General features: G+C 37.6%; 9 protein-coding genes, 1 long non-coding RNA gene and 4 pseudogenes across 16 annotated transcripts; 8 read left to right on the top strand and 6 right to left on the bottom strand.

Moving 5' to 3' along the window:
- The first annotated feature begins 2,640 nt into the window (after positions 1–2,640).
- On the top strand, positions 2,641–3,176 carry LOC147477999 (uncharacterized). Its single transcript, XM_086586138.1, has 2 exons — positions 2,641–2,711; positions 2,756–3,176. Exons 1-2 carry the CDS (start codon positions 2,641–2,643, stop codon positions 3,174–3,176), a joined length of 492 nt encoding a protein of 163 aa, XP_086442264.1.
- Positions 3,177–10,277: 7,101 nt separating this feature from the next.
- Positions 10,278–14,600, top strand: LOC147477997 (monooxygenase 2-like). Its single transcript, XM_086583341.1, has 6 exons — positions 10,278–10,549; positions 10,935–11,081; positions 11,242–11,310; positions 11,927–12,092; positions 12,291–12,519; positions 12,879–14,600. The coding sequence occupies exons 1-6, from the start codon at positions 10,476–10,478 to the stop codon at positions 13,430–13,432; spliced, it is 1,239 nt and encodes a 412-aa protein (XP_086439467.1). The 5' UTR covers positions 10,278–10,475; the 3' UTR covers positions 13,433–14,600.
- LOC147477998 (mannose-specific lectin-like) lies at positions 14,031–14,453 on the top strand. Its single transcript, XM_086586137.1, has one exon. The coding sequence runs from the start codon at positions 14,031–14,033 to the stop codon at positions 14,451–14,453; it is 423 nt and encodes a 140-aa protein (XP_086442263.1).
- Positions 14,601–14,985: 385 nt separating the features above from the next.
- On the top strand, positions 14,986–18,096 carry LOC147477996 (monooxygenase 2-like). The gene is given in 7 exon segments (XM_086583342.1): positions 14,986–15,241; positions 15,575–15,721; positions 15,869–15,937; positions 16,444–16,609; positions 16,711–16,773; positions 16,775–16,940; positions 17,152–18,096. Coding segments are annotated over 7 exon segments (1,239 nt in total). The 5' UTR covers positions 14,986–15,167; the 3' UTR covers positions 17,706–18,096.
- A 509-nt stretch (positions 18,097–18,605) lies between these two features.
- On the bottom strand, positions 18,606–20,862 carry LOC147477995 (5'-adenylylsulfate reductase 3, chloroplastic-like; annotated as a pseudogene). The gene is made up of 5 exons (XR_015208243.1): positions 20,708–20,862; positions 20,436–20,594; positions 20,211–20,340; positions 19,311–20,112; positions 18,606–19,227 (listed from the first exon to the last, which is right to left on the bottom strand). The product of XR_015208243.1 is annotated as a 5'-adenylylsulfate reductase 3, chloroplastic-like (transcript).
- Positions 20,863–27,300: 6,438 nt separating this feature from the next.
- LOC147477994 (lactoylglutathione lyase GLX1-like) lies at positions 27,301–30,877 on the top strand (annotated as a pseudogene). Its single transcript, XR_015207494.1, has 9 exons — positions 27,301–27,449; positions 27,613–27,735; positions 27,819–27,943; positions 28,340–28,404; positions 28,494–28,713; positions 29,471–29,518; positions 29,609–29,718; positions 29,811–29,963; positions 30,618–30,877. The product of XR_015207494.1 is annotated as a lactoylglutathione lyase GLX1-like (transcript).
- A 967-nt stretch (positions 30,878–31,844) lies between these two features.
- Positions 31,845–39,950, bottom strand: LOC147477993 (arogenate dehydratase/prephenate dehydratase 1, chloroplastic-like). Its single transcript, XM_086582164.1, has 11 exons — positions 39,141–39,950; positions 37,727–37,794; positions 37,495–37,587; positions 37,216–37,416; positions 36,182–36,262; positions 35,996–36,091; positions 35,180–35,260; positions 34,996–35,085; positions 34,849–34,916; positions 34,166–34,247; positions 31,845–31,943 (listed from the first exon to the last, which is right to left on the bottom strand). Exons 1-11 carry the CDS (start codon positions 39,361–39,363, stop codon positions 31,887–31,889), a joined length of 1,140 nt encoding a protein of 379 aa, XP_086438290.1. The 5' UTR covers positions 39,364–39,950; the 3' UTR covers positions 31,845–31,886.
- Positions 39,951–47,341: 7,391 nt separating this feature from the next.
- LOC147477992 (cytochrome P450 93A3-like) lies at positions 47,342–51,033 on the bottom strand. 3 transcript variants are annotated; one of them, XM_086582903.1, is made up of 4 exons: positions 50,303–51,033; positions 49,117–49,313; positions 48,626–48,753; positions 47,342–47,571 (listed from the first exon to the last, which is right to left on the bottom strand). In XM_086582903.1, the coding sequence occupies exons 1-4, from the start codon at positions 50,454–50,456 to the stop codon at positions 47,565–47,567; spliced, it is 486 nt and encodes a 161-aa protein (XP_086439029.1). In that variant the 5' UTR covers positions 50,457–51,033; the 3' UTR covers positions 47,342–47,564. The 3 variants fall into 3 exon arrangements, with proteins under 3 accessions (XP_086439029.1, XP_086439027.1, XP_086439028.1); XM_086582901.1 differs by lacking the exon at positions 47,342–47,571 and having other exon boundaries at positions 47,784–48,753; XM_086582902.1 differs by lacking the exon at positions 47,342–47,571 and having other exon boundaries at positions 47,785–48,753; positions 49,117–49,804.
- A 15,336-nt stretch (positions 51,034–66,369) lies between these two features.
- Positions 66,370–68,500, bottom strand: LOC147477991 (UDP-glycosyltransferase 76B1-like; annotated as a pseudogene). Its single transcript, XR_015207957.1, has 2 exons — positions 67,663–68,500; positions 66,370–67,405 (listed from the first exon to the last, which is right to left on the bottom strand). The product of XR_015207957.1 is annotated as a UDP-glycosyltransferase 76B1-like (transcript).
- On the top strand, positions 67,373–71,280 carry LOC147477990 (uncharacterized). Its single transcript, XR_015207960.1, has 2 exons — positions 67,373–67,511; positions 67,627–71,280. It is a non-coding gene; the product is annotated as an uncharacterized LOC147477990 (long non-coding RNA).
- On the bottom strand, positions 69,881–71,283 carry LOC147477989 (UDP-glycosyltransferase 76B1-like; annotated as a pseudogene). The gene is made up of 2 exons (XR_015207958.1): positions 70,593–71,283; positions 69,881–70,505 (listed from the first exon to the last, which is right to left on the bottom strand). The product of XR_015207958.1 is annotated as a UDP-glycosyltransferase 76B1-like (transcript).
- Positions 71,284–101,395: 30,112 nt separating this feature from the next.
- Positions 101,396–103,479, top strand: LOC147477988 (putative protein S-acyltransferase 7). The gene is made up of 4 exons (XM_086584744.1): positions 101,396–102,083; positions 102,213–102,473; positions 102,633–102,866; positions 102,972–103,479. Exons 2-4 carry the CDS (start codon positions 102,231–102,233, stop codon positions 103,278–103,280), a joined length of 786 nt encoding a protein of 261 aa, XP_086440870.1. The 5' UTR covers positions 101,396–102,083; positions 102,213–102,230; the 3' UTR covers positions 103,281–103,479.
- Positions 103,480–103,684: 205 nt separating this feature from the next.
- On the top strand, positions 103,685–106,315 carry LOC147477987 (UDP-glycosyltransferase 76B1-like). The gene is made up of 2 exons (XM_086584743.1): positions 103,685–104,171; positions 104,395–106,315. Exons 1-2 carry the CDS (start codon positions 103,685–103,687, stop codon positions 105,315–105,317), a joined length of 1,410 nt encoding a protein of 469 aa, XP_086440869.1. The 3' UTR covers positions 105,318–106,315.
- Positions 106,316–114,455: 8,140 nt separating this feature from the next.
- On the bottom strand, positions 114,456–117,406 carry LOC147477986 (uncharacterized). The gene is made up of 4 exons (XM_086586136.1): positions 117,230–117,406; positions 115,913–117,148; positions 114,948–115,220; positions 114,456–114,725 (listed from the first exon to the last, which is right to left on the bottom strand). The coding sequence occupies exons 1-4, from the start codon at positions 117,404–117,406 to the stop codon at positions 114,456–114,458; spliced, it is 1,956 nt and encodes a 651-aa protein (XP_086442262.1).
- Between the last annotated feature and the right edge of the window lie 26,773 nt (positions 117,407–144,179).

The raw sequence follows: 144,179 nt of genomic DNA, 5'->3' as shown, positions 1-144,179 counted from the left end.
CACACCATGGGCCTTGCAAACCAGCACTTAACATTTTCAGCTCCTCCCAAAGGGTAGTTCTTTCCTGTCTATTATTACTCGCATATATCATAGTTACATAGAAGAAGAACCCATGCTGCAAAAGGTTAATCTTGCAGTGGATAAACTGACTTCCTTCCACCTCCTTATGTACATCCAAAATTTTTTGATCCCAAGCAATCCATATTCTGCCATATTCATTACTTGAGTAATTGTTCTCTCTTGCCCATGACGGACATATTATATCCAAGTATACTAGTAAATTTCTCCCTTTTGACTTTAGTTTCCAGAAACCCCATGCAACTTATCTTGTTCTCTGTGATAAACTTTTTCATCTGTTTTGCCTTCGTGATGTCGTTTAGTCCCCGTATATTCCAGCAGCTTATTTTTAACATTTGGATTAATTAATGATGATTTCTCCTCTTTCCCTTTCCTTTTGGACGTCCCTTTATCTCTTTTCCCCGACTGAGTTTGCTGATTGCACGATAGATTACTTTGCTTCTTCCGAGCTCTCTAGTCCGAGCAGAGGGAGGCCCCTACATTCAACTCGGTTGCCGAGGAATTCTTTGGCTCTAGTTTGAACCGAGAGCTCCTTCCATTTATTCTCTCATTGACTGGAGTGGAGGTGTTCTCTTTATTGGAGATGTTATCTCCAAAGAGCTCTCGCTCGATCCGATAAGTCGTCATCCTCCAAATCTGCTAGTTCCTCAAATAGATTTCTTTTCATCAAACAGATTCGGACTGTGGATGTGGTGGTCTCCTGTTGAAGTGGATTTTGTGATACCACTAGAGAGAGGTTCCTAGGACTTCCGCATCTTGATGAGTTTCCACCAACATTCGATCTCTATGTCGGTTTCCGGCATGTATGCCTTCTACACCGCAAGGTGTTATCATTGTATCTCTCCTTGAGTTTGCTATCTCCGTTAAAATCGGTTGAGATTCTTCAGCTGTTGTGTCTGCTGATCTCTCTTCTCTGAATACCAGCTCTTGGTCATAAGTCGAGTTTTCCACGGCTACCACCGGTGCATCAGCTTGTATATTTGTTTCGATTCCATTTGTATTTTCTCCTTCCTGCTGGCGCTCTGAGCCTCTCCCAGTTGGATCCTCGTCGACTTGTGATTCTTCATTTTGTTGTGGTGTTCTTCTTTTCCATCCTCTTGTGGTTTTCCCTTACAATTGTTCCATAGCATGCCCAAATCATTGCACTTAGTACAAGATATTGGTTTCCAAGGATATTCAAGTGGAATCACTACTTCTCTGTTTCCAGATTTAACTTTGATAGTTTCTTTGTATTCATGATTGACCGAATTCGACACAAAAAACTCGCAAAGGATAGTCTTTTCCTTTTTTTGTAGCCTCGATCCATGAACTGCGGTTTGCCCCTACCAAGCTCATCGCAGAAGATAAGACAGCCATCAAATGTCCACATCTCCTTTGGGACATCCATCAACTTAACCCATCTCCTTTGTTTCAAAACTATCTGTTTCCACGCACCATGGTTTTATTACAAACACTCTTCCCCCGCTATGAACACTTGGTCCCTCTTCCAAAACCATTTGTCTATCTTCCGAGGAGGTAAAACTCATGTAGAACAACTCTTTGTCGTTAGTAAGCTCGAAAAGAACCTTTTTTAGCTTCCACTTCTTTTCCAAACATTCCTTCACCATAGGAAAGAGAGTCGAGTCCGAAAGTAGCCCCACTAGGTATTCATCCCATTGTTGTATCCCTTGCTCTATTAGGTCTTGTGGAAAAACTGCTACTCCATCAACCATAACAAAGTAGAATTCCTTGAATGCTACCGTATTTTGTCGATCTCCTTGTCTACTAAAAAGCGCTCCAAGAGTTGGCTCGTGCTCCAAAGATATCCATTCGAAGTTATTCAAAGAGAGGGATTACTTGTTGACTCCATAATACTAAGAAAGTTGCTCACACTAAAGAACTTCTTCGTAGACAAAAGAAAGGATTTACCTTTAGTGGATACAAGGAGGCGAATCTTTACTTTCTCTAAGAACTTCCAATCGTAGCGAAGAAGGATTTTACCTTAGAGAAGAGAAAGGAAACCAAATCGAATCTTACTATCTCTATGATATCCCCCTGTGTGTAGAGGAGGATTTACCTATTTGGCTGTTATGTGGACATAAATAAAAGGTTGTCATATAAATAGCCCATTGTGGAAGAAGAAAGACAAGAGCGCAAGTCGCGCCCTTGGACAGGCAAAGTCGAGGGCGGGGTGCGCTCAATCGCCTGGAGGTTCGTCAAGGCAAGAGCGCAGGTCGCGCCTCGAGCAAGACCAATATGAGCGCGGGGTGCGCCCTAGTCGGTTTTGACAGAGATTTGTTAGATTCATATGTTTTCTATAAAGGAAAGTCTCCAATCCTTTTAGAAATAATAGACACGAATATGCACTCATGTTGTGCTATATAAACACCTCTGTAACACAAAATCAACATCAATCAAGCAATATAAAACCTTTCTTCTCCCGTGGATATAGGTCGCCGCATTGGCATTGAACCACTATAAATCATTGTGTTTTGTCTCTTTAATTAGGTGTTAAATTCTACATAGTATCAGAGCGGAGCGTTTAATCTCTCTCTAAATCAATCTAGATAAACACAATACACTATGTCAAATCCAAATCCAAACCCAAAGTCTGCTGTTACAACAAAGACTGATTCTAATCCTAGTTGGAAGCTGTCATCAGTTCTCTTTAATGGACAAACTATATACCTTGGTCTAGGGCTGTTTCGCTATCGCTTGGTGGAAAGAGGAAATTAGGGTTCATTAATGGTGCAAAGGTATGTCCTGCCATTGATGATGCCGAATATGAGAATTGGGTTTCCAATGATCATCTTGTTCAATCTTGGTTACTCAATTCTATGGAGTCTACTATTGCTGGGATTTTTACTTTCTCTGATTCTGCGAAGGAGATGTGGGATTCAATTGAAGATTTATACAAAAATCAGAACAATTATGCCCGTGTGTTTAAACTTCAACTCACAATCGGTGCTTTGCAACAAGGTGAGAAAACATTTACAGAACACCTTGGAAATTTGAAGAAATTGTGGGATGAGTTAAACATATATCGTCCACACACCACTGATGCGAAGACTCTGTTGAAACGGGCTGAAGAGGATAAAATCTTCCGCAAGATTTCGTAGTCTTAAACCAGAATATGAAAATCTGGAAAGCAACATTCTAATGGAAAGCACTCTTTCATCACTTGCTGCTGTTTGTGCAACTATTCAGAGGGAGGAAACAAGAAAGAAAACCATGAACTCCGAGATAAAGTCCTCAATCTCTGAATCTACTGTATTACTTGTAGAAAATGATTTTAGGAAGGAGTCACAGGGATTTGACAAGGGTAAGGGAAAAAGAGAACCGTCTCACTGTGATCATTGTGGAAAGAACTGGCACACCAAGGACCGTTGTTGGGAATTATATCCACATCTTAAAAAGGAAAAAGAATTGTCCAAGAAAGAGCATGCTGCTATTGCCGAGACATCAATGTCCAACTCAGATATTAGTCATCAGTTGAGTCAAATTCTCCAACAACTCACTAAGTCCATTTCCTCAACTCAATCATGTGTCAGGTAATTTATATGCCTATTTTACTATGCCAGAAAACAGTAACTCATGGATAATTAATTCAGGGGCTACTGATCATATGGCTAAGTGCCCTGCCACTGTCTATAATTTTGTGTCCAAAACTGAAAATCATAATATTTCCATAGCAAATGGTTCCACCGTTCCCATTCTAGGCAGTGGTCAAGTGAATTTTTTTTATCAAAATATCAAGAGTGATGCTCTAGTTGTTCCTTTATTCCCTGTTCAATTTCTATCTGTTGGAAAACTTACCAATTCTTTAAATTGTGATGTCATTTTTTCTCCTAACTATGTCATCTTTCAGGATCGAAAGTCGAAGAGGACGATTGGTGAAAGAATTTATTCCAATGGACTCTATTTGTTGAAGTCGTATAAGAAGGTGTGTCAAGCTAGTGATTTACTTAAGAAAGACTTGGGCATCCATCTAGTCATGTCCTGTCAAATTTGTTTCCGCATGTTTCTTTAAACTCTGATGATGTTTGTGATGTTTGTCAATTTTCTAAACAAACTCGTTTATCATTTCCAAACTCGAATTCTGTGTCAAATAAGTTGTTTGAGTTAATTCATTCTGATTTATGGGGACCTACTCCCGTTAATTCTTATGATGGATATAAGTATTTTGTGTTGTTCATTAATGATAAATCTCGTGCTACATGGTTATATTTATTAAAATCGAAAACTGAGGTTCTGACTGTATTTAAGAATTTTCATACTATGATTACTAACCAGTTTGATACTAATATCAAGATGTTTAGATCTAACAATGGCACTGAGTTTTGTAAAGGTATGTTACCTGAGTATCTTCGTAGCTAGGGGATAATTCATCAAACTAGCTGTGTTAGCACACCTCAGTAGAATGGCGTGGCTGAAAGAAAGAACAGGCACCTTTTGGAGACCACTCGTGCTCTTATGTTGGGCATGAATGTTCCTAAGCACTACTGGTCTCATGGCGTCTTAACTGCTGCCTATTTGATTAATCGTCTTCCCAAGCGGGTCCTTGGTTTTAAATCCCCATTGGAAGTGCTCAAAGCTAGGCCGCTAGATCTCTCTCATCTGCGAGTGTTTGGGTGTGTCTGTTATGTACATCAACAAGCTATTCATCGAGATAAATTTGATGCTCGGGCTACTTGATGTGTGTTTGTTGGTTATTTTACCACACAGAAAGGCTACATATGTTACAATCCTGCGACAAGGAAACTGGTTGTCTCTCGTGATGTCCGATTTGTGGAATCTGAAGCTTTCTTTCACGATTCAGCTGTGCCTGGGAATTGGTCCTAAGGGGAGTGTTTGGCAGATTTGGCACCTCTCCCAGCTGTTATTACGACTGATTTGGCTCCTCTCCCAACAGTTGGTGAAGGAATTGTTCCTGTCCCAATGGTTGGTGAAGGTATAGTTCTTGCCATCAAGAATCTTGGAAGCCATCGTGGAGCGCGGCACGCTCGGTGATCCACGACATCCAAGATGGAGTGGGCTGGCCCGATGATGAGCAAAATGAGTGCAGGGCGCGCTCTGGTGATTCTCTAGCTCCTCCAGTTTCTAGATAATCTGAACGAGAGAGACGACCTCCAGTAACTCTCAAGGATTACTATAAATCTGATAGAGAAAGGCATCCTCCAATGACTCACAGGAATTTTTATTCTTTGCATAATGTTACATATCCTCTACAGGAGTATATAACGTATGCCAATATCACTTCATCTCATCATACTTTCTTAAGTACAATCGATGACGTGCAAGAACCCAAGAACTTTAGAGAAGCTAACTCTCGTCTAGTATGGAGAAAGGCGATGCAAGAAGAACTTCGTGCTCTAGACGAAAATAAAACTTGGGATATTGTTATGCTACCGTATGAAAAGAAAACTGTTGATTGTCAGTGGGTGTTCGGAAACAAGTTCAACAATGATGGTTCCTTAGAGAGGTCTAAAGCTCGACTTGTCAGGACTATAAGGAGACTTTTGCACCAGTTGCAAAGATGAATACGTTTAGAGTTCTTGTATCTCTAGCTGTGAATCAAGACTGGAAATTATTTCAGATGGATGTGAAAAATGCATTCTTACACGGAGATCATAAAGAAAAAGTGTATATGAGCATCCCACCTAGACATCCAAAGGAGACTAAGGTCGGATTAGTATGCAAGTTAAAAAATGCTATCTATGGACTTAAACAATCTCTACGAGCGTGGTATGTCAAGCTCAGTTCTGTTCTAGCTATGACCGGTCTTAAGCGAAGTGATGTTGAACCTTCCTTATTTGTTAAATCTAGCAGGTCAGGCTTGGTTATTGTTCTTATTTATGTTGATGACATAGTTATCACAGGTGATGACCTTATCGAGATTTCTAAGCTCAAGGAGCTACTGCACAAGAAGTTTTTCATCAAAGATCTGGGTATTATGAAGTACTTTCTTGGGATCGAAATTGCTTATTCAAAAAAAGGTATATTTCTGAATCAAAGAAAGTATGTGTTGAATATTTTGAGTGAAGCAGGAAAGCTGGGGGTAAATCCATCTGATTCTCCAACTGACAGTGGAGCCAAGTTGGATAACACTGGTGATCTTCTTACTGACATTGGTCAGTATCAGCGATTAGTTGGTAAACTAATATATTTAACTATTACCCGACCAGATATTTCTTATGTAGTGAGCTTGGTTAGTCATTTTATGCATGCTCCAAGGACTCCACATGTGAATCACGGTTTCTAGAATACCGCAAGATCCGAAAGGGGTCACCGCTGCAGGTATTTGGATCTTGGAAAAATAGGCATACATCTATTATCGCTTACCGCGATCTTTGATTGGGTAGGATGTCCAAATTGATCGGAGGTCTACTTCTGTTATTGTACCTTTGTGGGAGGTAATTTAGTCACTTGGAAGAGGAAGAAACGAAATGTAGTGGCTCGTTCTAGTGCAGAAACTGAGTACAGGGGCTATGGCTTCCACCACCAGTGAAATCATATGGTTTCGCGCTCTTCTGAAGGATTTGTGTTTTGGGTTGCATCTGCCAACTACACTTTACTGTGATAATCAAGATGCTATGCACATTGCTGCAAATCCGGTGTTTCATGAGAGAACTAAGCATATCGAAATTGACTGCCACTTTGTGCATGAAAAAGTACAGTCTAACATTGTCACTACCTCCTTTGTTCGAAGTGACCAATTGCTTGCAGACATTTTTACCAAGGTACTTTCAGCTTCCAAATTCCATGATATTCTCTCCAAGTTGGGTTCACTGGATATTTTCTCACCAACTTGAGGGGGAGTGTGGGAGAAGAAAGACAAGAGCGCAGGTCGCGCCCTTGGACAAGCAAAGTCGAGGGCGGGGCGTGCTCAATCGCCTGGAGGTTTGTCAAGGCAAGAGCACGGATCGTGCCTCGAGCAAGACCAATATGAGCGCGGGGCGCACCCTAGTCGGTTTTGACAGAGATTTGTCAAATTCGTATGTTTTCTATAAAGGAAAGTCTCCAATCCTTTTAGAAACAATATACACGAATATGCACTCATGTTGTGCTATATAAACACCTCTGTAACACATAACCAATATCAATCAAGCAATTTAATATAAAACATTTCTTCTCCCGTGGACGTAGGTCGCCGCATTGGCACCGACAGTAGCGAAGCCAAGAAGTTATTCCAGGGTGAGCCAATTAGCACTACAAATTTTCAGCACAATTCAATTAGTGTACATGTATCTTCTTTACTTTTTTTCTTTAGTTTAATATTTGTCAAATTTTCTTTTTAGTTTTTTTTTTTATGCAAAAAAACAATTATATTGTTAGTTTAATTAGTTTGTCAATTTTCAAATTCAAAATCATATTAAAGTTTACGTAATAAAAAAATTTAATTTGAAAGAACAATCGTAACTCACACCTAATATACTTTTTAAGGAGTAAACAAAATCATTAATTGCATAGGTTAGTTCATCAAATTGTTTGTTTTGTTAATTGATAAGGTGCATTTAAATATCTATACTCTTTTACTCCTTTTTTTTTTGCTCTCATTTTTTGTTGTTCTTTTGTCAAAATATAATGTCACATGGCCTATGATGGTTAGAGGAGCATGCAAACATTCATATGACAAACTTACAATAGCACTAGTGTGAAGTGTACGTGAAAGTGTGAAACCCATGTGCACTTGTGTTTCAAATGCGTCAGGTTCAAGTCAAACAACTAATAAATTCCAAAATTACTTTTAAAACCTTAGCCTATCTAACTAGAGACACTTACTATTTTACTCTTTGTAGGCATAATTGACAATTCAATATGCTGAAGCCTTAAGAAAAGTGAAAATTTATAGAATTACCAATGCTAATTGCTTTTTCTACCAAAACTCGGGGATGAGCCGTATACCACAGGGCCCCTCGCCCCTCGTTTGGAACCACTATAAATCATTGTGTTTTGTCTCTTTAATTAGGTGTTAAATTCTACACCCATGAAACTAAAGAACAGAATAATCCACCATCAGAAATAGGATAAGAAAGCGAAAAGTTGAGAGAGAAGTAGTGGTGTCAAATGGGCTGGGCTGGCCCGGCCCGGCCCTCAAACAACAAAGGCACAAAGTCCTCATGCTTTGAGGGCCGGGCCAACCCTACCCTCATTTGCCTCGAGGGTCGGGTCGGGTCGGGCCAATGCTTAAGTCTCGAAGCCTTTATCATCCTTTCAACCCTCTCAAGAGGGCTTGAAGGGTTGGGCTTAAGGGCCAAACGTGATGGTCGATACTATGTTATACATTTGATTTACAAAATAAATTTATAAACATTAGTTAAAAATAATAAAATTAAATGCACTTCACAGTTAAACCTTCAAACTACTAAAAAAACGTGGTAAAATTGTATTAGTCAATTATAAGGTTGGCAAACTTAAGAGATAAACGTTCTTTTAAGTGATTTTTAGTGTATTAATGTTAAAATAAAATATATTGTATGAAGATTTATTAAAATATACAAGTATGCAAACCGTGCTACTCATCGGTTTTCTTAAGTCTCACCCGCCCCTCTAGATCGATAGTTAGCATGGTTTCTTTGGATTCTAATTGTAAATCGTAATTGTAATTATATAGGAGAGACTCATCTATTTATTTTTTAAAATAAAATGGAAGATAATTATGTTATTTAAGTGATATTAGGGAGGTTCTTTTAAATTATCAATAATAAAATAGGATTTGTTTTAATTTCAATGTGGGTAATTATTTAATTTAAGTGACATTAGATAGGTGTTTCTAAATTATTAATACAAAAAGGACCTTATTCAAATTATATTAATAAAAGTGGGGTTTATTTTAAATTTAGTGGAGGAGGTGTTTCTAAATTAAGTAAATAAAGAGATCTTAAATTTACTAATTGATAGAAGACCCGGCCGGCTATCATTATTTAGAGAAGTAAGAATCGAATGGCTCGTCCATTGTCTGTTTCTTTCCTTTTCATCCAATGTATTTGGATATGCCTTATATTTTGACCATTATCCATTATCCTATTTACAAAATTCTGTCCATTATCCTATTTGCAAAATAGGTGCAAAAACAAAACTTCATACCAGATGCATAAGGCCAGATTTCTCATTTCTTGAAAACGTCGGAGAAGAATTATGCAAAATCTCTAAGCATAATCCCGTGCAGAACCGGACTAACATTTGAAAAAAAAAAACTGTTCTGCTGCCACGGCCATAAGTTTAAACAAAGCGAAAAAGGTCGTGAAATGTATGGAATCATACAGAAAGAAGTTTGGTTTTGAGGGAAGGGGCTTTGCAGATTATCTTAAAATTTATACTTTTGCCGTTCAGAACATTGAATTTGCAAAACGAAGCTTCCACTCCAAAGATAATAATCCAAATTATGTAAAAATGATGGATGCATTGCATAGGAAAGACGTGTTCAACTATACATTTATACATTTATACATGCATACATGCCTTAACCCCATAACTTTTTCAAAAAAAAAACTATACATTTATACATTTATGTAGACCTCAAAGCAGCACAAATGCCGGCTAGTGGTATATATATATATAGAGCAAGATTACTAAACATTTACCAAAATAGCTCTAGCCCTTGCCAAAAAATTTAATGGTGGTTATATGTAATTCTTAGTTCTGCGAAAATGAATGTAACAAAGATGAGCATATAATATATATAGTTAGTTAGTTAGTTAGTTAGTTAGCTTTGCCTTTTATTTTTCCTTAGAAAATCATCTTCTTGGAGGGTGGTGGTTTGGCCGAATCAAGAGTGAATGTTTAAAAAAAAAAAAAATCATTGGATATCAGATTTTTATATGTTGATATTCCATCGAAACAGATAACTTGACGTATTCCACTGACTAACATATTGGCAATGAGACAATGTGTTGTTGAACTGCTTGATGTGGAACTGCCGTAATGCACTTCTCAAATGCAAGGAGTCAAATGCTTGTTGTGGACTACTTTTCGTTTTCTAACTTAAACAATTGGGTGAACTAGTATTACCCCCCCACTAGATGAGCCAATTAGGATTTCCCCTATTAGATGGGAAATTAGGGTCTCCCCTAAATACACACAAAAAAATTTCGGTCAACCCACTTTTGACTTTTTTTTTGTGTGTATTTAGCGGGGAGACCCTAATTTCTCATCTAGTGGGGGGAAATCCTAATTGGCTCATCTAGTTGGGGGTAATACTAGTTAACCCTAAACAATTTAGTCAAATTTAGAATACTAGAATACTGGCGATGGAGGTTGATTGAACGATAATAAACTTATAAAATGCTGACTGCTGCTTATCTTGTTATCTTTACTTAAGCTAATACGTATCTACTGAGAAGTGGAAACAGAGGAAGTAGTTTGATTTGGTACCTTGGAAGCAAAGCAAGCTAAGCTGATTTGTAAGTTCATTGCAAATGGAGACGATTGAAGATATTGTGATTGTTGGTGCTGGGATAGCAGGACTCACCACAGCCCTGGGGCTTCATAGGTATATACTTCAATCATCTCCACCAAATAAAAACAGAATCCAAATGAATAAATATACGCAGTGATAAACATTTATTAATTTATTTTGTTCTAAAGGGTTGTAAGGATTAGTAGTATGTGTTGAGATGTTTAGTCCTACATTGGATACGTTAAGCCAACCATAAAACTGATAAAAGTATATATCTCTTGGGGCATCTCCACTTATCACATCACAAATTGGTTTTAAGACGGATGCCCAAATCTTTAATATGGTAGAAGCAAGCTATTTGTGTTTCATTGTTGTTTACTTCACATAACCCAAGTACGTTTATCCACCAATTGATTTTAAGTTGAATACCCAAATCTTTACTAGTATGACTTACTAAAATTGATCAAGTTGAGTATAGGTTGGGATTAAGAACCTTGGTTTTGGAATCATGGAGTGATTTGAGAGTGACTGGATTTGCGTTATTAAATTGGACAAATGCTTGGAAGGCTCTTGATGCACTTGGCATTGGGGATTCCCTCCGGCAAAATCATCAGCAACTTACAGGGTAAGTCAACTATGAAGGGTTAGAGTGGCTTATTTCAAGTGATTTTTTTCAGTTACAACAGCTTAATTTGTTGAATTATTAGAAAGTAGAAGACGACCACATGAAGGCATTGATATCCTAACTAAGTGATTTATTGTTGTATGTTTATTGACTTCTGCAGTGTTGTTGCTTCATCTCTTGTTTCGGGATTGCCTTCGTCCGAAATGTCATTTCTAGTCAAAGGAAAGCAGTGAGTATTCCCAGAACATATACATTTATAAAAGAATATTGTTAATTTGTTATGTTCCTACACACATAATCCTATTTAGTTGATGTAATGTTGTGGTGTTTTCTTGAGAAATTGGCAGTCTAACACGCCGATGATTTGATTTTCCTAGTCCAACTTGTATAGATCTAATATAATCAGTTAGTATTAGATAATGTTGTTCAGTCAATATCATTATAATATACCGCCCTTTCTTTCCTCCCGGCTATTCACACATGGAGATCGTCGTATGTTTAGCAAGATATTAGCATGTTTCTTTTCCCCTAATTTGGCAAAATTGGCCTCTCTCCACACACTAGAGATGACGCAAAGACTGTAGGTGCGGCTTGGACAATTTCCATCTAGGGTCTGATGTCCCATGGTAGTTGATCGGTACCAAATGCAGTGATAGCATCTACTGATGCTCAGTCGTTAGCACTGTGCGCATAGCTGACAGAGGAAGGTTTTCAAAAAGTTGAAATCTAGTACAAGCTAAGAGGATGTTATTCTATTTAAGAACTTCTTTTTGTCATTCAATTGAGATGAAGTAAATACTGATGACTATCCCTGCACGCAATTTTGAAACTTGATCATAATGCAGTGGAGATCACGAAGTTCGTTGCCTGAGAAGGATGGTGTTGCTTGAAACCCTTGCAAAAGACCTGCCTCCTGGTACAATCAGATTCTGTTCCAAGGTTGTATCAATTGAAGAAGCAGGGTACTATAAATTGGTGCACCTGGCAGATGGATCCATCCTCAAGACTAAGGTGAAATTTCAAAAATATAAAGATCAATTGTATTATTTGTATGTTCAGTACGTAGGACATGGAGATGTTGCTTATTTAATAAGAAGTTGCAAAAAATTTAAGGAAGTTTTTGATGACCTCTGTTAGTACTTAGTTTAAGAGTTCACATCAAGTTGATGTGTCAAAGCCTTGAACTAACGAAATCCGACGTAATTTCAGGTGTTAATCGGGTGTGATGGAGTAAATTCCGTGGTTGGAAAATGGTTAGGTATTCAGAGACCAACTTTTACTGGGAGGTGTGCAGCTCGGGGAATTGCAGAGTTTCCAAATGGCCACAACTTGAAACCCAAATTCATGCAATTTTTTGGAAATGGCTTCCGGTCAGGTTTCATTCCTTGCGACAAAAACAACACGTACTGGTTCTTCACATACTCTTCGTCCAACAGAAGTAAGTTTGAGTTAAAGTCCCTAATTGAAATCCTCTATAGTGTCTCACTATGTTTATTCACCAACCTTTCGACATGCCAATACTGTCCAATAACACTTGCATTGGGACTGAAAATATTTTCCCTCCCGTCCACGCTTGGTATTCGTCTGAGTGACCTTGTCAAAGAGTGATCGATCCAGCTGCTTCACAACAGATTGCTATCAGGAATATGTAATAAGACGTACTCAGGAATATGTTTTGCTTACAAGCAATTAGGACTCATGATACATAGAACAACTTAACATTCTTGCGCTTTCTACTTTTAATTATATTAATCTTCTAATGAATGCATAACATTTCACATGGAATTGTTTGTGTAGACAAAGACACTGGGGAGGATGATGACCCAGCTAAGATGAAGCAATTTGTGCTAAGGAATCTTGGTAACGTGCCCAAAGACTTGGTGGATGTCGTGGAAAAAACTGAACTGAAAAACATTGCCTCCTCTCCTTTAATGCACAGGTGGCCATGGAAGGTATTATGGCCCGGAGCAATCTACAAAGAAAATGTTTGTATTGCTGGGGACGCTCTCCATCCTATGACCCCTGATATCGGCCAAGGGGGGTGCTCGGCACTAGAAGATGGTATTGTTCTGGCTAGATGTCTTGGAGAAGTCTTTTCGAGAAAACAAAGTGGAGAAATAACCAATGAAGAAGAAGAATATACTAGTATCAGGAAAGGTTTGGAAAAGTTCGCTAAAGAGAGGAAATGGAGAAGTTTTGAACTTGTTACTACAGCTTATATGGTGGGTATGATACAACAAAGTAGTTGGAAGGTGATCAACTTGTTCAGAGATAAAGTTTTGTCGTCATACCTGGTTGGGCTGTTATTGAAGAAGGCGGATTTTGATTGTGAGAAGCTGAAATTGTCTTGAAACAGTGCTTAAGAGAGACAGACGAAGAGATGGCACATTTTTGTGTTTGTTCAATTTGCTGTCTCAATCATGATTGGTCCCCTGGTTCTAGATTACAAGGTACCTGATACACGAAAGTCGTCCTAAAATGTATTTAGAATAAGCAGATTCAAGCTGTACTTAAATGAACGTAAAGTCTACTAATTTCTTCGATCTGTGATCTCAGATCTGCATACAAGTCTAAATGTACGTATATCCAAGGTATTCTTTTGAAATTTAAGTACATTCATCACAGAGAAGAAAAAACATAAGCGAGTTGGTGGTAGTCAAAAAAGAAGGTCAGGACATTTTCATCCCTCAGAGGTGTATGGAACAATAATGTTGAATTAGCAACCACTACATGGTCAAAATTGCAAAATGTAATCCTTGAGACATTTTCAAAGTCAGAAAATTGTTCACTCCTCTTCACAGTCCTATAAGTAGAACACCATGCACGTTACAAATCACAAAGTCCTTCTTCTCCCAGTATTGTATCTACTACATACATATCTTCACAACATCCTTCTTCTCTCCCAATATTGTATCTGCTGCATTCATAATCTACGATCAACATATAAAGATGGCACGTACATTCAACATATTATCGTCTCTTTTGCTTCTTGTTATCTTGTCTATCAATAGCGCTGTTTCTGAAGATATTCTCTTCAGTGGTGACATATTGAACTCTAATGAATTCATTGAGAATGGTCCTTACAGATTCATAATGCAATCAGATTGTAACCTTGTCTTGTATGTGAACCGAAACAGGGTGCTCTGGAATTCTGCAACTAATGGAAGGGGCACGTCATGTAGGGCTACCTTACAGAACAACGGCAACCTTGTGATCTTATCTGGAACTGATGTTGTGTGGAGTAGTGAGAGTGCACGGGGTCCCAATGACTACCGCTTGATTATGCAAGGTGATGGGAATGTTGTGATCTATGGTGCAGCTCTTTGGGCTACAAACACTGTTCAGAGTAGGAGAAGATTACTTGCTGTGTAGAGCATGCAAGCGGCAAGCCTAAACCTGTGTTGTATATTTGTGGCTTTTATAATATGTACTGTTGTTTTTACGTTACTTCAGTTTTTGTTCTTCATTTTTTACGAATTCTATCAATAAATGCAATAAAGTATGTTTCTTACTGCTGAATTTTCCATTGTGCTATTACATGCTAGATTTCTTCGTTTCTTTTCCATTAAAAACATGCCAATTATTATAGGCTTAGCACATATAAACAATCTTGTTAGATCAAAGTTTTATTTTAAGCTCGGTTGGCAGTTCTCACAGAATGAGACTAAAACCAATCTTGTTAGATCAAAGTTTTATTTTAAGCCCAGTGCGGGTGTCAAGATGCGCGTTAAATGCACATGTCTAGATGTATTGAATTGCATTAGTGACAGTGATCTCACCTTGGCTTTTCTTTTTTGTTGATATATTTAGTCGAATTAATTATTCAAGTTGGTGAAAACTTTTCTAAAAAATGTATATTTTGTGCACAAAGGACGATATGTATACTAGGGACAAATAAATAATCAATTCAAAAAAGATCAATTGAGCAATAATCAAGTTACTGCAGCGATGTCATGGCTTACCTGGTCCCTGCTATTTAGCTACTGCCAAATCTATCCTTCTCTTGTCAAGGCCGGCTCCAATCTACTTAGTAGTTAATAGTAGCAGCACAAGGAAAAGTGAAGGTGATCATTGCTTTTGTTGTCAATGGGAACTGTTGAAGATATTGTAATTGTTGGTGCTGGGATAGCTGGACTCACCACTGCCTTGGGGCTTCACAGGTGCTATTCACAACTACATATTCTATTTGCACTAGCTAAATAGCAGTACTAAACCAATTTGGTTACATGTAAAATGAGAAGAAATTCACATCAGCAGCACTTAGTTACAGAACAACAAGCAAACCACTTTGCGCCTTTCAGAGTACCCACAGATCTCTGTAGCAAAGATACTTTTCCTACTTAACGCGTAGAGTTTCCTCCTTCACTTCGACGAACTTTAAACAAAAAATGAAAAAAATAAAAATAAAAAATAAAAAATCAGGAGACTAGTTTTCAGATTTAAGTTAATTGATTTGGGTATTGTGGTTGATAAATTATTGTCAAATTATATAGGATGGGAATCCGAAGCTTGGTTTTGGAATCATGGGAAGGTTTGAGGGCGACTGGATTTGCATTTACAACGTGGACAAATGCTTGGAAGGCTCTTGATGCTATTGGCATTGGAGATACTCTTAGACAAAATCATAACCAACTTGAGGGGTAAGTGAATTCGTTAGTTCTTCAACTCTCATTACATTGATTAGTCATACTCGTATTCTTTTGAATTGTTATGTACAACAATACAAGGGTGATCAAATGTAGAAAATTTATCATAAAAGTTATTTCATTTCAATTGATCTACTGCAGAATTGTTGTTTCATCTACGGTTTCGGGATGGCCTACCTCAAAAATGTCGTTTGAGGTCAAAGGAAAACAGTGAGTACATACACACACACATCAACACATAAATAGATAAGAACACAAATCAATTGATCTCAAAGTCTGTCAGACACTCATCACATCACCAACAAAGCCCATATAGTTTAGCCAACACCCACCGCAATGTGCTGGTTTGAGTTTGCAGCCACCTCAAGGAAGGTCTGAATATGCAGTCTCCTTGGTAACCCCAGGTTATAGGGAGGACACAACTGTGGGCAGTAGGCAGTTTTCTAGTAAAAATTTGGTCTTCAGCCTAAGTTTCTGCATAGGGAAATGCTGGTGCGGCCAGACAGGCTTGGGTGCCTAGCCTACATATGCGAGGTTTCCCGCACCACAATTGAGGTCCCAGCCTGGTGTTGAGAGCTAAAAGTCGTGTTGCCTATAAAAAAAAACGAGCCATACTCACAATATTACGTTGTTATGGTGTAGTGGACATGAACTGGTAATTTGATAAATTATTAAATACACATGTGCATGAAATTTGAAACTGGGATCATGTGTAGTGGAGACCATGAAATTCGTTGTGTGAGAAGGAAGGAACTTCTTGAAACCCTTGCAAAAGAACTGCCTCCTGGTACTATAAGATTCTGCTCCAAGGTTGTTTCCATTGAAGAAGCGAAGTACTTCAAATTGGTGCACTTGGCAGATGGCTCCATGTTGAAGACCAAGGTAAGAAACAACAACATAACTACTATTATATGTAACATAATTACCTACATGCATTCGATGTGCTGAACAATGGAACTTACTATTATGGAACAAAATATCAGTTATTAATTGGGTGTGATGGAGTAAATTCCGTGGTAGCAAAATGGCTAGGTCTTAAGAAACCGAAGTTATACAGGAAGGGCGGCAATCAGAGGTTTTGTAGAGTTTCCAGATGGTCATAATTTTGAACCAAAGTTCCTGCTGTTTTTCGGAAATGGCTTTCGCTCAGGATTCCTTCCCTGCGAGCAGAAGCACATGTACTGGTTCTTCACTTACACTCCATCTGCTCAACGTAAGTAAGAATTTCTATTGCGTGGTTTTCTTTTGGTAAATATCTAATTTCGACTAGGCTTTTCTACTTCGACATTTCAACATCAACAAGTATTGTACTTAAACACAACGTATGTTTTTCTTCTTGATATTTGAAACAGAAACTACATTGTTGCAGGACTCTGCTCAACAACTTTTTTTTCTGAAACTAATGGTATGACGTGTGGTTGTAGACAAAGAAGCAGGAGAGGAAGAAGACCTTAGCAAAATAAAACAAATCGTGCTACAAAATCTTGGTAAAGTTCCTAATGAAGTACTGGGCGTCGTAGAAAAAACCGGTTTGGAAAGCATTATCTCAGCTCCATTAAGATCCGCGCAACCATTGAATGTACTATGGCCAGGTGCTATCTACAAAGAAAATGTATGTGTAGCAGGGGATGCTCTGCATCCTATGACTCCTGATATTGGCCAAGGCGGTTGTGCGGCCTTAGAAGATGGCGTTGTTTTAGCAAGATGTCTTTCTGAAGTCTTTCTGAGAAAGCAAACTGAAGAAAAGGCCAATGATGAAGAAGAATATAAGAGGATCAGGAAAGGTATTAAGAAGTTTGCTGAGGAAAGAAAGTGGAGAAGTTTTGAGCTCATTGCTACATCTTATATTGTCGGTATGTTACAACAGAGCAATGGGAAGATCATGAACTTCTTTAGAGACAAGTTTTTGTCGTCGTACCTAGCTGGTTTGTTACTCAAGAAATCTGACTTTGATTGTGGGAAGCTCACCTCTCCCTGAACTGATATTATAGTGCAAGTCACAAAGGTTATTGACAGCCTGGGTCACTGGGTGTGCAGATTTATTCTTCTCCAGTCTCTTTAGTTGTTGAACCTTTCTTTCGCCATTTTCGATCAGTGGAGATAAAATGCTTGGTCGAACTAAGATAGTTAAGTTTCCTTCACAGTTAGTTGATCTGAGTCTTTAGGATCAGTGAAGGATTGAACCTAATTGATCCCAAAGATCAATAATATGTGTGCTTTTAAGATACGAATTTAATGATGTAATCATTGTTTAGTTAGTATTTTGCAACTCAAATCCTACTATATCCATGTGAAAAATGAGGCCAAGAAAACTCTGAGAAACATTTCGTATAGATATTCTAATGATACAGGAAAACACATTCAAAGCCTCTCCTGAACATTCTTATTCTCTCAAATCAAGCAAGCGCTAATCTTTTACTTAGGAGGGCCCATGTAAACAGGAAAAGAAGAGTGCACAAACTGCACATATCGTTGACGTCGGGCCATGAGGCACATCATACTAAAGTTGTTTTCGTACTTTAGCAAAAAATATATATATATCCCGGGATTAATTGAAGATATGCTATAATTGTAAGAACGTATGATACTATGAGACATGGTAGAAGCAACTGTAAGAATGCATGATCTGATGATCACCCAAAATACAGAGGAAACGTACAATGGCTATATATAAAATTATAAATCTTAGTTATAACTTATACGTGGTCTCCTAAATTATTGAATGTGCAGGTGATCTTACAATATTTTTTGTAGGAGTGGACACTGGTGACATAAGGAGCGGAAAATGAAGATTGAATATCTAGGAAAAGTTAAAGAAAGGAAGAAATTTATAGATGATTGGAATAGTGTCTAGAATGATTGGGATACAACATGAGTATTTAACAGAATCAAAGTATTTGTTACATTATCTCATTAAAAATTTTAACGGGCAAAACAAAGGAAGATTGTGAGACCACTTCGATGGTCTAACAATCTGCACTCTACAAGATAAAAAAAAGAACAATTGAAGATTTTCAGAGGAACTCTCTCTACTTCTGCACTCTACAAGAAAAAAACCAAGAACAATTGAAGATTTTCAGAGGAACTCTCTCTACTTCACTATAAACACTCTGACTCATCTACCAAAACAAAAAATGTATAAAAGAACTAAAGATACATTCTCCTCTTGCCTGGCCTATTCATAACAGCACCCCTTCATTTTCCTTAGCAATTTTTCTGTCCAAGCTGCGTAGCTAATCAGTATTATATGACAATGCCAGTAAATGCCCTCATCTAAGGGCATTCACAAAAGCCAAAAGGGAATCTACATCTCTCTTCTCTGATGGGTACTTGATGGCTTGGGAGGAATGTTTAGGGAAGAAGAGTATTGTTGGGAAGCTCCCTAGCTGCAGCTCCTGTTGAGCATAAGCTTTCTGCTCGCCGTCAGCCCTGAACTTGCCAACTTTTACACCTGACCCCTTGAGCTTATCTGCCAATTCAACAAATGAACCTTCCATTGCCTGCACAAACCAAACATAAAGTCAGAAAAACATCAAACCTACAATGAACATTTTATGATGAAATCAACAGAAAAGATGTTTACCTGGCAAAATTGGCACCAAGGAGCATAAAGTACAACAACCCATGGTTCTTTCCTACTTCCCATCTTGGCCAAATTCTCAATCCCCATCCGGTTCAAAGTCACAATGCTTTGAGTATCAAAGATATCTACCTCAACAGCATTCCCATTAGTTAAAGCAGCCCCATTTGCTTGGTCAGCATGCTCCTGTTTAATATTCCCCTTATGAAGTCCACACTCTTTAGCCTTTGCATCCTCCCACCACCACCTTCCTTCCCTCTCATGTTGCCCAGGCAATACAGGCCTTGTGCATGGTTCACATCCAATCGAAACATAACCTTGCGCGAATGCAGCGTGTTCACAGGTACATCCATAGCTCTTAAAAGTTCCATATGTCACGACCATCTACATTCAGAACTGGATTCCATTTAATCAAGCTACCAACACCCCCATCGACACCTTCAAACACTGGGTCGACTTGAACAACGGAACTTCAGATCTAGTTCCCGGAGATTGGTCTTTCCTTTGACCAGTGATCCAAGCTTTAAGACCCTTCAATGCTCTCCTCAATGGTCTAACTTTCCTCACTCTACAGCATTCTTGATGCCCGTCTTCATAAAATGAAAACAACCCCTTTGTTCTTACTAACCCTTGCACCTCAACTGCATCAGGAAACATGTACTCAATATGAATCCCATATCTCTTCTCAACTGTATCGAAAAACTCATACGTCTCCGGGTTTAATCTTCCAGTGTCCAAACTAAACACCCTAAATGGTCTACCAGTTAATTTCGCATATTCAATCAACGCAACATCCTCAGCTCCACTACATTAATTAAAAACCAACACCATATCATCAATACCAACTCAAGATTAAAATGCAAATACACATATAACTCAAATAAATCAAATTGGACATAATACCTGAAAGCAATGGCAATATCATTTCCAAATTTCTCAAGAGCTTTATCCATGATTTCAAGAGGTGAAGCATTTTCAAGTTGTTTAGCCAACTCCTCAATACTATCAACCTTGTCAACTTTTTCTTCCACTTCTATATACACAACAAACACACATGTTTAACAATTAACACACAATTTTACATACACTCATTACATAAAACAAACTAAACAATTAAACCATACATACCAGGAACAATAATAGAAGTAGCAACTGAAGGAACAATAGAATCACTACGTTTCAACTCTGCAAACACAGGTTTCACTAAAGAACGTCTTCTAGAAGAATTCAAACCTTTTGAAGGGGCTAGAATTCTTTCCAATGGTCTATAAGAACCTACCTGTATACCTGCAGCTCAAAAACAAACATTGCCCATTCAAAAAAAAAAAAAAAACCCATGAATAACTAGCTCGTTTCTGAGAATTATGAAAAAGTAAAAACTACGCATTGTAGAAACATACCTCTGTGGTCTTGGGTAGAGATTGAATGTGAATGAAATGAAGCTGAGATTGAAGAAGATGAAGAAGAAGTAGCGGAAAAAGCCATGACTGCTCTGTTTTTTGTTTTTTTTTGTTTTTTGTGTTTCTTTGAATTTTTTTGGAGAAATGAGGTGGGGTTTAAATTAGAGTTTAGTTTTTTAAGGTTCATTGAACCTGGACATTGTTGAAACTGACACGTGGCATGTAAGTAGTGGAAGCTGATGGTTTTGGTCTAAATAGACGGATTCTGAAGTACGTCAATAGTGATGTCACAGGTGTATGTCTTCCACAAGTATGATTTATGAATAAATAGATTTTTTTTTTTTTTTTTTTTTGGTTATTAACATTAAAATATGAGGTGCTGTGGACCTGTGTTTGTATGATTGAGAGGGAATCTAAAATTTTAGAAAGTATTATTCCTAATTGCTACTTCCTACTTCCTAGTTGTTTCTTGTTTTATTGTTTTATTGTTTTTATAATTTTTCCTTTTGAAAGCAAATTGGACTAGTCAATTTTGGTTCCACTATTTTACCTGTTCTAATCTAGGAACTGTCACTACTTACGTGCGTAGATGATAATAATATGAGAATATTGATTTATTAAAACTTGGCATAAGGATCAAAAGTTGCTGTTGATCGAAGTGTCTATTGAATTCTAGTATGACCTCTTGGTGGCTCGGCTCCTAAGTTTCACCAATAATTATCACTCTATGTCTGGTTTACTAACTAGCCAGGCTTGTGGTTAAATATAATACATACATATAGTACTCTCAATTTATTCACTTGCAATCTACATATTTTGAAAACTAAGGGTGTGTTTGTTATGATGGAAACACTATGGAAAGGAAAGGAAAATAAGAGTGGTCCACCTTTTCCATAGTTTTTAAGGGGTTTGTTTACCTATGGAAAGGAAAATGGGGTTTTAGTATGGAAACAAATGGAAAAAGTTTTTTGCCTTTTTAATTTAACTCCTAAAAAATTTTGGAAAGAAAAGAAAAGGAAATAGATAGATAGGACTTACTACTAATACACCCCACCCAACAATACAATTATTCCTTTCCATACTTTTTCAAAACAAACACGATTATTCCTTTCCACGCTTTTACTTTCCTTTCTCCAATTTACCAAACACATACTATTTAAAATTATTTCATTTCCATTCCATTTCATAGTAGACCACCCATTTTATTTCATTTTCTTTCCATGAGTTAAAATTTAACAAACACACCCTAAAATAACAAATCAGGGAAATGGTATGTTGGAATATAGCCAAAAAAAAAAATTTGCTTTCCAAGAGACTGCTAGGTACAAATTAAATTGTAAGAGTCACATCAGCATGAGCAAAGAATCTTTGGAAGAGTTAATACTTGTTAGATGAAACTCTAGTTCCATTGTGTACACATCCACAGGACCACATAACTATGGCAATAAGAATCGTCCCTTAATAAATGAAGGGGAAAGCCTCAATGAGATCCCCCACTTATGGACTTATGGTTACCACACGGCCCCATAACTATTTCTTTTCTCCACAATCTATTTTGTGGCTATATAGTTAAATAATGGTTGTTCCAATCATCTTTGTGGGTACTTCCATAGTTCCACCAATATCTACAATTTAAAAGGAGAATAGTGACTTAGCTTCCACAAATTTCCAGAGGCTACAATTTCTCAATGGGATGGGATATAATATGAACACTTTGTAAATAGATTGTACTAATTGTTGTTTAATTTCTTTCAGACCTGTTTGATTTGCTTAGTTGTTTTTAAAAAAAATACCTATTTTCTCATGAAATGTATTAATTATAACACTTATCGAATTTTAAGTTGGTGATCTTGGTCCCAAGAAAAAAAACAATAACTTACTAGAACTAAAAATAAAAATAAATCAACATATATAAAAATATTTTAGTCTCATTTTTGTTCTCTAAGTTATACTTTTTACTTTTTGTTAAGCATACTTTCTATTATGTATATTATATTAATATTATATTACGATACTTTAGGTAAGTCTCTTATCAAATAAGAAAAGTAAACACATTTAACCTGGCCTGAGCAATCAAATTCTCTGTCTCTCTCTCTCAAACCCAATAACAAAAGTCGTTAAGCGCAAGTTCAAATTAACAAACAATACTAAAAATATAAATAGATAGTTTACCAAGGTCATCATTTTTTTCATATTTTGTTAGATTGAAAATGAGATTATCATACATTCTTCAACTTCGTCTCCCCGAAATGACGTTCGATCTTTGCAGCAACCCGTAAACCATAAACCCTAAACATTTTCCATAACTGAAACTGATCGGATAAGAATTCAAAAGACCTTTATATTTTTTCATTGCTTTCTGATGTAGAGTCATTTTGTCAACGGCAATATAAGGCTGAGTATTGCGGATATAGTCGAGGGAAACTTGACTGTCTGAGATGATGTGCAATGAAAGCTTTTCACCCTTTGGTGTTGAAAAAGATTTCCTAATCTTTTCGTGATGCTTCCCAACCAAATCTATTACACTCATTTCGAGGGCGTTATTGTTCAGTACCAATACTAAAAATATAAATAGATAGTTTACCAAGGTCCCCATTTTTTCATGTTTTGTTAGACTGAAAATGAGATTATCATACATTCCATCATGATGATTCTGAGAAAACATTTATTTATATCCATTGGAAGTCATCACATCTTTTTTCAATTGCACATTGGAAGTTGATGATTTTCACATTTTTTTTTTTTTTATCAATTGGAAGTCATATCTTTTTTCAATTGCACATTAGAAGTCATCAATCAAGATAATGTCGTCCAAATTTTGTAGCCATACAACAAAATGGAAAAAGATATAATTGAAGGAGAAACATTTTATCGAATTACTTGATTCATATATATTATTTATAGATTTCACCATTTTTTTTTTGTGATCGCATTTTTCTTTGACTTTAATTGTTTTGGAATTCATATATCTATAGCAAATATTTTTCCTTTTTTTTTTGTTGAGAAAAACATTTTACCGAGTTACTTGATTCATACATATGATTTATAGATTTCGCCATTTTTTTTCTTTGTGGTTGCACTTTTCTTTGACTTCAATTGTTTTGGAATTCATCTATCTATAGTATTTTTATTTATATATATTTTTTGTTTCTTTTGGAGAAAAAAATGTGTCGATCTGTTCGGGTTTTACTCATTGATATCTCATGTGGATTTCAATTAATTTTTGTTAGTCAACCACTGCCATTTTGCTTGATATCATATTTGCTTCTACTTTGAACGTTATAAGATGTTGAAACTCACATTTTTAAGTGTTAACACTAAAGGTTTGGTCTTACACACATATCATTTTGTTTAGACCGAAGATTGCCATGAGACCCATTCGATCAAATTATACATATTTTTTCTAAATTGATCGTTTAGATTTGAATTATGGAACATAGAGATAAATCATGATTCACAACAAACACACGATGTCATCTCCATCACCATTCGATTATAGGTTTGCGTGAATAAAAAGAAAAGTAATTCCGTAAAAAGGAACTATAATAACAAAAAACCTGGAAACACAAAGAGCTTTAAAGAGAAAGCAAAGAAGATGAAATATGATTCATATTTACAAAAATTTAGAGAATAATACATAGATTACACATATACTTTAAGAGAGGTGAGTATTGATTACATGTAAAGGGTAAGGGTTGCAAGTCCGTAAAGTTTATTGAGATATGGTTGCTCCAATCATCTTTTTGAATATTTGCATAGTTCCCACCTGTGTTCAAATTATTAGAATATGTTAGGGCCTGGCTCAGATGTATATATAGCTAAAGATACACACTTTTGTAACCCTTTTTGTTATTCAATAAGATAACATGGTATCAGAGCATGATCCATGGGGTCTAAATGTTTCTCGTCCATGCTTTTGCTGATTCTTAATGGGTCGAGTTGATCTTATGAGCAGTGATCTGTGAGACTTTGGCAGCATAAAGGATGTTTATTTGGTGGAGTATTATGATATATTTTCCTTGGCTTTGCTTTTGAATTGAATAAATCTCGGTCCTTTTGAGTGTCTTGTGTCTTGTTTTATTTCTTTTTTTTTTGTGGGAATGTCTGATTCACTCAAAATCTTTGGAAGCAATGCACAATTTGTTCAAATGGAGTGATAGTTAAAAGAAAGCTTTCACTTTATCTTCATTGGCGATGGATCTGGTTTGATTGTGACGTCTTTATTCTCAGGTTTGATTATGTTAAGTTACTTTTTTGTTTGTAGTGGATTGATGATTTTAGCAACTGTTGGTTGGATTTGAATGGGAATTTGATTAGGGTTCTTGGTGCTTCCTTGAGTATTTCTTTACGTGTTTATGTTATGGCGGACAATGGTGATTCTTTACGTGGTATTGGTCAAATTCTGGATGGCATAAACTATCCAGTTTGGGCCAAGACGATGAAGTTTTTCTTGATAGGTAGAGAAGTGTGGGACATTATCACCGACACATTTCTTGAACCCCTTGATGACAAGCAACCTGATTATGTCAAAAATAAGGCTAAGTGGGAGAGGAACAATGCTCGGATCATTATGTGGATTAACAACTCTGTTTACAAGACCATTCAAATAGAGTTGTCTAAGTTTGACACTGCTAAGGAATGTTGGGATCATTTGCAAACGATTTTCAATACGTCAAGCTATGCTAAGGAGTTTCAACTAGAGATTGACATTAGGGCGACACGTCAAGAAGACCGAAGTATTCAGTAGTTTCATCACGAGATGACAGTAATTTTGGATCAACTCGACATGATAGACTCGCCTGAATTGTTAACTTTCAAGCCTTATGCCGATAAAAGGAAGCGGCAAAAGCTCTTCCAGTTTTTCCTTGCTCTTTGAGATGAATTCGAATCGATTAGGGGCTCTATTTTGCATAGGAATCCTGGGAGTCCTTTGCTTGATCTTGACTAGCTGAGGAGGAAAGACTTAAAACTCAAGCTAGTCGGTTGTACGTCTACTCAACTAACTCCGATAGTTTTTGCAACTCCTTATTGCCAATTTAATAATTCTCGTAGTGGAAGCCTCGTGGACCTCAACCTAGTGATGAGTGTCGATATTGTCATGAACCGGGGCATTGGGACATTAATTGTCCTAAACTTGGAAGGGGTGTCCAGATCTCTCAACAACAACATAATCCACCCATTCCACCCACTCCGATTCCATCACTTCACTTGTCTCACTCTCAACCTACTACTTCAGCATTAGATAATGAAGTCGCAGCTCTAACTTTACAGTTGTAGGCAATGCAACAAATTTTGGACAAGCATGTTGCAGGATCAGCATTTATTTTTGTGCCCACTGCTTCTTCTGCCCCTAGTTCCTCTTTTATGGAAGCGGACTGAGATTACTCTTGAATAGCTTGGTTTATTGTTTTTGGTGCCTTTTTATGGTGTTTTCATGGTCATGGTGATTCGTGGTCGTGGGTTTATATTTGTGTTCTCATGTTGATTCGTGGTCATGGGTATTTGTTCGTGTTGTCATTCCTGGCGATTCGTGTTCTAGTGCGATTCATGTTCCTGTTCTCGTGGGAATTCTAGTTACACCTTTTCCAGTATGTATGCAAACTCATGATTATACTTACTCCTATCATGAGTTTGAAGAGGGAGTATTAGGATATGTTAAGGCATGGCCAGATATATATATATAGCTAAGGATAATCATATTTTAGTGAGACCAACTTTTGTAATTTTTTTTGTACTGTGCAGTAAGATAACACAAATCCTACCTATATTAATATCGGTTTCTCCCAAGATGCTCATAGTGAGCCACATCAGCAAAGTTTTTAAAATAGTCCCTATTTGAAAAATAATTACTTGCTTTCTTACCAAACTAACCCTGAATTTGGCCTGCTATCTAATTTAATATAAATTAAAATTGTCCTTTCATGTGTTATGCTAAAACAAAAAACAAAGCTACGCATTATTTCATTATTTCAAATGTACGCATGGGATAAAAAAAAACAAATTCTAAAAAACAATGGATTAGTTAATTGATATGTATTAGTTAATAGATATGGATATGGATTACTTATTGGATATGGATATGTTAAACTTCCAAGTGCTTCCCTTAAATATAGGCCCAGACACGATGGGTTTAAGAATAAACAGGCCCGGCCACAGGTCGGGCTGCATGGCTAGTAATAATTATATAATCCTTCGTGTGTGACGTCTAGTACACCGTCGCCCTCTACATACAGATTTCAGCAACAAAGAGTCCATGTACAAAAAACAATTCGCAAGACAGATTGGCTCGTGAAGTGGTCAAATCAATTTGGGAATCATGGATGAGCTTTTAAACCAAGGAATCCATGAACAATCCATATGCAAAAGACCAATATATCATATGGCCCAACAATAGCCCACAACTTTTCTAACTCAGACATACACGTGCTTCCTCGAATATTTAATTATTTATCTCTTTATTCGATGTTAACAACACGTGCTACCTTTCTTTCAACTGAAAATCCTGACACATCAAATATTCTATACTCTCACTCTAAAAAACTGACACGTATATCTCATAACTGCGAACCGGGTTCATTGAACTTAGACATAATTCAACGAACCTTACAACCCGTACCACACTCCTTCTATACACCCGAGGTACACACTATCACTCAATACAACTTTACTTCTACTCTCACTTCTCTCGGCTCACTTGGTGTTTTTAAGGTTCGGGGTTTTTAGATCTTCTCTAAAAAAAAAGGTACTTTGTTTATATGATCTTATTAGTGATTAGTTACTTTAAGTGTTGTGCTTTTTTATCATTGGTTGTGTAGACTGTTTCATGTTTAGTTTATGCTTAGTTTTTATCTTAGATTATGATCAGATCAATATTTGTTATGTTTATGAAACGTGGATGAAAACAGGAATCAGATTTTAACTATGGCGGAAACTGTTCCAAGTGAGCATTTGGTGGAATGGGCAAAGACAGATAATCGTCGATTCCTACATGCTGTGTATCGAGTTGGCAATCTGGATAAGACTATTAAGTTGGTGTTTTTTACTTTACTATATCTGGAATTAGTGATTTGTATTTGTGTATAGATTGAGTGACTTATGTTTGTGATACTAGGTTCTATACTGAGTGTCTTGGAATGCAACTATTGAGGAAACGAGATATTCCAGAAGAAAATTACTCTAATGCTTTCCTTGGATTTGGACCAGAAGAGACCCACTTCGTTCTTGAGCTAACATACAGTATGGATTTGTACTTTCTTTTACTGTTGTTGGTGTTTTTTACAAACCATGCTTAACTCTGGAGTCCCAAAATTATTCTTGTCCAAGGCACTGATATGTTTCGGCAACATTTTGGTCGGTTTTGATTGGCTATAAGATTGGTGAAAGAGAAAGCCATATACTTTATTACATGGTATCCTTTAAGAAGTTATATATATTATTGATGCTTTTGCGCAAGATGGGTAACACTTAGCTGGATTATGTATTATGACTATATGAGAACTGAGATTTGAGAGACTTTGGTTTTCCATTTCCCCCCTCCCCCTCCCCCACCCCACTGTAACTTGTTTCTCTTTAGTCTCCCATGTCCTGTTAATGTTTAGTTTCTAATGCACTTTTGCCTATCCTAATTTGTAGACTATGGAAAGGATAGCTATGATATTGGATCAGGCTTTGGACATTTTGCTATAGCAACTGAAGATGTGAGTTTTGTTTGAGCTGGAGATTAGAATGATTATATAGTCGTTGATATATATGGAAACTTGAATTTCTTAACTTCATTCATTTACAGATTCATAAGTTGGTTGAAAATGTAATGTACGAGCCAAAGAAGGAAAGGTCATACTGCTTAACCTGGTGCAGTTTTAGGTGGGGAGACAGTCATTGCTTTTGTGAAGGATCCGGATGACTATACTTTTGAGCTAATCCAGAGGGGACCAACTCCAGAGCCACTGTGTCAAGTTATGCTTCGTGTGACTGATCTGGACCGTGCAATTAATTTTTATGAGAAGGTAGTGTCTGACTCTGATCTGATGTTAACTTTTTTGGTCACATGTATTTAAGGTATAGCATAATTTCTAGTAGGTACTTATTATAAATCATCCCAGCTGAGTTCACACCCCTCTCTTACATCTCGATATTGATTTTATGTGTTATGATTCTGAACCATGTAATGATTCCGTGAAGTACATAGTAGTAGGAAATGAGATAACGATATTGATTTTATGGTTATGATGAAAACGATGCTACTTGAGGCTGATAACCAGGGGATAGAGTACAGACACGTTGTTAAGGTAGCTATAAAAACTGTTTAGATGTTGTGTTCAACACTATGGATGGTGAAAGATACTTTGTATCTGCTTATTTTTATCATTTACAAGAATGCCAAGGATAATGACCTCACCGTGTGTGGACCCAGAAAACCTGTAATCCACATTTATTTGAAAGCTGGCTTGAATAGGATAAAATGGTAGTCGTTAGTGTTTTGAAGAACTAAATGGATTAGAAACTTGTTAAAATACTGATTTTTATTTTATAGAAACTTGTTAAATTACTGAATTTTTATTTGATTGAAAACATGAAAAACTAATTAGAAGGTACAAAAGTTTATAGTCTAGAGTAGGTTTCTAAAGTAGCAAAGAGATTAGCATAGACTTATTTTGACGTTATGTAATAATTGATATACTGGGTCCGTCCCTGATCTCAGGCCATTCGGTTTTCTGAAAGTGATGATAAGATTTTGTTTACAATTGAATTTTCTCCATGCAGGCCTTGGGTATGAAGTTACTAAGGAAAAAGGACAATAAGAAATACAAGGTAAATGTTTTACTCTTTATCATAGCAGCTGTTCTCTGTGGTACTTTTCTCTTACCACGATTACTAATTTAGTTATCTTGCATTTTAAAGTACACTATAGCGATGATGGGGTAATGCATGATGAAATGGAGTCAACTGTTTTGGAGCTGACCTATAATTATGGTGTGACAGAATATACTAAAGGAGATGCTTATGCACAAGTAAGTTATACCCTTATTCTCTTCCATTATTTACTTTACAATCATCTCATTGTGGTTATGATTTACTAATGCTTGTAATACTTCCTTACTAGATTGCTATAAGCACGGACGATGTTTATAAGAGTGCTGAGGTTGTCAATCTGGCCATTCAAGAACTGGGAGGGAAGATTACTCGCCAACCTGGGCCAATTCCAGGAATCAACACCAAAATTACCTCTTTTCTGGATCCAGATGGCTGGAAAATTGTAAGTCCTGTTTCTTTTTCTTTTTTCTTGTTTTGGTAAATCGTACCATTTCAAAATAGCTTCTCATGTATTGTGTTCCGTCTTTCACAGGCACAACATTGTAATATTCTTATTGCATCAAAGGCTGCTTATAGTAGGGTTAAATTGATTGACTTCCTCCTTAATATATTAGCGTCAAAACATTTAGTGGAGGTTTGAGAGGTGGTTGTTGACTTGTTGCCTATAGAAGTTGCTATTTGTTAGACTACTTAGCAGCAGTCACTCATGCCTATTTAGGGAACAGCTAAATTACCTGAATCAAAAGAAACTAGACATATTATCTATCGATTAGGATGCAGTCAGCCTAATAAATCAAAAGATGCAGGCATGCAGGTTATATTTAGTTGTCGAATGGTGGTGCTTTCAAAATATTTTTGGTTGCAGTTATTTTTTTGTCGTTATTTTATCACCCGACTCAGACTAATCTTGAAAACCCAGGCTTATTCCAACAATTTCTTAGCAAATTTCGTGCCCAGTCTTGTAAAAGGATAGTCGTATAAATGCCAATATTATAGTGATAGGAGATTTCTGTGACTAAATGATAGTAATAGGATCACCGTACTTTGAATTTGTGCTGAATACTTACAAATTCTGTATCTCATGGCTTATTCCTAGGTCTTGGTTGACAATCAAGATTTTCTGAAAGAGCTGCACAAGGAAGAGTGATCATCATATGAATCAGGAGTGGGTCCAGAGAGTGGGTGGCTCGGCAGATTATCATGTTATGAACCAACTAAAGCGAATAAATGTCTAGACAATCACCACTCTAGTTCATATTAATTTGCAATGAATATTAACTATGTTAAAAAGCATCTATGAAAACATATGGTGTCTGGATGAAGTATATGTAAATCTAATGATCTGTTTCTTAAGTAGCCACTTAAGTTTAGTTTGAAAGCTTCTTTATAGTAATTTAATCAAACTGTGGAAAAGCCCCTGTGGAAAAGCCTGCAAGCTGCTAGTCTAAATGTTTCATTATGACGGAATTTCATTATGAGCTGTGTGGTGTAGGGGCCTATTCCTTGCTATTTGTTGTTGTACATTGGAATGTTCTGACGGAAATTCATTGACGCTAATATAAAGCCTGAAGTTCGTCCTTATTATCCAAAGCCAGCATTTCATTCAAATGGATCTGCTAGTCTCATAATATACTACATAGATTTAGTGCCGCATACACGTAAACAACCAAATACTATTATCTGGCCAAAGAAAATGGTAAAGGTCTTGTGCTGTAAATTAAATTGAACATCCTCAACTCAAATTACAAGCAAGTTGTTGCTCAGTTACATTGGTAAAAAAAAGTAAAATAGCAACTTCAGCAATGAGAGCTCAAGCCCCCTCGGTGGAAAATGTTGCAGTAAGCAAGAGGACAATAATGGAAACATAGCAAATTGCACAGAACCTCACAACTATCTGTTTTCAGCTGCAAAGCTAAAGTATGACCGACGATATCCATGCAAAACGAAGCGAAAATCAATTAGCCATATACTCCTAAGCTCCATAGAGTTATCCTCCCAAATTCTTAAAAGAGACACTTGAGGTGGGGAACATGATCACCAATTACAAAGCATCTCCGCATCCTTAAACTAGAGAACTGCTACAACACATGGAACACATAACAAATGGTTTGCATGAATTGTGCATTCTATTCTGTTTCACGACTGAACCCTTTCATGAGCAACCGGCTTGTATTGCATATGTTCATGCAGCTAACACAGCAAACTGATACATGCATGGTCCAATCTGACATTTAAGAATGTAAATCTTTCGGATAAGATCTCATCAGAAGGAGAGGGCAATCACATTAATATGAACCGGCAATGTAAAAGCAGAATGATTGTCATCTTGCAAGCTTGGAGAAACCACTGAAATAGCAAAAGACTTCTATTGAGCTGTATCTATGGGATAGCAACCTAGGACCCGAAGAAATGGTGCTAATTCCTGCACATAATAAACAGGAATCTGAATTTCTTTAGGTCATAAGCATGAGACATAATAACAATTTAATTAATACATACACATGTATTCTATGCAGATATAATTATATAGATTGACAGACAGCATTAAGAAAGTAATGACCTAGTAATATCAACTTTCACCTTAATACCTACCATTAGGCTGATTATGATGACGATTGTCAATATTACTACTATCAGATTACGAATTAATACATATTTGAATTAGTATTTTAAGAATCATTATTTTTACCAGATTCAACCTCTACAGATTCTCATACATATGAAAAGAAAGACAATAAAACAAGCCTGTGATTGACGAACGACCCATTGGTCAACAATCATGTTTAAGGTTTTTCCCAGTGCCTTAAGTGCCACAGTCCGATCAGTTTAACATACAGTTGTACATTAAATAAGACCTGATGAAACTTCATATCAGAACCTTGTGGTGCAGAAGCAAAAATGTCTGTAAAGTCACTAACTTGAAATTACGTAGAAGGGTAGCAAGGACCTGAATGCTGCTTATTGACTGTTACAATTCACAATTCTCTATATTGCATGTCTCATTGCTATTCCTATATTCCTACGTTCATGAGCATGCCATATTTTAAAAAGAATTTGTGTCAGATACGTATCGACGTGTCCATGTCGGACACATATTGTATGTCATATATCCCAATTTTTTATATTTCTCCGTGCCAGACACTTTGTATCTGTGTCGAATATGGACACACGTATCCGTGTCAATGCAACCTAGCTATATTCAAGCGTAAATGAGCAGGAATGATAGGTATACGCAAAGCAAAGCCAAAGGTGTGAGGACAACGCATAAATGGTAAAGTGATCATTCTGCTAAAGAGGTAACTCTTATTAGGGGTTCGGTAAATGCTACTCATACCTCATTTAACTCTCGCTTTGATTGAAGCATTCAATAGGAACAAGGGAAGTTAGTGGATAATGAGTAATCAGAATCAGAAGCCACGGATACACAAATGACACCACGAAGGGGCGAAGTTAACAATAGATGAACCCAGCTGTACGTGCTTTACTTGCAAAAGAATTCCAGAACTTTCAGGAAAGAGTTCTGATTTCAAACGTTGGGGGGATTAACTTTCATGATCACAAATTCACAACATGCTTTCGATACGGTCATAAGATAGATAATTGTAAATTGTGATTACAGCTAATGAAGAGAAAAGTTTGAGGAGAAAAGAGCATATGGCTTAATTAGTTTTGGCCTTCTCTCACACTGTTTATATAGGAAAAATAGTCGGTTACAGTAAGTACGCCTATTTAATGTCTCAGCTTAGACACTAACATATAATTAAGGTAGATATATAGCCAAATATAACATTTGCTACTTACTAAATATCATTGACGATTGTGGTATGGATCACCAGTTAGCATTTACTCAACACTAATATCTGATATTATCATGTAAACGTAGTTTGGTTTCTTTAGTCAGTAATAAGTTAATGACCTAATAAATAAGATTTATACATTATATGATTGTAGTCTGTAGTAGTGCGAATATGTATTTTCCCCATATTTCCAGGTACCAAAAAGTTTATTAAGAGTTGAAGAGTGTACAAGACTTAGAAACCTTACGTAATAATACAAGAAAAACTCTAATACTATGCTCAACCAACTATATGCGAAGTTATCAAACCTGAAGCGCTACACACTTCTAGAATCTAGCAAAAGCACCCCAAAGGTTTTTCATGCTTGCGATAATTTGGTCAAGATATGAGGAGTGCTTTTACTTTCTAGTTGTTGTTTCTTTCCAACCAGATTGGACCAGGACACTGTATGAGGGAGCAGTTCCACAAAACGTATGGCTGAGTTTTGTCAGTTTGTTACACATTCTTATTGTACTAGTTACATATTACGCTATTACCTGACTATCTGAGCATATTCATAAATATTTTCAGGTTTCTATTTTACATGAATGAATGAGTAATACGCTTGAGCAGGTGATGCCAAGCCCAGATAAAGCAAATAGCATCATGTTAAGTGAATGGTTGCTCATAGTTAGTGACAAATCCCAAACCAACTTTATGATCTTACAGTTAATATGTTCATCAGATAGGTGATTGAATTATAATGACCATTATTTATATATTTAAGTTTAAGGAGTCACTAGTCATGCTAATAACAGCTGTGGCGAACACATGCTAATAACAGCTAGTAAAATGGTTAAGCACATACCTGCAGATGTCCCAGAGCATTTTGTGCACGTGGCTCTGCCATAGATGCTTCAAAATCAATGTAGAAAAGGTAATCAAAGTACCTGTCATCATAAAAGATTCACTTAACCAACTTATAGGCTTTAAACTGAACATAAAAGGAAGTTTCACCTCACTGAAACAATTGAAGAATAATTCTATTAAATGTTAAAAGACACAGATAAAATCTTTTAACATCTAATCTTTTACTAGTGATATCTCCAGTAGTTCCATCAGAAATTCAGGACGTTAGATTTTATTATCCCTGAAAGTCATATCAAAGACAGCATTTCCCATATATAAGGATGTTATGTAACTTTTTATTATGAATCATAGCGCATATTACTGTCTCTTCTTTCCTAAAACTTTTTTACAAAACTTTGAGAGCCTCAGAGTAGACCTTCTTGTCTACACTTTTGGGTAAGAGATGAAATGTTTATGTATCTAGATCGCTATATTGAGAGAACCATTAGTTTTCCGGTTACCATTTTGCTGTAAGTTAATACATACATTTACTTCTCTTCATTTTATATTGCCTTTTACATATTAAACTTCACATCATAACTTTTAGTTTTATCTGTTAATATATATTTCATTCTGTATTGACCCAATAAGATGCCCAACTATGTTTCATAAATGCTAAACATACTGGGAAGAGGCACTTACTTGGCGCTCCCACTGTCACACTCATCAACAACCCTCATAGGACGTTTTCTTTGTGGCCGGCTTTCAATCTGAATTTGCACACAGGAATAATGTTGTAAAGCTTTACGAAAAGAGTGGATAACAAAAACAAGATCCACAAGGAGATACCTTTGTCATATTAATCCCCCTCAGAGCAAAGACTGCCAAAGCCTTAAATAGTATTCCAGGGCCCTCTTCTAGAGTGAAGACGATGCTCGTCTTGTGACCAAAATAAGAATAACAAAAACTCTGCTTCTTTAATATCATGCACGTAGTGAATAAATAAACGAATTAACAACAAAAAGAATTCTACCTTAAATGGTCTGTCAGCTCTGGGGATAACAGGTTCTCTTGAAAGTATCAAAAAACGGGTTATGTTGTTGTCAGAGTCATCCTGCCCAATGCTTCTATAATTAGCAAACCAAGTAGCATTTTGTATAGATCTTGACAAACTGAAATAAGAATCTTCATTCGAGTGAACATTGTTAAAAGGCTGCTCCAACAAAGGTGCAGAAGCGACAATAAGAGGGAGCACCTTACATACATGCTCAAGGACATGCATTTCTTGGGTGACAGAAGCTTGGGGGTGTATTTCTGCCAAAACTACAAAGAAGAAAGGTGAAAGTTTTCAACCATGGCGGAAAAAGAATTCTTTTAATAGGAAATCCCTAAAGAAATACGTAGACCTAATGGGCCAGGATGGAGTGTTAACTACAAGACATGAAAGAATAAGCATGTGGGATGTAGTACAAGTATCTATTGACCCATAAAAAGATGTGTCAGTTCACTTGAAGCTACTTCTTGGAGATGGTGCTTCACAAGTTGTATTATATGGCTGAGAAGCTGAGAATGCAAACTATAAGAGGAAAACAAGACAGAGAAGAAAGAGGAGGGGGGATTGGGGAAGGTGGGTACCTGTTTGATCCCTCCAGAATGTAAGAGATGTTACAGAAAATAACTAAATAAGAAGATAAGGGAAAACAATTTGATTGTCCAACTCACGTGGATACAGCAACTTACTATAAAAAATCCTCAAGTAGTTTAACATAATGTCCGAGCGACAAACCAAGATACAGAAAAAAAAAATGGAGCTGAAAGAAGCCTAACGTGACACTAACAGACATACTACCTCAATTCTTTCTTCAAGGATGTTGAGCCCATATATCTCTGCAGCTCGTGCACAGGCTATAGCTCCAGTATTTTTTAAATTGCTTGACGTTACCAACTGGTACACATATTCTCTGGTTAAGCAGGATATCATCTCACAGTAATATAAGTTAACCAAAGAGTTATAGGAGACACATTCATAGATCACCTGAGCGGCACCTACAGTATCATCAACGCTTTCCTTGACAACATCCAACTTGTTCAAGTTGATCTTACACTGAGCAAGTGCCTGCAAAGAAGAACTTTCATACTTCAGAAGCTAGAGATCTTTAACTCAGTTTCAGAAGAAACTGATTCCAGATTCGTTCCACCAATTTAACGAAATCATCTTAGTTCTCAAAACAAGCAAACAAATTTGAGTGCCAAACCTTTCCAACAAACAAATAAAATAGTATAAAATAAATTTTCAATAATACGATGTCCTTGGTGGATGTGTGGACCAATATACAAAAAGAGAAAAGATAGCCCCACATTGATAAAGAAAGAAGATGAAGAGCAATATAAGAGTGTGTGTAGGTCCCCCGAATTACTACCGGGCCTCTTAAGGATGAAACCCCACACCTAAGCCCAAGGTGGTTAAGTTGGGGACAATATCGGTGCTAGTGAGATCCACGGGCCCAAAAGTAGGCCCAACATTCCTTCCCCTGGTCAACGTATTTTCCTTTAGAACAAAGGGAATCTATACAGTAAGCACAGTGCTTGCAAGAAAGAACTGTTTTTGTTTGCTTGGTAAGAAAGAACTGTCTAACTTGAAAGATAGCATTTTTATTTTGTATCGATGAACTTGTAAGACAGCAGTAAAATAGATGATAACTCATTTTCAGAAGAATCTGAATGACAGATTTGTTGCATGAAAACCATCTTAGCTAAGAAAATAAGCATTCTGTTCCACACCTAAAAACAGAATTAAACTAAAATAAGATATCCAGAATGTAATGCCTTTCTCCAACCTATTGACCTTATAATTTTTTTTTCTCAAGAATAAAACAAAAATCACAAATTGCGGTTTGTAAACACATTCTTATGCAATAATATTAGCTCCATTCAAGGAATAGTTTAACGTCTAAACCGCTGATACCCAGCACAGAACTATGCGCAGGAGATAGTTCACCTTCACTGAGAGTCCTAAACACCCCAAAATCTATCTAACATAAGGATAAGAAAATGATGATAAATAGCAACCTGGGGATGGCTAATGACACGTTTCAACTCCTCCATTCTCACACCAGGCAGTCCGAGAAGGCAGTGTTGGACGACCATCTGCACTTCACCCACAATGTGCAGCCTATGGCGAAGCAGTAAATCGTAATTTCGATGCACACTTCCACCAACAGAACTCTCAATGGGAAGAACTGCTTTATTGACCACCCACAGTTCAACAGCCTAAACACAGAAATCAAAAGTACACAGGTAGCAACAACAATGGATACTTTACTGCAAATTGCATATAATAGCATATACCTTAAATGCAGCTTCAAATTCCTCACAGGGAACAGTTTCACACAGTGGATATGCCTTGAGGGCGGCAGCCTCACTGAATGCACCTGGCGCCCCCTGCATTAGTTTATGAAATCAATGTAAGGTAATTAAAGGTAAATATTAGCATAGTGCACTTACTTGATTTAGAAGCTAGCATAGTATTTTGATAAATCAAGAAAGAAATAACCAGGTCAATGAGGTTTCCTCAAAATACCTTATATGCTACTCGCACATTTGAACAACCATCGGAAGAAGGGGAAAGATCTTTTGATGTTAATGGTCCTGCATTTCATGTAAACACTTCAAAACTGGAACGCACATGAGGGTGTTAGGGGAGGATAACTTAATTAAGCAACGAATATAGAGATACTTTTGATATATAAAAACTTAAATTGTTTACTCGGACAAAGTTACAGCAAGAAGTTCATGTCACACACAAAAAAGGGAGATCAAGAGTAACATGTCTTGCCAACTAACTGAAAAATGACAGTCCAGCTCAAAACAATCTTTATTTTAACCAACGTTCGACAAATTTAGTCTTTTGAATAAGTTAATAATGGCACGAAAAGTTAAGGAACTAGTTACTGTTTTTGGATAATATAGGTTGTTTCCATACCTAAGCCAGTAGTGTTGCCTAAGTGTGTAAATAACAGGTTCATCTACACATAATGTGAATAGTTGTTTTTTGTATAAAAACAAAAGAACACATAGTTAATTAAGTATTCTCAATCACTTATTACTAGAAGAGTACTTTTATGGACAATCGTTTGTTCAAAAGGGGCACAAATGGATAGAAAAAAATTGTAAACAGAAATAAGCATACTCATTATTTGTATAAAGTGTAGTAATGTAGTATGGTACATAAAATACGTGGCTATCTTTCCAGTTTCATCACCACCACCAAACTATTGCAACCCTTCTATGTTTGTTGTGTAAATCTTAATTCTAACCTTCTCAGTGAGGACGAGTAGGGCCAAAGATGATCTCAATCGGTCTTAAGATGCAAAGCTCTTGTCTAGTTGTAAGTGTCACAAGATGATTTTTTAATTGTAATGTTAGGAGAAATATGTAGCATCAATCACTCTAGCTGTGGCAGCTAAATCAAGCGATCATTCCATATTACATATACTTTTACCAATCAGAGCAAATGCTGTTATGAATGATTGGTTAATTTTTTATGGAAAATCTTTATATCTGTATTATATATGCTATTGCCCAATTTGGTAAATATAACAATGGAATGACAAGCTGATTTGGCAATTGCCACAGACTTTGCTAACTAACTAGTTAGCACCTGTATTATATAGCAATGAACTAACTTTTACTTTTCATTTACGTAAAAACTGTCGGACCAAATGTTTGCAGTATCACAAAAATCTATTTTCATGCAATGCACGTCTTACCGATATAAATCCCTTACACAATACTACATCACAACTATCTTAAATAACGGCAGAGATATATTCCAACAGACTTTACCAACTAACGAAAGTTACCACCTGCATCACATAGCAAACTAATATTCATGCAATGAATGTCTCATCTATATAAATCTCACAACAATACTACACTGCAACTATATCTATACATATCAGATAATATAAGACTAAATTAAAAACAATACCCACTTGGTAAAACATTCATATTCCTCTGTATCCCACTCAATTCAACTGATTGCGCGGACGACAACAAATGGCCATCGTCTTCAACAGGTGTTATAGCAGCCTGTTTCCCTCCCAAAACACAACTTACTACATCTCTTTTCGAATTCAAAACAAGCCCAGTTCGTTTATAACTAGAATCAAGACTAGATATAGTTATATTAACTTTAAAAGCCATTAAAGAGTTCATTTTAGGTACAATGCTGTTTACAACAAGGTTAGAAATGTGTTGTGATTGTTTTTTGGTTGGGGAATTTATTCAAACAGTTGGTGGGAAGGAAGATTTTGGGTTATGGTTGGTGACCGGATTCACGTTTCGTTTTTTTCTCAAAGCCTGGAAACTGGAATGTTGAGATGGTTCGCCAATTGGAAGGTGTTTAGGTGACACGTGGCGACATTTCTGAGCTGGAGTGAGGGGTCTAGTTAGGCGGAGTGTTAAGTTTTTGACTTTTTTGTAACTAAAAACGACTAAAAAGGGTATAAAATTTACACCTTTTGACAGTTTGGAGGCCAAACTTTTTTTCTTAAAAGTTTGGAGGCCAAACTGTTTGCTTTTTGCAATTTAGGAACTTTGGTCAAATTTCTCTAACACGGTTTCTAATTTGTTTTTTTTTTTTTCGAAAAATAAAAAATATACACACACTTCTCACGTGATAGCAATAGGTCTTCCCAAAGAAGGGGGGGAGGGGTTTACTCTGACAGCTAAATAATACTGAATGACACAGCCATACACCCCTTTAAGGCCCAAATTCTTGACAAGACTTCACTTCTATTGAGGCACTTTAGCAACCAACAAGTAACGAAGGGTTGCGAAAACAGTGATTTTATACAAGGACATCATATTCTTGATGTAATGCCCAAAGACAGGAGTGAGTCCATCTTGGATATTACTGTAGAAGAAGCATAGTCCTGGAACCCTTTGGATTTCTGGGTTGGCCAAAAGCATACCAAGATTGTCTAAAGTAATTTCATGGGTCATTTCGTACTCTAACTTTCTCTACCTCCCATAAATCCAGCCAAACATGATAAATGTAAGGAAGATGGAAATGGCAAAAGATAACCATCCACCCTCTGATTTGACCGCACTAACATAAACCCCTTCAATAAGAAAAAATGTGACAAAGTAAAGAGCGACCAGCACAATTGAGGTCCTCCAAATCATGAGCATGACCAGTGTCAGTAATATGGTGGTGATTAGCATAACTAGACTGACCACAACTCCAAATGCATTGCTGAGATCTTTCCCATCTCCAAACACAAAAACAACGGTGACACAGAGAACCATGAGGATGTAATTAATTTCTGGAGAGTAAACCGCTCCTTCTTTGGGGAAGACCTATTGCTACCACGTGAGAAGTGTGTGCGTGTGAATTATAGTTGTACACGTCAGCATATTTTTTATTTTTCGAAAAAAAATAATACAAATTAGAAATAGTGTTAGAGAAATTTGACAGAAGTTCCTAAATTGCAAAAAGCAAACAGTTTGCTCCCCAAACTGTCAATAAAAAAAGTTCGGAAATTTGACAGAAGTTCCTAAATTGCAAAAAGCAAATAGTTTGGTCCCCAAACTGTCAAGAAAAAAGTTGGTCCCCAAACTTTCAAAAGGTGTAAAAAGTTTGATACCCTTTTTAGTCGTTTTTCATTTTTATAAAATTTTGCTTGGGAAATAAATTTGGAAATTTCATTAGGTGGAGTTAGCGCACATGGATAGAGTTTTGGGTTGATTTTTGTCCTATTGAAAATGACTAGCTTTTGTTCAAGTTTAGGATTTTTCAGACAGTTTTTTTTTTTTTTTTTTTTTTTTTTTTTTTCAAAAAAAATATTTATTGATATGACAAACAAATTATTTAGAGTTCAAACTCGCTATAAATTTGGGTGGGGGGGGTTGTCAAGGAATTAATCGTTAAGCCTTTTCGGTGTAGTGACGTGCTTTCAGCCCAATAAAAACATTCCAATAAACCAACATTTTATTTATTTCTTTTTTTGCCCTTACAAAATTATCATTTATCATTTATTTTGAGTTCAAAATCATTAAAGATTGACAAATGTGTTTTTGAATGTTTGATGGGTTAATGAGACTAAAACAAATAGCCAAAACCCAACCGGCCAGTTTGTATAATTCTAATTACCCATAAACAAACTTGTAAGCTCTTATTTATTTATTTATTTTTTTCACTCTCAATTCTTAAACAAGCGTCAGACCTCAACCCACAAAATAACAAAATAAATAAATAAAAAACAAAAAACAAATTTAGAAAGGATTTTCGGTGCAACCCTCAACCCACAAAAAAACAACAAAATAAATAAATAACAAAAAACAAATTCAGAAAGGACTTTCGGTGCAACTTGTTGCACTCTTGTCCTAATTATTTGTAAAACTCATTATCATTATCAATAAAATTTCCACTTGAAAAAAATAATAACAATAAATAAATAAATTTTTACTTTCAATGTTAATCTTTTATAGTTTTCTCAACATGATAGTATTGTTATATAGACTTATAGCATTATAGGAAGTTAACAATTTGTTGAATTGTTATAGACTTATAACATTATATATATATACTAGCTTGTAGGCCCGTGCATACGCACCGATTATTTTGAAAACATTTAGTTTTTTTTTTTTAGAAAATTGAGGCTACCGTTTTAGTCGCTAACCCATTTTAATTTTATAACAAATTATTTTAAATTAAGTTTTAAAACCCCATTTTTCAATTAGGAGAGATTCTATTTTAATAGGAAAATAATTCCCGCTTTTAATTAGATATGCTAGATTTTACCTTAATTTTCAATAGAGATGAATTCCTATTTTAATAAGAGAATAATTCCCCGCTTTAATTAGAAGTGCTATAATTTGTTTTAATAAGAGAATAATTCCCATTATAATAGGAGATGAATTCCAACTATAAAAAAAAATATTCCCATTTTTAACTATAAAAAAATATTTCTATTTTCCAAATATGAGAGAAATTCCGATTTTAATAAGAAATGATGTAGAATTTTAATAGAGTTTGAAAAATACCCTCGTGGCATGGAGAAAAAAAGGGGAAAGTATGACAACAATTAAATCTCACTTACCACTTAACTCTGCACATGGAGTTTCCATGTAAAGTTAAGGCCTAGGTCACTAGGGTTCTCTACTATCACTAATGAGTTTGACTTGAGTGCGAATTCAGCAAGGTGGTCAGCAGTAGTATTCATCTCCCGATTTTTTAATATATAATTCAAATCTAATCCAAGCCCAATAGTCTTAATCTGTTTCACTAACAATTGTCTCTACTTCCCACTAATAAGGCTACTTTTTCCACTAAGGATATCAACATTCGGTTCATTGTCTGAAAATAAGTCAACCTTATATTTCTTTGCCCCTCTTTCACGAACCAGATATAACAAATCTTCATAGATTGCTTCCATCTCGAGAGGTATTAAGCCTACTAACAATGTAAAAACACACTTTAGTACTATCTGCCCACACAATAATCACCCCAAAACCACCTTTATTCCCTCTATAAGATCCGTCAACATAGACTTTAACCTAAATCAGTCAACAACAAATGAAAAATATCACAAAATAGATATTTACCAAATATCTAGTCAACAAAATAACAAATAAATATTAAGAATTAAGTTTTACATTTCCAATCAACAAAGATTGATCATTGTGATGAGAAGTCGTCACATATCCCTTGCAAAAATTGGCAAAATTTATGTTGAATCCAGCAACCTTGAAGTGTCTAACAAACGCAGGTTGACACAATTTACTACCATCTGCACGAAGAACTAATGCCACAAACTGCATTGTAAATGAAATTCATTAAATACATATTGTTCAAGTATCCAAAAGCCAAAACCACAACGACATGAGTCAAGATGAACTTACCATTTTGCGGGCTGAGCCACGTAAAATCCAAGCCATCTCTAGTAACACAACCTAATTGAACACAAATCGAATCCAACTTTAATTAATTGAAATACGAATGATAAATAAACTAAACCAACATATCAATTCAAACTATAGAAATGAAGCTCAATCATTATGCTTAACTCAAACACAACGTTTTTCAAATTCAGAACAACAAATGATTAAACAATTTATTATATGCGCGAACTGTTTGAGAAAATGTAAAGTAATTAAGTAGGTGCAGTATCAAATTAATTGAAAAAATAAAACAACAACTTCAAACAATAGGAATAGTTACTTCTCTCCTACTTGAAAAAAAGTAGACTCGTGCATACGCACCGACTCTTTTAAAAACTTACTTAACAATCATAACTATATATATATATATATATATATAGATATTTTCTAATAAATCATGATTATTGTTTTCGTCGCTAACCCATTTTAATGTCCTAACAAATAATTTTAATCAAGTCTTTAAAACCCATTTTAATTTCTTAACAAATTATTTTAATTAAGTTTTAAAAACCCATTTTTCAATTAGATGAGGGATACCGTTTTAATTTAGAAGTGCGATTCCCGTTTTAATAGGAGAAGGATTTCCGTTTTAATTAAAAGTGTTAGATTTATTTTTTTTCAATAGGAGAGGAATTCCCATTATAATAGGAGAATGATTCATGTTTTAATTAGAAGCGCTGAAAATTTTATTTTCAATAGGAGATGAATTCACGTTTTAATAGGAGTTGATGACGAGAAATTTAAAGAGAGCTAGAAAAATACCCTTGTGGCCGTTTTAATTTATGAACAAATTGTTGTAATTAAGTTTTAAAAACCCATTTTTTAATTGGGAGAAGGATTCTATTTTAATTTAAAAGTGTGATTCCAATTTTAATTAGAATTGTTAGATTTTTCTTTTTCAATAGGGGAAAAATTCCTATTATAATAGGAGAAATATTCGCGTTATAACGTAATTGTATTTTTCTTGAACAGTTCCCACAAATTTTGCGTCTAGAAAAATACAAAATGTTAACCAAAAAGATCTTTTACAAAAAACAGTTCAAAATTGAAAATTCGAGAATTCAGTCAATCTTCAATGAACATGGGAGTATCCAGAAAATAGAAGCAAATGGGTTGGAATTGACGATTATCGATTTCAACGAAGGGAACACGATCGATATTCATCTCCTCCATGTAATTTTTTGAGAGAGGAACTAAACCTTCATATTCACTATAAATTGCTATTATACTTTCGGCAATAAAAGCAACGTGAATAAAGACATAGAAAATACTTTTTCTTTTGTGAGAAAAACGTAAATATCATTTTTTTTTTTTATTTTTTTAAAATTATTTGTTTGGTATTTTAGAAGTAGATCCGGATGTTAGATTCTGTTTGATCCGACGGTCTGCTTGGGTATGTCAAGATAGTATGTTAGAATAGTATGTCGACGACGTGCTTGGCCCGATATATATATATATATATATATATATATATATATATATATATATATATATATATATATATATATATGACATATTAGTATCAATTAATGGCTTAAGTGTTTAAGTAGTTAACTTCGTTAATCCATATTAGCAGTCAACGCACTATAGTTTTGTGAATTAAAATAAACGCATAATTTTGTTGATTTTTATTGTTTAGACTTTCTGACAAAAAAACAAAAACAAATTACGTAATTGTTTTTTTGGGAGGTGGGGTGGAGTGGGTGTGCACATAATCTCGCACCCCCTGATTTAGAATTCTGTCTCCGTCCATGCCTACAACTCCTTCACTGCACATTGTATACTTCTGAAAAAACTTCTTGCTCACTTCAACAGCTTCCAAAAAACGATATCCCCAATATGGATAATCTCTGTTTAGCTCCTCGAATTTATTTGCTAGCCTGAAGGTTAAGGAAAAAGTCAGATTCGAAATATGCCTAGCTAGGTGGTGCACTAGCTGTGGGACTGCAAACTCCTGTTTAAGAATGAACGGTGATTTTTTAATTAAATTGTGAACATCCTGTACCACACTACTTAAGTCTACCACATCTTATTCATTATGTATCGATTTGCAAATTTTTTTAATGACCCATCGTTAACATTTAAAATGATGTATTTTCTTCCCCATAACGCATACATCATAAACATGTGTGATTGCTTAATGGCATCGGCTTCAGCCACATTGGAGTCTTTTGTTTCCGACAGGCCATGTACATAGCCAAACGGCGACCCACAAACCGCACATGCTATGTACAATCCGAACGATGAAAATTTCTCCCCTAACTCTAGAATTCTTGTAGAAGCGTCGTATACCCCAATAAAGCCCTTGGATGCATCACCCTAATAAAATTTAGAGAGTTAGAGTTCTAAAAGGATATGACGTACACACCTTTAAACTACCATATATATCGAACCAAGAACCAAGAACCAAGAAAGCAAGAACTGCAAGACATATAGAAACAGGTTTGCACATACAATAAAACAAAAACAATAGAATGTAATATGTATAGAAAATAAAGATTAATTACACCTCTTCTCCCCAATCGTCTCTTGAATTAAGTACTTTTCCAATGAATTCGACATAAGAATAAATTAACTTTTCAAGGTCTTCAATAAATAAAAGGTTCCAAATCATTTTCATAATCTTTGATATGGGGTGCATTCTTCTAATAATTCTACACCGACCGACAGAATTTGATCTGATTGACCGAATACGGTGATGTGGCACCTGCAACATCAATGTTGCAATATGAAAACCACCATTGCAATATCAATGTTGCATTGAGAAGTACCACCGCAACATCAATGATGTTGTACCATGAAAACCATTGCAACGTTAATGTTACACCGAGAAATATCACTTCAACATTAATGTTGCACCATGAAAACTACTTGCAACATCAATGTTGCATTATGAAAAAAATCAATGGATTGGATGGTTTGCTATGAAAAAAAAGATGAGAATGACAAAATAAGAATGGAAAGATGATAATAGAAAGAGAAGAAGTGTTTTTGAATAAAAGAAAATAAATTTTTGGCTCTTACTTTCACCAAGACAACATTAATATTGCAACATGTCATGTCACGTGTTTTGACTGTGTCATTTTTCCCAATGTCGGTGACTCAGTATAGTATTACTCTTCGCATTCTTCTCATGAACATAGTCCCTTAGTGTTGACTTCTGCATCAATGTCTTGTGATTGAGATGAGAAGAAGGATCAAGGTTAGATTTTCCAGGGGTACTCTTGACCTGTATGTCCAAATGTTCATACTTGGGCTATTTCTTGTTGGTTCGTATGTGTCCATCTCAGCAAAACCAGTAGCAAGTTGTTATGACATTTTAGAGACTATAAGTCGTCCTAACAACGCCATGGGTCATTGTGTCCACAAAAAAATGTAGGCAACATCCTATAACTCCTAACAACGCCATGGATATATAGAGTTGGCAAGTACCACCAATGCTATACTTCTCAGTATATTATTTTGTGGAATATGACGCTCCCAAAAAACACAATTAGTGCAGCTTATGAATGAAATAAGCAAGATTTTAGTAGATCATTTCAATTAAATTAATCTCAATGTCTGCCTCTTTGATTTTCCACTATTATTATCAAACAAACAAAATGAATATATTCGAAGATGGACACACAAGCCTTTATACATAACTCTGACACACCCATTTCATTGTGTAACCTATTCAAGTTGTGTTCCAAGTTCAGCAGTTATCTGTTGGTCTAAAATTTCCACTTTTGCACTACAATTTTGATAAGGTTATCACTACTAAAAAAATGACTTATGATGACGGCTTTTAGCCGTCATGAAACAGGTTTAATGACATTTTTTCATTAAAAAAACCACCGTCATTATAGAACCCGTCATAAAAGTTAGCCAAAAGCGTCATAATTTTGATGACGGTTCTAGAGAAGCTGACATCAAAGCTCGAATTTAATATGACAAAAACTCATTTATAAACGTCATAACTGGATCCTTTTGCATGACATGTTTTACTTAACCGTCATAATTTATTAGAAAAAGTGTCAAAAAATAAACCTTCATTTTTTATTGTTTTTATTTAAGTGTCATCCTGATAAACAAAAGCGTCAAGAAATTAACACTAAAAACTGTCAAGAATTGGTATGCCACACGACAATTCTTTGGAAGCCGTCATAACTTTTTTTTTTTTTTTTTTTTTCTGTAAATCTGAAAATTCCTATAAACCAATACATTCCGACACCACCAATACATTCAGACACTTGACAGCTAGAGTCCATTACGGAAACAAGAATCATACTTTTATTACTAACATAAATCATTCCAAGAACTTGTTTATATTACATGATTTATTCACGGAGAAAAAAATTAAATAACTTAAGCACTTGATTCAAAATCAAGTCTCATAATCCAACAACAATGTAATTTACATAACCCATCCAACAAATTGCTAATCAACCGATCCATCTCAAACAAACTTAATTGAGCTACCGTTATCTCACTTATAACCTAAAAACAATATGAAAAGAATGTGTTAGTTTGTTTAATAAATAAACTAAAAATATAATCATATAACAACTTTTACACAGTATTAAAAAAAATACACAAACAATGTGTTAGCACACTAAGTCAATAACTACTAAACGAAAGAGATACAATCAACTATAACAGAGAATCATATTGGTTAAGCCCCAAATAACGTACACCACTGTAGGATATATCTGATATATACTAACTAGCCGAAGCACTAAAAGGTATAGGCGCTACCACTCGAAAAAGGGAACTCAATCGCTAAAGCAAAGAATATAGGCAAAACCCGGAGGATACTTAAACATGAACCTCATTCTCCTATCTTAGGCCTTTAGGTGGCATAAAAGCCTTGGAACGGCTGCCGCGCCTGATTCGACTCACCATTATTAGATTAGGCCTCTTTGTATGTGCATTACCCTACTTCCTTAATCCAAATAGCCATAGGAGAAGCTGAGCTAGCTAACCTAAGTCCGTAGCTAAAGTTCTCAAACAAGAGTTCCATTCCCCTTACTCGTATTGCAGGCAAATCCCGTTACTAGTAGTTCGGGTTAGACCACTTGCTCTTGGAACAGTTAATCCAGGCCTTTCACTCATATCAACTACCTTAGGTGCTACCTCATTACCATTGGATGGTATACTCCAATCAAAGCCCTGGATCAACAAAGCCAACACTGTAGGAACAACTTGAACAGCCAATGCCACGCCTGGACACCCCCTTCTTCCAGATCCAAATGGCAAAATATTAAAATGTTGGCCTCTAACATCAACCATACTTGCATTTTCATTACCTGGGCCTTGAGACATGAACCTTTCAGGTTGGAACTTAAGTGGGTTTTTCCAAGTTTTAGGATCTCTACAAATAGACCAATTATTTATGAAAAGAATGGACTTTGCTGGTATGTCATAGCCAGCAACTTTGCAATCTTCTGTTGATTCTCTTTCAAATATAGGAATTGGTGGGTGAAGTCTAAGTGTTTCTTTGAATATTGCTTGCAAATAAGGTAAATTTGCAATATCAGATTCCTTAACCAACCTGTTTTTGCCCACAACTGAATCTATCTCTTCTTTTGCTTTTTCCATAAGTGCAGGATTATTAACTAGTTCTGACATTGCCCATTCCACAACAATCCCAGATGTATCGGTTGCAGCTGTAAGAAAGTCCTACAGGAAAAAAAACACATAAAACAAAGATTGAGTTAAGGGACCAGAAAGTAAATTGCAGGTGTTAAAGGAGGTTACACACATTACTTTGACCAAACACTAACAAAGCCCATTATCAGTTGCATTTACCATACTTGTGATAACAAGTTGGACAATTTTACCTAGCGAAGCAACAAACAATATTGCTGCTAAAACAACTAAAATCTAGTAGATTAGTAATATACCATGTACAAGTGATTGATGTTGGAGTTATGGAGTGTGTATATTGGATTATTGGTACATGTTGAAGTGATTAATTATTATGAGAATGAGAATGCTTATGTAAAAAAACAATGAAAATGAAGAAAGGTCAGAGTAACTTACGAACATGAACGCCTTAATATTAGCTCTGGTCAATTTGATTTTCGAGCTCTCATCCTCTGATAGATCAAGTAACATGTCTAGAAAATCCTTGCTACTCTTCTCCACTTTCGTCCTTCTAACTTGTTCACGCTCCTTGATAATTTTTTCAAGTAAAGTATCAAATCTGAACTGAATATTCATGGCTCTCTTTTTAATTCCTTGCACATCAATATGTCACAAAAACCAAATAAAATCGGATAAGTTAAACGTCGCAATGATCTCCGTGGCCTCTCGGACTACACTTCTAATCCCCTTGCCCCATTCATCCTCTCCGGAACACCTAAAGCCCAACATCATCCTAGAAATTATATTGTTCGAAACTTTGGCAACTTCTTCAAGGGATGCACGTACAGGACGTGTCATCTCAGGAGTGTGCGGTTCAGTCTCAGTTGCGGAGGATGGTGAATCATCAGGCAGTACAAAGGGAACTTGGTTGGGAAACGCTTCTGCCATGGTCTGATGGGCCTGACGGAGTGCTCCTGTAGCGTGATCGTATCTTTCTGCTAAAGCACGATAAGCTCGGTAGAACTCTTCGACCAGTTTCATTAGCTCTGGACGTTTCTTGTAGTACATCTCTGCCCCCTTCTCGCAAAAGAATCTGCATCTTCTTCAATGAGCTTGAACATTGCTTTGACCTTGGAATCCATATCTGTTACAGTGAACATCATTGATCAGAAATCCATTACGTGCATCATTGATCAGAAATCCATATCTGTTACAGTGAACATTACTAACCCATTATAGTTTCAGATTGGATTAGTCTACGCATATGCCTTTATGGTGCAACTGAGCAAGTATATAAAAACCAAAGTGTGTTTTTGAACCTTGATACAAAAGAATACAAATTTCCAAGAGGTACCAATTTCATGATAAAAACGACTTGAGAACACAACAACTGGTTTCAGTGATGAGAGAGCAGTGGAAAGGACTGACAATGGATAAAGATAGACAAACTAATGCATTTGAAACCTCTGCAGCTAAACCTTTGTATCATATAATCCTTTAGCAAGGAAAAACCTCGCACTCGCTCATTAGAAAAACAGACAAATGCACTTTTTTTTTTTATCTATATGAACAGAACAAGGATCAGAACACGCAACATTCTCAAACAGAAATGTAGCCAAAACTGGTAATGGGAAAGCAATACCTGTAAGATTTTCCTGAAGCCATTTTGAATTCTTTGGTATATGGCTGTCCCACCACCATGAATACTTGCGTCTTGAGTCAGTATTGAAGGAGTGCAGGCTGGCTCTGCCTGTATTGAAGGAGCGGGCATCCATCCAATCTTCACTTATAGACATCAAATGGCCTTATTTCCGTTCGTTAACTACTTCTAACGAGCAAGTTAGTAGCCTACCTCGGCTGGATGTTGGGACAAACAGCAATAACCGTGCTTATCCTTCTAATAAAAAAACTAAGCCTAATAACCTAAGAAACCGATTCACCCACTACTGCTACTACTAGTATAGAAGAAGATCTATTAACACGCACGGCTACCTATATAACAAGTTGCCTCTGACCTCTGTCTCACGACCGCAAATAGAACCTGTAGCTTCATGCCCTGACCTGACCTGACCTGACCTACTACTGCCTTAGCTGCCTAGCTACTAATAACTTGGCAGCCGTCCTGCCAATATAGTAGAAAGAGTATAACTTGGCACACTTGTTAGCTACAGTTCCCATCTGTCTTGTAAAGAACTCGAACTCCCCGCAGTTACGGGACTAGCTCCCCTGCCTTGTAAAGAACTTGGCACACTTGTTAGCTACAGTTTCCTTTTTCATTAATGTAATCTTTTATCACTGATTTGCTCTTGTGGATTCAACTGATAGAAGCAGCAATATATTGCAAGAAGAAAAACTATGTGAGCATATACCGCTTCCTCATCATGTAAATCCTAGAGCATTGGAGGTCATAAATCTATCAATGGGAAGACCAAGACCGCCAGAGCACATGCACCTAGAGGGCAAAAGTTCAAGCCGCCTCTGCACTTAAGTAAAGGCATCCAAATCACACTCAAGCTACAAAACATTTATATTGCTAAAGTTAACTTCCGTGAAAAGCTAAATGAACAGAAAGACAACATTTGACTCACACCAGTAAAACATGGTAAACTACCCCACATTTTCCAAGCATTTTCAAAACTGAATGTTGTAGGAAAAGGGCAGAGATGCATCTGAATGCAAGATCCATGCATTCATTTTCTTGTTAACTTTAGCAATGAGAAACACTCTCATCGATTAGGATGCACGACATTGTGGTGAGGCAAGCATCTGAAGCTATTGATTAAATTATTTACTACACTAGCGTTCTAGCTAAGCTATGTGGATTAGTTCCTTTGTAAGCATTTCAAGTCTCAAGCAAACAAAATAATTGTTAATTGATAAAGACAACGATAAAGTCAACTGGTACCTTAAAAAGAATACAACAAACAAGGTACTTGAATCAAGATTTTAGTTTCAACTAGCGATGTATAGCTATCTTTTTGCTCCCCGTCCCAACGCATAAGTGGACCCATTTCACATTTTGTTTCAAAACAAGTGGAAAAGATGCTAAACTTCGTTTGTGAAGAGAGTCTGAATGTTCTCCCGGTCATTGTTGTACATGGTCATGTGATCAAATCATAGAGCAAGACGCCAAACTTTTATGCAAAACAGACGATATGTCAATATATATAGGAAATTCGACTCACCAATACCAACATTCACCGACAATGCCATGGAAGTGAAAACAAGTGGCAAGATACTAAGCTCAATTACAATAAGAGTTTGTGTGTAACTCTAGTCCGAGTGGGGGTGTTGTATCATTTAAACTAGTAAAAAGGCAACAAATGCCAAGAACTTCACGCGACATATTACAAACTATATCGATGCCCACACATTATATAATATATGCATGGCAAAGAAACCTCCCCTACCTGCTCAACATAAGACAAGATTAGTGGCAAGAGAATCGGTTGGGCCCTTTGCATATGTGTATACCGGGAACAATAAAGCCTTCATTTTTCTTAGCCAAATTAACCCGGTCGACCTGCCAGATTACATAATATGAGTTTTTAATGAATGGCTTAGAAAAAACTTATTTATTTACGAGAAGTAAAATGCAGGTCCTTTTTACAACCCAAAAAAAAGCAATTACTACAACAGAACCAAAGGAAGATAGGTTGGTTGGCATCTTGTTCTATGAGGTGGCATTGACTCGAGCACTATGTTGAAACACATTCTCTGCTTAATTCTGGGGAATGACCTAAAGTAAATATATGATTGATATCTTAATTGCGGAGTGAGACATAATGCTAGTGTGTGTGTGTGTGTGCCGAGAAAAGAGCTCCAATTATATCCTCTGGATCCTTAACTCCATAAGGGAATGTATTATAGAAGACGTACAACGGAGATGTGCCCAAGTCTCCATAGACTACTCCGAGACTCTGGAACGTAAGTCATAAAAGCAATAACGATGAAAATGCCTGCACATACAAAAAATTATCAATTGTACATATTCTCACTACTCAATCACACATTAATTGCATACTTCAAACAAACTCATAATCCATGATCCAACATATGATCCAATACTTCTTTGACAATGAAACAGTTTATAAGTACAAGCATGGGATACAACTCAAGGTAACGCAAAATCTGATCATATAAATAACTTGAATAAAAATGAAAAAGTAATGTTGCATTATCTAACCTCTTCCCTGTTCAAATCTTTGACCCTCCCAGCTTCCTCCTCTTCCATATTAAACCAAATATAAGTACAGAATTGTAATAGCTAGCTAGGCGTCTGTGTTGAAGGGCCAGTGGTGGATAGCTTCTGATTTTAGTGTGTTACTACTTATACTATTTCTACAGAGTTTGAAGGAAATCTCCAGCCATTGTAAATTTGTAGTACATTTGTTTTAGCAAAGTCTTAACTTTGGAAAGTCTGAAGTGTTCTTTTAGCTAGAATTAGATCAAAGGAAGGAAATCATATTGTCATTGTTACGCACAATCAAAGACTATATATATTTAATACTTGTGCGACACAAAAACTGCCAGAGAAGTCGTCTTGATTCATGAACCGGGAAGGTCTTCCCATGTTGTGTAAAAGTTGGAAGAAAACATTCTGAATTGCTTAATTTCCTACCATTTTATTATCTGACATTACAAAATGAACACACGAATTTATCACCACCAGAAACTTTAATCCTAGTTTCGCTTGTGAACTTGTGTACATACAATATGATACAACCAACTGAAGGCCCAAAAAAAAATAGGAGAAAAGAGTAAAGGATAATTCAATTCGAGAGTGTTACAGTAGATCTGAAATTCCAGTGAACTAGATACAAAATAATAGGGAGAATCACGTTTGGATAAGAGAACTCCCGTTCAGTAAATTCGAAGAATTAAAATTGAAAACGTGCTTCTTCCAATTTTAAAATAAAACCCTATAAAAAAAATCGGTGCTTTAAATAAATTTTTTACTTTACTTACCTTGTTGAGGTGAGAGATAGAAGGAAAAAGAATAAAAAGGTAAGTGGCGGTGGGAGACGAAGCTAGGTGGTGGCTGGGGAAGGAGAAACTGTCCAGTAGTTTTTTTTTTTTTTTAAGATTGGGGGAAGGCAAAGTGTTGAGTGTTCCACGGTATTGTCAAGCCCTAACCCCACGGTCAAAACTCGTGATAAAGCTGTTTCCATAATTGAGGAGTCTATTGACGGTTCAATAATTAGTGAGTATATTGATTTTGGTATTATTTCTTTTGGTTAAATTGTTAACGGTTTAATTGAAATCCAAAATGGACCAAAGCTAGTGCCCAAAAAATTGTAAGAAGGTTGACGGTTTATTCTATTTTAATTTGGCTGTTTTAAGAAATGTCATCATATTTTCTTGACACTTGTGTCATACACGACATAATATTGCAATATCCGTCATAAAATTATTATATTTTCTTGACGCTTGTGTCATACACGACATAATGTTGCAACAACCGTCATAAATTTATTATATTTTCTTGACGCTTGTGTCATACCACGACATAATATTGTAATGGCCGTCATAAATTTATTATATTTTTTTGACGCTTGTGTCATACATGACATAATATTGCAATAGCCGTCATAAATTTATTATAATTTCGTGACGCTTGTGTCATACACGACATAATATTGCAATAGCCGTCATAAAAATATTACTAAAACACCTATCTTGACGGTTTTTCGCAAAACCGTCAAGATAGACGAAAAACAAGCGTCATAATATGTCATTTTTTTAGTAGTGTATACATATCTAAATGACCTGATTTTTGTGGGGATGCTTTAGGTCAGAGTAGGAAACCATACAACATTTTAAAGACATGAATTGGTAATGATTCCTGTTGGTATACGACTCAGATTTGGATAAACCACACAGTTAAGGTTTTGGTTTCCTATTCTAAATAGGATTCTAATTTGATACCCACCTCTATAAATCTGAGACCCGGTTGGTGGGATTTGTAAGGTTCAATTTGTGAGAGAGAGTTTGTGAATTCTTCGGATTCGTTTGTGAGTGATTGTACCTATTTGTTTATCTTTTGATTAGTAAAATTCTCCTCTTTTGCTTGGTAGATTAGGCTAACGCCAAACCCGTAAAATCGTCTCCACTTCTATTGGTTATTTCGCTTTGCATTGGTAAGTGTTTTAATTGATTTGTTTTTGTCGATTTCTATCACCACATTCAATCTTCTTTGTCCAATTGTCACGCTTCGCGATTCGTTTTACGTAACAAATTGGTATCGAGCCAAGGTTCTACCTAGGGCTTCTTTTGTTGGTTTATTGATTGTTTTGTGGTATATGAAAGTTTGAGAAAGTATGGCTGACGGATCCTCCATCGGGTAACTACTTCTATGACGCCTAAGGAGAAATCACCTCCTACGACTTTGAATATTAACCATGCAAGGATTGATGTGGAGAAATTCGATGGATCTAACAATTTTAGTATGTGGTGTTGTGAAGTTATAGATGCACTATGCCAACAAGACTTGGATGATGTGTTAGACGAAAAACCATCGGATATAGAGGAGAGTGTTTGGGTTAAAAAATAGGCGAGCTTGTGGTATCATAAGATCGTGTTTGGCTAGGGACGTGAAGTACCTTTGTTCTCAATGAGACTTCGCCAAGGAAATCTGGAGAATCCTTGAAGAGAAGTACTTAGATAAGACAATAGAAGGTCATGTCTTTATGAAATCAAAGTTGTATGATATGAAAAGAAAGAAGGTATTTCATTGTCCCAAAGATATGATCGAAGTTTAACAAGTTACTTACCGACTTTGTTGAACATTGAAGAAGAAACAAAGGATGAAGACAAAGCTTTCCATTTGTTGAGATCTCTTCCCAAGGAGGAGTATGGGCATATAAAAACCACCATTATGTTCGAGAAGAAAGCTTTGAACTATTCTGAGGTGCAGTCTGCGTTGACAAGTTGGGATATGATGAACACCAATGAAAAGGAGTCAAGAGAGTCGACGAACACTGCTTTTGTGGTAAGAGGGAGGTCTAATGACCGTCCAAACTCTGGTGGTGGAAGAAGTAAATCTCGTTCCAAGTCGAGAGGGCGAAATCTAGCCCGTGATAAGTGTGCTTTTTGTCATGAGGTTGGACATTGGAAGAAGGACTACAAGAAGTTGAAATACAAGCGTAAAAGATACTAAGCGTAAACATCTAATGTCAACATTGCTCAAGGAGGTAATGATTCTGATAGTTCAAATTTCTCTTTCCTGTTACCCCGAGTATTTGTTTCATTGATTCCAGTCATTGGATTTTAGATACGGGTGCTACCTATCATGTTTGTCCCATAAGGGAGTGGTTTACAAGTTTCAAGGAGCTTGAAAGTGGTGATGTGTTGATGGGGAATGATCAACCCTGTCGCATTATGGGGATGGGTAATATTCGTCTCAAGATGTATGATGAAACAGTTAAAGAAATAAAAGATGTTCGATATGTTCCCGCTTTAAAGAAGAATCTTATCTCTGTTAGTACTTTAGAAGCTAAAGGCTACAAGGTAGTCATTGATAGTGGTGTTCTAAAGATAGTTTAAGAGTAATGGTTATCATGAAAAGACATACGTCGAAATAACTTGTACTATTTGAAGGGTGGTACGCTAATGGAGAAGTAGTCAACATCGAGTATTCAGAGGCAGTTGCTAAGGAGGCCACCAGATTATGGCATATGTGTCTTGCACATGCAGGTGAGAAGTCCATGCAAACGTTAATAAAACAAGGATTGTTGAAAGGTGCTAAGACCTGTAAGTTGGATTTTTGTGAGCATTGTGTTATGGGCAAGCAGACAAGGGTAAAGTTTGGCACCGTTATCCACCGTATGCGTGGAACCCTTGATTATGTTCATTCGGATGTTTGGGGTCCTTCTAGGAATGCATCTCTTGGAGGGAACAAACATTATTATGTGACATTTGTTGATGATTACTCTAGGCGTTTGTGGGTATATACCATGACAAACAAGGATGAAGTTCTAGATATCTTTGTGAAGTGGAAGAAGTTGATTGAAACTTCGGTGGCCGCGAAAAGATCAAAAGACTCGAACCGATAATGGTGGTGAATATACGAAAGTGATCCGCTCTTGCAAGTATGTCGAAATGAGGGAATAGAGAGGCACTTCACAAGTGAAAGGTACGCCGCAAATGAATGGGGTAGTTGAGCCGCATGAACCGCACTCTAATGGAGAAAGTCGCGGTGTATGTTGTCTAATGCCGGATTAGGCAAAGCGTTTTGAAATGAGTTGTGAGTTATGCATGCTACCTTGTTAACAAGTTGCCTTCGCCGCAATTAGAGGTAAAACTCCTATGGAGGTTTGGTCTGGTAAACCCTTTCCAGATTATGATTCCCTTCGCGTGTGTTTGGGTGTCCCGCTTACTTTCATGTCAAAGATGGTAAGTTGGATCCTAGAGCAAAGAAAGCTATATTTGTGGGTCTGAAAAAGTGGAGTTAAAGGTTATAAGCTATGGGATCCGAAAGATAAGAAATTCATTTTGAGCAGAGATGTGACATTTGATGAGGCTTCTATATTGAAGTCTGTTGACTCTCGCCAGTGGAGAGTATGGCCAAAGAGGTATTGCAGCGGTGGAGATTGATGCGCTCTTCACCTAGTCCGGATGGTTCTCAGATCTAGTAGATTGACAACCATGGATAGTCGGTCGCTTAATGTTCGATTGAAGACAATGTAAATAGTGATTACAGTGATGGAACAAATGATGATCTGCGAGGATATGACTCCATTAGAGGAGCAGATGAATGTTGGTCCTTTAGCTCCGGTTCATGAGCCTATTGCAACCGGTAAATCTAAAAGAAATGTTCCCCATTGTATTGGCTAAACGATTCGCTACCTATGCACTTCCCTGTTATTGAAAGTCTTGATGAAGATGTTCCTTCCTCATATTATGGAGCAATCCAAAGGCTCCAAGTCAAAAAGGTGGAAGACAGACTATGGATGAGGAGATGCAATCTCTTCATAAGAATGATACACAGGTGCTTGTAAAGTTACCTACGGGTAAGAAGGCGATTGGCATGGAAATGGGTGTTTGCACCGAAAAGAAGGATCTCTAAGTAATGAAGTTACGTTACAAGGCAAGATGGGTAGCTAAAGGCTACGCCGGGAGGAGGGATTGACTATAATGAGGTGTTTTCTCGGTTTGTGGAAGCACTCCTCCATACGCATCCTTTTGGCCTTGGTAACTCAAGATGATTTGGAGCTAGCTTGACTCGATGTAAAACTGCTTTTACATGGTGATTTAGAAGATGAGATCTATATGACTCGGCCAAGTGGGTTTAAAGTTGCAAGCAAAGAGGATTTGGTGTGTAAACCGAAAAAATCGCTATATGGTTTGAAACAGTCTCCCGTGCGATGGTACAAGCGGTTTGATCGATTTATGCTAGGGCTCAAGGTACACAAGAAGTCACTCACGATCATTGTGGTCTATTTTCGCAAAACTACATGATGGTTCTTTCATCTACTTGCTCTTGTATGTTGATGATATGCTTATAGCCTCAAAAGCAAGATCGAGATTGATAAGCTTAAAACGACTTTTGTCCTCAGAATTTGAGATGAAGGACTTGGGTGAAGCTAAGAAGATTCTTGGCATGGAGATTCGGAGAGATAGAGCAAAAGGCATAGTTTGTTTGTCTCAAAAAGACATATTTGAAGAAGGTACTACGAAGTTTGGTATTGATGGGAACACTAAGTCGGTGAGTACACCTCTTGCCCCTCATTTTAAACTTAGTGCTACTATGTCTCCGAAGTTCCAATGAGGGCGTGAGTACATGACTCATGTTTCATATGCAAGTGTTATTGGTAGTTTGATGTATGTGATGATGTGTGTACTAGGCCGGACATTTCACAAGTCGTTAGTGTTGTTAGTAGATATATGTATAACCCAGGAAGAAACAACGGCAAGCCGTGAAATGGATTCTACGATACATTCTTGGTGTTGTAGATGTTGGTTTGATGTTTGAGAGGATACTAGTAAGCTTTGTGTGGGTTATGTGGACTCGACTATCGCAGTGATTTGGATAAAGCCACCACTCCACTCTGGGTATGTATTTACTTTAATGGTGCTCCGGTAAGTTGGAGGTCTATTTTGCGGTCTACAGGTTGCATTGTCTCACGCACGGCGACGTAATATATGGCGGTGGTATGGCTATGAAAAAGGCTATTTGGTTCGTGGTTTGTTAGATGACTTGGGTATTGTGCGTGGTCACCGAGATTCAATGATGATAGCATGAGTGCTATATATTTGACCAAGAACCAAGTTCATTATGCCCGCCCGTCTGAAGCACATTGATGTGCTTTTCACTTTGTCAAAGAAATTTTAGAGGAGGGGTGATATCTTACTCACTAAGATAGACACCAAGGAGAACCCAAAACCGATATGTTAACCAAAGTGGTTTCGAATCAAGTTTCAACATTATTTGAATTTGATTCATATCCTTCATTTGAGATGATTTGGCTCTTAAGGGCATTGGTGAACTACGGTCGGCTTGATCTTTTAATAAGGGTATTGAGGGCAGCCACTATGTGGTACAAATCGTGTTTTGGTCCTTCAAGACATTTTGTTATTTGTTTATCCTTCGGACATTTGTGCTTTGAAGATGGGATTTGCTATTCGGTTGATCGGCTCAGATTTGGATAAATCTTCACCGAGGTGGAGAATTGTTGGTATCTGACTTCAGATTTGGATAAACCACGCGTTAAGGTTTTGGTTTCCTATTATAAATAGGATTCTAATTTGATACCCACCTCTATAAATCTGAGACAGTTGGTGGGATTTGTAAGGTTCAATTTGTGAGAGAGAGTTTGTGAATTCTTCGATTTCGTTTGTGAGTGATTGTACTCCTATTTGTTTATCTCTTGATTAGTAAAATTCTCCTCTTTTGCTTGGTGGATTAAGCTAACGCCAAACCACGTAAATCTCGCCTCCACTTCTATTGGTTATTAAACTTTGCATTGGTAAGTGTTTTAATTGATTTGTTTTTTGTCGATTTCTATCACCACATTCAATCTTCTTTGTCCAATTGTCACGCTTCCGCATTCATTTACGTAACAATTCCACCATTTTCTGAACGCTCACACCACCTAGTGTTTTGGTCAATAATACGTTGGCCCAGGCCAAACCTCATATAGATACACCGCCAGATACACCAGCAAATCCCTCAATCCATACTTACGAAGCTTAAGAATTTTTAGTCTCTTCATTAGTATTCACAGATAGAATGATGTACGTGTACTGAATCAGTTTCAGCTTCCCAACAGCATAAAGGGGTAACTAGGGCTGCAAACAAAAAATGAAAAATGAAAAATATCACACACCTTGAGCAAATCACAGAAAAATGAAAATATCAAAACCATAGCATATCGAACTTCTAAAATGTATTTATTTAACAATATGGTAACTGTTTACTAGCCCCTAACCTAGAAATGCATATATAAAACCTTCAGTTACCTAGGTCAGTGAGTGGAGAATCAAAAGCCAGGATTTCTAAGGTTCTTATGCTAAGTCTATCTTGCGCATGGATTGCCTACAACTATTGTTTCAAACAGCAACAGCTCTTATCATCGACAAATGGGTGGACGAAATGGGGGTCCTTAGTAGAATTGTGGGGATATACCTTTGCTTTCTGGTTGGCTTAATTTGGAAGACGCACGACACAAAGTTGGAACAGCTTAGGCTGCTATTACCAGGAGTGTGAACTGAAGCACTGGGTATATGGTTACACATGAAGAGCACCATTGGAGTTGGCTTTAGTTCTAGGTGTCATATTGATGCAAACCTCAGAAAGATGGTGAACAGCATATAAGAAGAACGAAAGATTATTATTATTATTATTATTACTATTATTATTATATTATTCTCTATTGTGAGTCGGATAGAGTTATATTATGGAAAAAGTCTGGGCTACCACGAGAATATCCCTATAGGGATGAGTGTTCCGAGACCGTTGGATCCGAAATCCAACGGTCCGAAAATCAAAAACAAAAAGAAAGAGAGAGAATATGGGTTTGTTTTTTATTTTCGGACCGTTGGATCTCGGATCCAACGGTCCCGGCTGGCGTCCCTATGAGGATATCCACGGGGTAAGTACATATGTATACTGTATACTGATGTAGCACTTTGAAAGCTCACATACAGTGTTCAAGCTAAGAGAGATAGACCTCCCATTTATAAAATGCAAATGGATGTAGAATGCATCTATTGCTGTGCGTATGGTCGCATGCCATCTAACTAGTTCGTATTTCAAAGAGTAATTGATTTCCTTAATTATATCTTTCCTCTTCTTTGGTCCATGCATAGAAACAGAAGAAAGAGATTCTCTATAATCTTGCATATATAATCAAAGGAGTACAAAGTATACGATGAGATATCCTATCAGAACATTACCAATACAAAGTCAGAAACATTAACAAGTACAGTAAAACTTGCTAACAAGTCAAATCAAAGACTCCCATCTGAAGACAATATCCTGGAAACGTTTATCCAGTATTTACTCAATCTAATAAAGCTAGCACGAACAAAGCAGAAATCACATTAATAATAAAAAATGAGATTGAAAATTCCATTCCATTCCTAAATTAGAGAACTACGTTTTACCTTCCAACAATTGTAGAGTGTATGAAAATAGAAACCAATCGTCATTTGCACAGAAAGGTATCCAGCATCAGGTCTCTTCATGATAATAAACCAATGTCTACAGTCAAACATCTGGGCATCTGGCTGAATTTAGTAGGATAAGGACAACTTAGATATGAATCAAACTTCTGAGAAACTTGTTCTCCCATACTATTAACCCAATCTTTATTATCAAAATCTTCAGTCAGACGATAATAGCTAGATCTTGTTACAGGCTTACAGCGGATGGTGGAAATGCACGTAGGGGTGCATCTGATAAGATTAAAAAGATACCAATCAGACTTATATGATGCACCCTAAGCAAGTCAAAAAGTATACCAAATAATAAAAAAACCCTCGACTTTAGCTTCCATTTCTGGGCTATTGTGATCATTTTATTTTAATGAGAAATAATTGAATAATTTCATTCCTTTTAGGGAAAACTAGTTTTTGAGCCCGTTCAACGAACGGAGACCGTTCATAAAATTGATTTGATTATTTGTAATATTTTTTGAATTATTATGTATCAAAAAAATTTAATTATAGAATACTATAATGATTCGTAGAATTGTAGAAAGGGCGTTGAGGCATAATAATATAGTATTAATAAAATGAAAAAAATAGCTCAACAAACATAATTAATTTGATTTATGACCAAACCACTAACAAATCCTAAAATTTAAAAGTAGAACATATCTTTCTTTCATGCACAAATTCAAATTGGAAAAGTCATTGAAATCTTAAAATTTAACTGTCGGCGACACTTTTTAATTGATTATATTTTGACAACCAGCCATTTTTCCCCCTAATTTACACTTTAATTCATAGAGGAAGATGTTCAGTTCACATTTTGTGAAAACATAATTATTTTATTTTTTAAATTATTTACTTAAATTACATAAATTGGCACCCCTTTTATAGAAGCGGGAACCGTTTTTCATATAATTGATTTTTTTTTTTTTTAATTCTTTTTATCAATTATTATGTACCAAAAAGTTTTAGCTTTAGAATATTGTAATGATTCAAATATCGTACTTTCAATTCAATACTAAGTGAATTCGTGAGTAGACTGAATAATCCATCAAAAGATGCCTAACATAGAGCAGGGAGTAGCCACGTTGTAGCTTCTACTAACATGATGATATGTTAACGGGCCGGTTGCCCTCTCAAGACAACACCAACACAACATTCAAAAATTAAATTTTTTTCTAATCCAACCTCCATATTAGCCCACACAAACAATGAACCTTATCATAATTATAATGTCAAAAAGATCGAATAATTATGTAAATTCATATATGTAACAGAACCTGTTTATTTAACAAAATCAATGGGAATTCAATTAATGACAAAAATAATTATGTAAATTACTCATTTAAACGGAACCTGTTCACTGAATATATACTTTTTTTCATTTTATTATTATGTATAAAAAATCTTACTTTTAAACTATATTGAAACTCATACAATAAATTAATTTATCAAAGTTCCCAACGCCAATAATTTGTTATACTGTTTTTTTTTATCAATGGGCGTTATAGTGTATTAAAATGTCAAACTTTTTGACTGTGGACTAAAATACTGTTTTTTTGTATGAATGGGGCCGTATTAAGATGTCCAAATTTTGGGACCATTACTTTACTTAACACGTGGGGTCACTTTCACCACTTCCAAACAACCTATCTCTTGCTACATTAATAGTGGATGATCTTATGACTAAGTGACCTAAAAGTTGCATATCATTTATTTTGTTAGCAATTTATAATTTAGATTAATTGATCATTTTTTTCTGTTAGTTTAGATGAAATGTGATCATTTGAGCTCAATTGTTTAATGATAATCAAGTCGCATTAGAACAACATTTCTAGAAGTTGGATATCACGGAAGTTCAAGAATTTGTTAAACATGTTTTAGCAAGTGCAAAATTAAATTGATAAGTATTTTATTAAATCTAACAATTCAAGTCTGAATATCTTTGGCAAAAAAAAAAAACTCGCACTTTGAGGGGAATATATATATGCTTGATCTCAAATCTTAATTGCTCAATATCACAACTATTTAGCTAGATTTGAAGTTACTCGACCAACACTAGAAGCATCCTTATCATAGGAAAGTTACATACAACTACCTGAATGACAATGTAAAGAAAACTACAAACATATGACCTGTATTCCAATTTTATATTCTGCTACAAAGGTTGGGAATGCACATGCACCCCATAGGTTATGTTTCTCTTTCTCCCGCGATCATATCCTCCACAACCTATAGCTACGGCTCCTTTCTATCACTTTGCTAGAGAAAAGAAGTTTTATATTATCTTGGATGGTGAGCTCATCATGTCTATCCTTGCCTCTTTTATCACATACGCTTCTAGGAGTTCCTTCCCAAATAATGTTAGCCCTCACCGTTGTACCATAGTTGGAGTTCCGAGGCACGGACTGATCACCATGAATTGCATGAATGCATTTTACCACGGAGGCCATCGGAGGCTGGAAGTCTTCAAAAGGCAGACCAAAAATATTGGCCAAAGCAATTGAAGACCTGCAAAAGCAAATTTATAGAAAAACATTTGTTCTAGTCCAACACTCCCATTATACATTTTAGGAAAACTAATTCGTAGACCGTGTTGTTCAATTATTATTTACAACCTTAAATATCATAATGTAGTCTCACTCTCAATCTCTCAGATCATATTCTAGTAGCACATAGAATGAACAATGCATACCCCCATGCATATAAAAGAATAAATGCTTTAATTCATTCAATGTGTGCCTATACCATAATGCAAGACATATATTGTATACTAAATCACAAAGTTGGACATGGTTAGGTCACATATTATGACCTTAGACAAAGCACAAATGGTCATGTAAATAATCAATAGCTTCGTAAAACCGATGTCTATGAATTAGCCAACACACCACTCATAGAATTGCTAGAAATTAGATCGTACTCTATTTTAAGAGAAAAAATAGGAATTTGAGGCAGAAACATTGGAATCAAGACCCAATCTGAGCACTTTTGAATGCACTTGTGATCCTAGTTTAATACAGGACAACCTTTGCACATGAACTTAACATGTTAGTAACATAAACTTTGACGGAATTAAGTCATCACTCTTCCTCATACTACCAAAGTTTACCAATGCTCCCTCAAAGCATCCATTATGTTCAAGACCATATATCATTCCAGGAGATTAAATCTTTCGCACTCACTTCACTAGCTAAAAAACTGTTGAAAGCGTCCTCAATAGAACCACTTTTAGCATACATGTTAACAAGCCCATTTCTAATTGAAACCTTAACATCATTTAACCAATTTCTAATTACTGAATCTCTCTCCTTTCTTCTGAATCATAATTTAAAAGAACCACATAAAAATCATAATGTATCCTAACCAAGTCCCTTGGCTCTCGACAAATTTCAAATTTATGTTGCGTCTACTCATCCGTTCATTGAGCTCCCAACTCTCTAAAAATAATATTTGCCGTGTTAAACAACTCAAACCTGGCAAATGCATTAACCAATGCACCAACAACAACATATAAGTCACTTAACTAATACCTCATAAAAAACCTGGCCAGCAAATTCCCACTAGAATAAATCGTTGTTACTAAACCACCAAAAGTTGACTCAAAAGCAGAACTAACATTGCCTCGTTGAGAATAAACAGAAATCATCAAATCTCAAGATATTCTAACCTATATCTCAGCCAAAACCTGGCGAGCAAATTCAGTAGATTCCACATAACACATTATCCCCACACCAAAGAACGTTCACTCCACTAACTAGATTAAACAAATTTTGTTAAGCTGATACTATCCACGCATTAGTTGAAATATAAATTATTGATTACACCATCTTGACTTCTTGAGTTTGATCATCTTGAGTTTGATTTTGTAGTAGGACATGTACGGTATCCTGAAATTGCTTTTTGAAATTTTATTTTTCGCACTCACAAGGATTTCAATCTTAGTCCTGAAATTGCTCACGAGATTTCGCTGAGTCTTTGCACAATGAGCGCTAGTGAGCAGTTTGCTACATTGCACTATTGCAGCATTGCTATCCATGATATTTCAGTAGCTACTTGCCTGGTCCATTTGATTCCGTGGCATCCCACTGTTCAGTTCCGTGGGGGCATGTCTTTTCTTTGAGGACTGAATGAAATCAAATCAAATCATTGTGAGACCCAAGTTTCATCCTTCAGCGAAACTTCATTTGTTTTTATGGCGCGGTATCGGCACCCCATAAACCGGAATAAACTCCTTTGCTAAAAAGTAAAACAATAATAGTTATTTTTATATCTTTTACACCTTATATGTATATAATTCTATGGCACGCTAGATTGCCGCGGAGATCTCATATCCCATGACAGTGCGATTGTCGCGAGATCAAGACAATCCATGGGAAGCAGATTCTCCGAGATCTCATATCCCATGGCAAGGCAAATTCGCGTACATATTTTTTTATGTTTTTTTTTTTTCACTTCAAATTTCATAGATTTAACACACATACGTATGGATACAAATAATTTTTTTCTTTAAAATTTCTTTATACACTCCAAAAACAACAACACCAAAATCGTGACAAAAAATATACAATCGAGCCATAATTTTACTATCTCATGCAAGAAATATTTTCATATGTTATAAGAAAATTTTGTAATCAAATTAATGAAGAATTTTTGATAATTAACACAAACAAAGACTCCATTTTAGTAAACAAAATCATCTCAAGCGACAACTAACTTTTTACGGTGGCTATTAATTTTTTAAAAAATGACCCACTTACAACCACCTTCCGTAGGATATGAGATTTTGCGGCAGCTGTTTGTTGAGAATTGTGCGATCCTGTGGCAGCTATTTGTTGTGAATTGTGCGATCTTGCAGCACATGTTTGTTGTGAATTGTGCGATCCCGCGACAGCTATTTGCCGTTAGTGTTTTTGTGCATTTAATGGAGGATACTAATACTGTTGAATTGGTCAAAGTGGTACTAGTCCCATTTACGGGGTGCCAATACCGCGGCCTTTTTTTTTTTATCAGAAGTCCATGCCTTTAATCAGTTTCTAACATACAGTACAAATATTTTTCTCTAGCAAGAAAATCAAAATATCGAGGATTTTAGCTTAATCTTCATGCAGATAATAAAGGAGTACATAAGCATATAGCTAATTAGCTATCTTGAGGTCACTATTGCGTGAGAAGATGTAGTCTATCAAGTTCTGCAGTGACTGGAAAGAAGAGCCCCCTTCTCTTTGACAAAGCTCTGCCATCTCCTTGAGATCCTTGGCCCTCACCATCAGTTCTTCCCTCTCTTTGTTATTCTCTTGCATCATTAACCTTCTTAAAGATCTCTCTATCTCCTCACGCTCCAATCCATTTTCCAGCTGTAATCCCACCCTCCACACCTTACTCACAAACCTGGCGTTCACCTTTTGATCACCAAAACAAGGCCAACATAGCATTGGAACACCTTCACATATACTCTCCAATGTCGAATTCCAACCGCTATGTGTCCAAAACCCTCCTATGGACGGATGGGCTAGTACTTCCTCTTGAGGTGCCCACTTCACAATGCAACCTCTTCCACTCATAAATATTTCATTGAATTTTTGTGGAAGGAGTTCAGTGAACTTGTCATCTTCGTTTTTGTCCTTGTCGTCGTCTGACCTGCAGCTACCGACGACCGATCCTGGTCGTATCACCCACAAGAAGGATTGTTCGCTATTGGCAAGTCCCATAGCTATCTCCACCAATTGAGCTTCACTAATAGTGGCTGCACTACCGAAGCTAATATAGACGACAGATGAAGGAGGTTGTTTATTGAGCCAAGAAATGCAACTCTGGTCTTGTGTCAATAAGCTACTAGAAGAAGCTGGACCGAATTTTTTGAACGGGCCGATTGGGAAAATTGGCACTGCGAATTCTTGACTAAGTAATTGGAAAGCCGATTGGTCTAGAGACTCAAAGGAGTTCACAATCAATCCAGCTGAAGCTTTTGTTTGTTTAACCATGTCAGCAACCAACTGATAAAATGCCTCCAAGTTGTGAGTTTTGACCACTGGGAGGTCTTTGACTTTAAGGGGTGGAAGTTCCCGTACTGGTGCCTCCAGTTCAGATTCTAGTCACAGTAAAATAAACAAAGCTAGACGTGTTTTTACATGTGAAATATGATAATCCATTAAGAACAAGAGGAGGAGAACTACATAGTACTTGGAACTAACACGGTAATTTTATTTATTTTTATTTTTGATAGAGTATGCTATGTTGATCAATGATTTAGCAAAAATATTAGATGAATATAATTATATAAGAGTGCTTTCATCAACTATCACACAACAGGGTTCATGTTGTTGGGCAGAAAAGGGAGGGACTGACCTGTAATGGGAAAATAACCTTTTTCGCGAAGAACAGGGAAGGCAGCAAAACAACATAGCTCATGGGACTACTAGTCCTTAAGCCAATGCATGGGAGCTGAAGACTATCAGCAACAGGTTGAGTGAAATGCATGCTGGAATCAGAAATGATGCAAGCAACAGGTGGTTCATGTTGTTGGGATAAAATCTTGTTAACTAAGCAATCTCTGAAAGGGTTAACACAGCTAAGGTTAAGAAGAGTGGCGAAAGCTATAAGATCTTCGGTGGAGGACTTCCTTTGAGACTGAGACAAACCATCTGAAATGGGCAAGAAGGTGAAGTTTGGGTAGTTAGAAGGGTTGGGAGAGTTGAAGTGAATATGAATTATGGTTATTGATAAAGCCCCCTTAGAGTGGGAGTGAAGGATAGTAGCTAGTTGAAGCATAGGGTTTATGTGGCCTTGTAATGGGCTGGGGAATAGTACCAAGCGACGACGATGCTGCTGCTCAGCCATTATATTGAATGAATGTGTATGAGCGTAATCGTTCTTGCTTGGTATTTATATAGGTTTGCTAAGAGAAGGATGCTGATCAGTTTAATAACTGCTCAACTATCAACAATGCCCCGCAATTCAAAGGAAGCATGGACGGAGTGTAGTTTTTTAACGGCCCAAGTGGGACCGACAGACGAACCACAACTACATCATGCATTACGTAATTCCAGCATTATTTAAGTTATGGTTTGTGTTCGTCTTAATGTGAGCCTGTGAGTTCAATGCATAATGAACATATGGAAGCTAAAGTCTCGAGATGTCTCTGTTCTAGGAGATAGTGCGGTCGCCATTGGTGTCTGAGATGACAGCCTCTGATTAAACAAATTTTGTTAAGCCGCCATCAGGGCCGGCTCTGGGCTATGTTGTCGAAGCCCTTACACAGGGCCCCCGATATATACCAAATCTAAAGGCCCCCATTAAGCTCTAAAAAGATTGTTAAAAGCCTAAACAAAAACCCATTCTCATATAAAGAAAATGAAACGAAGGCCCCATTTTGTGGACCTTGCATTTGGCCCTTTGAAACTCAGGGCTGCCCTGGCTGCCATCAACACATTAGTTGAAATATAAATGAGTGCATGACTTTGATTTTGTTGTAGGACATACAACCTGAAATTGCTTTTGGAAATTTTATTTATTTTTCGCACTCACAAGGATTCCATTCATCGTCCTGAAATTGCTCACCAAGATTTCGCCCAGTCTTTGCACAATGAGTGCTAGTGAACAGTTTGGTGTTTGCTATTCCAAGCCCTGATATTTCACTACTTGCCTAGTGTTTTTGATTGAGATATGTAATTCCGTGGCATCCCACTGTTCAGTACCGTGGGGCATGTAACCCCGTGTCCCCATTGAGGACTGAACGAAACCAAGTAACTGAGAAAGGAATAGCAGCATGTGTGAGACACTGAGACCACTAAGTTTCAGCCTGTAGCGGAACTTACCACTTTTTATGATTAGGGATTCAGGGGCCCTATTATCAGTTTCTAACATATTGGCTGATACAACTCAAGAATAGCAATAACCAGGTACTATTTGGTTTTGAGCTGTTGTAAGTTGTAACATACAATTATCAAGAATTTAAATTTAAATAAAATATTTTACAATTGTAAGATGAATAGCAAGAACCAAGTAGTACAGAGTAAAGACTTCAAAATCAAGAAAATACTTCCAGTCTTCAACAACATAGGACATTCTATTTCAGGTAGATAATCAAGATTCATAACAGACCAAAAGTTTCAACAATCCAAGCTAAAGAATAAAAAAAATGAATTCAACAAATATTTTCTCTTTAGCAAGAAAATCAAAAGATCAAGGAACTTTAGCTTAATTTTCATGCTGATAATAAAGAAGAATATAGGCATATAGCTAATTAGCTATCTTGAGGTCACTATTACGTGAGAAGATGTAGTCCATCAAGTTCTGTAGTGACTGGAAAGAAGACCCCCCTTCTTTTTGACAAAGCTCTGCCATCTCCTTTAGATCCTTGACCCTCACCATCATTTCTTCCCTCTCTTTGTTATTCTCTTGGACCATTAACCTTTTTAAAGATCTCTCTATATCCCCACGCTGCAACCCATTTTCCAGCTGGTATCCCACCCTCCACACCTGACTCACAAATCTGGCGTTCACCATTTGATCACCAAAACAAGGCCAACATAGCATTGGAACCCCTTCACATATACCCTCCAGTGTCGAATTCCAACCGCAATGTGTCCAAAAGACTCCTATTGACGGATGGGCTAGTACTTCTTGTTGTGGAGCCCATTTCACAATGCAACCTCTTCCCCTCATAATCATCTCATTTAACTTCTGTGGAAGAAGTTTAGTCAAGTAGCTTTCTTCATTTTGTCTTTGTCGTCGTCTGACTTGTCAATGATGAATCCTGATCGTAGTACCAACAAGAAGGATTGCTCGCTATTGACAAGTCCCATAGCTATCTCCACCAATTTGGCTTTTACTAATAGAGGCTATGCTACCAAAGCTAACGTAGACGACAGAGGAAGGAGCTTGTTTGTTGAGCCAAGAAATGCAAGTCTGGTCTGGTGTCATTAAGCTACTACTAGAAGAAGCTGAGCTGAATTTATGGAACGGGCCGACTGCGAAGATCGGTACTGCAAATGTTTTATTGAGTAATTCTAAAGCCAATTTGTCAAGAGACTCAAAGGTGTTCACAATCAATCCAGATGAAGCTTTCGTTTGGTTAGTCATGTCCGCGGCCAACTGGAAAAATACCTCTGAGTTGTAACTTTTGATCACTGGAAGGTCTTTGAGTTTGAGGTGTGGAATCTCTGGTACTGGTGCCTCCAATTCAGATTCTAGTCACATTAAAATAAACAAATACATGTTTTAATATTGGAAACATATATGGTCCATATTGTTGAGCAGGAAAGGGAGAGACTAACCTCTAACGGGAACATAACCTTTTTGGCGAAGATCTGGAAAGGCAGCAAAACCAACAAAGCTCATGGGACTACTAGTCCTTAAGACAATCCTTGGAAGCTGAAGACTATCAGCAACGAGTTGAGTGAAATGCATGGTTGCATCAGATATGAGGCAAGCAACTGGTGGTTCATGTTTTTGGGACAAGATCTTGTTAACCAAGCAATCTCTAAAAGGCTCAACACATTTGTGGTTAAGAATAGTGAGAAAAGCACTAACATCTTTGGTGGAGGACTCTATTTCAGATTGTGACAAACCATCTGTAATGCTCAAGAAGTTGAAGTCTGGGTAGTTAGAAGGGTTGGGAGAGTTGAACTGAGCATGAACTATGGTTATTGATAAGGCTCCTTTAGAGTGGGAGTGAAGGATACTAACTAGTTGAAGCATGGGGTTTATGTGGCCTTGTAATGGGCAGGGGAATATCACCAATCGACGACGCTGCAGCTGCTGATCCATTTTACTGAATGCGAGTTAGTGTAATTGATTCTTGTACAGTATCTCCACTACTTATAACAGTATCTCTATCTCTACTACTTAATATCGACTGTGTGTCGGTTCTATCGGTTTATAATTTTTTGACACTTCACATGTTAAGTCATTTGAGCCCGTCAATCAAAACAAAAATCAATAAATATATCAAAATTTGTATGGCATTTGTTATTTACATACCCTAATATTGTGTTGGGCAAACCCAAAAAAAAAAAAAATTATTACAAGTGTCATTGGTCCCAAAAAGTCTAAAAAAATAATTATTCTGAGTGTGCATATTGGTCTTAAAATTGAATTCGAAAACTCCAAACTTAAACGATCCTGGGTAGTTAGTTTTATCAGACAAACCCCGACGATATCGGGCCACACCGTTTGATTAAGTTTCCTCCAATGATATGACCACATTGTTTGGACTAAGTTTCAAACGATTTGGCACACCGTTTGGGGAAAGTCCAAACGATGTCTTACACCGGCCAAGAAATTTAGAAACAAAACTTTATATTTTTTTCAAAGTTCAAATCTTAAACGGTGTGGCCATATCGTTTGGACTAAGTTTTCAACAATATAACTACACCGTTTGGACTAAGTCCCAAACGGTGTGGCGAAGTCGTTTGGACTAAGTCTACAACGATATGACCACACCGTTTAGACTAAGTCTTCAACGATATGACCACACCGTTTGGGATTTGAACTTTGAAAAAATATAAAGTTTTGTTTTTTGACCTCTTGACCGGTGTGGATACATTGTTTGGACTAAGTCCCAAACGGTGTGGCCCGTCGTTTGTTAGATTCTAATCCGAAGCGGTGTGGCCATATCGTTAGAGACTTAGTCCAAATGACTTGGTCACACCGTTTGGACTAAGTCCCAAACGACTTTGCCATATTGTTGGGTTTGCACAATGACGTTTAACCTTGGAGTTTTTGAATTCACTTTTTTAAGACCAATAACACACTTATAATAATTGGTTTTTTTTTTTGGGTTTTTTTGAGACCAATGACACGTTTGTAATAATTGTTTTTTTTTTAGGTCTACCCAACCCAATATGGGGTCTCTCACTAATAGGACTCATTTGTTTTTTATGTCCGTTTTGTCTTATATCAAATAAAGAGACTGTTATGAGAGAGAGACCTCACCTAAGACCCTACCTACGTGGCCTGCAGAGTGACCCACTAATATATGGAAAGAAGGACATAGTGCAAACTTCAGTTACTTCAGCACTATGCACGTGTATTTGGCTAGTCTATTTATAAGGGTGTCGACTACACGCACTGCTCTATTAATTGGCAACCATGTAGTACATTAATAGATGGACGTAACCACGAGGTCGGATGGATCATGGATACTGAAGGAGTATAATGCTGAATGTTCTTATGGCCCAGCCCACACGGTACACCACATGACACAATCAAACACTTCCAAGATCGAAATCATTTATGTTTTCTCTTCTTTGTTAGTGCCTTGTGGTACCAAATACTCACCTTTTTAAACAATTGGTCTAGGCGGCCGTGTGGTACCAACGTTGACTCACCACATGACACCAGATTAGTTGGCCTCAAATCCCTCAATAGGCCTATTAATCTTGGGTCAAACTGTTTTGAGAGATTTTGTTGTCTTCGACTCTTTTTCTTATTCGAAGTAGCTACTTGCAAGCCTCAACTGCAATACCACACATCATTACTGCCAAGTGGACAAGTGGTAGGTATCAATAATACACAATGATTGCAAGGTAGTAGCTGTCGTTTGGGATAGACCAGCTACTAACACCGGTAGGACAATCCGTAAAATGTTATTTGTAAGAAAAATGCTAGCGAGCTATCCCTCTAGCGGGCAGCATCGTGATACCTATCTACAAACAAACTTATTGACTTGATGACCTGTTTAGAAAGATGCTAATTTAATGGGAAAAATAAATCAGGTAAATTCTATATATTCCAAAACAGAAAGAAGAAAAGGTAGCTTCTTCTTCAACGTCCTGACTGAAATTTTCCCAGTCTTTTTATTGTAATGCCATGTAAATTCTAATTGTAATGCCATGTAAATATAGTGACATGTTTCTGACTGGTTTTGGGATATCGAAACTCTCTTCTATTACTAAGAGCATCTCTAGGTGGATACTAAAGAAATGCTTTGGTGGCTGTAAAGTAGCGTTTTAATTTCCTTCACATGCAAAGAAGGTAGGAGGATGGAATGAGAATTGGATGGGAGAAAAAGTTTATACCGAGTTTGTTGTTAAGCGAACTGTCTACGTACCTTCTCTTGATTCTAAGGGGAGAGAAGAATCAGGTCTCACATAGTTCATATAGGTGGTATTTATAGACATTGAAAAGTCTAGATCCCCGAGACTCGTGTACTGTCATGTACATATGTAGGGTGGAGATTGAGTATGAGTGTTAGGTTGGTTTTGGTTGGAATTGTGTGATGATTGGGAGTGGGTGCAGTAGTCCATATATCACGGTGATTAGAAGTACAGGTATGGCTACTGTGATGATTGCATCTGGATAAAGAATGATGTCCTTATTCGAAGTGTTCTGCTTTAGGTCGTTCATTCGCCTTGAGGTATTCTTGAGCGAGATGAAGTGTACCACCTACATGAAGCGAGCTGCTCACGAATCGATCTTGGAGGTCGGTGTCATGAGTTCGCTACGATCTCTGCTTATGCTTAACGCGTGCTTAATATTCTTCAATGAGAATATTACTCCCTTACATAACCCCCTCTCAGTAGATTGTGTTGTACATTAAAGCGATCTGCTGAGAGAAAACGACCGTACGTGTTGAGCATGAGTGGAACAGCGGGCTAGCGTGAAGGGAACTGACTGCTTCGCCATAAAGGTCGAGTCGTATGGTATAACGACTTGATGTGAAGTGGAGGTTGGCACGTGATAGAATCATAGCAGTTGGCAAGGAAACGTGTTGCCGCATTTTCCGAAATCTTGAAAAGACAGGTCCTTGAGACACTTGTGTGGGCTAGGGCGTAGGTTGTAATAATAACTTCTTGGGAACTGAACGGGTGGTTGCACAAAATCAAATTTGGGGGAACTGAAAAGCTATTTTCTGTTTTCTTCTTTAGCAAAACCGCAAGCTAGGGTTCTTCAGGTGAGTGCTCTCGCTACCGCTATTTTTCCATTTTTAGTTTTCTTTCTGCTTGGGCAAGTGTTGTGTGTCTAATAAGTAGGTCGGTGTCAATTTTGTTGTTTTAGGTTTGGTTATTTGATAAAAAGAAAATGCAAAAATGTCTGACTCTGACGATACACGATCGGAAGAGGTTCATGAAGTATCTTTAAATTGTGGTGAATATGAGGAAGATATCGAAAAGTCAGTGAGTCTTGAAAGTCGTTCTAAGTATGGTGAGGTTGAAGTTAGGGAAGATGAGGGTGGTATATGATCTGGCTCTGAGGGTGCGGTGGCTAGCACGTTAGGTCGTGATGAGGGGTCGTCCTCAAGTGGGTTGCCCCCTAGGACGGTGGATCGGCTTGCAGCGAGTGTGTTCCCCGAACTGAGGGATAGATATACCTGACCTGGAGATATACGAACCAGGGTCGAGTGAAAATGTGCAGAGTAAGGAATACAACCCGCCGAATGGTGGGGTGATAATCTGTGAGGGTCAGTTGAGAGCGCATATGCAACTACCGTTCTCAAAGATGGTTTGTGACTTTTTAGCTCACTGTTAGAAATCCCCTTGTCAGTTTGTTGGTAACACTTGGCGGCTGTTTAAGGTGTTCGATCTACTGAATGCGAGTGGTGAATACCACATAGGGTATCTGATATTACTGAGCACTTTGTTGTAAGGCGATTTGGTAATTTCAATTTTAGCTTGCAAACTATGATGACGCATTCCAGTGTGATTGACGGTGTAAGCAACAAGGCTTGGACAAAGAGGCCATTGCTGCTAGTTTGGCAACTACTGTGCTAGCGGATGCAGGTTGCAAACTAGGATTTGCAATATCTCCGGTGGGTGGGAGTATCTTGCTCATGTCGTTCCGATGGGTGAGTTATTGTTATATTAACTGACCTGTGTTTTTGTTTTGCTTGCAGATTTCTCTGTAAAAACACGAACTGATCGGCAGGAAATAGAGAGGTTCGCACGGTTAACTCGAGCTCAGAAACAAGTGAAACTGCCGGAAGTAGCTCATTTCTTTGTAGAAAAAGGAGGTCCAGCGATTAGGGAGAAAAGAAGAGTTCAGAAGGACAGGGCTCGAGGTCAAGTTAGGAAAGGGGTGATAAACAAGCGAAACTGCCGAAAGTAGCTCATTTCTTTGTAGAAAAAGGAGGTCCAGCGATTAGGGAGAAAAGAAGAGTTCAGAAGGACAGGGCTCGAGGTCAAGTTAGGAAAAGGGTGATGGAGAGACGAACAAGTGACTTGGTAACTAGGGAAGATAGGAACCGAGGTCGTGGTAGTTCTAGACGACCCTCCGGAGGTGCTAGTGCCTTGGGGGCTGGTGGGTCGGGCTGGCGACCTGAAGGGGGATCGATTGACGCGCCTATAGAGTTGGAGAAGGTGGTCTTCAACCCACCCTCGCGTGTGGAGTAGTTCAGCGAAGAGGAAAGCAGATGCGTCGGAGCAAGACGCTGCAAAGGCTGCCAAAGCTACGAAGCATGCATTTGGGGAGAGCTCCAGTACGGGGGCCGGTTTGGTGGTGGTTGAGCTGACGGTAAAGCCACTCACAGTACTCGGTCGAGACCAAAATAGGTTATGGACCTGACAACTTTTGGAGCTAGACCGAGCTCGTCCCCTGTGTTCGCGAGCCTACCCCATCGGGCGGGCAAAGCGGCGGTCCAGTGCATTTGGTGGGAAGCTGTGCGATTTGAAGACTTGGAGTCGGCAATGGTGTACTTGGATGACCAGGGGGTGCAGCGGACTGTGAGGTGAACTGATTGCAGCTTCAGGTCGAGTAAGGTATCGGCTTGCTTACTTGAACATATAGCTCTGGATGATAATCGTAAGGAGCTGGATGCCAAGGGGCTAGCTGATAACCTAAAGTAAATGGAGATAGCACAATGTCTGGTAAGTAACACTGTCCAGATTTGATTTGCTTGTTCGTTTATGAAAACTACTGCGAACTGATTGCTGTTGTATGTGTGCGATGGCAGCTTGTAAGTGGTTTTTAGAAGCTGAAGGAGATTGCCCAGTTCACTGAGCCAGATAGAGAGGCTGTGGTGAAGTTGAAAGACGAGCTGAAGGATGTTCAGGATGCATATGGCATAGATCGCCGTGAGCTTGAAGTGGTGAAGAAGGAGTATCAAGAGCTTAAGTTGGCGAAGCTGATGAGGGACACTGAGGTGGACGAACTAAAGCTAAAACTACAGGATACTGAAGAGAATGTTAATGCTGTTACTGTAGAAATTGGTAGGCTGAATGAGTACGCCCTACACTGGAAGGGAGTTGCTCAGGACGCTACCAAAGCTTATGACATTCTAGATGCCGACTTCGTTGAACTGTAGGCCGATTATAAAGCTTTGAAAGAGGAGCATGAACGCGGGGCTCTCCGTACCTCTGCGGTATAGGTACAGGGAGATGCAAGTGATGCTCTTTACTCCTGCGGTTGTTGTACAAGAGGTTGCTGAGCCTCGAATTGAAGCTGTTATGTCAGATGTATTTGTGAACTTAGATGTGGATGGTGTGTTAGTTGTGATTGAGGGGAGGGATGCCGAAGTTGAGGACTCGCTGGCGGCTGCAAATTTGGCTGTCCTACCTGGGGTTGGCGAGTCGTGAGAGTAAATTGTTGATGTTTGTAATTTGTGATACAATAGAGCTGGTTTCCCGAGGTAACCTGGGCAATTCGCTTTTCTTGTTTCTGTTTGTTAACATATTGAACGACTTGGCTCCTCGTACTGGTTTGGGGTGCCAGGTGTGATGATGCCTGATGGTTAGCCGAGCTAGATTTCCTGAGTAGACTCAGCAGCTCGGCTAAGTTTTGCACTGTGGTCTGGGTTTGCCTGACTAATCCATCTTTTTGCTTATATGCTATGTTTGTTGTTTGCTTCTTTGTTTTGTATACCTCTTGCATGGTTGAATGTATGAGTAGTGATATTGCTATATCTGTGTGGTTGTGTAGATGACTCTTTGTAAAAGTAGGCGATTTTAAGTAACCTGTGGTTTTCAGTGAACGTCCTGTCCTTAATCTGCCCTTAGCGTTGTAGGTCGCATTTGACGAGCATTAGTGACTCGTCATTGTGGAGAATTAGTGTACGACCTGCGTAAATAGTAGGACATATGGCGTGCTCTTCATTGTGGAGAGCGGAAGTATTTCTACACGTGTGTGACACGTGTAAGAATATGAACGATTGGAAATATGTAATGGTGACTGCCAGGTGGCCTGCCGTTTGGCGTCTCGATGTAATTATGGCATGCCTAGGGAAGATAAGTTATTTGAGAATAAGTAGAATTGTTCCTAGAAGACCAAAGGCATTTGTTTTTCTTCTTATTGCATCCACTCTTCTCCAGACTTCTGGGTGCCATTTTCGCTGCTGCTTACTCAGGTATGCTTTGCTTCTGTATTTGGTTAATTCTCTTGAACAGAAAAACTTGTATGTTGAGTGCTAACTCGCTTGATGTCAGCCTTCCTTGTAGATTTTAGTATGGTCAGGTGTCGCAAATACACTAAGGGGGAAGGGAGTTTGAGGGAAACCTCCCCGCTTATAATGGAAGAAATGGAGTTCCAACCTCATGTGCATGGTGACCGTGGTAAGAGAAAAGTTGTTGCGTCAGAAGCTAAGGGCAATAAACGACCCAGGAGTTCAAGTCGCTCGACTGGTGGCATTGTCTTCAGGTCTCCTCAGCGGATGAATGAGATCGATCTGGCTGCTGAGGAACGTAGCGACCAGGGTCAAGGCCACCACGTCGCTAGTGATAGTTCGCCCCATCGTCTCGGGGATGTGGGGAGTGAATTCTTCTACGTGGGGAAGATGAGGAAGAAGCGTGCTGTAAAACGTTTTGACTGCAACTTCCACTCAACACCCATAGCAACCAGTCAGCTGAAAGGGATCGTGTTGGATGGTGATAAGGCTGAGGTTGAGGACGAAGATATGGAGACACTGTTGGGAACCATGGATATGGCTACTTGTTTGGTGAGCTTGTCATTTGTTATGTTTTTCTTTTTGTTTCCTGGGCGACTTTAACTTTGGTATTGTACTTATAGTTTCTTGCGGGGTATGACAAGCTGAAGAACGCAGGCACCACGCTGGTACTGATGTTAACTCACACGTCGAACTGGGATGTATGCGAGCTGCGTGGGGAGTTGACAAGAAGAAACTGGAAGTGATGACCAAAAAGTATCGGGATGCTGCTGATGAGAATTCTGTGCTTGTTAAGGCGATGGCTGATCTGCAAGGGAAGCTAGCTGAAGTTACCGAGTATGCCAAGCAATGTCAGGTGGTTGCACGCAAAGCGCAAGATGCGTACACCATGGCCTATACCCAATATGCCGAACTGGAGGATAAATGTTTCGAGCTGAAAAAGGCGTGTGGTGGTGGGGAATAGGGAATGGATATGCGTGTGGTCAGAAATGTCACACCAATTTCTACGTGGAAAAACATTATTTGTTCCCGACTCTTCGATCTCCGAGGTGTGACGCACTCTCCACTCCCAAAAACCCATAAACAGTTTTAAAATATGGGGATAATTAAAAACCAAATAAAAATTTTAACTTAAACAACAGTCATCTTCATTACCAAAAACAATTTACAAATGAAAATGCAAATAACCTTATCTCAATCGAAAATCTATATCACCTCAAAGGAAAACAAAACTTATCCCGAGATGAACGCTTAACTTAAAAACCACAAGCAAAGAACCGATCTTCTTCAACACTAAACTCGTCAAGACTTATCAACTATGTTCATTTATCGAACACACTTTGATAAGCAAACATGCAAATCGGGTCAACATTATAAAAATGTTTGGTGTGAGTAGCTCTAAAACAACATATACTTATACAAATATATCCATAATCCATAATGCGGTAGCTTAGTTCTCTGGTTTTTTTAACTTTCAACGACAAATACAACATCTTTAAGAATAATAATGAAGGCAGGTAGTTCCTCCACTGAGGCGCCTTAACTTCCCACTAACCACACAACAAACTATACACATAATAAATAAGGCATGTAGTTCCTCCATCAAGGCGCCTTAGGTTCAACTAAACAAATAACCAAACAAACGTATTATATACGTACCTCATTTCCTGCTCAATCACAGAGTGGGTCGTCTCTGCCCAAGTAACTAGTTTGACCCACCCTTCTGCAAAACCATATATAATCATCTATCTACAGATACATCATTAACAAATATATTACCATAATTATATTAATTCAAGCTTTCTTTGCGTGTCCCTAAAATCACGTCGTATCTATGTCTTACCTAGTTTCTGGCTACCACAATCGCTACCCAACTTAACATGTACATCCACATGCCTCCCCTTACATAATGAACCACCGTGATGCGTAACCACCCCGAAGCGGGATGCGCGACACCGGGTAAATCCTCACACGGAAGCAATTAATATCGCCACTATTCGCATAAAATATTTGATCATCGTTCTATTTGTAACGGAATAATCAAGCCACTATTCGGCGATTTCGCCCGGGTCAGCCGAAGACCATATTGATTAACCGAAACGCCGGAAGGGCAGCCCGAAGGCCATTCATATGGCTAAACGCCGGAAGGGCCAATCACATGAGTTATGGTAGTCGTTCTAGGATTTTCGTTCGTAATTTATTCAGTGTCATATCGTTAATGACTCATAAACATTCCACTATATCTTCGTTGGTCAATTACCTTTATTGCACTAAGCCATAATATTTAGAAACCAATTATATCTTATAACCACTTTAATTCTCCATGCCAATATATTATTGCACTACACCACACTCCCCGCAAATATTCACCAATACTATATTAAGCATCTCACATATAAAATAATGGAGTGTATATACATTTTCCAAGATATTGCATTAATATAAATATCCCAAAGATATTATCTCATGTCACAATGCTTCAACGTGATCACATACATTTTTATTATAGCATTATTAGGAATATAATATCTCCTAATATCTCAATATCGCCGTGTCAAAAATACACACAACATCAAGGTCAAATCTTAATTAGATAATTGACCAACCAAGGTTATACAAGCTTCCACAAAGATTTTTTATTACTATATGTGTCCATATAATATACACATAAAGCGTAGAAGACAAATAAGCGATCCACCGGTCCACGATCAAAGCCCAATATATATATATGCTTTACACACCTCACGCCAAATCTAAATTAGATAATGACAAACCCAGTTATACAATCTCAACAATATTTTATTACTATATTTATCCATATAATCAAATATGTGAAAATTGGAAAAGTCAACATTCCCAGTCAACGGTCAAAGTCAACGGTCAACAGTCAAAGTCAACGGTCAAAAGTCAACACATCATGGTCAAGGTCAAACTCAACATGTCATAGTCAAAGTCAAACTGTCCTGGTCAAAGTCAAACTATCCTGGTCAAAGTCAACAGGTCCTGGTCAAAGTCAATTCATCATTGTCAAAGTCAAACCGGTCGTTTCAGGTGTTTGACAAGTTGAGTCGTTTAAATATGGTTCATGGCTAAGGTCAAAGGTGCATGGCTCATAGGCTCATGACCAAGGTCATGGTCCGGACCCAACTGGCCAAGCCCAAACCTTAAAACCCAAAAGTCTAAACATTGAAAGACACAAAAAGATCTATTTTAAGTCCAATGGATCGGCCTAAGAAACAATATTAGAAACGCCCAAAACGGTTAAAGTGGTTCGGTCCAAAATTTAAACGAAACCGCCCCAAAACAAATGGGAGAAGGCCCAAACAAAACTTAATTAAACTGGTCCAAAACAGTTTAAACTAATATGGACCGCCCAAGCAAAACAAAATAAGATCGGGCCCAAACAAAATAAACCAAGTTAGGCCCAAAGATTTAAATGAAATTTCAGCCCAACAACCATCTAAGCCCAAGCCCAAATTGGATTCTTTTCATCATCTTCTAGCTACCAACAACCATGTTCTCCTCCTCCTCCAACTTCATCACATCGGGTTTGACTCACAATTAAAACCCTATAACTTTACTTAAGGTCAATTCCTAAATTCTAAACTCCCCAAAACTAGATCTAAAAGGTTTCGCCACCATTAATGGTTCTTCCAACCTCAAATAGCCCACCATCGCAAAGACTAGCTACTTCAATCATACATCAACAACCAATCAAAACCCAAACAACAAACACAAACATCTAAAACCTTGTCCAAGAATGGCGTTTAGCCATTGGGACTGTTTTAAGGCTCCCAAAGCCCAACCACCGCATCTAACCCCAACAACAAGTAATACAACAACCAAAATCCAACTAAAGCAAAACAACAAAAACCAAAACGAATCCGGGGTTTTCGGGAATCTTGCAGTTCTATCAAATGTATCGACACCCCACACAAAACAAAGAGTTAAAACTATGTTGGACGCTTCGCGGAGGTCGACGCCATTGGCCTTTGTTCAAAGTTTGAACAGAGCTCCACAGTTCAACCAAAGATTATCACGATATTACGGTTTAATTACAAACCGAAATTTAATAAAATTTAATAAAACGAGAATAGCCACGAAGTCCAATACAACGGAAAATGAACAAGATCAACACCGAAAACCATAAGTTGGTGAAATAGCAAAATAGCTACTCTTTGACGAATACCGAATGAATCCTCGTCGTCCGGATCGCTCCACCTCTCCAAAGCAAACCAGCTTCTCTCTCTGCCTCCATTTTTAATATCTTATTTTTCTCTCAACCCTATTTTCTAGAAAAATGTGTTTATATACTTGGGTCCGAAACCCAAGCCCAACACCGACTCGGGCCTAAAAACCAGGCCCACATATCCCGAGTCCAGTCCGACGAATTTTTAAAATAAATAAATAATTAAATTAATTAATTAAATAGAAAAATACGTATTTAAAAAATACTGGTTACACATGCCGGAGCTGCAACCCCCGACCCGATCTTTGCCCGAAGGATAAATATGTTGTTGTTGCTCCTTGATGGTGATATCCGTTCTTGTCTTTGTCAGTGTTAAAATTTTGTAAGTACTTTGTCTGTTCTCCTCTATGTATGAGAGTTAAACAATAGAGCTGAGTTGTCAGGCTTGCCTGATCAGTTCGTCTTTTTGGTACTGAGACACAGTGAACTGGTTTCCACGAAAGTGGCAGTTCGATGTTTTGCTAAATTGTAAGAAATACCGATATGGATTTTCTGGGTAGACCCAGCAGATCGGTGGAACTGGTTCCCTGCGTTAGACGGGCAGTTCTATTGAATGTGCATAGAATGCATGTTTTTGCTTGATGCTTGTAGCTAGTATTTTGTTTATAATGCTTATGGTGTAAAGTGGCTAAGGACCCTGAGACTTAGCTTAAAGAAGCGTTTCGCTCGTAATTATCGTTCTCCTTTGTGGGTTGACCACAAATTAAGACAGTATATGCAGGTTAATATCGTTTTGATATGTGAGTTGCCCACATGTAATAACCATATAGACTGTGAAGCCTGGTAGCTTAGTTAAGCGTGCCAGCTTGCAATGGTGTAAGGCTCGCTGAGAGCATTCTTATTGATCGACCCCTAAAGTTAAGGGTTTTCAACTGGGTGAATTGGAGAGGCGCTGGAGCTTGTTAGCTCAAGAGAGCGTGCTGCTCATGGAGAGCGTTCTTACTGAGTTGATCCTAGAGTTATATGTCCTTAACTAGTGAGAATTGGAGAGGCTCTGGAGCCTATGAGCTCGAGAGAGCGTGCTGCTCACGGAGAGCGTGTTAGCTTAAGAAAGCATATTGCTCACTGAGAGCGTTCTCACTGAGTTGATCCTAGAGTTATATGTCCTCAACTAGTGAAAATTGGAGAGGCTCTGGAGCCTATGAGCTCAAGAGAGCGTTTTGCTCACGGAGAGCATGTTAGTTTAAGAAAGTGTATTACTCACTGAGAGCGTTCTCACTGAGTTGATCCTAGAGTTATAAGTCCTCAATTAGTGAGAATTGGAGAGGCTCTAGAGCCTATGAGCTCAAGAGAGCGTTCTGCTCACGGAGAGTGTGTTAGCTTAAGAAAGCGTATTGCTCACTGAGAGCGTCCTCACTGAGTTGATCCTAGAATTATAGATCCTCAACTAGTGAGAATTGGAGAGGCTATAGAGCATGTAAGCTCAAAAGAGCATGTTGCTCACGGAGAGCATGGTAGCTTATGAAAGCGTATTGCTCCCTGAGAATGTTGAAACTCTAAAAGTGTTGATAATGGATGTGTACTGGTGGTGCTTGCGGTACAAATTACGTGGACTTGGCGATGCAAGTACATGGAGTAGATTATAATAACAAGCATAAGTAAATTAAACTTGAATTTACAATTGCAAGTGCCGACTAGCAAAGTTGGTAAAACCTTTGGGTGATGATACCAGAGGCCTGGGGCTCGAACCCCGCCAGCATCAAAGAGTTACTGATCTCATTTAAAATAGGCTTGCCAATAAAAAAAAAACTTGAATTTACAATAAATGAAAACATGGAATATACAACAATGTAGTCTTATTGATAAAACTTCTTTAACAAATAAGTGTTCCAAGGTCGTGGCAATAATTTCCCTTCTTGGGTTTTGATCCAGTACGCTCCGTTGCCTACTACTCGTTCCACTATGTATGGTCCTTCCCATGTTGGTGCTAGTTCAGAGTCATCTTGAGTCTTTTTCAGAACTAGATCGGTGTTGAAAAGATCGAGGATGTACTCGTTTGTTGTAGGACTTCTTCAGAGTTTGTTGATAAGATGTCACTCTGATGGCGGATAGGTCACGCCGTTCTTATAGCAGATCGACCTCTCGTGCTAGGACGGAGTCGTTGTGTCTAGACTTCGACGAAGTTGACCCGACCGAAGTCGTAGTATTGTCGATTCCATTGGGGGATAACTTTCTCGTGCCATAGCATAAGGAGAATGGTGATTCGCCAGTGCTAGAGCGAGCTGTGGTGCGATGAGCCCACAATATGTTTTCTAATTGATTTGGCCATTGGTTCTTGTTCTTTTCAATCTTTTTCTTCAAATTTTCTAAGATTGCTTTGTTGCTGGCCTCTGCTTAGCCATTACTTTGGGCGTACTGAGGAGTGGAGAATACATGAACGATCTTCCACTTGTCCAAAAACTCCTTGATTGTTTTTCCCTTGAATTGGGAACCATTATCCATCACCAATGTGTGTGGCAAGCCGAATCTGGTAATGATATGGGTCCAGATGAAGTTTCTAACATGCAACTCTTTGACATGTGCCAATGGAATTGCTTCGACCCACTTAGTGAAATAATTGGTTGCAGCTAAGACGAAGCAAAAACCGATGCTTTTCTGTGGGATGAACGGTCCCATGATGTCCATGCCCCACATGTGAAATGGCCAAGGGCTCGCGATGTTAATCAATTCACGAGCTGGTTGTATGATGTTGTGGCCAAAAGTCTGACACTTGACTCACTTGAGTACATATGCTTTGGCATCGATCTGCATGCGAGGCCAAAAGTATCCCTGGGAGATCGCTTTGTGAGCCAATAAGCGACCTCCCGCATGGTTTCCACATTCTCCCTCATGAATCTCAGCAAAGATCAGCTGACCTTGTTCTGGGCTTATGCACCTCAAGTGAGGGCCGCCATCGGATTTTCTAAACAACTTGTTATTGACCAGGCAGTAATGGCGTGCCTGATATGGGATTTGCCTAGCTTTGGTACGCTTTTCTAGGAGCGTGCCGTGTTGGATGTACTCTATGATGGGTTGCATCCATGTTTGACTCATCTAATGTCCAGAGAGTGGGCATAGGTCGCTGATTTCTAAGACGTGCTCCACTTGGTAAGCAGGTCAGTCAACTACCTCAATGAGTAATTGTAACGCCCGTATTTAAAATACGTAATTATTTATTAATTAATTAATTTAATTATTTATATAAAATTTGCTGGATTGGATTTGGAATATGTGGGCCTGATTTCTGGGCCCAAGTCTGTATTGGGCTTGGGTTTCAAACCCAAGTATATAATCACATTTTTCTAGAGAATATGGTTCTGAGAAAAAAAATAATATAATAAAAATGGAGCGAGGAGATAAAAGCTCGATTGCTAGGGAGTGGAGTGCGACGATTCAGACTAGGAGGGATTCGTCGAGCTGTTAATTAAGGTGAGTAGTTTAGTTTTTTTTTTTTTCCTTTTTCTCTTCTATCGCCTATACAGTTTATAATGAGATAACAGTTTTACGGGAGTATAACAGTTTTATGAGAGTACAATGTTTCCTGTTATTTTTCCTGCTCTTCCTCGTCCGTGATTGTTCTGTTTTTTTTATTAGTAAAGTCGGTTATACATTTGGACTGTTGAAGCTTGACAGAGCGTCAATGGCGGCGGCGCGAGCCCAAGAATCGTCCTGCCTGTATTTGTTTGAACTCTTTGCTATGGTTTGAACTTGTAGTGTTGTGGTATGATTGAAGATTGTTGGTTTGATGTTTGGGTGATGTAAGGTGTTGTTGAAGCTTTGAACAAGTTGTTAATGGCGGACGAGATGTCGATCTAGTGTGGAGGAAGGGTTCAATGAAATTTATAATGTAGTTGTGTTGGTTGTCGATTGAAGGGGGTGTGTTTGAGTGTGTGAGGGCGGTCGAATGGGGGCTGTTGGGAGCTTGAAGACTCGTTAATGGCGATCGAGATCTAAGTTTGAGTGTTCTCGACAGTATATAAAAATGTGTGGTGTGTTAATTAATGTTGTTTGGTTTTCGAGGAGGAGGAAAACCACTTGGTTGAAATGGGTGCACGAGTGGAGGTTGACGGTGGTCGATCCGGTGGTGGAGGCTGCTGTGAGGAAGAAGGAAGAGGACGACCTGTTCCTCTTAGTTGGGCTTGGGCCGAACCAATTTGGTTTAGTTCAATGGGCCGGTTTATTTTGGTTTTGTTTGGGCCAAAAATCTATTTTAGTTTTGGACCGGTTTTTATATTAGTTGTTGGGCCTTGGGCCGGTTTCAGTTTTTGGACTTTAGTTTTAGTTGTGTTGGGCCAAGTTTCTATTGAGTTTGGACCAGTTTGGTTTAGTTCTTTGGGCCCGGTTTTAGTTGTTTGGTTGGGCCAGTTCTATTGTGTTCTTGGGTCAGACCACATTAGTTTTATTTGGGCCGAACCAATTAAAGTTTTGGGCCAGTTTCAAGTTTGTTTTGGGGGCCGATCCGTATAACTTAATATGGGTCCAATGGGTCTTTCAACAGTTAGACTTTTGGGTTCTAAGGTTGGGTTTGGGCTTGGCTAGTTGGGTCCGAACCATTACCTTAGTCATGAGCCCATGAGCCATGCACCTTTGCCCTTAGCCATGAACCATGGCTATGACCCTGAACCTGTTGAACATGGAAACGACAGTTTGACTTTGACTATGACGTGTTGACTTTGACTTTGACTTTGACCATTGACCATTGACTGTGGAATGTTGACTTTTTCTAGATTTTCACATATTTAAGAATATGGACAAATGTAGTAATAAAATATTGTCAGAAATTGTATAACTTTGTTTGTCATTATCTAATTAAGATTTGACGTGAGTAGTGGGTAAAGAATATAATACTAGCACGTAACAAGAAGGGAATTCTTATAAGACTTAGATATATACGTTTTTATGATAATTAAATTATATACAGACTTAGATTCATGGACTTTAGTATTGAGCTTTGATGGTGAATTGAGTTCACATAAATATATTGAACGAATACGTTACATGATTGATTACTATTATGAGTTGCTAGTTAAATGAATTGTAGTATTTATGAAGACTTGAGATATTCCATATAGTGTAGTGCAATATATGATTGGCACATAAAATAATAAGTTTCGAGATTTGATATAGAGATATTTGGATATCGTGCAATGAATAGTATTGACACGTGATAATGTGGATCGTATTATACCGAGAAACGTTGAGCTTCAGTACAATTAAGTATACTGGCATGAGATAAAATAAAAATTATTATGAGATATAAACGTATGACACCTAAATACATTACTTAACGAAAATCTTGGAACCTAGCTACCACAACTCATGTGATTGGCCCATGTGAAGAGCGTATGTGATATGATTGGCCCTTCGGGCATTTTAGTGAATCTGAATGGCCCTTCTGGCGTAAGTAATGTGATTGGCCCTTCTGGCATTTCAGTGAAGCTGAATGGCCTTTCTGGCGTAGCCGAATAGTGGCTTGATTATTCCGTTCACAAAATTAGAACAAGATGCGCGATATTTTATGCCGAATAATGGCAGTACTCACATAATGGCTTTAGTGTGAGGGTTACCTGGTGTGCGGCATCCCGCTCAAGGTAGTTACACACGGAGTGGTTCATTATGTGAGGGAAGGCATGTGGATGTACATGTTCGGCGTTGGGAAGCGATTGTGGTGGCCAGGGAAACTAGGTAAGACATAGATATAACTTGATTTTAGGGACACGCAAAGAAAGCCTAAATTAATATAATTATGGTAATGTGTTGGTTAATGATGTATCTTTAGATAGATGATTGTATATGGTTTTGCAGAAGTGTGGGTCAAACTAATTACTTGGGCAGAGACGACCCACTCTGTAATTGAGCATGAAATGCGGTAAGTATAGAATATGTTTGGCTGGTTAGTAGTTTAGTTAGAACCTAAGGTGCCTCGTGGAGGAACTAAATGCCTTTTTATTATGCATATGGTTTGTTGTGTGGTTAGTGGAAAGTTAAGGCGCCTCAGTGGAGGAACTACCTGCCTTACTTATTGTAGTTAAGAATGTGTATTAGTTGTTGGAAGTTAAGGGTTTAAAACTAACTGCCTTATGGATTATGTATGTATATGTATAAATATATGTTGTATTTTAGAGCTACTCACACTAGCATTTTTATAATGCTGACCCGATTTGCATGTTTGCTTATCGGGTGTGTTCATTAAATGAACATAGTTGATAAGTTTTGACAGGTTTAGTATTGAAGAAGGTTGGTTGCTTCTTGTGGTTTACGTTAGCGTCACATTTCAAGATAGGTTTTGTTTTCCCTTGAGGTGATATAGATTTTCAGTTGAGACAATGTTATTTGCATTTTCATTTGTAATTTTAAATAAGGAGTTATTGAAAAGAGATTTGTAACCTAATCTTATTTGTGAATTTTTTGTAATGAAGAGGACTTTTGTTTAAATTTTTATTGGTTTTTAATTATCCACATATTTAAACTGTTTATGGGTTTTTTTGGAAGTTGAGAGTGCGTCACACCTCGAAAATTGAAGAGTCGGGAACAAATATTGTTTTTCCGAATTCTGTCGAAATTCGGGGTGTGACAGTAATTGTTAGGGGAGTAGTTCGGTGTTTGAGTAGCCAAATAAACTAAACTGTCTACATGACGGTTCTCGTCACGCAAGAAATGGTGTATAGTGGCTTTCTTGAAAGAAGGAAGTAACTGATTAACTAATTGGAGGTATTTAGAAAAGTTACCTTCGTGGGTAGTTTACTCTTTTGCAATCTGGCGAACAACCAGTTTCGAGTCACTAAAGACCTGAAGTTCCTTTACACCGAGTTGCATTGCCATGCGGAGCCCCATAATTAACGCCTTGTACTCCGCTTTGTTGTTGGAGGTCACAAAGTTGATGTGAACTGATTTCTCCATTATTGTTCCATCTGGTGATACGAGGACAACTCCGATTCCACTTCCTCCAGGATTGCTAGATCCATATACGAAGAGAGACCAGATGGTCTTGTCATTCCGCTTTATGGATGGAATATCAGTTTCTGGTTCCTAATTTAGGTTGTCAATAGGGAAATCTGCTAGAAAGTCTGCAACAACTTGTCCTTTCTGTGAGGTACGTAGGACGAACTCGATGTGGTGCTCCCCGAGCTCTTCAGCCCATACTGCCATGTGAGTTGTTTTGTTCTCCTTATGAAGGATTTTCTTCAACTGGAGGTCAGTGAGTACTTTGATTGGATGCGCTTGAAAGTAAGGTCTAAACTTTCGTGTGGAATATAGCAATGCTAGTACTGCTCTTTCAATGTAAGACTAATTCTTTTCAGTTGGAGTGAGCGTCTTTCTTGTAAAATAGATCAGCTTCTCTGAGTTGTTTTCCTCTTTAAAGAGAATCGAGCTGATGGCAAAGTCTGATATTGCTAGATACAGCCCCAGCGTTTCGCCATCTATTGGTTTTGCCAGGACGGGAGGTGTAGTCAGGTACTCTTTGAGGGTGGAGAACGCTTGGTGGCACTGATCGTTCCACGAGAACTGCTCACCCTTTTTAAGATGTTGCAAGAACGGTCGGCATTTGTCTGATGCCCTTGATATGAATCGGTTGAGTGCTGCTACCATTCCTGACAGCTTATGAATTTGCTTCTTTGTCTGAAGGTCGGGCATGTCCAAGAACGCTCGGATTTGGTCTGGATTAGCTTCGATCCCTCTTTGTGAGACTTGGTATCCAAGAAACTTCCCGGAGGATGCTCCAAAGAGGCACTTCTCTGGATTAAGCTTCATTCGAGTTCGGCGCAACCTGGAGAACGCTCTCTCGAGATGAGTGAGGTGGTCTTCCGCTTTCTTACTTTTGATGACCATGTAGTCGATGTAGACTTCTATGGTGTCACCCAACATGTCCTGGAACATGTCAGTAATGAGACGCTGATAAGTTGCGCTAGCGTTCTTAAGGCCGAATGGGAGAACGTTGTAGCAATAGATTCCTTGCTCTGTGATGAATGATGTTTTCTCTTGATCTTCTTCAGCGAGTGGGATTTGGTTGTATCCACTGTACGTATCCATGAAGGAGAGGAGCTCATGGCCACAAGTCTGGTCCACAAGTCAGTCGATGCGAGGTAAGGGGAAGCTATCCTTTGGCATTTCCTGATTGACGTTCGCGGAAGTGAAGTCGAGAGATTAATTAATGCCGTTTCTTTTGGAACTGCGACGAGGTTGGCGATCCAGTCTGGATAGTCTACTTTTCTGATGAAACCGACTTGCTTGAGTTTGTCGACGCCTCATCATTGATGGCTTTCTGGAATCGTAGGGATAATCGGCGAGGTCGTTGACGAACTGGTCTAGCATTAGGGTTCACATTTAGTCTATGACACGCAACATTAAGATCTATTTCAGGCACATCGACATACGACCAAGCGAAAACATCTTTATTCATGGCCAAAAAGTTTACAAGCTGGGCCTCGAGTGTGGGGTCGAGATTAGCCCCTACATAGACGAACTTAGGGTCATCTTCTGTTCCTAGGTTCACTCGCTCTCTGTTTACTACAGGTTGGGATCATGTCTTTGATGTTGATGCTTCCTCAATTAGACTAATCTCTGGAGATACTTTGTCGATCTGAGGGAGAGTGGAATTGGCAGCAGGATCTATAGCGACCTTTGTGGCGACGACAACAGGGGCTGAGGTGGCCTCTGTGGTCATGACAACAGGGGCTGGAGTGACTTTTGGAATCGGTGCTGGTTGTGCGACACATGATGGTGCGACCGGGTCCCGATCGGGGGCAACAACAACCGGTGGTAGGGGTAACAACAACCGACGCGACCTCTCCGGGTCTATGCGGTGGAGAAACAACAACTGAAGCGACCTCTGGGGTCCTGACTGGTGGAACAACAATGGTTTGAGTGACTTCTGGGGTTTGAACAGATGAATAGACCTTCTTGCTGGAGCCCCCAGTGTTCCGTGTTGGTGCTTTGGCTCTGACCTTAGCGACCAGGTCCTTGGCCATTGTGTAGCTGGTGGGCTTGTTCCTTGTGTGGGTATGTAGGTCGGTGGTCTTGCTCGCTGAGAGAATTTGATTACAATGATAAGCCTCGAGCTGATTGCTTCGAAGCTCCATCATGCCCCTTGGGCCTGGGAAGCGGAGAACTTGATGCAACGTTGATGGTATAGCTTGCATTTGATGAATCCAACGCCATCCTAGAATAACATTGTAGGATGACTTGATGTCTAGAACGCTGAAGCACGTATTGAAGCTGACTTTGTCCTCTCTAGATCCCACCAAAATTGGGAGTATGATGTCATCGATTGGGTCGGCTCTGGAGCCATTGAACCTGTAGAGAGGAGCGATGGGGTCTATGAAGACCGACTTGGGCAAATTCATCTCTTGAATAGTATGGTAGAAACAGAATGTCACATGAACTACTGGGATCTATCAAGACGCAGCTTTGATCGGTCGGTTCTGATTTTGACATGGACTACAAGTGCGTCATTGTGTGGGAGGCAAACCTTGTTGAGGTCGGCCTCCGTAAAAATGATATCACCTGAACTGCGACCGGAATTGTGTAGGGCAGGTGCGGCCTGGGAAGAAAAATGGTAAACTTCTTGAAGGGCGCCAACAAGCCGTCTTTTCTCTCTGGATGATGTTATTGAATCATCTGGAAACGTTATCATGTGAATGGTTCTGTCATTGTCTCGATCTGACGAATGCTGACGACGCTCGTGGCGGGAGCGATCTCTTGGTCGTCCTCTGCTACGGAGCTAGCTTGGAAGTTGTGATGTTCATGGTGAGGTGGAGATCGACTGCGCACTTTGTGAGCCATGAGCTTATGGCACAGATCACCATCAGCAATGTTGGTGTACTGCTTGATATGTCCTGCTTCGATGAGGTCTTGAAGGTAATGCTTTATCCCCCAGCACGCATCAGTTTCGTGACATTTGGCGCGGTGAAAGGCACAATAAGGCTGCCGGTCGATCTTCGGTTGTCGTCTGCGATGGAGGTCGGTAGTAGGTAGCTTTCTTGATCTTTTCCAGTATGTAACTGGGAGATTGTGTGAGAACATCGAACTCACGGTCATTGTTCATTCTGTTTCCCGACTTCCATTCTTGTTGTCGAGGTCGCTTTTTGGAAGCTGGGGGGTCGTCGGATATTGCTGCGACCTCCTCTTCTTCTGGTAGGCCTTGGCGCTTCAGGCCTTCCTGCAACTTAATGTACTTGTCGACTCGAGCGTATAGCTCAGATAAAGTCTCGGAGCGTTCTTTCATCAGCGATCTGGTGAGTGTCGTGTTGCACACACGACAGGTGTTGAAGAATGCCAGGGTAGCGAAGGACTCTTTCAGACCTGTTTCCATGCACAGTAGTTCGGCTTTGAACCGACCTAGAAATTCACAAATTGTTTTATCTTCGCCAAGTGAGAGCTAGAACAGCGAATCAAGATCAGCTTTCTTATGCCTGTTATGGACGTATTGACTAGCAAATGAATCGGTGAGCTGCTCGAAGGTCTTTATCGAGTCTGGCTTGAGTGAAAAACCAATCGAGTGCACCATCTTTGAGACTGGCGGGAAACAAACGACAGTGGAGGTGATCGAACTCTGGTGAACTGTAGAGTGCAAAGCTTTGAATGTAGCAAGCCACGTGCTGACCAGGGCATGTGCTGCCATCGTACATCGGAAAACGTGGTTGAACGAAATCTTGAGGAGAGGGTTTTACCGAGTACCTCGAGAGTGAATGGCGTGCACCTGCGACGTCTTGAGCATTTTTGAACGATCACGGGTTCGCGTCTTTTCTTCGCGACTCGGATAATCCTTGCGGCGGTTCGTTAATCTATTGATTAACCGTTGATGCCATTCGATAACGTTCCCAACAGGTTGTTGTTGTGCGTCTACTTGTGCGCGTAGAGCAGCATTTTCCTGCCTGAGCAAGGAAATGCTTTTATTCGTTAAACCTAGCTGGTTTGCGAGGCTTTGAACTTGAGCTTCGAGGCTTGCCATGCTTCGTGGGCATGAGATTTTTGGTTTTTGGTTTGTGTGAAAGTGGTTTCTCAAGTAATCGAGACCACAGACGGTGCCAATGTAAATGAGCGTTTTAGTTTCCTTCACATGCAAGGGAGGTAGGAGGATGGAATGGGAATTGGATAGGGGAAAAGGTTTAGACCTAGTTTGTTGTTGACCGAACTGCTGCGTATCTTTTCTTGATTCTGGGGGGAGAGAAGAATCAGGTCTCACGTAGTTCATATAAGTGGTATTTATAGGCATTGGAAGGTCTAGATCCCCGAGACACGTGTACTGCCATGTACATATGTAGGATGGAGATTGAGTATGAGTGTTAGGTTGGTTTTGGTTGGAATTATATGATGATTGGGAGTGGATGTAGTAGTTCATATATCATGGTGATTGGAAGTACAGGTATGGCTACTGTGATGATTGCATCTGGATAAGGAATGGTGTCCTTATTTGAAGCGTTCTACTTTAGGTCGTTCATTCGCCTTGAGGTATTCTTGAGCAAGCTAAAGTGTACCACCTACATGAAGCGAGCTGCTCACGAATCGATCTTGGAGGTCGGTGTCATGAGTTCGCTACGATCTCTGCTTATGCTTAACGCGTGCTTAATATTCTTCAATGAGAATATTATTCCCTTACAATGGTCAAGAAATGCTTTGGCAGCTATTTGTCAAACAAAAAATAAAATAAAAAATCATCTCTTGGTGTTTAATCCAATTTAGATGTAAACAGTTGTTGGTCGCAAGTTTTTTTAAGTTTGCAGATATGGCCATGTACTAAACGACTAAACCTGGCGCACGCTTAGTCACCCAAACCGTGGTCTACCCCTCCCGTTCCCGATCTCAAACCGCGCTTTTGCGGTTTTGAAGCGAAAGCTTTATAAAACCGCACTCTATCATTTTCAAAACCGCGCTCTCGAAATTTGTTCTCAAATCTTGATCAACCCACCTTTGCAAACCTAATTCTTGTCTTTGTAGTCTTGTCAAGATGGATTTAGCACGGAAAGTTTAAAGATTCAACCATCAAAATGGTATAGACTGTTCAAGAAGCAAAGTTAATCAAGTGAAATATGTTGTCTGATGATTAACCACAAGAAAAACAATAACAGAACCCCATATCCTCATTGTTCTAAGGTTGCAAAGATAGAATTAGTACTAAAGATTAAAAAGTTAAGCATTAGTAAGGTTGATGACGTTGTGATCTACTACGGGTTGAATCATTTGAGCAATTGAATTGAAGAAAGAGCTGCAGGGGTTTGATCAATTGAGAAAGTGGTTTTGGTTCAGACCAATGGGTTTCACTTTGTAATTACTTGATGTACCTGTCCAAACTTTGTTGTTTGCTTCCATTTGGATTATATGGGAATTAGGATTTAAAAGGTTTATTCATTTATTGGTAAAGTTTTATTATTGTAATTCTTTTTGGACAAAAATATATATGTTTGATATAAAAAAATATATATTTTTATACAAATTAAATGCCGCTCCACGGACGCTCTAGATCACAGAGCTTCTCAACTTGGGCTCTTTTGCGCTCCCGTTTCCGCTCTCACTCCTGCTCCCACTCGACGATCTGATGACTAAGGGCGCATGCAGTACGCTATTGATTGTTGTGGTTGACTTTTCAAACAATTTGCATAGAGTTGCACATGTGGGTGCCCTTTCAATTGGGGTGGGGTCTACGAGAAAAACTATCCATTCCCCCTATTCTAAGCATCTCTTCACCACAGGCGTCCCATTCTCAATTAACTTTAGTTAAAACTGCTAACTAGAAGCGATATTTCCTCCAATAGCTCCAAACCGAAGCAAAAAAACAACACAGGTCTATAATATTTTGAAATCCAACTACCTGCCTTTTTTTTTTAGGCTTACCAATTTGCCTTCTAAAATATTTGCTGAAAAAAAAATAGGAAATGACAATTGAAATGTGTTTTTTTACATTTTTTTTTTTTTTTTTTTTTTTATTTTTATGGGTAAGTTTGTTTTAAATGAGACCAGTAACTCTTTGATGCTGGTGGGATTCGAGCTCCAGACCTCTGGTATCATCACCCAAAAATTTTACCGACTTTGTTAGTCGGCACCTTTTTTCATCTTCTATGTCGACTCATGAATAGATTGATTCTCCACAAAATTTTTTTTTTATTGGGACTCAAATAATAATTATTGAATTTTTTTATTTAATAAGAAAACTAAAAAAATAACTGTTGGCCAATATTCTAAGGATAAAATTGAAAGTGCAAATCAGAAAAAATATGTTGCTAGCTAGATCTCCAATATAGTTGACAAGTGTTGCTTCTTGACTGGGCTTGGAGCCCTTAGAGAAAATATCACTCAGAGCAAAAAATCATAGATGCTGGAACGTCACTAGAAAAAAAATCCAACTACATGTATATTGTTGTACCTATTGAAATATAATTTATGCAACAAGAACAAACAGTGAATATAAGAAGGCTGAGGACACGGATCGGTACGCTCTCTTTAAGATTATTTTACGTCTATTCTTTTCTATGCAGATAGACCACGTCAAGCTCCAGGATACAACAGCCAGTTATTATTCTTATCTGTTTGCTTCACACACACCACAGAAGAAAAGGACGAACAATGTGACTGATATTATGATTGCCCAAAATAGTAGTTTAGAAAGTAAGGTTTTGCAGATACTGTATAGGCTGCTGGTAGAGGAGTATATATAGAGGGTAAAAATGTGGAGCACTAGTAAATCCGAAATTGTAGGGAACTGCTTCAGTTTCCTGATAAGGATTGGAGTCTACTAGTCCACTACGTTTCCGTTTCCCAATCCATATCCAATTCTATTTCCAAACCTATCAAGAAACAGGTTTACCAAAAAGAAGATAAGGGATCAAAGAGCCCAAGCCCAAGCCCAAGTTCACCTCTTGTTTTATTCAAAATAACACAACAATCCCCCACTTATTGGATACAACACCTTCACTAATATTAAACACATAGCCACTGGTGATCTCGGAGTCTTCTAAAAGGATGTTCCAATCCAAATCTATGCCTGCTAGTGTACCTGCAAATAACACCTAATGCATAGGCAATGTCAGGTCTTATACAATCTGTAGCATATCTCAAATTACCAATGATACTCGCATGTTCCTTCTGATTCACAGGTTCAACATTATTTGCAAATAATTTAACACAGGGATCAAAAGGAGTACTCACAGTCACGCAATCGCAGTAGTTATACTTCTACAACATTTTTTCAATGTAGTGTGATTGATCCAACCATATGCCATCAGATGATCTTGTAATTTTGATTCCCAACATTACATCAGCCTCACCTAAGTCCTTCATATCAAAGTTAGAAGACAACAGGTTCTTGGTCTCTTTCACAACATGTAAATTATAACCAAAGATTAGTACATCATCAACATATACGCATATGATAACACATATATTCCATCAGAATACTTATAATAAATGCACTTGTCACTTTCATTTATCTTGAACTCACTAGTAATAATAAAGTTATCAAACTTCTCATGCCACTGTTTAGGTACCTGTTTCAACCCATAAAGTGACTTAAGTAATCTGCATACCTTTTTACCACTACCTGGTTCCACAAAACCTGTTGGCTAATCCATGTAAATCTCCTCTTCTAAATCCCCATTTAGAAAGGTTGTCTTAACATTCATCTGAGGAATAACAAGATTATGAACAGCAGCAACAGGAAGTAATACTCTAATGGATATTACCCGTGTAACAGGTGAGATGTGAGAGCTTCTTCCGTGTAACAGGTGAGATGTGAGAAAGTCGGGTCCCAAAACCTTAGTGACCCTAAGCTTTTTTATATCATCTAGGTTCATCTTCTGTGTCCATGTATCTATCATGCAATCTAGATATGTCAGTGTCAGAAATATCAATATTAGGGGCCTTGGAGGATAATACCCCCACTAGCACCCCCACTATTTCTAGATAAATATGGAAATCTATCTTCAAGAAACTCAGCATAAGATAATCAACAAAAACATTACTCTTCATATCTAGAAAAACGTAGGCATTGCCTAAAAAGACACACTCAAAAGCCTTACTCTCAAGCTTTGAGATTTTAGGATCATGTTTCTTTACAAAAGCCAAACATCTCTATGTTCTGGAGTAACTCAAATTAGGCTTCTTGTTCTTCCATAGCTCATAAAGTGTAACATTTGCATTAGAATTAGCAATTTTATCCAACACATATATAGCATATGTACAACAAAAACAGCTTCACCCACAAATTTGAGGGTGCTCCAGAACTAAGCAACATAGCAACAATTAACCCCTTAAGTGTTCTGTTCTTACGTTCATCTACTCCATTCATTTTAGGGCCGGTGAATAAGGGGAGATGTCATCTCATGAATAATATCATGTGATTGCAAGAAAAATATTAAAATCAGTATAACCATATTCAGTACCTCAATCAATTTGAATTACTTTAATGTTTTTATCATGTTGATTTTGAACCTCAAGTACATAAGCTTTAAAAGCATAAAAAACACCAATTTTATTCTTCAGCAAATAAACATATATATGTAAATTCCGAGCAATCATCAAAGAAGGTAATAAAATATCTTTTACCACCTCTAGTAAGAACACCTTCAAGCTCACAAATATCAGTGTATACAAAGTCTAGCAGATTTGTACTTCTTTTAACTGACTTGTGAGGTTTCTTTATGATTTTGGCCTTAGTGCAAGATTCACCGTGTACAAAATCATCAAAATTCAAATTAATAATCAAATCAAGTATGCTTATGTTCTTAACATATTTCCTATTAATATGACATAATCTACCATGCCAACTATTAACAAAACAAGAAATCATGTAAGTAGATGTATAAAATTATTAAGATCAACAACATCCGATTTGGTCCATACACCTAACAATCTTCACCTTGGACCGAAACATGTCTAACCGAACCATTGGCTTTGTCTCACTAGTCAGGCATGACCAGGGCCAAGCCTAGGGACCATACATGGTACCCTCACAAATCTCTCACCCAAGACTGATACTGTCTCCAACCTTAGCCATCACTTAGCCCAAACCTCAGTTGGGTCTCATCTAAGGCGTGAGGTTCTATATCAATAGAAGTGTAGCTCCATTACTACTAGATTGAGATTATCTATCTTCAATATCTTCTTACATGCATATCCTTACCAACAAAGACACCAAACTTGGTGATCATATATGTACAATAGAGAAATTAATCTCAAACAATTATATTTAGTCAATGAAAAACTTTCAATGCATGTTAATCAACACCCAGTGCCACAACATATTGATAAGATAAATAACTAGAACATATAGTCTTAGGTTTTAAACTTTCTTAAATTAAAAACCTTAGCATGTAATTCTATGTTTTAATTCACCTCACAATATAAAACAAAGAATTTCAGAGTTTTGGTAAGGACTACGATATCTATCCTCCATCCGATTGAAAAATCGGATTATCACGTTTCGTTATTCGACGGGAAATTGGCCCATAAAGAACTGTAAGACTAAATCAACTCTGGACGAATTAGACTTCAAGCTATACACCATTGGAAACATCTCTTAGTTAGCTTTCTAACGCAAAAAGCGGATTGTGAATCCGATCATCGAGCAAACAATTATATCCGTTTTCGTCATAACTGTCTTACCATTATGAATTTCAAACTATTTTTTTCCCAATAATCTCCAAATCTCGAATGATTTTGTCATGGCTTTTGAAACCATCTACTCGAGCCACATAACGACTTGGGTGGATTTCATGTGTGAAGTTTTTGTAATTCATGTCGGAGTTATCCCTCACATGAGAATGAGGAAGAGAGAGAAATCAGTTTTGTTCGCATGAAGAGGTCTGAGTGCTCATGCCCTCAGATTGGTCTAAGCTCAAGGCGCATGCGCCCTTTGTTCTTTGGAAAACGAACAGGCGAGGAGGCGTCTTGGCGTCGAATTGACCTTGCCTAGAGCGCACCCGCGCCCATGCCTATATTTGCAGTTTCTAATTTGTTACAGTAACCACGAAATTGAAAGGGCAGTATATAAACCAAAAACAAGGTTTTGGAAAACCTAACACAAAAAAGAAACCCAATTTTGAGAGCAATCAAGATTAAGAGAAAAACATTTGCAGAGAGAAAAGCCTATAAAGAGAGAGGAGTGATCTAGTAAGGTGGAGAGACTTGAGAGGAGTGATTGTAAAATGATTAGCTCTTGTGAAAGTAGACATCATTGGCCGAACCACGGTACATCTTTGTGTTGTGGTATGCTTTATATTTTATTTGCATTATTATTTGTTGTTAATAGTTGTTTAGAGAGTTGGGCATGCTAGGTTGGTTGTAGTGGATATTTAGAATTTGTCTAGAGTAGTAATGTGTTCATATTACAAATTATCTGTGTAGTGAGGATCGATTGGAATCATTATTCCCCAACAATTTATGACATCATCATGCAGCAATCAACGTGCAAGAACACGTCCTGATCCTGAGACACCAATGGCATGTCCATGCAAATAAGTTTTCTTAAGTGGTAAGCCATATCCAACAACAACCTCTGTGTATTAGGATTAATAGCCATGAACAGCTCATCATCACTTTAAACCTTTTAATAACCATTTAATAACCCTTTAATTACCATATTCATTATATCACGATTCAACCCTTTAATAACCATAGTCATTATAGCATTGACATCTTTCTTCCTTCTCACATGTTCTTCACATGCTCGTGTAAGAGATATATCATGTACGCTCATATACCACGCAAAGCGCATCACCAACACTCTTACAAACACGTGATACAATAGTTTTCACAGTGAACTTGGGGATGTGAGACCACTCAGAATTCTCCAAGTAGGCAATAACTTGTTCGGAATGAGAGCAACAGAACACGTAAACTTCTTTTACACCAGCAGATTGAAGCAAGTATAAGGAGTGATCAATCAAGGGAATATTAACAAGTGGGACAAGTACCTTAGGACGTTCAAGAGTGATGGTTGAAACTCTTGCATAAAGTTATCTGCCAATAAAACGACTTGTAATGGGACGTGGTTTTGTTATCTGGAGCTGGCAGAACCAACTCTCGTAATCGCTTAACCCATAAAAGAAAACGATAAACAAACCTTAATCTTTCTTCATATTCATTGTCAAACAACTTTAAAATTATTGGAATATAATTTCTGTAACAAGAACAAACAGTGAATATAAAAAGGCTGAGGCACGGATCGGTATGCTCTCTTTAAGGTTGTTTCGCGTCTGTTCTTCTTTATGCAGACAAACCACATCAACCTCCAAAATACAACAGCTAGTTATTATACTGCACACAAGCCAAAGAAGAAAAGGACGAACAACGAGACTGATCTTATGATTGCCCAAAAACGTAATTTAGAAAGTAAGATTTTGCAGATACTGTATAGGCTGTTGGTAGAGGAGTATATATAGAGGGGGAAAACGTGGATCACAGTAGATCCGAAATTGTAGGGAACTGCTTCAGTTCCCGATAAAGATTGGAGTTCACTAGTCCACTACGTTTTTGTTTTCCAATCCATATCCAATTCTATTTCCAAACCTATCAGTAAATAGATTTACCAAAAAAAAGATAAGAGATCAAAGAGCCCAAGCCCAAGTCTAAATTCACCTTTTGTTTTATTCAAAATAATACAACACAGGTGTGTTGTACTTTAGAGTTTAGATACATATATGATATATCTAATCGGTGTATTCACCAAAAAAAACTGGTAGTAGGTACCATACACGACGATTTGTCAGATCGTGTATAACATACGATAAATGACAGTCAAAATGGACACAGAACAAGTGAAAAGCAAGATTGTATATTTTCATTTTGAGTTTTGGCCCCTCACAAAAATTTCGTAGTCCTTAAATTGCTCATGAAGACTTCATGAGCAGTTTGCTTAACAATGCTATATCAAATCTTGAGTGATTTTTTGCTCCCAGCGTTGGTTCTTCCAAGCGCTCCAAGGGAATTATCAGCCACACACGTCTCATTTTTTCCACAAAAAAAGGGTAGTTACACCTCGCACAAAATCCTCAAAATTTTCAATTTTACTAGTTTGTCCCTCAGTCATAACTAAAAAGGAAACGGAAACAAAACCAAAATTAGGAATCAAAATATGAAAAACACGATGGATGCATTAAGAACAAGCTAACAAGAAGATGATATTATTGTTATTAACATGTTTTTGCAGAAAGAAGATGAAGAAGAAATATACGCGTTTGTTGGTTTATTCCACTTTATATTTTTTTTATTTTTTATTTTTATTTTCTTTATGAGGGACAAACTAATAAAATTGAAAATTTTGAGAATTTTGTGACCCTTGTAACTTCCGTCTTTTTGTGGAAAAGATGAGATGTGTATGCTCAAAATTCTGTTGGAGGAACCAACCCTGGGAGCAAAAAATCACTCTCAAATCTCTATGCATAACCACAGACGTCTCACTAAGTCACTAGTCACTACTTGCCAGGTGTATTTGTATTGATTGATATATATATGTGTAAGCACTGCAGCCAACCGTTTATTCCGTGCCATATGTAATTAAGGACTAGAATGTGAGCAACAAATTACTGAGAAAGGAAAGATCACAATGTTAGCCTTCAGTGACGGTTATTGAGGGTAGTTACTACCTTTAAGTCAGTTCCAAATATTGGATACAAGTATACAACTACCGTTTGGTTTCCAACGTTTGAAGAAGTTATTTACTTTTGAGTTGCAATGGCATCCATTAACCACAAGCAAGAACCAAGTGCTAAAGACTTGGAAATCAAGGGAATGCTTCCCGTTTCTAACAAGCCAGATATTGAATTGCTGGTAGACGATCAAGGGTCATTGCAGATAAAAAATCTGGACAACCCAATAGGATTATTAGAACCTGAACAAATACTTAGTGAGAATGCGGAGAAATTTGAAGCCTTTGATAATCCAATACTAGGATGTAAAAGGTTCATTCGGGATAGAATTACATTATACCGCAATCGAAAAGAAACTACAAGAATGTACCATGTTTGGCCTGGGAAAAATGTAGACGATTTAATTCCATTCTCCCCACAGTACACATTTTTACACTTCCTATTTTCTGAAAGACGCGTTTACTTTTGAATTCAGGTTTTTTTCTTCGGAGGAAGGCTTGTTTGTGGCCCTGATCCAAGAGGGTTTATATTGACAACCATTTCCATAGTTCTTTCAAGTTGGATCTTCTGCATATATATTGGATATGATTTAAAGAAACACTCAGGTCTGGTAGTTGCATTGGCTGTCGCTTTAACAATAGATGTAAGTACGGTTTCACATTTTTTTTACGTATTTACACTAACATTTTACTTTTTAATCCGATTGGTGCATGGTGCATCTCTAGTAACTGGAATTCTGTTGTTGCCTTTATTCCTTTTTATCCCTTTACAGGTTCTTGTTAACTTGATCATGGTTAGTGCAATAGATCCTGGGATTATCCCAAGAAACGATAAAATTTCAGTGGATGGAGTTGGTAGCAGTGATGGGTCCGATAGCAAGAGAGTCAGAGTAAATGGTGTTGAAGTAAAACTGAAATTTTGCCGGATTTGTAAAATATTTCGTCCACCACGGAGCTGCCATTGTGCCATATGTGATAACTGTGTAGAAAAGTTTGATCACCATTGTCCATGGATTGGCCAATGCATTGGACAGGTATGTTTTTTTTACAGAATCACATACCTTTATAATGTAGGAGTGGCCAAGCCGCCAAGGAACTAATCTTACTGTAGGGTTTTACATCGTGCATTGAACCAAGTAGGACCTTGATTTTCTGCACTTCCTGGTACTGATGAAGATGTTTCTCACGTGCAGCGAAACTATCGGTTTTACTTGATGTTTGTCCTCTCGGCATTAATCTTCTTTATCTACATATTCTCCTTCTCATGTCGGAGAACTGTTCAAAAAATGCTGGAGACAAAAACAGGATTGTTTAAGACACTTGGAAATTGCCCTGAAACACTTGCTTTAGCATCATTTAGTTTCGTCGCTATGTGGTTTCTTGGTGGCCTTGTTAGCTTCCATACCTATCTCATTATGCAAAACCAGGTCAGTCTAGCCGTAATGTTATTCACATTAACTGTACATAAACAGGCACATTATTTCATTTTGCCGAAATTGTTCTGATATTTTTCTTTTCCATCTGGCTTGTAGACAGCTTATGAGAACTATCGACAATACCACATTGGATCTCCTAATCCATATGATAAAGGGATATTAAGTAATATGAAAGAAGTATTTTTCACTCGATTACCGCCTTCCAGAGTGGATTTCCGAGCTGAAATGACGCCTGAAACGTGCTCCGAGGATGCTAAATTAGAGCATCATCGGACTATTTTGCTGAACAGAGTAAATGCGATGAAGCTTGTTGAAGGGAAGCATGTTAACAAGGAAACAGGGGATTTGGCACTAACAGACAGTGATGGTGAACATCTGATTGAAATTAAATCAGAGAATATCTGATTTTTTTTGAAAATTTGTGAAAATTGTGCTGTCAAGGAGACATTAATAGGGCAGCTTGGTACTTGTCTGTTCGCCTGGTAACTTCCTTGGCTCTTGGAATGGATCACCTCTAGAAAAAGTTGGTTGTACTCGTGTCCCAAGCTGTGACAAACCGGACATCAACCAGACATCTTTCCAGATTCAACATATTATTTATCATCTAATGGCCTTAAATTAAGCTGATGTCCACATATTTAAATGTTCTGGCCCTGCATTACAGTGCTGTTTGCATTTTAATTAATCTTTCTTATTGATAACTTCGCTGATGCTTTATTGTTAAAAAAATATGCTTCGATACATTTAAACACAATCAAGAACTCAGTGTGAAACATTTTACATTACATTCATTTAAGGTTATTGACACAATGGACGAGCAACGCCGTAGAGTGGTGCTATTTCCATGCCCATTACAAGGCCACATAAACCCTATGCTTCAACTAGCTACTATTCTTCATTCCCACTCTAAAGGCTCCTTGTCTATTATCATAGTTCATACTGAATTCAACTCTCCCAACTGTTCTAATTACCCAAACTTCACCTTCTTACCAATTTCAGATGGCTTATCTGATTCTCAGATTCAATCTTTCACTCATGATGTCATATCTATGCTTCCTGTTCTTAATCAAACCTGTGTATCCCCTTTTAAAGATTGCTTGGTTAATAAGATATTATCCCAACAACATGAACCACCAGTTGCTTGTATCATAGCTGATGCCATCATGCACTTCACTCAACATGTGGCTGATAGTCTTAACATCCCAAGGATTGTCATAAGGACTAGTAGTGCCATAAACTTTGCTGCGTTTGCTGTGTTTCCACTTCTTCGAGAAAAAGGTTACTATCCCATTAAAGGTTAGTCTTTCTTCTCCCTCTTATACGTCTTTTGGTTTAGGATTTATCATATCTGGTTTATCACCACCTTTGTAGCACTGGAATGGTGTAGTTGCGTGGAACCTAGAAGATTGCATGGACTCTTAACCAGATTGATCGAATGTAGTGGTAGCTTACGCTTCTTCATTAACGACTTACAAAAATTGACATGTATCTTCTTATTTGTACCTATTTTTGTATCTAGAATCTGAATTTGAGGAACTAGTACCGGAGCTGCCACCGTTCAAAGTTAAAGACCTCCCAAGGGTCAAGACTCACGATGTAGAGGGAGTATTTCAATTGGTTACTGATATGGTCGAGCAAACCAAAGCTTCGTCTGGATTAATATGGAACACCTTTGAATCACTCGATCAATCGGTACTGGAAACTATTCAACAAGAATTTTTCATACCAAACTTTCCAATAGGCCCATTCCATAAATGTACACCAGCTTCTTCTAGTAGCTTACTGACACAAGATTTTAGTTGCATTTCTTGGCTGGATACACAAGCTCAGTCGTCCGTCATTTACATTAGCTTTGGTAGCATAGCTGCCTTAGATCAAGCGCAATTGGAGGAGATAGCTTTGGGGCTTGCCGATAGCGAGCAATCCTTTTTGTGGGTGATCCGACCTGGATTGGTCGCTCGTGGGAGTAGGTCCAATGGTGTTAAGGCCGACGAGGACCCAAAAGATTTCCTACCACAAAAGTTCAATGAGATGATGATACAAAGTAGAAGAGGCTGCATTGTAAAATGGGCACCTCAGCAGGAAGTACTAGCCCATCCAGCGGTGGGAGGCTTCTGGACACACAATGGTTGGAATTCGACATTGGAGAGTATATGTGAAGGTGTACCAATGCTATGTTGGCCTTGCTTTGGTGATCAGATGATGAACGCCCGGTGTGTGAGCCAGGTGTGGAGGGTGGGACTTCAGTTGGAGAATGAATTGGAGCGTGGAGAGATCAAAAGATCTATTAGAAGGTTAATGGTGCAGGAGAATAACAAAGAAAGGGAGGAGATGATGGTGAGGGTCAATGATTTAAAGGAGAAGGCAGAGCTATGCCTAACAGTAGGAGGATCTTCCTACAAATCTCTAGAGAGCTTGATAGATTACATCGTCTCGTTCTAGCTTTCCTCTATTTTCTTTCAAGACTATTGTGAGTGCTATGATTATGATGTTGAAGTGATGTGTCCAAGCTGGTTATAGGCACTACACAGAGGTTGGAGTTGTGGAACTTATTTATTGTGTTAGGGTCGCGGTATTGACACCCCATGCATAAAATGGAATTGGCACCCCTTGACCAATTCAAAGGTAATAGCACTCTTCCATTAATCACACAAAAAACACTGACGCGAGATCGCACAATCTACGACATCGGATTGCCGTGATATCCCATATCCTACGGAAGGTGATTGCCGTGGGTCATTTTTTCTTTAAAATTTTTTTAATAGCCACCGTAAAAAAAGTTAGTTGCCGCGATATGATTGTGTTTACTAAAATGGAGTCTTTGCTTGTGTTAATTATCAAAACTCTTATTTATTAATTTGATAACAAAATTTTCTTATAGCATATGAAAATATTTGCCGCGAGATAGCAAAATTATGGCTCGATTGTATATTTTTTTTGTCATGGTTTTGGTGTTGTTCTTGGAGTGTATAAAGAAGCTTTAAAGAAGAAAATAATGTATCCATATGTCGTGTGTGTTCAATACGCAAAATTTGAAGTAAAAAAACACAAAAAAAATGTTCTGTGGCAACTGCCTGCCGTGGGATAGGATCTCGCGATAATCTAATGTCATGGATTATGCGATCTCGCGACAACTACCTACCGTAGGATATGAGATCTCGCGTCAACCCGATGCCGTAGAACTATGAGCATGTGAGGTATAAAAAGACATATAAATAATAACCATTATTGTTTTACTTTTTGCCAAAGGGGTGCTAATCCCATAAAATGGGGTGCCAATACCATGCCCCTTGTGTTAAGGTTCAATATCACCTTTGCTGGCAGTGGTAGCAGTCATTTGTTGGATATCTTAGTAATGTGGGACAACAATGGTTATTTCTCTATAGTTTTTGTAATATCTTCCCTTCTTGCACTAAACGTTGCTTAAATCTTTCTCAGTAGCTATTAGCAATGGCAGAAGATCCACCATTATTATCTAAAAAGGCTATTAATTTTTTTTTTTTTTTTTTTTTTTATAATCAAGCTATTAAAATTAGTATATACTAGCGTTCAAACCTGTCCTACGAACGGGTGCTGTTATATGAAAGAAATTTTTGGTAAAGGAAATATGTAAGAATGCAAAATTATGTGCCTATGTATAAGATATGAACACTTTTACTTGCGTCAAAGAAAAAAGCAAAGAATAAATTGAAATCAATTTTATGGGTTTGTAAATAATAGAAAAACAAACAGTACATAATTGTAGTTGCCATTACAATTATTAGGTAAGTAGGAGTAAAATATTTGTTATTGGTTAGATGGCATAAATTCAAATGCTTGAACGTTTGTATGTACTATTTTGAAACTTCATGATTGCAAAAGTGTAAAACTGTAATGTTTTAAAAAAAAATCAACTTGTAGTCAAGCATGATGATGAATCAATGCAACCCATAACAAAATACATAGCAAGGTAATCCAATCATATTTTAAAAAACACACACACACATGCCATTTTAAATGTAGAATTATTTGTCCAAGCATTCCCACTACATATTCTACATATAATATTCTCAACCGTGTGCTTTGAAGTTAATTCAATCTTTTCAAATTTAGCGTTCGATCTCCCGTTACTTATTCAAGGTGGTATTTAATAGCCACTTCTATTGATCCTTCCACAACATCTATGTAGAAATTGGCATAAAAAAAATAATCAATAAATGTTTATGATACTTATCAAATGATAATCTCATAATTATATATGATTCTAACTATGTGGGATCATCAAAAACTTCTAAAAGTAGCTTGAGAAACGGAAGCCCATTCATTTTATGATCGAATATGATATTCTATTAGTTGTTCCGTCAGATTTTTCGAACACGTTATCATCTTCTTCAAGCCTGTACGTCTTTCCCATACGCCGCTTCGTGATCAATGGAATGAAAGATAATCTACATATATTTAAAAGTTAAGCAATACCCATTTCTAATCTCGCAAAATAAAGACTACTTAACTTGGAACAATAATCACTTTGTCACACATAAAAAGCATATTGGGCAAGATTAAGAAACCCACTTTTAATATAGATAAATAAAGAGTACCCATTTTTAAAATTGGTTTGGATTGAAACATGAGGAGATAAAAAGAAATAGTACTTGTTGGGGAAGTTGTCCTTGTTCATTACTGAGACATGGTGTTTTAAGAGTGTGTTTCTTAAACAGTATATAAGACTTGAAGTGTGTAGAATAAAAGACTTCAATTCTATTCAGTCTATTTGATTCATCCCATAACATAGGTTTATATACAAGTTAGTTTCTTGTCTACCAAGACACACTATTCTAAATACATAATATTCTAAATATATTGTTTCCTATCTAAATATATCCTAAATATATTGTTTCATATTTAGAATATATATACAGCTTTCTACACTCCCCCTTAAGTTGATGCATAGATGTCAATCATGCCCAACTTGTCAACTGAGCTGTCGAACACCTTTTTAGATACACCTTTGGTAAGAACATCAGTTAATTGCTCCTCTGAGGTTACGAAAGGAAAGCGAATCACCTTCCTGTCAAGATTTTCTTTAATAAAATGACGACCAACCTCCACATGCTTTGTTCGATTATACTGAACTGGATTATGTGCAATCTGAATGGCGGCTCGATTATCATCACAATGTAAATCCATAGGCTTTTGAAGCTTGAAGCCCAATTCCTTCAAGACATTACGGATCCACAACAATTCACATACTCCATGTGCCATACCTCGAAATTCAGCTTCTGCACTCGATCTGGCCACAACTTTCTACTTCTTACTACTCCAAGTTACAAGATTTCCACCGACAAAAGTAAAATATCCTGATGTAGAACGTCTATCAGTTTTATCACCAGCCCAATCTGCATCTGTGTGTCCAACAATGTCCAATACATCATTCTTTCCAAACAGTAAACCTTTGCTAGGTGCCTTCTTCAAATACTTCAAAATACAAAAGACTGCATCCATATGTTCTTCACTCGAATAATGCATAAACTGACTAACCACACTCACAACATAAGCAATATCAGGTCTAGTATGAGAGAGATAAATTAACCTTCCTACAAGGCGCTGATACCTTCTTTTATCAGTAGGAACTTGGTCAGGATGAATGACGAGTCCATGATTCATCTCAATGGGTGTCTCCATTGGTTTGCAATCCAACATCCCTGTTTCAGCAAGCAAATCAAAGACATACTTCCTCTGTGAGAGTGAAATCCCCTTTTTAGACCTTGCAACTTCAATACCCAGAAAATACTTCAGTTGTCCTAGATCATTCATTTCAAATGCCTTTGACAAATACTTCTGCAATTCATTTATTTCCTTCGAATCATCCCCTGTAATGATCATGTCATCAACATACACAATTAGAGATGTAATCTTACCATCCTTGTGTTTTATAAACAAGGTATGGTCAGAATTGCTCTATTTGTACCCAAAAGCTCTCATGGATTTTGTAAATCTTCCAAACCAAACTCTTGGAGATTGGTTCAGGCCATACAAAGACTTCTTCAGTTTACACACCTTCCCAACATCTTTGGGATGGTTCTTCACACCTGGAGGCATATCCATATATACTTGTCACACCCCGAATTTTGACAGAATTCGGAAAAATATTATTTGTTCCCGACTCTTCGATCTCCGAGGTGTGACACACTCTCCACTTCCAAAAACCCATAAACAATTTAAATATGTGGATAATTTAAAAACCAATAAAAATTTCAAATTAACAAAAGTCCTCTTCATTACAAAAATTAACAAATGAAAATGCAAATAACCTTATCTCAACTGAAAATCTATATTACCTCAAAGAAAAACAAAGCCTATCTTGAAATGCGACGCTTAACGCAAAACCACGGCGCAAACAACCAATCTTCTTCAACACTAAACTGTCAAGACTTATCAACTGTGTTCATTTAATGAACACACCCGATAAACAAACATGCAAATCGGGTGACATTATAACAATCTTTGGTGTGAGTAGCTCTAAAATACAACATATACTTATACATATACATACACAATCCATCAGGCAAGATGCGTTAGTTCCTCCACCGAAGCTTTTAACTTTCAACGACTAATACAACATCCTTAAGTACAATAATTAAAGGCGGGTAGTTCCTCCATCGAGGCACCTTAACTTCCCATTAACCACACAACAAACTATCGCATCATAAATAAGGCATGTAATTCCTCCATCGGTAGCCTTAGGTTTTAACTAAACAAATAACCAACCAAACATATTATATCCGTACCGCATTTCATGCTCAATAACAGAGTGGGTCGTCTCTTCCCAAATAATTAGTTTGACTCACCCTTCTGCAAAACCATATACAAACATCTATCTACAGATACCTCATTAACCAACATATTACCATAATTAGATTATTTAAGGCTTTCTTTGTGTGTCCCTAAAATCACGTCGTATCTATGTCTTACCTAGTTTCCCTGGCTACCACAATCGGCTCCCAACGCCCGAACATGTACATCCACATGCCTCCCTTACATAATGAACCACTCGTGCGTAACTACCCCGGCGGGATGCGCGACACCGGGTAACCCTCACACGGAAGCCATTATGTAATCGCCACTATTCGGCGCATAAAATATCGCGTCTCGTTCTATTTTTGCGAATGGAATAATCAAGCCACTATTCGGGCTCGCCCGGAAAGGGCCATTCAGATTCAACTGAAGCGCCGGAAGGGCCAATCACATTACTTACGCCGAAGGCCATTCAAATTCACTGAAACGCCCGGAAGGGCCAATCATATCACATCGCCCACACAGGGCAAATCACATGAGTTGTGGTAGTCAGGTTCTAGGATTTTCGTTACGTAATTTATTCAGGTGTCATACATCTATAACTCATAATAATTCCACTATATCCCGTGCAGGTCAAATACCTTATTGCACTAAGCCACAATATTTACAAATATCTCCATTATATCTCATAACCACTTTCATTCTTTCACGTGCCAATATATTATTGCACTACGCCACACTCCCGTGGGAAAATATTTACCAATACTATACTACCTCATAGTAGCATCTCACATATATAATAATAGAGTGTTTATATAAATCTATGTCTCCAAAACTATTGCATTCAATATATATATCCCACATATTATATAGTGTCACAATTGCTTCAAACATATCGCATAACATTTTTGTAGCGTTTTAAGAATATTATATCTCCTAAAGTTTCTATCTCGTCACGTGTCAAAATATACACAGCATCAACGTCAAATCTTTCCTAGATACTGATAACCAAATTTATACAAGCTTCCACAGCATTTTAGCATTTGATTTGTCCATACAATTTAATATATAAAAACATAACACAATTAAACAGTCAACAGTCCACAATCAAAGCCCAATATATATATGATTTACACACTACTCACGTCAAATCTTAATTAGATAATGACAAACAACGTTATATAATTTTTGACAATATTTTATTACTATATTTCTCCATATTCTTAAATATATGAAAAACTGGAAAAAGTCAACATTCTACGGTCAATGGTCAAAGTCAACGGTCAAAGTCAAAGTCAACACGTCATGGTCAAAGTCAACACATCATGGTCGAAGTCAAACTGTCATTTCCATGTTCAACAGGTTCAGAGTCATAGCCATGGTTCATGGCTAAGGGCAAAGGTGCATGGCTCATGGGCTCATGGCTAAGGTCATGGTTCGAACCCACTAGCCAAGCCCAAACCTTAGAACCTCGAAAGTCTAAATGTTGAAAGACCCCTTTGGATCTCTATTTTAAGTTATATGACCAGCCCAAAAACCAAAATTAGAAACTGGCTCAAAACGCCAATGGGTTCGACTCGGAGAATTTAACTGAAACCGGCCCAACACTTAAACTAAAACTGGTCCACAACTTAAACTAAACTGGTCCGAAACAAAGGATTAATCCGCCCCAATAACTAACTAGTGTTTATAAGGCCCAAAAACTTCAACTGAACTGGCCCGAAACACAAATGGGTTCGGCCTAAAAATTTAATTGAAACCGGCCCAAAAACTTTAAACTGAACTGGCCCAAAACAACTTAAAATGAAATGGGCCCAACACACTTAAAATGAAATGGCCCTGTAAGCACAAAAATGTGTACCTAAGTCTATGCAATTGCTTTTAGAGTCGCCACTAACTTTATTAAGGAAAAGTTGAGTAAAACCTATGTGAAGGACTAACCCTCGAAACTAGATGATTATTGGGTTCGGGAGTCAAGGTACGATGTGGGAAGGTGTTAGGCACCCAATCGCTGGTAAAAACCAAATTTTACTTCTATTGAGGTGTAGTAAATGTTAAGATAGGCAAACGAAGAAAGCTTGAAAAATTAATCTACCAAGTTGGATTAAAAACTAATAACTATATGCTATAATAAAAAAAGATAACCTAATATGCAATGCTAAAGGAAATAAAAGAAAAAAGAAAGATGTCACCTTGTTTGGAATGTTGCCTCATACTTGATTGTAGATTGATTGATTGATTGATGATAAACTTGATCTTGAACTGATAACTGTGATTTTTGGATTGAAACAGGTGATTTGAGGAAAAAAACAACTTTTGGTGAAAAGAAGTTTCTACTCAAGATTGACAAGAAGAAAAAGAAGGCTAAAATGAAGAACTAGAAAGAAAAAATGAAGAACACTGAAGAAAAGAAGGCTATTAACTCTGAATAACTAGGTCCAGATTATTAACTCCGAATTCCTAGCTCTAACTTGCTCTAGATTGTTTTTTTATGAGTGAATGAGACCCATATTTATAGATTTTTGGGATGGATTCAAATATGGTAATGAGTTTGATCCAATGGCTGAGTATTGATGAAGAAAAAATCCAATGGCTTGATATCTTTTTGGTTGCACCTCTTAAATTTGGCCCTTGATTCAAGAGGTGGGATAAGGGGTGCGATCTTGGCCCTTGATCTTTGGATATTTTAGATGGATTAGGGCAAAAAAAAAGCCCTACACGTCCTCAATGAGCCCATAATCCAGGGTTTCCAAACTTGGCTTCAAAATGGCATATTCTCTAGAATATTCTTGATTTTAGGGATCAAATCAAATCAAACAATTAAGGAAGGTTATCTAGGTTTTTAGAGGCTTGAAAATGGGCTATAAATCCTAATAAAAAGGTCCAACTCGAGCTGGATCCACAGTCCATGAGCACGGGTCCAAAATCCACAAAAAGGCCCACTTTGACCATATTTTCAAATACTGCAAATTTCCTTTGACCGGGTCAAAATTAGGCAAACTCTTCTTCACAAAAATTGTTAATTAATCCATTAGGAAGGTCCATGAACTTTTAAAAATACCCTTGGGTCGAAATCTTACTCCAAAAAATCGTTGCACCCCTACGGTCGCCAACCAAATTTGAAACGGGATAGAAGCAAGATTAGGGTTTTGAAATCCAAAAGGAACCTAGGCAAGCTTTGAACTCATTTCGAAGGATTTTTCAGGGGAATTCAAATATGAAATAATCTCATCCAAAGAAAGAGTGGAAAAAACGAGATTTGGGCTCCAAAGGGTTACGGGGGCATTTTGGTCATTTTCAGCTCAAAACTCAGAAAGCAACGAAACTTCAGCCATAGCTAGAACATGATGAGGAGAGTCTAAAGACGCTAAAAGAAGATGAAAAGAAAGAAGTTTGATGTAGAAATGAAGACTCTAGAAAGCAAATCACCTTATATGATCATATTTAATTCAAGGCAAAATCGTGAATGAATTATGCCTGGGGTGCAAAAATGGGGTGTCTACAGGCCCCAAACACTTAAACTAGCTAAGGCCCAACCACTTAACCTAGCTAAGCCCAAGGCCCAAGAGAAACCGACCCAGGCCCAAGCCCAGCCGGTCATCTTTTTCCTCAAAGCCTCCACCACACCAGCACCAAATTGACCACCACAAATACCGATCGCCACTCCTCCCAATCTACTCGAAATTGCTCAGGGGAAAAACCCCCACAACATTAACAAAACCAAAACCCCAACTCCTTAAATCCATACTCATCCTCAAATCTACATCTGGATTCCATCGACTTCCATTCACCACCGTCCAACAGCCCCACCCAAATCCAGCAAGCACTCAAACCTCAACAACCAAACTCCATTCCAAAGACACAATTCAAAGAAGACATTTCCAGTCATAAACTGGGCATTTCTAAACTGGGCGATTCTCTAGCCGCCATTAACGCAGTTATGCAAAGCTTCCAACAGCCCCTATTCGACCGCCCTCACCCACTCAAACACTACTCCATCATCAACAATCCATCAAACCCACAAATTCCAAACCAAATCAACCAACAAAAGTTCAAACAATCATCATGATAGGCGACACCATTAGCGCCTGTTCAAAGCTTGAACAGAGCTTCCACAGCCCCACCCAAATCCGGCATTCAATCCCCCACTAACCTCCAATCAGTAATACAATCAACACCACAAGTGTATAACCAAAAAAAATAAGAGATAAACAGTTACAAATCATGTACAGGACCATTGTTTTGTTTTGGTAGCGAGGACTCAAGGCTCCATTGCTGAGCCCAAAACAACGCCCGGACGGTTCAATCTCAAATTTTTGGAGTTTCAACAGATTTTTAATCAGTTTTAATAACGATAGTTTTACCAATGACAGGAAGAATATTAATACCAGAATAATTAACATATTTCGTGAAATAGAAAACTAATCTACTCACCTTAGTCTCAAGCTCCACGAATCCTCCTAGTCCGAATCGTCGCGTTCCAACGCTCTAGAAATCCAGCTTCTATCTCTGCCTCCATTTTTATTATTTTTTTATTCTCTAAAAACCCTATTCTCTAGAACAATGTGATTATATACTTGGGTTTGAAACCCAAGCCCAACACAGACTCGGGCCCAGAAACCAGGCCCACATATCCCAAATCCAACCAACCAATTTTAAATAAATAATTAAATTAATTAATAAATAGAAAAATACGTATTTTAAATACGAGGCGTTACAATACTTCTTCCTCCAAATTCTCATTCAGGAATGCATTCTTCACATCAAGCTGGTGCAAGGGCCAATCTTTATTTGTCGCAGTTTAAATTAAAATTCAGGACCAGTATTGATCTTCGCCACAGGTGCGAAAGTCTTCTCATAATCAATTCCATAACGTTGTGTGTATCCCTTGGCAACCAATCTTGCCTTATATCTATCAATAGTTCCATCTGTATTAAGCTTCACGATAAACACCCAACGACATCCAATAGTCTTCATTCCAACAGGCATATCAACTACCTCCCATGTTACATTCTTTTGAAGGGCTTCTAATTCTTCATTCATTGCTTTCTTCCATTTTTGATCTTTCAAAGTATCCTGCACGTTACTAGGAATAGATACAGTAGATAATTGATTTATAACAAGTGCATGTGATTAAGAAAACCTATGGTTGGACATAAAGTTAGCTATATGATATTTAGCATTGGCTTTAATGTTTGGTTCATATTGTTTCTTAGGAACTCCCTTACTCGCTGTTTGTGATTTTCTAGGTTCAAGATTTTCTAACCCAACAGACTCATTAAAGGTTATAGGAGGTACTTGAGGCGGATCATTCTGACCGAGATCTTCACTTGTTAATGTAGAAGGGGAAATGGCGTGTGCTACAGTTTCATATACATCCTGATTATGTGTTTCTGTCTGATCGCTGAGAACCAAAACCAAATGGTTGATTGTCTGCTCATGATTATTCTCTACTGCTACAAGATCAATTTCTGCTGCAAGAAGATCAAATCGTTCCTCCAAGTGTTCCAATTCTTCAAAGACATCAAAGTTGTCAATAGACCAAGGATTCCCTTCACTGCCACTCTCCCCCTAAAGGGAAGACTAGGAAACTCCCCCTGAGTAATACGGGTTTGATTCATGGAATGAGACGTCAAGAGATATACACATTTTGTCAGTAATTGGATCATAACACATATACCCTTTCTGAAACTCTGCATAACCCACAAAAATACACTTCTTCGCACGAGGATCAAGTTTACTTCGTTCTGGTTTTGGGATATGGACATAAACTATATATCCAAACACCCGAGGTTCCAAGTTAGGCATAGATGAGATGGACAAAAGTGTATGGAGTTTCTGATAAGGATTCTGGAAGTCAATTACCCATGAGAGAGTACGGTTGATAACATATGCTGCTGATTTCACTGCTTCACCCCAATAGGATCGAGGTACATTCATGCCAAACAAGGAAGCACAAACAACTTCCAACAACTGCATGTTCTTCCGTTCTGCTAAACCATTTTGTTTGTGGGGGTACCAAAATTGGAGGTTTGATGACGAATTCCAATTGACCGGCAAAATTCAAACATGAGGCCATTCACAGATTCTCCACCATTATCCGACTGAAAGACCCTAATAGATTGTTGATATTGCGTCGCCACCATTTTATAAAAATCAGTAAACATCCCATATACATCACTTTTGTTTTTCAGTAATGACACCATGCGAGTTCAATCATCAATAAAAGTTACATAATATCGAGTTTCAAAAAATGAAGAAACTTTTGCAAGACCCCAAACATCAGAGTGAATTTTCATAAAAGGAATAGGACATCTATTAATACTTGGTGTATATGAAATACGATGGCTCTTGGCCAGTTCACAAATGTCACAATGAAACTCAGAATCACTAACAACTGAAAATAAATGAGGTTGCAACTTCTTAAGATAATGAAAAGATAAATGACCTAAACAGCGATGCCATAACCACACAACTTCTTTTGCATTCTTGTCCCTATTGACCTGATTAGCTTGTCCCAGAAAATTCTTCTGTTTCTCTCCAGTTTCTGTCAAATCCAGATAGTACAGTTTCCCCTTTCTAACACCATAACCAAGGACCCGTCGAGTCAGAATGTCCTGAAAAACACATAAAGATGGATAGAACGTCACAATACATGCAAGTGCTAGAATAATTTGACAAACAGACAATAAGTTATAAGCAAGAGATGGAACAACTAAGACAGATTTAAGAGTGAGGGTATCAGATAACACAATAGAACCTTCTCTGCTAACCGGAGTTGGAGTACCATCAGCAGTAGAAACAGCGCTTTGAGGTGAAGCTCTAAGACTTTTCATAAGGCTAGGGTCATTTGTCATATGGTCAGATGCACCTGAATCAATTATCCATGTATTATTCGAAATAACCTTACCATTCATACCTGACTGTGCTACATTAGCCGAGGCATTGTCTGGATATCCATTAACAGCATTAGCAATGGCGGCCTTGCTTATATTCTTTCGTGGCCTCCTTGCAAAGTCCCACCAATCAGGATAGCCAATCACTTCATAACATCTCTCCTTGCTATGACCCAATTCGCCACAAACACGGCACCTTTTATCTGCATAAGGATTTGATTTTCCTTTAGGGTGGCGTGAAGGACCAGAAAAACCGAGAGGAGTATTTGTCTTGTTATGAATAGCCAAGATAGAGGATTCAGTTGATACAGAGCACCCCATAGCCTGTTTCTCATATTGGACCTTGCGAATGTAAGCATAGCTTTGCTCCAAGAAAAATTTAGGTTCCTTGCGAAGGATCTCTCCATGCACATGATCATACTCCGAATCTAGTCCATGTAAAAACATATAAACACACAATCTGGACATTGTGGATGTTTCATGGACTACAGCTACAACATTATTATTTTGGGAAGTCACCCTTTGATCAATCTCCTGGAACATGGCCACCAATTCGTTGTAATAGGTAGGAATAAGTTTCCCATTCTGCTTCGCTTCAAAGCACTTTGTATTCAATTCAAAAATTCAAGTTTCATCATAGTCATCATAAAAGGTCTTCTCCATAGCCTCCCAAATGTCCTTTACAGTAGGAAGACGAATATATCGGTTCATAAGAGAAGTCTCCATGGAATCAATAAGCCAACTTTTCACCTTTTCATTATCTGTTGCCCAAACTTCATATTCTGGAGAAATCATATGCGGATCAACCTTTGCACCAGTCAAATAACCAATCTTTCCCCTGGCTCCAATACGTATCCACATGAGAGGAGCCCATATGGTATAGTTGGACTCATCTAATGAAATAGTTTTTGGAAATGCCGAGTTGTCTTGTGGGGTGTAGTGGTGATGAATGACTTGTGAGGATGATTGATTTTCTAGCACAATTGGATTTTCGGTAGCCTTTTCATAAATTTGTTGCAGAAAAAAAAAATTGGTATGAGATTTAGGTTTGGGAAAAAGTTTGATATTTGGGTTTGAGATTCAAGGATTCAAGGATGGTTTGATTTCAATGGTTGTAGTGCGCAGTGGATTCAAGATTCAATGAAAAAAAAATCAAAGGATCGAACATGCTCCGATACCATTTCGAATAAAAGACTTCAATTCTATTCAGTGTATTTGATTCATCCCATAACATGGGTTTATATACAAGTTAGTTTCTTGTCTACCAAGACACACAATTCTAAATACATAATATTATAAATATATTGTTTCCTATTTAGAATATATATACAGCTTTCTACAAAGTATTGCGTGGAAAATTATAAGCAAATGCATGTGGGATGAAATTTGACAAGAATATGGCCTACCGTTTGATGTGACATTGAAAGTCATTTCACTCGGTCTACCCCTTGTATTAAACTTAGTTTGCAATGTAGAATTTAAATTTCTGACTACATATATTTGGGTTTTCTGCCAGGTGCCCAGGTTTCGAGGATTAGTTATTCTTAGTGCATCAAGCACCTGCTTAGCCAGTTCGTCTATAGCTTGAGCCTGAAATACTTATCACATGTTTTCGTACTGAAGTTAAGTACGTAATGAAGTCAAGACTATAAAGTAAATCGAACAGTGATGACTTGTAAAAGCTCACCTGCCTATAATAGATGGTATTTTGAGTATTGAAAAGCATTCAAGAAGACGTCACGATGTAAGTATCCAAATAATATATAAATCACAGTCCAACTATGCTCCCATAATCACAAATATGGAAATTGACTTACGCTTCATGATAAGCACCCAAAACTGTATTATAAAAACCTGTAGAGACATAACATTTCGGTCAATTTTGTGCTTAATAATCATGAAATAATCGCATCTTCGTGCTTTTTGCAGGTTGGAGCAACTAATGTAAAAATTATGATAGAGCCAGCATTTAAGCACAGAATAGGGAGTATACACATGCCTTCCGATCAAGCCCATGTGAAGCCCAATAAATCCGGACTAAAGCTCAAAGACTCAAATAGTATAGAATCGATCGGAAAGCGGGACGCGTGCTTGTGCGAAGCATCAAACTTCGAAGCTCATATCTCTTTAACCATGACTCGAATCACGGCGAGTGAGCTGCTCCGACGATCAGTCGACGAACTCTACACATAGGCGGGAAGTTGTAAAAATGCCAAAAGACGGTTGCCATTTGGACGCCCGTGGACCGGGACCCACTAGGGACCATAAGATTTGATGAGTCATCATGCAAGTCAAGACAAAGGTGCAAATAATTGGTGCAAATTTGACACCTTGCATGAAATTAATGAGTTGGTTGGATTTAGGTGATGATTATCTAAAAAAATGAAAGGTGTCAAATGGGGGTTAGTTGTGGATAAGTGAAAAATAAATGAGAGGAGAGTGTTTCAGGTGGGAGAAGAGAAAAAGGCTCTCTTATGTAAAGGGGGGCTGATTTTGGGAGTTGGCTAGCTTTTACTTCTTTGACTTTTACTTCCATGTCTTTACTTTTAGTTTTTAGTTTTTAGTTTTAAGAAAAAAAGCTTGTAACTTGTTAATGGAGGACTACACCTTCTAGTTCTTGAATAAAAACTTCTGTTTTCCTTAGGTAATTAGTTGGCTTTGTATTCATTTCTTCTTTATATCTCTTTTTACTTATCTTACTTGTAGTTTTAATCAAATCCTAGGATCATGAGCTAAAACTCTCCCAAGGAGGGTTAATGATAACAAATGTGAGGATCGAGCTACAAATTTGGATTCCAAAATCACTACTTAAAAGACTTAGGTTCTATTTTTCATCACGTCCCAAAATGACAAAGATTGACAAATATCGATCGATCATTTGTTGTAAAGTAGAACTAGGAGTTGGAATGATATTTCAGAGATAAAATATCATTTCAATTCTACATGCTAGCATGATATGTTTAGAGATAGGTATATTATGTTAGGGATTTGAGATGGTAGTGATTTTGTTTCTAAAAGACTTGTAGTTAGGCCTTGCATGAGTAGGATTAATCCTTTCCTATCTTTCTCTCTCTTTCATTTAACTATAAAAAACTTACAAATTTTAGATAACTTGTAAAAAAAAAAAAAATCTATCTATCAAATCCTTCTCACTTAGTTCTCCAAGGTGTAGATTTCAGTTGTGATCATTTAGATTCTTGTCTTAGAAGTTGGAACGAAATCCCTACTCGAACTAGATTGGCATTCTAAAAGAAAAATAGTGAGTAAGGAATTATTGAGTTGTAGCACGTAGTAAGTAAATTTCTAAAAACACTGAAAAGTGCTAAGATCAAATGGCGTCGCTGCTGGGGAACTAAGTGAGAAGGATTTGATAGATAGATTTTTTTTTAACACAAGTTATCTAAAATTTGTAAGTTTGTTTATAGTTAAATGAAAGAGAGAGAAAGATAGGGAAGGAATAATCCTACTCATGCAAGGCCTAGCTACAAGTCTTTTAGAAACAGGTCACTACCATCTCAAATCCCTAACATAATATACCTATCTCTAAACATATCATGCTAGCATGTAGAATTGAAATGATATTTCATCTCTGAAATATCATTCCAACTCCTAGTTCTACTTTACAATAGTTGATCGATATTTGTCAAATCATTTTGGGGACATGAAAAAATAGAACCTAAGTCTTTTAAGTAGTGATTTTGAATCCGAAATTTGTAGCTCGATCCTCACATGAGCATCATTAACCCTCCCTTGGGAGAGTTTTAGCTCATGATCCTAGGATTTGATTAAAACTACAAGTAAGATAAGAAAAAAGAGATAGAAAGAAGAAATGAATACAAAGCCAACTAATTACTTAAGGAAAACATAAGTTTTTATTCAAGAACTAGAAGGTGTAGTCCTCCATTAACAAGTTACAAGCTTTTTTTCTTAAAACTAAAAACTAAAAACTAAAAGTAAAGACATGGAAGTAAATGAAAAGTAAAAGTCAAGGAAGTAAAAGTTAGCCAACTCCTAAAATCAGCCCCGCTTTACATAAGAGAGCCTTTTTCTTTTCTCCCACGTGAAACACTCTCCTCTCATTTATTTTTCACTTATCCACAACTAACCCCCATTTGACACCTTTCATTTTTTTAGATAATCATCACCTAAATCAAACCAACTCATTAACTTCATGCAAGGTGTCAAATTTGCACCAATTATTTGCACCTTTGTCTTGACTTGCATGATGACTCATCAAATCTTATAGGCCTGCCTAATGGGTCCACGTGCAGTGTCCAGTGGCAATCCGGTCTTTTGGCATTTTTACAACTTCCGCCTATGCCAGAGTTCGCCGCAGACCGATCGTTGGAGCAGCTTCACTCGCCGCGATTCGAGTCCCCCGGTTCAAGAGATATGAGCTTCGAAGTTTGACGCTTCGTGCATGTAATCCCGCTTCGACCGGATTCTCAGACTATTTGAGTCTTTGGGCTTTAGTCCGGATTTATTGGGCTTCACATGGGCTTGATCGGAAGGCATGTGTATACTCTCTATTCGTGCTTAAATGTCTGGCTTTATCATAATTTTTACATTAGTTGTCTAACCCGCAAAAAGCACCTAAGATGCGATTATTTCATGATTATTAAGCACAAAATTGGACCGAAATGTTATGTCTCTGGCTGTGTTTTTATAATACAGTTTTGGGTGCTTATCACACCACTCCCAAACAGCATTTTGCTTGTCCTCAAGCAAAGAAGAGACATTAAAAGAGATAAGTGGCCAAAATTGTGCATTCTAAGCTAAGTCTCATTTCGCAGAGTGCGGTTGCATTGACCATATGCAACAAGGCCTTAAATCACTAGGAATTCCCTAGTGGACGAGTTATAGCCTCATGAGAGTTTTCCAGAGAAGATACTCACAAACTTCATTTATACTACAACGACTCAGTAACAAAAGCTTGTTTCCTAAATTAATCTCAGATATCTATACATCTCCTTAGCGGGGAACGAGGATTAATTCTTTCAAAACTCAAGCTAATACGTACGCAATAGTTAAAACATCTACATATGAGCATGCATACAGTGAATTTATATTGAATTGCACAAGTAGGGCTGTTTCTGGATCCTTTGGAGAGTGTACCTAAATGGGTTCTCACATGTATGTGTCGAAACACAAATTCGCTCATAATTTTTCCACTAAGGTTTTGTTAACTCCAGTGTGCAGTGGGCACACTTTTACTCACATACTCTATGACAGTCAGAGGAGTCGAGGTCGATCAATCACATATACTACTTATTATCACACCATTCTACTCCTAATTGAGCTAGAGGTCTTTATTAGGTATTATGGGGTTTAGGTGATAGTGTAGAAAGAAATGGAAGTGGAAGATAAAAAATGATAAGTATGAGAGAATAAGGTCTTCAAGATATTTACACTCGAGAAATCCTTGTTTTCTTTTCCTGCTCCTACCTGAGTTTTCCTACCTTACTCTTAAGCCTTTGTACTTATTTCATTTTTTTTTTAAAGGCTTAAGAAACATGATTCTGTTTATTTAGTTTATTTTTTAATTTTTTAATTTTTTTTTTGAAGCAGGTAACTAACTTTTATTTGGAACAAGTCTTCTTTTATTTTTCTACATTTCGTCCTATTTTTCATACTCATCACTTAGGTAGGTTCTTTTATTTGGGGTTAATATATGGGTAAGGAATTTTTGGTGAAAGTGAAAGGTTTGATGAAAGGTTCAGTGGAGTGACTAGCGGTAAAATTTGTAACAGGTAATAATTTATAGCTATGTCGATCCAAAGAATGCCTAAATTCTCGCCTAGGGTTAGGATGGTGATCAAGTAAAAGTCGATCGTGATTTTTCTATTAGGAAAAACTATTCCTCTGTGTCATTACTCACAAATCACTCATATCGAGGCTTTTGGTTAGATTCTCACAGGATTGATAGTTTAAGTAGACTAACCGTGGGTTCCAGAAACTTATTGTCATGTACAATCAATGATACTCAGTGCATGAATACTCATGAAAAGATGTAAAAACTATTGCATACGTATTAGCTTAAGTTTCTTAAAAACGAATCATAATTCGAATGCTAATGTGAGACTTCTAGATAATTTTCATCATTGAAAAAGAAATAATACCTTGTCACTAATTACATTTACTAACAAGAAAATAGAAACTATATATAGACTACAAGTTGCCTAATAATTTTTATTTTATTTTTTTTTAAATCACTCCCAAACAAAGTGATGATTAGTCTTCGAAATAGAAATAGATAAAGAAAGGAATTACCTGATAACCGTGAACAAAATTAGAGCTGGATTGCTGGAACAAAAAGTTGTGGTAACATAATATATTATAAAAAAAAAAAAAAACAAAGAAAAACAGTAGCACACTATATATACAACTATATACAGTTAGATATATGTACAATTCCCTACTCAAGTTTACCATCCAGGATGTGGTGAAGGTCTGGCATCTTCTTCAGTGAAATGCATTTCCTTAGTATCGCGCCAAAAGATAACGTATTCCCAAATGGTGGCCCATTCTTGTTCACCAGATTCGTTCAAATGCTTCATCATCTTATCATCGTTTGGATAACAACGAACATGTCTCAAGTATCGTGCAGGACGTTTCCATTGCCTAAACCTTAATGAACAAATTATCTTGTTTGGTGGGCACATAGAATCTACTTTGACCTAGTCATGAAAAGTAGCTGAAAACTGTGGGAAATGTGTCTTCATAATTCGGCAAGCAATTATAGGTAAAAGTATATACTGATCCCGAAAAGTACGAGCTCGTTTCAAATTGGAGATAACACAGTTTAAGATATCAAAGAATGTATGACCTCGAGCAAGCTCATTGAAGACTACACATGCAGCATTATTGGCGGTAGAAAAATGCCAATCTCCCTTGATGTTAAGAAGGACAAACAACATCGCATTTCCCATGTTCATGGTCATGCTGGCTAAAGGAATGGTGATGTCTGGCCATCTGCCATGTTTAGTTCCTTCATCTTTAATTTCAAGAGGCCACCGATTATCTTTGCCAAAAAGCAGGCCATGAAAAGGAACGAGTAGAGTTGTGATAAATGTATGGTCATGTTGTTCTTTCCGGCTCGTGATATGGAAGATCTAAAGTCGGGCAAGTGTTGCCTCCGAAAAGACATGGTTTGTGCCACCAACTTTGATTGTGAATCCGTCTAAGAAAAAGCCATGAGCAGCGTTGAATCTTTGGTGTATCTTCCATATTAGCATAAAAGTAGGCCGCCAAACTTGGAGAATAAGTTTGGTCGTATTTAATAACAAGGAAGACCACCCGATGTTAGTAATGCAATCACGGAAATGAAGTCCATAAGTATTGGAATCCATCATGGCCTGAAATGATTGCTCAGGGGATGAGTTTCGAGGTGTCCCTGTTTGATGAAGATGCTACGTTCGATGAAGATGCCATGTTTGATGGAGTGGAGTGATGGGGAAAGATATGAGAAGAAATATGTCCAAGAAAATTTGACTGGATGGAGGAATGAGTGTGCAAGAAGATAAAACCTCTTGTAATCAAGTTTAAAAGAACACGTTAAAATTGTTATTATCACAACTTGAAATATGACAATCCTAGTAGGGATTTCTTACAAAAGAAGATACAAAGATAACAAAAATTTTAATTAAAGGAGCACACGACGAAACACTTAATAATAATTATTTTATTTTATTTTATTTATTTTGGGGAAAGTTGAGTTTTGTAAAAACAGAACGCAACCCTTTTTTTTTTTTATGGTTCAGAATGATGATAAGGATGGTGATAGGAATGCAGATCGTGGACAACACTGTTTAGTTCATCAATTTGTTGGCTAAGCTGGATTTGAAGGGTCCCCTGGTTGCCAGAGATCATAGTTTGATTCTCTATTAGAAGAGTGTGATTTTCTAATGACTGAGAGTGAGTTTCCAATATTGCCTCTTGATCAACATCATGCATCGCTTGACATTCTTGGAAATCCATAAGACTTTTGATGATGATTTTCTGACGTGCGTGTAGTTCCCTCATTCCTTGATGAAGAAATTGAATACCTTCCATGGGATTTTCATCAAAGAAATGTGCAGAGTTTGAGTTTTGGCCATCCATTTCATCTGGTAGAGTATCTGGCGTCCAAGAACCACCGGCACAGTCTTTGTGAAGTATAGTAACAAATGCTCTTTGAAGAGGTATTTCTGGAGAAACTGCTGGATAACCCCAACGCAACATAATTTTCGTGACTAAAATAGGCAGAGGTGCTAACCTTTTTGTTCTTCTGGTGATTGCGTTCCAGAGGTGTTGGATTATACAAAAATCATCTCTTTGATTCTGCATAATCCAAAGTAGGTGTAGTTGAGGCTTGGTGACTTCAGATTGGTGTGACGTACCCACCACATTGTGTCCCAACCAGTAGAGCACAACTCGTTGACTCTGTTTCAAAGAGCGTTGAAGAACAACGTGATTTTTATTTCCGACTTCTCCATGAGATACGTTGGCCCGTAGTAACTTTTTGACGGAATTAAATGGGGACTCTGAAAGATCGAACCCCGAGTCATTCATTGGAATTTGAAGTATGTCGGAGATAATTTCCTTAGTTAATTCAAAACGTTGTCCATAGGCATGGAAACAGAATTTTCCATTTTCAGGTCCGCTAAATTGGTAGAACATCAAGACCAAATCTCTGGAATAGGTTGCTTCTGCATGATATAGAAGAGGCATCCATCCTCGACGTACAATTTCTGTGTCATAAAAAGGAGAAAATCAGCCATCATCAAAAAATTTCATGTAGTTCTTTCCAGGTACTATCTTTCTTGGTTGATCCATTTGAAAGGATAATTGATGGAAGGATAGTGTAGAAACCGTGAAATGAGAATGGCTGAAAGGAAGAGATTTATAGCAAATATAGGATCTGGTACGAATCAGGATGCCAAGTGCATCTAGATCTCGACTTACAAGTGAAACATGTGGTGTTGGTATCCCTAATTATGTATAGCAACTATAGGTATCCATAGTATGTCTTTTCATGTTAGGTATCCAAAAACAATTAATGAGGTCTTAAAATGATAGAGAATACGGAGGAAAGTTTCATAGGATAGTTAGACCTACACGTAATTTCAAAATTTATGATCATACCTCAATAATAGAAGATGGATAGAATAATCGAGCTGCGTGCATGGCAAGTGTTAGGCGTACCGTGTAGCGTGCGCAATCTTCTCTGAAAACAATAAGTTGAGTTTGATTTATTTTATTGTGTTATTGATTTTTCTTATTTGTTATGGTTTTGATAACTATTTTATGTTTATAATAAGGTAAAAATACAACTAATATACACAATTTATTAAATAGGATGCTCCTCCATTTAATACGTAACCCGTACAAATGGTTGAGAATTATTTAACACACCATAGTAATATACAAAGCAACAAAGGAAAAGAGATATTGAGGTTACATAGATCTAGATATTCCCGGATGAAGTTATGCATGATCGAAATGATGAGAATAATGACAAATACTGTTATCACGAATACTGTGACAGCCCATTCACGTTGCTCCTTTTCCAATTGCTCGATCGGATCCATTGTTTTGAATGAAAAGATAATATGTGAAGATTAAGGTTTGGATAGTGAGTGAAGGGTGATGAGGAGTGTCGGAATTTATAGGCAAAAATCTGACTGTTTTGGATATCTGACCGTTTGTGGATATTTGACCGTTTGTGGATATCTAACCGTTTGTGCCTTGTAATAATTACGATGGAGATAATATTTGGGTTTTGTGACCAGACACTTGATTTGGGTCGGTTCTAATTTTTGGTCCAAGCCCAAATGAATTCCAGAAATTTCCTTTATGTCCCAAAATTTCAAACGCGGAATTTCGATTCGTTTCAATTCTAAATTAAACGAATCGAATGCTAAAATGATCGGCATTAAAAATGCCATCCACTAGAATATGAAGAAGGCACCTTCAACCTTTTTTTTTTTTTTTTTTTTTAATTTTAATTTTTATATACAAATGTACAAGTGGAGATGAACATGGCAATGTACAAGGGAAGATGTATGTGTCATTATACAAAAGAACGTGACAACAACACCGGACTACAAGAAGAAAATCATTACAGTAAAATCAGGCAACTGTCATGTTGGCTGGGGGGCTTAACCCAATCCAGCCCGGCGGGCTTAACCTTTATGTTTTGGGGCCTAGGGTTCGTGGGCGGTACAATCCCTGACCAATGTGCAATGGTCTAATAATAATATTACCCTTAGTACATATGGTATAGCCTCAAACTGCCCCAAACTGTCATCAAATAGAAAACTATTTGGGGTTGGCCTGGTGAAATCCATTGCCTGTGCGAACGTGGGACTATCCGATGTTGTTCATCATGACTCTTTTTGTGCACAATGCAAAGGTGAAAATAAAATACACGAGTATATATATGTGGAGTCTTTTAACGTCAGATCCTCAAGACGAATGTGAGTCTTTTAACGTCAGATCCTCAAGATGAATCCTACTCTGTGGGAGCAACGGGACGACGACGAAGTTTATCCTGCTGAGCTGGTGTCATACAATAATATACCTTATATCGGCTCATATCGGATAGTAAATCAAGACCTGGACAGAAAAGTGTTTGACAATTAATACACCACCCCATCCTTCGCGCACGTCGCTTTCGTGCAAAAGTACTGCGACCATTACCTATTCGAGATGGGTGAGATTTACACCAAATGATGAGCTGGAGTTCGCGAGGAAGAGAATAGAAAAGGGAAGAGAAGGAAGGCTGGGAAATTTTTGGTACCCATTATTTACCAGAAGGCACGTTTGCTCGATGAACAGAAGACATTTATACTCAGTTCTGAAATAGAGTTTTTGTGGACTAAGGTTCCGGCGCTTGCAACCACACACTCTAGGAGTTTTGAGAGAAGAAAATAGAAGAGGGCCTGGCTACCTTAATGGTGTACTTTCCTTGTTTTAAACACCTGGAAAGAAATACACCAGCGAATCTTTAGTCTTTGTAGACTGGATCTTTAAGAAGAGTCTTTTCGACATTTGGAGAACACAACTCATGATAATGTTTAAGGCGTTGGCCATTTACTTGAAATTCGCTGTCATCGTTTACATTTTTCAAAGAGATAACCCTATAAGGGGTGACAGCAGAGACAGTGAAAGGACCAGACCATCGAGTTTTTAGTTTTCTTGGAAAAATGTATAATCTCGAGTTGTACAACAAAACTTTTTGGCCAATTTTGAATTCTTTTCTTAATATGTGTTTATCATGCACTCTTTTCATGTTGGCTTTATAGGATTTCGAGAGATCATAGGCATCACTCCGAATCTCTTCAAGCTTATTTAACTGCAATTTTCGCTTCTCGCCTACCGCATCGGTATTATAATTTAGGCTTTTGATAGCCCATAGAGCACGATGCTCGAGTTCAACTGGAAGATGACAAGGTTTACCAAAAACGAGTCGGTAAGGGGACATGCCTATAGGTGTCTTAAAAGTTGTTCTATATGCCCACAAGGCATTAGATAATCGAAGAGACCAGTCTTTTCTAGATGGATTAACTGTCTTTTCTAAAATTGATTTAATCTCTCTATTAGAGACTTCTACTTGGCCACTGGTCTGAGGATGATACGGAGTTGCCACTTTGTGAGTAACTCCATATTTCTTTACTAATGATTCAAAATTTTTATTACAGAAATGTTTTCCCCATCACTAATTATAGCTTTGGGAACGCCAAATCGAGAGAAAATATGTTCCTTTACGAAAAATACGACCGTTTTATGATCATTCCCACGACATGCCAACGCTTCAATCCATTTTGACACATAGTTAACAGCTACTAGTATGTATAGGAAGCCATGTCTATTTGGAAAAGGACCCATAAAGTCGATGCCCCATACATCAAAAATTTCTACAATTAAAATTGGATTTAAGGGCATCATTTTTGCGTTGAGTAATCGCCCTAGCTCGACAAAGCGGTTGCATGCTTTGCAATGCTCGTGTGCATCTTTAAACGGCATTGGCCAATAAAATCCACATTGTAGGACCTTGGCTGCAGTTTTCTTACCATCGAAATGACCACCACAAGATTGTTCATGGCAAAAGGATAACATCGCCATTATGTTCCTACCGGGAATGCAATGGCGATTTTGGTCGGAACAATACTTGGAAGAGGTAGGATCATCCCAAAAATAAAATTTCACAGTGGATAAGAACTTCTTCCGTCCGTTCGAGTCCAAGATGAAGGGACCTCCTCGGTAACTAGGTAGTTTACTATATCAGCATACCAAGGAGATGAAAAACGGAATACAAATGTTCATCCGAAATGAATCGCAGATTGGTTCGGCCTCATTATCGACATCATTAACGAAGTCGCGGATAAATGGTCGCTACCACGTTCGCAACCTTTTTTATCTCTAATTTTTAGAGTAAACTCTTGCAAAAGGAGGATCCATCGGATCAACCTCTGTTTGGCATCTTTCTTTGCTAATAGATAACGCAACGCCGCATGGTCAGTGTAGACTATTGTGGAAGAACCAACTAGGTAAGGACAAAACTTATCCATGGCATATACAACTGCTAGAAATTCTTTTTCAGTGGTGGTATAGTTACGTTGAGCGTCATTAAGAGTTTTACTAGCATAGTAAATGACAATTGGCTTGTTCTCTCGGCGTTGCCCTAAGACAGCTCCAATAGCGTAGTCACTCGCGTCACACATTAATTCAAAAGGTTTAGACCAATCAGGTGGTTGAATTATTGGAGCTGTAGTCAGGTGATAAGTGCTCAAAAAGTGTTATTTAACCCTCGATTATGCCTCTTGTTTAGCCATCTTAGTGGACTAATAGTGTTTATAAGTTGTGTTTTAAGATTCTACGGGTGAAAAAGAGAGTTTTGTAGAAGATTAGAGAAAATGGGGTAAAACAAAGCAATTGAGACATTAAGGATCACATGGGAGGCCGTGGACAATCATGGAGAAGGCCAAGGAATGGAGCTATTAAAGATGTGACTTGGACCTATTTTAAAGCCTATTTGGAAGCCAAGGCCAAAGGATTCGTTGCTTGGACCAAAGCCATAAAAAGAGGATAGAAGGATGGAGCAAAAGAGGGAAAATAGACTTAGTCCGAGACTCATGGATCGTGAGTCCGGACTCAATGCGCGCGCGTCACCGGGACGATAGATCGTGAGTCCAGACGCATTGCTTGAGTCCGAGACGCATGGATAATGAGTCCGGATGCATGAATCGACATCAGAGCCAATTCCTTATCGGTTTTGGAGACGAAGTTGGACTCGAAGAAGTCTATTTGTATTAGGAAACAAATAACGGTTTGGAATGCTTCTAGAGCTCATTGTAACCCCTATAAATAGAGGACATAAGTGCCTCATGTAATTGGCCAATTCACTTATATTCTTGTCTCGAACTTTAGAGAGATTAATAATAAAAGATCGGTTTTAACTAAATGAGTCTTAATAAATTAGTCTTTCTAGTCTTATGTTCTTCGACTCTTCTTCTTCTCTTCTTCGTGTTTTTTTCTATATGGAAGGCTAATCTTCTCCTTCAAGGGAGGAGATGAAGCCGGTGCTTAAGGTTTAATGATTCTTACGGTTTATGGTGTTCCTCAATCGGGTTAGTTCTTTATGTTTTTAGTTATTAGTTCCATTGCCCACACCAGGGGATGGAAGTATAGATTAATGTTTTTATTTATTACAATTGAATATCATGCTAGTTTAGGGTTTTATTTATTGCAATTGAATATTTGCTAGTAACATGCTTTTATTTATTGCAATTGAATATAATGCTAGAATAGAGTTTTATTTATTGTAATTGAATATTATACTATTATTCTCTACTTTTCTTCTAATTGTGTAGTGTTTTAGAGTAAGGGAAGTATTCCTTGTGTTTGCCTTAGATGGTGATTCATTGAATAGCTGCCCAAGCTCACATAAAAGGAAAGAAGATACTAGTAATATGAACATAGAAACAACCTTAAGTAGAATTAATTGTTAACGATGTTTCATCCAAAAAGGCATCGGACTCGCCGATTGTCCCGATTGTAGTCTACTTGGAGAACAACATGAAGCAGAAGGTCATTGAATCAAAAGCATTGGTGGATTTGAATCTCTTGAATCTATCTCTCTCATATTCTCTCCCTATTTCCAATTCTTAGCTTTAGTATAAGTTTAGTTAGTTTAGTTTAGTTTAGCATTAGAATCTAAAATCTCTACAATCATAGTTTTAATCCCTCAACCCCCCTTTCCAAATCCTCGTCCTTCATATAAACATACACTTAAAAGTGGAACGATACCCTACTCATCCTTTACTTATTGAGGGATAATTAGGTTTTGATAATGCTTTTTTGTTCAATCGACCATCATCTATCTACATCATCCATATACCACATCTCACACACAAAAAAAAAGGGTGTCGTCAAATGCATACGTTTTTAAGTTGTTTATGTTTAACATTTTCTTTCAAGATTAGAAGTTTGGATCTTGAGGTAATTTTAGCCGATCATCCATCCTTTTTAAGAAAGAAAGAAGCTTGAAGGACATCTTGAAGACAAGATCTACCATCCGTGTTAGTTGAATCTTCATTCTTTTTTATTTCATTCTTAGTATAGTTGCATCGTAGTTTAGTTTTATTGCTTTCTTAGTTTAGTTGCATCATAGTTTAGTTTTATTGTTTTCTAGTATAATTGCATTTAGGATCTTTTCAACAATTGAAGTTTTAAGCCAACACAGTGAAATATCAAACTCTAGTGTTTCTTGTCGAATCTTGACAAACGGACTATCGATGTCGTGGGACGTGGTACTTAAGCAATCCAAGTGATTCACCATAACCCTAGAAGAGCGACTTTTAGACAACGGGCGAGATACTAGCTGCAAAAAGCCCAACCAAGTTGAAGGAAAGTAGTTTTGCATATTAGTATAATTTAGAATAGTTGCATATTAGTTTAATTGCATTCAAGCATAATAGGATAGTTTTCATCATCTTCGTGATAGCAAGAATACTAGACGGGATTGATATAAACTAGCATGGCGACGCTTGAATGAAGGAGGTGTTTTGGACACCAATAATCCTAAAGCTATCACACCCATGCAAGCACAACAGAGGAAGAAGTTGAAGCGATTTCTATTCGCCAATCATTGGAGACCCACCCGTGAAGATTGTCTTTCCGTAAAACGAAGCTAACGGTTTGAGCTTAGAGCATCGATAATGCTTCCAAAGTTGAGCGGTTCGCATTAATGTTGACCTTATGTTCACATGAACAAATTTCTATCGGCCCCTCTAACTTTCAAGAACCGGAATATCGGGGATGAGAGTATCAAAATCATTCTTCCCACTCTCACTTTCGAAGGTAAAGCATCTAAATGGTTAAAGCTGACCGATCAATTCAATAGATAATTGGGAGAAGTTGAGAACAAAGTTTATGAACAAGTTCTACCCACCCCGGAAGACGGATGCCATGCGGCAAGCCATTAGCAATTTCAAAGGAAAAGTGGTGAAGAATATCATCAAAGTTTGGGAGAAATTCAATAATCTGCTAGTCTCATGTCCACATCATGGATCTGAAAAGAGCACACTTTGGCTCATTTTTCTATCGAGGACTCTCGATGATGAACAAGCGAGATGATCTGATCAATGCACAAAGGCAAGTTTACATCGATGGATGGAGAGGAAGCTTACAACTTTCTCGAGAATTTAGTTTGAAGAAACACAACAGTGGACTACTAGCAACGAGGGATGTAAGCTAGCATGGAGGGGGAGCCAAAGCAATTTGGTTACCAAGCACATGAACAACCGTGATCAAGAACTAAAATCTACATTGGCGGCACCGCCACCAAAGATTGAAACTTTGAGTAAGAAATTCAACAGGTTCTCCATGAATCCCTCCAAGATCAACAAGTCTCATGCTAAATCTCTCCCAATCATGCAAGCTAGCCGACATTTGTGAAGTTTGTTGGGACACTTCCCATGCAACTCTAGAATGTCACGGTTACTATCAACATGCATCGGTTGGAGAGTACAATATAAACTCATTTTGAGGCCCAACCAAGGTGGTAATAACTTTCAAGGTAATTATTGGAGACGATTTGGACCCCGTGTTCTCAAGATCAAAGTTATATTCCACAGACAAGTCAAGTTTCACGGTTGGTCCCTCAACAACAATTATACTCTCAACGAGAATTCCAATACAAGTGGAGAGTTAGTGCCGATCCTAGGAGAAATTATGCCACACCTACCAACCCGGAGAATTCAATTACTTTGCGATCGCGAAAAATCAGAAGTTTGAAAGTGTTCTAGAGCTTATCAGACGATCTCATTTCAATCTCCGGCAATCTCGGGCAAGTCAATGTTCTAGAATGGAGTCTCTAGAGGCTAAAGGTCGACCAACTCACCACCGCTTTATGCGTAAAGACACAAGCCACTCAACCTATCTTATTGGAACCAATATTGAAGAGTGAAGATGTATGCCACATTGGGACAACTTCTAGTAATCGATCAACTCCATGATCATGTCAACTCGCCATTACTACTCTCATATCGGGGATTGAAGATAGACAACAAGGTTGACTTACCTTCTCATGATGACATTGCTACAGAGCAATCACGGTCAAGATTTCAAATGAAGTTTGAAAAAAATGGGGAAATCCTTTCCACTCCTAATTGTCAAGATGAACAAGACAAGATATGCAAGAATGCCAAAGAGAAAGAAGAGCAAACACATCGATGTGTTTGTACCAAAGGCACATTTTCCTATGTTTTTTGCTCAAAGCAAAAGGACAAGCAATTTTAGAGATGAAGGAGGCATTTGAGAAAGATAACATCAATATCCCTTTCTCAAAGCAATCAAGCAGTTGCCATCATATGCCAAATTCTTGAAGGATGCATGCAACATAAAGAGAAGTACTCATGTTCCAAAGCGAGCATTTCTAGCTGGACAAACAACATCTATTATCCATCGACAAGCTCGGTCAAGCTCAAAGATCCGGGAAGTCCTACAATATCATGCGGGGATAGGAGAAAAATTCACGGGTAATGCTCTCTTAGACCTTGGTGCTAGTGTTAATCTCTTGCCATATCATGTGTACCAAGCGTTGGGCTGGAAAAACTAAAGCCTACACAAGTCAAATTGAAGTTAGTGACGCTCTACCAAGATTCCCAGAGGCATAGTTGAGGATGTTCTTGTTCAAGTAGCTGATTTCTACTATCGATTGGATTTCATTGTAATAGACACCAAGGAGGCCTTTGATAAAATTCCAATTATTCTACAAATCGACCTTTCCTCGCATTACCCATAAAAGCTTTGATAAATTGTCACAACGGTGAAATGAAGATCAACTTTGGTAAGATGTCCATGGACATAAATATCTTTCACATTGATAAGGATTGTGATAACACCGAAGGTGGAGAGGTGTACTTCCTTGATAGCATGATACAAGAATTCGTCCCATCGAAGAAGATACAATTGAAAGTGCTCAATCTACAGAAAAACTGCGGATGAACACGAGAACCCACCACAAAGGCGTTGCTAGCCATGTTCTTAGAATCTATGCAGAAAATTCAGGATTTAAGTGAGCATAATGGAAAATTTGACAGAGAGAGTATCATATCTTGAGAAGATGAACTCTACATTTCGGGATGAACAACAAACTTCTGCCGGAAAAATGGGTTACTAGAAAATCACTTAAAGAAGTTTTGGAAAAACAACGAGAATCTAGAAACCTGAAATGAGTCTTCTAAAGCGAGAAAGTGAACCATATTGATAAGGAGAATTGCATTGTTGAAGCTTCTTTACACACATCATCATCTGAACAAGAGAAGTATGTGAACCAGTCTCATCGCCCACCCCTCGAGCGTGAGGCCGGACATCCATTATCATCACTGTGGTGGTAAAGGGTACATCAGATACTATTGTCCTGTTAGAAAGAGAGATTTTCGTCAACCTTCTACACAGGGGAACCACAAGGCCTATCACACAATCATCAGACCTGAAATAGTTCAAGGTAGAGAAGAAACTTCACCAACAATCTTTCCAGCATATCAAGGAGTATTTTTGATGACCCACAAGGTGAGACCTCCTCGTCCTCCAAACATTCGTCAGATTTGGGTGAGAAAATCTGATCTCCTCACTCCAAATTGATAATGCATGATATACTAGTCTTGAGGATCTGACTATAAAGGACTCAAAAGTCTTGAGAATCTGACTTTAAAAGACTCACATTACGTCTTGGGGATCTGACGTAAAAAGACCTAAAATTTGTTTCTTGAACTAATTACGATATTCGCATCAATGGTAATATCCTATCTTTTTCTCATCCATTTCATTTTACTTCTTTATACATTGAGGTCAATACATGCATAAGTAGGGGAGGGTGTACTTGAGAAGTACTTGAGAAATGAATTTGAAAATTAGTTTTCAAAACAAAAATATTTTTGTTTCTATATCAATAGCATGAGAAAAATGAATTTTAATGATGAGTGGAATATATATTCTATCTTGCTTAGTGTTAAGTTTGATAGATAGTTGATATTATTGATTTCATTACGCTTAGACTATTTATTATGCTCATTACATAGTTCTTATTGATAGAATTCTTTATCAAGCCACCATAGTACTTGGTCAGTTTTTGTGTACTTTTGTTAGAAGAGAGATTTAATCCCTAGTAAATTTGGAAGTAGATTTTTTAGACTTAGCCCATAAGACTTGAGCTTTATACCCATTCTTTGGAGAGTTCTTATGAAAATCCGAAGTTTTAGTGACTCAACATCTTTCAGTTCTTTATGTCGTTGTAATATAGTCTCATTATTAGTTGATTTGGTTAATTCACAGTGACATCAACGGGAGATAGCCATTAGGTCTTGTAGTCTATCCGAAGCAATTATCATCTCGATAAGTCAAGTAGTGAACCCATTCGGCCTTTATCCCACCTAGTAGGACCATCATGTTAAACCCTTTTGAGCCTTACAATAAGCCATTTTCTTTCATAAAACCTTTTACCCCTTTACCCAACTCGGACAAGGAGTATAGCCAAAATCTTTATCGGCCCATACCCATATGTTTTCGAGAATCGAGGGACACAAAGAGGAAGAAATAGCACAAAAGGAAGATTACAATGAAATACCGGAGAGATACAATAAAGACCATCATTCTTTCTCTAAGTGAAAGAAGCTAGTGGAAAACAAGCATATCGATTACTAATCAAGGATATACCATCGAGTAAAAAAAAAAAAAAAAAAAAAAGTTGAGCGAGAATGGATGGAAAAGCTAAGACAAAGGAAGAATTTTTCTCGCAATACTGAATTTAAAGAAATCTTCCAAAGAAAGAAGCAAAACCCTTAGTGTTTTTGAAACAACCTTAGAATCCTTTTTACATTTTCTTTATAAACCAATACCCAAGCCAAGTTACAACCCATGACTTATCACTACAGTATGGTACGAAGTCTAGAATAGGTGAGAGGATGCTAAAGTGAAGGACCCGACACTTCATATGTGATTGACATTCTTTCCATGAGACTACTTTCATTCAGAAGTTTGTTTTTCAAGGTAGTATGTGGGATGTTCGTATGCATTATTCTTTTCCCCACATACATGAGGTAAAATAGTAGACCATCTTCTGAGAGATTTTTTTTTTTTTTTAGAGTATGACCAATGAGGATTGAAAGTCGAGATTATCTGTCTAAAGGTAAACTAGGGATTCCGTTTCTTGGATAGGAGAGTATAGGAGATTGACTAAGTACATACATAAGCCTTGATTAAGAATTTTGTCAATTTTTACTATCTCCCATCATAATCTATGAGTCTTTGCTGCAATGTAGTTAGCAATGAAGATTGTCTATTAGAGTAAGCACTAAGTAGGTAAGGAATTTCTCTCTCTGAAAAATACTATCATTCTTAAACATGTTATTGATTGATTTTGTGGGTATATCACCTGAAAACCCTCACGAGACTATAACTCGTCCTTTTTGGGGAACTTAAAGGTTTAAAGCCTTGTTGCATATGGTAAATGCAATCGCGATGCCTGCGAAAATGAGTTAGGATTTTATTTTTGTTATTAGGATGTGATTTTGATCACTTATCTATTTTTTTTATCTTATTTGCTAAGAGACTAGCAAAAGGCTAGTTGGGAGTTGTGATAAGTGCTCAAAAAGTGTTATTTAACCCTCGATTATGCCTCTTGTTTAGCCATCTTAGTGGACTAATAGTGTTTATAAGTTGTGTTTTAAGATTCTACATGAAAAAAGAGAGTTTTGTAGAAGATTAGAGAAAATGGGGTAAAACGAAGCAATTGAGACATTAAGGATCACATGGGAGGCCCGTGGACAATCATGGAGAAGGCCAAGGAATTGGAGCTATTAAAGATGTGACTTGGACCTATTTTAAAGCCTATTTGGAAGCCCAAGGCCAAAGGATTCGTTGCTTGGACCAAAGCCATAAAAAAGAGGATAGAAGGATGGAGCAAAAAGAGGGAAAATAGACTTCGAGTCCGAGACTCATGGATCGTGAGTCGGACTCAATGCTGGCGTCTGGGACGCATAGATAAATGAGTCCAGACGCATTGCTTGAGTCCGAGGCGCATGGATAATGAGTCGACGCATGAATCGACTTAATAGCCGATTCCTTCTCGGTTTTGGAGAGCGAAGTTGGACTCGAAAGAAGTCTATTTGTATTAGGAAACAAATAACGGTTTGGAATGCTTCTAGAGCTCATTGTAACCCCTATAAAATAGAGGACATAAGTGCCTCATGTAATTGGCCAATTCACTTATATTCTTGTCTCGGAACTTAAGGCGAGAGAGATTAATAATAAAAGATCGGTTTTAACTAGTCGAGTCTTAATAAATTAGTCTTTCTAGTCTTATGTTCTTCGACTCTTCTTCTCGTTCTTCGTGTTCTTTTTTTCTATATGGAAGGCTAATCTTCTCCTTCAAGGAGGAGATGAAGCCCGTGATTTAAGGTTTAATGATTCTTCCGGTTTATGGTGTTCCTCAATCAGGGTTAGTTCTTTATGTTTTTAGTTATTAGTTCCATTGCCCACACACAGGGGATGGAAGTATAGATTAAGGGTTTTATTTATTACAATTGAATATCATACTAGTTTAGGGTTTTATTTATTGCAATTGAATATTTGCTAGTAACATGCTTTTATTTATTGCAATTGAATATAATGCTAGAATAGAGTTTTATTTATTGTAATTGAATATTATACTATTATTCTCTACTTTTCTTCTAATTGTGTAGTGTTTTAGAGTAAGGGAAGTATTCCTTGTGTTTGCCTTAGATGGTGATTCATTGAATAGCTGCCCAAGCTCACATAAAAGGAAAGAAGATACTAGTAATATGAACATAGGAACAACCTTAAGTAGAATTAATTGTTAACGATGTTTCATCCAAAAAGGCATCGGCACTCGCTCGATTGCCCGATTATAGTCTACTTGGAGAACAACATGAAGCAGAAGGTCATTGAATCAAAAGCATTGGTGGATTTGAATCTCTTGAATCTATCTCTCTCATATTCTCTCCCTATTTCCAATTCTTAGCTTTAGTATAAGTTTAGTTAGTTTAGTTTAGTTTAGCATTAGAATCTAAAATCTCTACAATCATAGTTTTTAATCCCTCAAACCCCCTTTCCAGTCCTGTCCTTCATATAAACATACACTTAAAAGTGGAACGATACCCTACTCATCCTTTACTTATTGAGGGATAATTAGGTTTTGATACGCTTCTTTTTGTTCAACGACCATCATCTATCTACATCATCCATATACCACATCTTACACACAAAAAGAGGCAGTGTCATCAGGGCGGACTTTAAGGTCTCAAAAGCTTGTTTGCAATCAAAAGTGAAGTCAAATACGACATCTTTAAGTAAGAGATTTGTTAAAGGTCGGGCAACCTTTGAGAAATCTTGAATAAATCTCCTATAGAACCCTGCGTGTCCTAAAAATGCACGTATTTCGCGAACTGAAGTTTGTATAGGCAAGGAAGCAATTTTTTCAATCTTTGCTTTATCGACTTCGATTCTGTCCTTCGAAACAATATGACCTAGTACTATTCCTTTTGTAACCATAAAATTGCATTTTTCCCAATTAAGAACGAGATTTTTCTTTTCACAACGTACTAAAACCTTTTCAAGATTCGATAAACAGTTATCAAAAGAATTACCATATAATGAGAAATCGCCCATGAAGACTTCCATAAAAGCGTTCAACCATATCATTTGAAGATATGAAGCATACATCGTTGGAATGTAATTTGGGTGCATTGCAAAGGCCAAATGGCATTCGTTTATATGCAAAAGTACCAAAAGGGGTGAGCGTTGTTTTTTGGTTGGCCAGGATCTATGACGATTTGAAAATATCCGAATAGCCATCAAGAAAACGATAAAATGCATGACCCGCTAACCGTTCAAGCATCCGTCAATGAATGTGAGTGGAAAATGATCCTTACAAGTGCTGCATTAAGTTTTCGATAGTCAATGCATATTCGCCACTTCACTGGAATGCGAGCGGATATGCATTCATCTTTATCATTTCGCACAACCGTAATTCCGGACTTCTTGGGAACAACATGGATTTGGACTTACCCAAACACTATCGAGATGGGGTAAATAATACCTACATCAAGTAACCTTAAAATTTCTTCCCGTACCACATCCTTCACGGTTGGATTTAGGCGGCGTTGTGGTTCACGTGATGTCTTGGCATTTTCTTCAAGATGTATCGCGATGGGTGCACACATCGGGGTCAATGCCTTTAATGTCATCGAGAGACCATCCAATAGCGAGCGGTGTTCTTGAATGACCTTAATTAAGCGTGATTCCCGATCGTGATCAATTGTGATGATATGATAATTGGGTGACTACCATCGGATCTAATTATGCGTATTTTAAGTCCGAAGGAATAGGCTTTAAGTCGGGGGTGGGAGGAGTGGATATTAAAGATTCTTGAGGAAAGTCGTCTTCCACGGAGAAAACATATTTATGTTTAAGTCTAAATTAAACTTGATAGGGCCGGTAGTAGAGTCAATTGGTGGTATTGATTCTAAAACTCATGTACCTCCTTTGAATAATCATCAACATCAAATTGAACCGCTTGAAAAGAATGGAATTGGTGTACTTCATCTTCGGGAAAAGAGTTTGTGAAATATTCTTATGCGAGGGTGTCAATCATGTTAATCTCACCATCAATATCATTCTCCGGAATTTGTTTCATCAACTTGAACACATTAATCTCGACGAAAGATTTCCGAAGGACATGGTCATGGACCCATCCCCGCAGGTTTATGGCGCGTTAGCGGTTGTGAGGAATGGGGCCCTAATATGATAGGAATGGAGTCACGAGGCAACTTACGTATATCCAAAATGACAAAATATCACGGGATAAAAGAAATCTTGGACTTTTACAAGGACATTTTCCACAATGCCTTTTCGGATGCTTAATGGATCGATCGGCTAATTGTAAAGTCATCGTGGTAGGTTTAAGCTCATGTAGACCTAGTTGTTTAAATAAGTAATAAGGAAGTAAGTTCACACTAGCTCCTAGGTCTAGTAATGTCGTAGCCGTATACTTATCACCTAATGTGCATGGAACTGTTGGTCTATCGGGGTCCTTGTATTTTACTATACATTATATTCGATTGATGAAACTGGCATTGAAGGAAAGCCTGTTGAGGCACATTTGTTCTTCTTTTTGTGGTGCACATGTCTTTCAAAAAATTTGCATGTTTTGGTAATTGCTTTAGGGCATCGAGAAAAGGTAAGTTTATTGTCAAATTTTTAAAGGTTTCCCTAATTTCATCAAAGTTTTCATCCGGTTTATTCTTTGCCAAACGGGCAGGAAATGGTGCCTTAAGGCAGAATTTGGCATAAGGGTCCACTTTTTCGTTTCCCAATTTTTTAGATTGCGACGTTGTTGAACTTGGTGTTTCCATTGTAGGTTCATTATCTGAAACAGATTCCTTGGAACCTCTGGTATATTTTGTTTGATCATCTGGCATACGGATTTGATTGTCAACGGTTTTCCCAGATCGAAGAGTAGTGATTGCATTAACCTCACCTTGGGTTGGAGTACTTGTACCAGGTATATTGGTGAGTTCAAAGGCAGTGTTTGCTGGCTTAGGGTTTGGAACTGCTTGGCTAGGAAACACGCCTTTCTGGCTCTTGTCTTGCGCTAATTGTTGAAGTGATTGTTGGATAGACGTTAGGGTTTGTGATTGTTGGTTCATGTAAGCGAAGAACATCTCGCTTGTCCTATCAGTAGCAAGAGGCATAGGTTGTGCAATAGTTACTAGTTCACGATTATTGCTGAGAAGTTGTTGATTATAGCCAGAATTTGGATTGGCTAGAACAAGGCTGCGATTGTTTTGATAGTTAGCATTTGAATTACTTTGAAATTGATTTTGACTTTGTTGGTATTGTTGATTATTTCCTTGGCAGTATGGAATAAAATTGTTGATTGGTCGAACAGGTGGATTGGCGAGAAACACGGAGGAGCCATTTGTTGGTTATTCGGTGCAAAAGCGAAATTTGGATGTTGTCTCCATGGTGTATTAGGAATGTTGAATGCACATACCTCTTCGGTGTTTGGGTAGGGGTAGCATGTAACAAGGGACAATAAGCATCGAGATGGTGCGGACTAAGACATAGAACACATGGGGAAGTGTTAACGTTCATGGCTGTTATTGTGGAAGTTGATCGTTTACTTGAAGCGCAAGAGCATCTACTTTTTAGTGAGGGTTTCTATCGGGTTTTCAACTTCGGGATCGGGTTTTACCTCAAAAATAGACATAGCTTTTGTAACATTATCCTTAGATGACCTAGAAGAATCGGTGTTACCCTAATGTGTATCTTTTTGGCTTGTTTTTCAAGAAAAGTATATCTTCGGTAGCTCCTTTGTCCATGAAGCAATGTCGCCGTTCATTATATCAAAAGTTTCTTTTTGATGATCGAAAGTCCATTAAAGAATGAGCGAACAAGGGCGACTTTGTCTAGTTGGTGATGAGGACATTCTAAAAGAAGATCGATAAAAGCGACTTCATGCTTCCGTAAAAGGATTCATGAGGATTTTGTGAAAAAATTGAATTTTCGGAAGCATTTTGGTGGTTTTCTTACGAGTGTAAAATTGAAGCATGAAAGCTTGAACAAGTTTATTCCATGTGTCTATGGATTGTGGGCTGTTGTCCTGCTAGCCAAATTGACGCTTTATCCACTAAAGTGAATGGAAACAAAACCGAAGAAGCAAGAGTTGTTCCTTAGAGGAATTTGGATAGTGAAATGTTGTGGCTACTTGTTGAAGCCTTCACGAAGATGATTATCACGGTTTTCATGATCCAAACCATGATACATAGGTAACAAACTAAAACATTTGGCGGAATTCGTAAATCACCGACAATGTCCTCAAGTTTGATCTTGGGAAGAAGGTCCGTCTTGTAAAGGTGTATAGAAGTCGAAAGGGGCTTCTCGGTTCTTTGGATTTTTTGTCGACCATAATGAATGAGGGAAATTGTGACAAAGGAATCTTGTTGATTTGGATTAATAGATGAAGAACTTTGTGGAGGTGAGAACTTATTACTAACCGCTTATCGTATTTTCTCCTACGATAAGTATGTTCAAATTCTTTAGTAGAACCAGACTTTAATCTCATGCAAGCATAAAATTAGATCTAATTGACAGAAAGAACTTATTATTACTTGAATTTTATGATTATGTTCAAGCATTAGAGTTGAACAACGTAGGCCTAAGTTGTTGCTAACGTAGCAGTGAAACTAGGAATACATGCATAAACCAACAACCAGGTCACAAAAGAGATATGAGAGAGGCTTTCCATGCAAGCACGGTTCTAATTAAGTAACCTCAATCTGTCAAGTTTCCTAGACACCGTTGGAATATGATTAAGAGTTATGGAATTAAAATTTATGCAAGGTCGTTCTTTTTTTTTTTTTTTTTTTTATGATTTATGCAAGGGTGAAAATACAAACATACAAATCACGATCTACTCATACTATACTAGATGCATTAGCATGTGAAGATACTCTACTCATAATGTATAGCTATCACGAATAGGCAAGGTTGTATCATCGATAAATATTTCCATACGCATGTGCAAATATACATCAATAATAATGATATATACGCTAATTTGTAAATCGATATTGTGTAGGCGATATCTACGATTCTGAGCAAATTTGAATTACTCATACGTATTTAGATATGGTAGCATGTGAAAATATTATACGTATGCATATATATACTAATATGTGAAAACGTAAACTAAACAGGCAACGTATTTTACCTAGACTAAAATACGACTTTTGTATTGCATAATAATTCGATTTCGTCAATACTCATTGAGATTGCAAGTGTCATATAGAAAGCAGCTTCACCCCTTAGGGTTTAGAAACAACTTACCCAACTCAGATTTTAACCCTCGTTGGAATGTTCTCCTCTTCCATGACAAAATCGACTTATTAAACAACACAATTTTCTAAAATGATGATTTTGGAGGGGAAAATAGTTGATTTTGCTCGGTGATGACAGCGTGCGCGCGGTCGAGATATTTCCGAATTGAGCTCACATGCGTGATTCAGAGAACCGTAGCCAAAGTTATGACCAAAATACCAAAACACACCCTAATTACTATGTATAACTCCTAAGTTATATATGTCAACATGTAAATAACCAGTCATACGGTAATATATATGCTAAACATGTGACTTATATATATATATATATATAGATAACCATGCAAAACAATACCATTTGTATGTATATATACATTAATATGTAATTCATGACTAGTTAACGCATATATATATATATATATATATATATATATATATATATATATATATATATATATATATATATTCACAAGCGTATTCACATTATTCATGCATATTACTAACCTAATACGCAAGATATAGTCCATTAACTACAACATAATAACTACATACATGTGAAGCATGCAAAAATATTTAAAATTTGGAACCCGCAAGCTTTCCCATAAAGTCCACCAAATAAAATAAACGTGCACTACAGACCAAATGTTTCACAGTAAGCTTAGTGATTGTTGTAGCCTAGTTTCCAGGTCCTAGCATTTGGAACATGTCATTACAACCAAAACCGGAATGTTTATCAGTAGCAAAAATGTGGGAAATTTTTAAAAAAAAACGAAGAAAACATAAGAAAAAGAAATATATGAAAGGATGAGCGTGGGGGGTTTCCCCTTGGAGCAATTCCAGTTTGCAAGCACAGGTCCTTGGGTCTTTAGAATGGCAGCGGCGCCATTTGATCTTAGCACTTTTCAGTGTTTTTAGAAATTTACTTACTACGTGTTAAAACTCAATAATTCTTTACTCACTGTTTTTCTTTTAGAATGCCAATCTAGTTCGAGTAGGGATTTCGTTCCAACTTCTAAGACAAGAATCTAAATGATCACAACTAAAATCCACACCTTGGAGAACTAAGTGAGAAGGATTTGATAGATAGATTTTTTTTTAACACAAGTTATCTAAAATTTGTAAGTTTGTTTATAGTTAAATGAAAGAGAGAGAAAGATAGGGAAGGATTAATCCTACTCATGCAAGGCCTAGCTACAAGTCTTTTTAGAAAGCAGTCACTACCATCTCAAATCCCTAACATAATATAC

The sequence above is a fragment of the Coptis chinensis genome, chromosome 9 (assembly GCF_015680905.1).
Source record: "Coptis chinensis isolate HL-2020 chromosome 9, ASM1568090v1, whole genome shotgun sequence".
Taxonomy (NCBI): domain Eukaryota; kingdom Viridiplantae; phylum Streptophyta; class Magnoliopsida; order Ranunculales; family Ranunculaceae; genus Coptis; species Coptis chinensis.
This window is presented reverse-complemented; position numbering and strand designations above follow the sequence as displayed.

Excerpts from the sequence above, each read along its gene's own strand:
- LOC147477999 (XM_086586138.1), top strand. The coding sequence starts at position 2,641 with ATGTCAAATCCAAATCCAAACCCAAAGTCTGCTGTTACAACAAAGACT. Across the intron at positions 2,712-2,755 it reads TCTAATCCTAGTTGGAAGCT|GGCTGTTTCGCTATCGCTTG; the intron begins GTCATCAGTTCT and ends ACCTTGGTCTAG.
- LOC147477997 (XM_086583341.1), top strand. The coding sequence starts at position 10,476 with ATGGAGACGATTGAAGATATTGTGATTGTTGGTGCTGGGATAGCAGGA. Across the intron at positions 10,550-10,934 it reads ACAGCCCTGGGGCTTCATAG|GTTGGGATTAAGAACCTTGG; the intron begins GTATATACTTCA and ends AGTTGAGTATAG. Across the intron at positions 12,093-12,290 it reads GATCCATCCTCAAGACTAAG|GTGTTAATCGGGTGTGATGG; the intron begins GTGAAATTTCAA and ends ACGTAATTTCAG.
- LOC147477998 (XM_086586137.1), top strand. The coding sequence starts at position 14,031 with ATGGCACGTACATTCAACATATTATCGTCTCTTTTGCTTCTTGTTATC.
- LOC147477993 (XM_086582164.1), bottom strand. The coding sequence starts at position 39,363 with ATGAACTCTTTAATGGCTTTTAAAGTTAATATAACTATATCTAGTCTT. Across the intron at positions 36,263-37,215 it reads GTGTCATTAGCCATCCCCAG|GCACTTGCTCAGTGTAAGAT; the intron begins GTTGCTATTTAT and ends TCTTCTTTGCAG. Across the intron at positions 35,261-35,995 it reads TCCTTGAAGAAAGAATTGAG|GATGACTCTGACAACAACAT; the intron begins GTAGTATGTCTG and ends AGCATTGGGCAG.
- LOC147477992 (XM_086582901.1), bottom strand. The coding sequence starts at position 50,456 with ATGTCTATAAGTGAAGATTGGATGGATGCCCGCTCCTTCAATACAGGC. Across the intron at positions 49,314-50,302 it reads GCTTCAGGAAAATCTTACAG|GAATTAAAAAGAGAGCCATG; the intron begins GTATTGCTTTCC and ends TTGATGTGCAAG. Across the intron at positions 48,754-49,116 it reads ATATTAAGGCGTTCATGTTC|GACTTTCTTACAGCTGCAAC; the intron begins GTAAGTTACTCT and ends TTTTTCCTGTAG.
- LOC147477988 (XM_086584744.1), top strand. The coding sequence starts at position 102,231 with ATGGTTAGTGCAATAGATCCTGGGATTATCCCAAGAAACGATAAAATT. Across the intron at positions 102,474-102,632 it reads TTGGCCAATGCATTGGACAG|CGAAACTATCGGTTTTACTT; the intron begins GTATGTTTTTTT and ends TCTCACGTGCAG. Across the intron at positions 102,867-102,971 it reads ATCTCATTATGCAAAACCAG|ACAGCTTATGAGAACTATCG; the intron begins GTCAGTCTAGCC and ends TCTGGCTTGTAG.
- LOC147477987 (XM_086584743.1), top strand. The coding sequence starts at position 103,685 with ATGGACGAGCAACGCCGTAGAGTGGTGCTATTTCCATGCCCATTACAA. Across the intron at positions 104,172-104,394 it reads AGGTTACTATCCCATTAAAG|AATCTGAATTTGAGGAACTA; the intron begins GTTAGTCTTTCT and ends TTTTGTATCTAG.
- LOC147477986 (XM_086586136.1), bottom strand. The coding sequence starts at position 117,406 with ATGTGGATACGTATTGGAGCCAGGGGAAAGATTGGTTATTTGACTGGT. Across the intron at positions 117,149-117,229 it reads GATATATTCGTCTTCCTACT|TGCTTTGAAGCGAAGCAGAA; the intron begins GTAAAGGACATT and ends TTGAATACAAAG. Across the intron at positions 115,221-115,912 it reads ATGTTTGGGGTCTTGCAAAA|GGGGAGAGTGGCAGTGAAGG; the intron begins GTTTCTTCATTT and ends TCTTCCCTTTAG.